The sequence below is a fragment of the Mauremys reevesii genome, linkage group 7 (assembly GCF_016161935.1).
Source record: "Mauremys reevesii isolate NIE-2019 linkage group 7, ASM1616193v1, whole genome shotgun sequence".
Lineage (NCBI taxonomy): Eukaryota > Metazoa > Chordata > Testudines > Geoemydidae > Mauremys > Mauremys reevesii.
The window spans coordinates 18,630,337-18,741,771 of NC_052629.1; the positions used below are offsets into that span (position 1 = coordinate 18,630,337).

The following is a 111,435-nucleotide window of genomic DNA, read 5'->3' on the forward strand; positions in this document are numbered from 1 at the left end:
TAATAAACTACTTGTGAAATTCTCCCACTATTGCTACAGCACCAGGAGCATTCAGGTAAACTGGTCACCAGCATTTTTTTTTACCACTGCATCATATCACCTTGTAAAAGAGTGGTGTTGCCCCTGGAGCACCAACTCATGGGTGGACATGGTGTAGCAGTTCTTGCCCCAGCTAGCACTCCCTGATGACATCCACTTTGGGCCTCTGGTTGTTCACCCTCCCTTAATTTAGCCCTCCAGCCCGGTCACAATTTAATTCCACCCTTTTCTGGGTAATAGGGAGTCCAACAGAAAACAATCCAATTTAACAACTTTCTCAGGGCTCACCAATTTTAAACCAGAAAAACTCCCTGCTTCCCAAATGAAACAAAAATGCTGATTTTCCCCCTCCCCTGCAAAGTCCTTGATTACACTGGTGAAGGAAACCAAACTAGCACTTCACTTGCAAACTTTAGTTTAATGTGCCACTTCTTAAGCAGTACTAATATATATAGGCCCCCATATAAGAAAGCCCAAGGGTCTGCCCAACTCCCATTGACGTCAATGGAAAGACTCCCACTCGAGCCCTAATTAGGATGACGTTCCCTCAGGTTTGTGCACAATGACAAGACTAAGCCTTCACTGGCATCTCACCGCCCTGCCATACTAGATGCTGACACTCGTATGAAATGCCAGGTCACACTACTGTCCATGTCCGCATACATCAAGTCACCCCTTCTTGTTAAAGAACTCCTCTCCCACTCAAAAAGAGGATGGCCATAATTTGGATTATTTCTTACATGATGAGATTTTTACCCCTAATTTGGGATGAACTGATACAGTTGAACTGATACAGTTTCTCTTCATTTTTACTAAAACCATCTGCAAATACAGTATTAGCATTCAATCTAGCAGTCACCAGGATAGAAAATGTGACATAAAAGCTTTCTCCTGCTCGGAATATAGATTGTTTAAATATATAGCACTGGAGCATGCAGTGATGCCTTATATGCAGCTTCCTCCTCTCCACTCTGTCTGTTGTTTATATTCATAGGTATAGGCCTACATGCATAGTGTGTGTTACACAAAACTATCGTGGAATGGCTTGACTTGCAGCTTTCTATATAGAGTATAAATCAGAGCGAAAGAACCACAGGTAAGATTCTCGTCCCTGCTGCAGCCTCTTTACTCTGCGTAATAGGGCCAGAGTGATGTGAAAGAGCTTTTAAAGCCCCAGTTCTGGCTTGGAAGTTTGGATAACAGGCTATCTCCAGAGGACCCCCAACAAGCCCTAGCATCCGTGGTGGGCTGCGGGCAGGAGAGTATGTTGAGGATGGGGCAGTAGCAGAGCTTTGTAAGTTAGGCTGGGGACCTCTCCAGCCCTCAGAGCAGTTCAGGATCAGAGAGCACACACGTGGCTAAAAGCTGCCTTACCTGTCCTCCTTCTGGGCTCTGAGTTCTCTGTTATGCCTCTTAGAGGTGCCACATGGAATCTCACTCCAGCTGTCATGCTCAATCAGGATCTCTCTCCTGGCTCCCTGGTGAAAAAAGACATCAGAACAACTCCAAGTCTCAGAGTCAGTTTCATTGCAGTGTATATCAGATACTGTATATTTCATTTTAATAAACATTCTTTTTCTAGTAGAAAATCTCATTTTTGTAGTAGTCAATTATTCTTTGCAATTGTATAGCACTTTTTCATCTGTAAATCTCAACGCCATTCACACAGGTAGGTATGTATCATTAACCCATTTTACAGCTGATGAAAGTGAGGCACAGATAGGTGATGTGGCCTGCCCAAGGCCACACGAGGTGTCTGTGGCAGAGCCAGGAATTTAATCCACATGTCGAGACTGAATCTTAGCCATAAGACCATTCAAGCATTAAGTGTTGACTTTCACTTATTACATTCAGTAGTAAAATGTCTAACAATAAAAGATAAAACAACACTCTAAGTTGAGCAAGTGGCTGCAATAATGATAAGAAAACTACCTGAAAGCTCTCTGGGCAACTTGCATATATTTCAGTACAGAATATGCCCTTCATTCAAGCAGTGAATAAACCTTCATCTTTCAAATGTTGGAAGTAGAGGGGCATAACCCTTGACCAAGAAAAGATTTTCAAACTTTGTATCAAAAATAGTCTTTAAAGAGAATTTTCCCAGCTGTTAGCCAGGATGACTCTTGGCTAAAACAGAAAAGAGGGTAGCTTGTTTGTTCTTTTAAAAGAATAAATATTGTATCAAGCAAACCACAGGAAGAAAGCTAGGAATGTAGTTTGGTAGTTACTGGAGAAGGAGCCAGATATTTTTCAGTTTAAATTACATGCACATAGGAATGAGGAAAATAGCTTTAAGAGAAATATTTGCGGGGAAAAATAAAGCATGTAAAGGGCTCTTTTTGACTATAAGCAAAAGAAAATATTCAAATAAGACTAGACACTGAAATGGCTAGGGAAAAGATTGTAAGTAGGAAAGAGGAAAGGAAAGGAGCCTTGACTGAACCCCAGGTTGGTATCAGCATCTAGTGAGAAAATGACAACATACTGATTGGTCTCAAATGCAAGCTTACATGCATACACAATTTTACTAGAAATTGCTACTGTTATTCACTTTTCCTATTAAAGTAAGAATACAGCATTAGTCACAAGAAACAGCCATTACAAATACTTTGCCATAACATTGTACTGACAGTGTCTAAAAATGTGACTTCATGAGGATTTTTCTTCCGAGTGTTACAAAGGGGATCAAAATTAGCTTCATAATGAAACCTTAGTTGCAAGTATGGAGATACCACCTCCTCTCAAACCACACACATCTGCAGAGCATTGACTAGAACACTGGTCCTACTACTTCAAAAACAAACCCCTTCTTTTGAGCCTAAGGAAGAGTGCTGTTAACTATCAGTTTTAGAACGACCCCTTATGCTTTTTGTAAGAGCATAAGCAAAAGCACATATAAATTTGATAATAGCTCAGGCGCCTACCTGCTCCCATTGAAATCAATGGCCAAAATTTTCTACTGGAATCAATGGGAGCAGGATTGAATACAAAACTAAACACAATAAAAACAATTAGTAACTTGGTAACAAGCTCTTTTCTATAAATACTGCTGCTCGATGCATTTTCAAGGAGACGTAATTATATGGAAAGTGAAAAGGTCATAACAATTTTTGAGGTAGGTTTTGAGGTAGGTTTCAATATATCTGAATTGAAGATTTCAACAAATTGTTGGAAATTGATGGGGGATTTTTAAGGCAAACAATCTTTTGTTTGTGAAAACAGTTCTGATAAATTGTAACAGTAAGCAAAACAATCTAGGACAAGTTCATACAGGGCCTGACCCTGATTCCACAAGCTGACTGCATTGAAGGCTTTCTCGCCATAGAGGCCCTGATTTAGCACAGTGCATAACTTAAGCACTTAGGTTTCAGAGTAGCAGCCATGTTAGTCTGTATCTGCAAAAAGAACAGGAGTACTTGTGGCACCTTAAAGACTAACAAATTTATTTTAGCATGAGCTTTCGTGAGCTGCAGCTCACTTCTTCGGATGCATAGAATGGAACACACAGACAGGAGATATTTATACATACAGAGAACATGAAAAGGTGGAAGTATGCATACCAACAGGAAGAGTCATCTCAATTGCTTAGACTATTCCTGTTGGTATGCATACTTCCACCTTTTCATGTTCTCTGTATGTATAAATATCTCCTGTCTGTGTGTTCCATTCTATGCATCCGAAGAAGTGAGCTGCAGCTCACGAAAGCTCATGCTAAAATAAATTTGTTAGTCTTTAAGGTGCCACAAGTATTCCTGTTCTTTAAGCACTTAGGTAGCCCCATTGGCTTCAATGGAAATACTCTTGTGCTTAAAGTAATGCATGTATTTAAATTCTTTGTTGAATAGGGCCAAATGCTTTGCAGGATTGGACCCAGAAGCAAAGGATTTCAGTGAATGCACTCTGTTGTATACTTGGTAATTCATTGGCCTGACTCCTTCCCTATTTTCCACTGTAATATAATGGCTAGTTTTAACAATAATGTTTTGTTTGCTGCAAAATAATTTCTTAATATCAGTGAGGGGATGTTTTGTTCATAGTTCTTTATTTCTATGTACATGCAAAGTTGTTCAGCTTCCGCTATGGGATAAAGTTACCTATCCAATCATGAAAATGGAGTTAGAAAGGTTAATAAGCATGCTGTTTGGGGATTATTTTCTACATTTCCACTTCCCCAGATACCGGATGTGTATTAAAGTGTATTTGAGAAGGAGTTTCCCAGTGATGTTAATGTTGGATCTCTTTGGTCTATAGGAGATTTTTCATAACTTTTAAAATATCAGTTTTAAATTTAATTTAGAGCAAATTGTATTAAAGTGAAATATATGGCTGAAGCAGCAAATTACTTGGTATAACCATGTAGTGCAGGGGTGTAAAAATCCCCACCCCCGAGTGACGCAGTTAGACTGACCTAACCCACATTGTAAACAGTGCTATGTTGATGGGAGGGCTCCTGCTGTTGACATAGCTACTGCCTCTCGCAGAGGTGAAGTATCTATGTCAATGGGAGAGCAGCAAAGAGTCCTGTGGCACCTTATAGACTAACAGACGTATTGGAGCATGTCAATGGGAGAAGCCCTCCTGTCAGCGTAGGTCATGTCTTCGCTGAAGCATTATAATGGCACAGCTACGCTGGTGCAGCTGCGCCACTCCAGCATTTTAAGTGTAGACCTGCCCTAAGTTACTACAGCCTCCTCACGCTGCCCTGTTTGTGGTAGTGCTTCTCCAGAGCACTGCATGTGGTAACCTTGTCCCTACTATTCCCTTCCTGCTGTGACACCACCCTCTCACAATTTGGAGATCACCGAGACCAGTAAGGGGTTCTGTCACTGCTTGCCCTGTAACGCTGGAGTACCACAATGCTGTGCTGCTATTGTGGCTCAAATCTGTTATACCAGGAGTCTGCCCACAAGCTCACTGTCTCATCCTGGCTTCCTCCATGCTTAGTTACCACTTGCAGGGTGATGCCAACAGACCTTCCAGTCCCAAGTCTCCCCAAATCTGTCCCTCCTGAGTTCTTAACTTCCAGACACTCAGACTTTTCCCTTCTGGTGAAACCAGCCCCCCTGATACCAGCTTACTTTGGTCCCCACACTCCACACACTTGGCACAATAGAGACGTGCTTGGGGTAAAAATAAACAAGAGGTTTATTTACAAAAAAACCCCACCGAATCAAAGATGAAACAATAAGTGAGAGCAAATGTGTACAAGTTACACAGAAAATAAGCATAAAGACGCAAACTCAGGCTTTACACCCTTTTCTAAGGGTGTGTCTACACTGGAAACTTAAAAGCGCTGCCACAGGAACGCTCCCGTGGCAGCACTTAGAAGTGCGAGTGTGGTCATGCGCGAGCGTTGGTGTTGAGTCTGAACTTTTGATGAGCTTAAACTTAACCCAGACTTGATGTCTCTGTCTGAAACTTTTAATCAAAGCTCTGACCTGCGAACTACTCATGACACCCCCCCTCCCCTTAAGTAGCCATCTCCCCTTTTGTCTTTTTAAATTTACATTTTAACCTGTTTTATCCTGTAGAATCTTGATTGATTATGCATGACCATTATGATCTGTTAATCACTTTGTTTATTTCTGTGTATAAATATTGATGCTCACCCCTAATAAACTTGCCACACTTACTCCGAAGCTAAGGATAGTGTGAGCCCGTTGATCAACGAATTGGTGTCTGGTCTCTGACAGATTGTGAGCCCCATACCAACTCCGCATGAACTCGGGTGCTGAAGAGGTGAGTAAGGACTTGCTTTTTACCTAACAATTTGGGGGCTCATCCGGGATTTTATTCTGGTGCGGTGCCTCTGTCCAGTGGTCAGACCACTCATATACGAATTGGCAGGCGCCACGGGAGATTTCTCCCAGCCAATTCAATATTGAGGGGTCGTGTACTGGACAGCAGGATAAACGCCAGTTGGAGGGCTCCTGTCAGACACCATGGGTCAAGGGACTAGCGTGCCTCTTGAGAGTCCACTGGGGATTGTAAATAAGTTATGGAACGAAGGGAAACTCCCAGTACAGACAGGAATGTCTAGGAGGAAGTTGTACACACTGTGTGTAAGGAATTGGACTGGGTATACCGTGGTATTGGCCGACCCGGAGATGAGGTGGCCTTCGTATGGCTCTTTCGAACAGGCTGCCTTAAGAGGAGTAAGGAGCCAGATCGAAAAAGACCATCCGGGACAGTTATGTTACTGGTTTTGTTGGGACACAGCAGCAGAGCTGTGGAAATCTTTAAAAATTATGGCAGTCAGGTATTCTCCCGAGAGTGAATCCCCTCCATGTTATTTCGATGAAGGGTGTAAACCACGGCGTGTTTTAACTCGTCAGTTGGTCCCCACTGCACCTGCCCCTATTCCTCCACAGGGGGACTCTCTCCAGAGTGCAGAGGGGAATCTGCAGGACTCCAGATTGGAATCTCTGCAGAGGGATAAGGAGGAAATGGAGGGGCACACCTCGGGAGGAGTAATTACTAGGCAAAAGATCAAGCAAATGCAGCAGGATGCATATCCCTCCCCTGGGGACGCCCAGAGGGTCCGGTCGCATCCGCAGATACTTACACCAGGGACAAATACACCCTGCACCACCAGCCCAGCCCGTTCCTCAGGCCTGGATCAACTGGGCAACAGCAGCAGCTGCAGCAAACTCAGCCTCCTCAATGACGGTACCCCGGGGGCGAAGGCAAACAATGTGATGGTCTTATTTCCTTAATGTCTTTAGCCGGCTCCTTCCTCACTTTCTCCCCTCCCAGCAAAGAGCCTCGTCTAACCCTTTCAGTCCAAGGACTGCCTGTCTCTTTCCTCACTGATACTGGAGCTACTTTCTCTCTTTTAAATCATGCCCCCTCTCCCTGGCTATCCTCTGAGGTTAAAACTGCAACTGGGGTGGAGGGCAACCCACAGTCTCTGGGACTCACTTTACCTCTAAATGTTATTTATGCTGATAAATGTTTTTCTCACCGTTTTCTTTTTTCCCCAGCTTGTCCGATCCCTTTGATGGGCCGGGATTTACTCTGTAAGCTTGAGGCTACTTTAACCTGCACTCCTGAAGGGGTAGGATTATTGATGACAGTGTTAGGAGATTCGGCCCCAACTCAGGGTAATTGGGCAACCCCCCCCCCTCTCCCCTGACCTCACTGACTTGCCTTTAACCCTCTGGGGAATTTCTGACACTGATGTTGGCCTGCTCCTTTCGGCAGAGCCAGTAAGGATTCAAGTGAAGCCCTCCTTAACCCCCCCGTCAGTCCCTCAATACCCCCTGTCGCTGGAAGCCCGGGAGGGCATCCGCCCCATTATCGAGGGATTCATTGCACAAAAGTTAGTCCGCCCTCAGCGCACTCCCTGTAACACCCCTATACTGCCTGTCAAAAAGCATCCTAAAAAGGACGGAGACCCTATTCGTTGGCGCTTTGTACAGGATCTACGGGTTGTTAATCAGTATGTGGTCCCTCTTCATGCAGTAGTTCCTGATCCAGCTACTATCATCAGCCAAATCCCCTGGGATGCTGAGTGGTTCACTGTTATTGACTTAAAATCAGCCTTTTTTAGCATTCCTGTGCACCCAGACTCTCAGTATCTCTTTGGTTTCACCTGGGAGGGACAAAGTTATGTCTGGCAACGACTTCCTCAAGGCTACAGAGACAGCCCCACGATTTTCAGCCAATGCCTCCGCCACGACTTGGAAGGCTTCACCAGTCCGCAGGGATCCACGTTAGTCCTATACGTAGATGACATCCTATTAGGTAACCGCGAAGAAGCTGCCCTCCGCATCGATGGTAAGGCACTTTTATTATACCTACACACCAGAGGCCACAAGGTAGACCCTAACAAGATTCAGTGGGTCTCACAGAAGGTCCGATATCTGGGCTTCCTGTTAACCCCAGAGGGGAGACAAATGGACCCGGTCCGCATAAAGACTATCCAAAACTGCCCTCTGCCAAACACCAAGAAACAACTTCGAGGTTTCTTAGGATTAATTGGCTTCTGTCGCCCCTGGTTGCCGTCCTGCGGGGAGTTAAGCAAACCGCTCCACCGACTCACTGCTAACCTTGCTCCTGACCCTTTGCAGTGGTCCCCAGACACGATCCAAGCCTTTCAGTTACTCAAGGACAGTGTGGCCTCCTCCATGTCTCTCCGCCCCCCCAATTACAGCAAACCCTTTCACCTTTTTGTCCACGAGAGGGGCGGAATTGCTAGTGGCGTCCTTACCCAGCTGAGCGGGCCCCACCATTTCCCGCTTGCTTTTTACTCTCAGCAGATCGACCCTGTCGCTCAGGGAACCCCATCCTGCACCCGGACTCTGGCAGCAGCTGCCCTGCTGATCACAAAGGCAAAGAGCCTGACCCTGGGTCATTTTACCACGGTCTGGACCTCTCCTGCCTTGTCAGCCCTTCTGCGTAGGGACACGACCCAAGTCTTTTCGGCTCATCGTCAGCAGCAGCTAGAGGCCAAACTCCTAGAAGACACTAACCTAATTTTTGAAAGGAGTGGGCCCCTTAATCCAGCTACCTTGCTTCCTGACCTGCCAGTCCTCCAGGATCAGCACGACTGTGTGGAAGTAGTTCATAGCATCTTACAGATAAGGAACAACCTGTTTGACGTGCCACTGGACAACCCTGATTGCATCCTCTTCTCGGGCGGAAGCTCCTTCTATGTTGATGGCAAGCGTTTCACCGGTTATGCAGTCACCTCTGAATGGGACATTCAAGAGGCCGCCTCACTGCCAGGCAACTGGGGAGCCCAAGCCGCCGAACTCTATGCCCTGGCCCGAGCTTGCCAGTTGGCCGCTGGTAAGACCGTTACCATTTTTACTGATAGCAAGTATGCTTTTGGAGTTGTGCATTGTCACATCCACCTCTGGAAGTTTCGAGGTTTCCAGACAGCTGCCGGTAAACCCATTCAGCACCTCCCCCTCATCCACAAGCTTTTGGACGCCCTCCAAGAACCCTCGGTCCTGGCTGTAGTTCACTGCCGGGCCCATACTAAAGATGATAGCCCTGTCACCCGTGGGAATGCCCCGGCTGACGCCTCCGCCAAAACGGCTGCCGTCTTACCCTTAGCCATGCCCACGTTGGCTATTGTAACCTCCTCCTTTACTCCACCGCACCCCGTACCAGTACCCGCTGCTGAACTACAGTCGTGAGAGAGCCTCGGAGCCATTCTGGTCAAAGGGACCTGGCTTATGCCGGATGGCCGAGCCTGCCTCCCTCGCTCCACATACCCCGTGGCAGTTCGCTGGCACCATGATAAGGGGGGTCACTACGGCACACACACCCTTGTGGACACCATCGCTCGCTTTTGGTATGCTCCAGGCATTCAACCCTACTGCCTGTCAATAGTGAAAGCATGCAGCACATGTCAACGTAATGGACCTGCTCCGCCCCTTAGCAAAATTAAGGGTGGAAGACCTCCGCCTGCTGCTCCATTTCAACATCTTCAAATTGACTTTGCAGATATGCCAAAGGCTTTTGGGAAAAAGCACCTCCTTGTTTTGGTTTGCCCTCTGACTTCATGGGTCGAAGCTTTTCCTACTGCTAATTGTACTGCTGCCACAGTGGCAAAGATTCTCCTTAGAGACATTGTACCCCGTTTTGGCATCCCTCTCGTGCTTGACTCAGATCGCGGACCCCACTTTACTGGTAATGTCCTTGGCCGTTTAGAACAAGGACTGGGCATTTCACACTCCTTTCATACACCCTACCACCCCCAGTCTAGCGGGAAAGTTGAGCGTATGAATAGGGAGCTTAAGCTCACATTGGCTAAATACTGTCAGGAAACAGGGTTAAAGTGGCCTCAGGTACTTCCCTTGGTCCTGTTTCACCTTCGTACTCGCCCAACCCGCGTATTGGGATTATCCCTCTTTGAACTGCTCTATGAACACCCTCCTTTCAAAGGCGGGGCGCTACCACGTGCTGATGTTTCACTATTGGGAGGGGATCATATGACCGCGTGCCAGTTTCTCTCCCTACAGGCTCGCCTCCGTACCCTTTGGAAAGCCTCGCAGTTTTCCCAGACCGTGCCACTAGAAGAACAGATCCACCCATTCCAACCAGGGGACTTCGTCTGGGCCAAAAAGTTCGTTCGTGGCGACACCCTCCAGCCGAGGTTTACTAGACCCCACCAGGTTCTTTTAACAACCCAGTCTGCAGTGTTCCTGGAAGGACGCAAATCCTGGATCCACCACTCCCACGTCAAGCCAGCCGTAGTGGACCACAGTGACGGACCAACAGCTCTTGCCACCACTGAAGACACTGCCTCTGATCAGTGGACCAGCTTACCTCTTTCAGACATCAGACTTAAATTGACTCGGAAAAAATGAGAGGACCTTTTATTCTGACAACTGTATGTTTTTTATTATGCCTTTTTAGTTTATTTTCTGCTTATGAAGATAATGCTTTTATTAGATATTCCCATGAGGTTAAAACTCGTATTTTAGGAAATAGAAGTAATTGCTGGGTATGTACTCAATTTCCAGTAAATGCAGAACAGGGACTCCCCTTCACACCCATTCCCCTGACCACTGCTAATATGACTTGGATGCCACCGGCTAGAGTAAAAGATCCAGTCCAACACAATCTTACATGGGACAAAACAGGAGTGCCAATTAACAGATATCTCAGGGTAACCAATCAGACAGGATCACTGTGTTTTGTTAAAGAAAAGGGGTCAACTTTTGTGGGAACAAGTAAATGCAACATGTATTTTAATGGCACCGCCTTTAGTAAAAATCTTGGCTTCAAGCCTTGCGCATCCCATTTATCCCATATATGGATCCCTCACCCCGATCCAACTTTTTCATGGGTGGGCAAGCCTTCAGAGTCAGCTTTTAAGAAGCCCTGCTCAGATCATGAGGGTGTCCAACTAATTGTTAAGGGATATACGATTGCCTTCTACAACTGCTCAAGCAGTACTACACTGCACTTTGAAAACACTACTACCAAATTGTGCCTCTGCAGTTCGCACAACGACCCCTCTGCGTTACCAGGGGAACAGTGGTCCAACGGGTGGTGGGTTACCTCCTACTTTGAGAAATGGAATACCCGAAATGCAATGTATGGAACATACTGGGTGTGTGGGCCCAAAGCTTATTACTTTCTCTCCCCTGATTGGGCAGGGTCATGTTATTTAGCGTGGCTCACACCGCCTTCTCGCATCTCCCTCACCCCCCCCCCATTTTCCCCACGTTCGTAACATCCGTGAAACCTTCAGAGATATTAATATCCGTGGTTTGTCGTGGCAGCGGTGGGCTGGTCTCATTAGCTTGAGGGGTGGTGTCATCTGTCTACAGGGACTACTAGAATCTTTAACCAATGAAACTGCGACCCTATTTGAGAATCAGGCCGGGGAAATGTCCCAACTGCGCCAGTTAGCTTTGCAAAACCGAATGGCTTTAGACATAATGTTAGCAGCCCAGGGAGGAACTTGCGCCCTCATAAATGAAGAATGCTGTGTTTTTGTAAATGACACCTACCCTGACACCTTTCAACGTACCAAACATCTAAGGGAAATGGCTAAGAACTACTCCTCTGGCCAGCCACCTTATGATTGGTGGGTGGCCTTATGGAATTCCACCTTATGGAATTGGCTGCCTGGATTTGGGTGGGTTAAAAAACTCTTGGTGGGTATTGTTGGGGCCATAGTAATCCTTATAATACTGTGTTGCTGTATTCAGTGTGTCCCCTCCCTCATAGACTCATGTGGGTCAGTTTATTCTTTTCCTACTTCAGCCAAAGGCCTTACTCTCTTCGAGTTGGCCCAGGCTGAAATTGCCAAGCGGCCCTTGGCTCCTTAAAATGGGGTGTAGCTTTTGGTAAATAGTTATCCCAAAGCTACAAATGGAGGAATGTTGAGTCTGAACTTTTGATGAGCTTAAACTTAACCCAGACTTGATGTCTCTGTCTGAAACTTTTAATCAAAGCTCTGACCTGCGAACTACTCATGACACCCCCCCTCCCCTTAAGTAGCCATCTCCCCTTTTGTCTTTTTACATTTACATTTTAACCTGTTTTATCCTGTAGAATCTTGATTGATTATGCATGACCATTATGATCTGTTAATCACTTTGTTACTTCTGTGTATAAATATTGATGCTCACCCCTAATAAACTTGCCACACTTACTCCGAAGCCTTTTAAGCTAAGGATAGTGTGAGCCCGTTGATCAACGAATTGGTGTCTGGTCTCTGACAGATTGTGAGCCCCATACCAACTCCGCACGAACTCGGGTGCTGGAGAGGTGAGTAAGGACTTGCTTTTTACCTAACATTGGGAGAGAGCTCTCCCAGAGCTCCTGGTAATCCACCTCCACGAGGGGATTAGCTCTGAGCGCTGGGAGCCGCACCTGTCTACACTAGCGCTTTAAAGTGCTCAGACTTGCTGCGCTCAGGGGGTGATTTTTTACCCCCCTGAGCCAGCAAGTTAGAGCGCTATGAAATGTAAGTGTAGACAAGCCCTAATACAAGTTACCTATTGCCTTTGCATAGTTTTCCAAAGGGATCCAGAATTCTGCAGACAGCTTCCCAACTCTACAGGCTTTCCCTCAGTTTCTGGATGCCTTTCATGTCAAATCCCTTCCATTTTAAAAATGTTTGTAGGTTGTTTTTTTCCTTCAGTCTCTAAAGATACTCAAAGTGAGGAAATCCCCAATTCTCTTTTCCATTAACTTTAATGGCCCATCATTGTATTTTCCTGTGTTGTACAATGGCTCATTACCTGAATTTGGTTTTGTGTAAACATCTGGCTTGTGGGGGGGTGTCTCTCCGTGTCTGATCACTCACTGCCCTGCTATGAGGTGGAGTCAAAGTTTTGAGAACAGTTGTCTTATACACAAATATATAAATTCATAATGATTGCATATATCTGTGTGTGTGTGTGTGTGATTTTTAAGTTTAAAACATTACAAGCTTTCATAAAGACCTTACTCAATAACACAGTATACAATCAGTTGATTCAATGCTTATTCTTAGGGGTTCAAACTCCTTGTTCTCCCTTTGTGGTGTCTGGACCCTGACTGTCACATCCCTGCCTCCCCATGTGAGGTCTTGCAAGAGGGTCCCTGGAAGACAGTCTTATGGCTGTCTTTTGCAGCTCCTGTGTCAGGAGAATTCTCTCAGGAGGAGTCAGGGTTTTTGGAGCTCTTTTACCACATTTTAGCCCTTTTATGCAGTGTAAAGTGGTTGTAGCAGAGGTCAGAATCTTACCCATAGGATATGATTCTGATCTCACGTGTAAATCAGCAATAATTTCACTCCATTGCAGTAAATGGAATTACACGGATGTAAAACAGGTATGAGATCAAAACCAGCCCCTTAAACGAAATGTTTTTTAAATCTATAATGTCTCCTCTCTCATTAACAATGTTCTTGTGAAATGGTAGAAAGCACGAAGGTAAGAGTTAAGCAGATCTTCCTATTTAAAATAGCGAGAAAATGACACATGCCTGGACTTGAACAGCAATTCCTCTCCCAAGTCTAGTACTTTAACCTAACTACTAACAGCCAGAATATGGTCCTTTAAGGCACTTTGCCCTCCCTTGTTAACAGGGCTGGGATTACAGAGACAACATTCCTTCTCTACAAGGAATCATTCTGTGTAGAATGAAAGCCTGTAAGCACAAATGCACTGACATAAATATGATGAAATAGCTCAAGGATATGTAATTGTTTAAAAAAATAGAATGGGCAAACCTGCTATTACATGGCAACCCTCCGCCCAAGCCAAACAAACAACTGTGCTAAGCTGACCAGTTATACATGGGTATTGAATTGCTATGCATCCATCATTGTGGCACTTTAAAGACTAATAGAACATCCCAAACAATAGGAAAGTAGCAGTGAAAGACTATAAAAGGGTGTAAAAAACAACTCAAAAGAAGTCAGAAACATGAACTTAAAAAACCTAAATAAGGCCTGGTCCACACTAAAAAGGGGGTTTGAATTAGGGTACGCAAATTCAGCTACGGGAATAGCGTAGCTGAATTCGAAGTACCCTAATTCGAACTACTCACCCGTCCAGACGCGGCGGGGTCGAACTCCGCGGCTCCCCCGTCGACTCCACCACCGCTGTTTGCAGTGGTGGAGTACCGGAGTCGACCGCGGCGCTTCCGGAGTTCGAACTCACCGCGTCGACCCGCGCGGTGAGTATGGACCTGCCCTAAGAGAAAAACATGTGAGAAGGGCTGTTATAATGTTCATGCTTCAATCACATTCACCTACATCTCAGTCATGCAATTTGCTGTCATCTGCAGATGCACATTGGCTTGGCAGTCACTATGCAAGCATTATTAATAAGTACAGATTTTATTTTTGGTAATAGGAACCTTGAGAAGATTATGTGTAAAGACTCCCTTTCCCATCGCAATGAGAAGATTCATGAACAATTTCTGCATAAAGGATGACTCCAAAAGAGGTCTGTCAGCATTTTACCATGAACTCAAGGGCTACTCTGGGAATACCTACCGGCTTTTGAAAGCTATAAATAGCAACATCTGTAGAGAAAAATAAGGGCCTTATAATTCCACTGGAGAACACAGGGATCAGAGCCACATTCTGTACTGAAGTCAGTGTCATAAGTGAATGCAGAAATTGGCCCAGAAAAGTTCTGGGAGGTACAGAGTGCGAAAACGATAGATACTTAACAGAAAAAAAGTTTCCATCCTTCCTAAATAAGGAGTCTTTCTTGGCGTATATACTTGGTGAAGCAGAAGGATGGGCAAGCATCCATGTGTGAGATACACTTTCAGTATATAAAAAAAATGACCCTACATCTTTGCCTTGATACCAATATATATTTTGGCTTGCTAATTTCTACAGTTCATAGGAAAGAATAATAAAATACTGGCCTCTAATAGAAGCCAAAATATTTCAGTGAGTTCAGCTGAAACTTTAATAATCATGAACCAGTAGCCTACAGTACAATACTGGAAAACTGGAACAATCAACAGTGTGTTACTGAAAGAAACACTTGTATTAAATAGAGGGTTAGAGATGACTATATTTAAGTTTCTATACACAGAGGGTGGTCTTTGAGAGCAAAGATTGATACTTTAATGGTTCAGTGTGCAGAGACCCTGTTGTGCCCACCTGCACTGTGTGTAATTTGTGGGGGAAGAAAATCTTCCCTTTGTTCCTCTTGGTCTCTTCTTATCCGTCACAACCATTAGGGAAAAAAAGAGAGAGAAGTTAAAAGGACTCAATAAATATTGTGAGCCTGGGCTCAATACCTCACAACTCCTTTTAAAATCTGTGAGTTTTCCGAGGCTCAAAGGATCAGGTGTTGTGTGAATACTTCATTTTTCTGCATTGAATGGGCCAAGTTCCATACCAGAGTAATTAGCTATAACACTTCTGATCCAATCCTGTAGGGATTCTAGTTCCATGGGTTTCACTCAGGCCCACATTTTCAAACAAGGCCACTCTTTTTATGTTCCCATTCAGACATTGTAAATAAATTCAGACCTTGTAGACACAGCTGCCAATTAATGTATTTCAATACTCCAGCTAACCGCTATGTGTTTCCTAAATGTAAAAGGGCTAAGAGATATGGAGAGGATTACAGCAAACTTAGAAATACTGCAGAATTTATCTGAAGAAAGGTTTGAAAAATTTAAATAAAGTATTATTACAATACAAAATGACTTCCAAGAGGAAAAGAAAGAAAAAGAAGAAATGATACAGCCTGCATTACATTGGGAACCCCAGGAGAAGAGAGCCTAGATGAGGAAGGAAGGGAGAGCAGGGCCTGGTTCCCCCCCTAACTAGCCCCTGGACTCAGCAAACGGCCACAGTGGCCTATCTCCTCCTCTGAGGGCATCACATGTAGAAGGAGATCCTGCCACCTCCTGGGAAGGGTAGAGAAAGAGATGGCCTAGGCTGGCCGCAGACCCAGCCTATAGCCCTAGTAGTCCATTCGCCCTTCTCCCCCTTCCCTTTCCCCATCCCAGGAACAAATTAACCTTTTGTGGGCCCAGTGATAAACATATTTGTGGGCCCCCATGGGGTCAATAAAGCATGGCACGGGTGGGAGGGGGGGAAATCTCCAGAGCGAGGGGCTGTCCAGGGGCATGGCATGGCAGGGGTGGCCCCGCTCTACCCAGCCCAGTGCGAGGGCACTATTTACAAACCGGCAGTTGCCAGACGCACAATGGCCCGCTCGGTCCTGTGCTGCCAGCATGCCCTTTCCCCTCGGGGGTGGGCCCATGCTGCCCCACACATCCCCCACCCCAGGGCCGACAAGAGCGGGGGGGGGAGCCGGTACAAATTACCGGGGCCCAGTAGGGGTAGGGGGCCTGGAGCCCAGCTTCCCAGGCTTTGTTGGCCCTGTTTAGCCAGTCCGCCCTTGCTGGGGGGCCCGAAAATTTTTTTTCACTGGAGCCTGAACCCGCTCTCGGTGGCCCTGCCCCAGCCCCCAACACTGGTACACCCCCCTGATTCCCTCTGCCCAGAACCCCCCTGGACCCGCTATGCCAAGCACCCTCCCAGACCCTGCCACAAATGCACAGCGCTCTGCACACCACCACCTCTGCCCAGCGCCCCTCTGCCCACAGCCCCACCACTACTGCCCAGCACCCCACACAGAACCCCCACTCCCTAGTGCCCCAACACAGAGAGATCTTCCACGCCTCCTCACAGCCCAGCACCCCCACCCCAGCCCCTCCAGAGACCCACTCTCCGCCTCCCAGCCGCACTCACTGGCCCTCTGGGAGGCGACTGTGTCTGCCGGGCTGAGCCGCCCGTGCAGTCAGGGCAGGTCCGAGAGCAGGGAATCACTCCGGCCCCTCGGGATTGGTGCGCTCAGCCAAGCCAGGGCCTGCCCCGGCCAGGCTCCCTCAGGACCCACTTGCCTGGAGGGGCCCAGGCAAGTTCCCGCCCGCCCCCCCCAACTGGCAGAGACTTGCCAGGCTTCTGCACCAGTCCCAGGCAGCTCAGCTCCAGGGAGACAGGTGGGGCCCCACAGTGGTGGGAAGCAGAGACTGCTGGGAGCCAGAGGTGCACTGGGGTCCGGCCAGGAGGCAGAGACAAGCTGGTGGGTGGGGCCAGGGGGTGGAGAGGAGCCCTCAGCTGGCCAATGGGCAGGCTGAGAGGAGCAAGTGGTGAGCGGAGGCGGGTGGGGGAGCCAGTGGGCTGGCGGGGTCTTAGGGTACAGTGCAAGCAGAGCAGGCTAGGGCCCCCAGTGGTGCCATTGTAAGCCCGGCACTGCCCATCCCAGGGGTTAACAGTTTTCTCCTACTGCCAGCTAATGTGAATCCTGTAGCTCCAGTTGCTGTAGTGCTGAAGGCTCAGGGTTCAGACTCTACTGGTAGGGATTGTTAAAGTTTCACATATCAGAATTTGTTTTTACCCTTTTCCTCTTTTAAAAAAAAAGTATATACAAAAGAGCTATGTTAGAAGAATGTTGTTTAGAATGCAAGATCAAGCAGTTGAAAGTTAAGAAATGCCAGAATTTAGACTGTTTGTGCAATTTTAATTCTGGCTCTTTGTGTATAAGCATAATTAAACAATTTTTTGTTACGTGGTCACATAATGTTTTTTTCCACAGGACCCCTGCCTCATTCTGGACACAGTGCAACGGTGGGCCACATCCCGTACTCTTTGCATGACCAATATTCCCCAGGCAATTTTGTGTGCACAAATAATGCTGAATTGGGGGCCTGTTTTTCCCCCCTGCTATTGTACTGTTGATTGCCTTATATTAACTTCAATAAAATACTGGTAACTAAAAATCATTTTAAAATGTATGAATAATTGTGAATGGAGTTCATTTTGAAAGGCTTCTGGCTCACACAGCTGCAAATTGTGTGACCTATCAAGGATTTGATAGGAAAAAGTTGCCATAGGAATTGTAATGCATTGTTCAGAGAGCTGACTTCAGCTTTCATTGTTGTACTCTGATTATAGCTTTTGTTTCACTGTAAAGTACAGTTATTAAATGCCAGCCTGGAACAAAGATGTATTTACATGCAAGGACTAAGTTCAAATGCATTCTATTTTTAGAGATGTCACTGCTCTAAGCTAGGAAAAGCTTTTCTTTATTACTACTTTGGACCACATTAAATATTTCAGTAGAAATGATTGTGTTTAGAACGGAAGCAGATTATCATTAAAACTAGTTAAACATCATTATTGGAAATTGTTATTGGTCACTGGCGTCTAGTGGCTTCCAAAAGCTTTGTTGTAATGTCTGAATTTATAAGCCTTCTGTATTAGAGAGAGAGAGAGAGACACTTGCATGTGATCAGACTGTTCATTTCTTAGTTACTGGCTCCTCCCATTATAATAATGAAAAATAAGCGCTCTTCAGTCATTGACACTGGGAAAAAATCAGTTTTATTGTCAATGAAAACAATAGCAGAGAGACTATTGAAACAAGATGTATTTGTATGGATGGCTGTACTATCTGATGCTGTATAGTGTGTAGCCATTATATTAATATGATACAAAATTAGAGTAGATTTCTCAATGGCACATAATATGGGCACCCATCCTGCAACTGACTTCATATAGATGGACTTGTTTGAAGTAAATTTGTAGTCAGTTTTGAAGTAATTTAAGTCAATGGTTCCATACAGGCACAGGAGTTGGCATACACGGAATCAATTGCCAGATTGGAACCCCAAATTTCATATAGTGTATGCCACACTCCATATTTTTGCTAGTAGATTTTTTAGTACTAGGGGAGAGTAATTTTACACTAAATGGTAAATTACTTTGTAAAATGGGATTATTAAATATGACTGGACTATTAAGTCAAAATAACTTGAATTTGATTATGTCAGTCCAGGATGAAAATGGAACAAATCATAGGGCTGCCAAAAATGGGGAAAGAAGTATAGTGCTCTGAGCATAGTCCTGAGAGCCAAGAGCTCCTGCATTCTAACAGTGACTCTGATAAGGTCTAACTCAAAGACCATTGAAGTCAATGGAAGTCTTTCCATTTACTGCAGTGGGCAGTTTGAATCAGACCTGAATTGCCTCAGTTCCCCATCTAGAAAATGAGGTTAATAATATATTTACTGTAACTGTAACCATTGGTGCCTTTATCATGTGACTGTGGCCTGGAAATAAGAAGCATATTTTTATCACCACTAGTCTGTCACACCATTATTGCACATAGATGCTTCACCTGATTGTCTTGAGGATGAATGGATGTTTATATCATGCAATGCTTTCAAGATAAAAAGTGTTATATTAATGCTAAGTATTACAATTGGAATTTGCTGTCAAACACACTGTGAAAGAACCTGTGGTAAGATCTGAAATGATGTAAATATTTCCTAATTCTCTCCCTCCATATGAATTAATATGGTGAGGCAGGGAGATCTCCAGGAAACTAGCACTTCTGCAGTTTTTTAGATTGTAAAACTTTTGTAGTGGGCATTATCATTTACTATATATTTGAACAGTGTCTATCATAAAGGAGCCTCAACCTTGTTGAGGCCTCTAGGTGATCTGGCAACAAAAATGTTAATTATAATATTGAGTGATGCCAAATCTCATGATTTGATCATGAATCTTGTGATAGTATATGTTTTTCTTAAAGCCCTGGCTCCTGAAATCAGGTAATTATATGACCATCTCAGGTTTCATTTTAAAGAAGGAAAGTTTATAGTCATCATGGTTGCAGAGAAAAGCCCCCAAAAGTTACCAAATGCCCATAAACCAGAAGACAAATAAAAAGAACCTTAAATATCTGTAAAATCTCATGATTTTTAAGCCAATCTGATGATTTTGAGATACGACTCATGATTTTTGAACTCCTAAGGTTGGTAATACTGACCACCTGAGCATTGTGATACCATCATCCAATACTAGTAATATGGCTTGTGTCTTCACATGAATGGTCACCATGATTCCAGTGTTAGTATCCAGTGATTTCTTCTGTGTGTGTGCTGCAGCAGGAGACAAGTGGAGATTTTATTAATGAGAAGAAGTCAGTCACCAGGATTCTCATTGTATTATATATGCAATGACTATTTATACTATAACTGTTTATAGGAAAAATGACTAGAGCAAATTCACAATTTTTCTAAGAGCAGCCCATCATGGATATATGGGATGTCAAGGGGCTAGGGTAATGAACCACCACTTGACCATTTAAGATGCTGCACTTTGTAGAAATACCCAGTTATATTCTTTCATTTGGCAGTTTTACTGTTAATGGTAAAAAATAAGTTTTCCTTTGTAGGTACTATATAAATAAGAACATAAGAATGGCCCTTCTGGGTCAGACCAAAGGTCCATCTAGCCCAATATCCTGTCTTCCGACAGTGGTCAGTGCCAGGTGCCCCAGAGGGAATGAACAGAACAGGTGATCATCAAGTGATCCATCAACTATCAAATTATTGTGCATTAATATCTGTTATACAGCACTTTACAATTTAAAAGCATTTTCTGATTTGTAATATAACACAACAATGTGACCCCACAGAAATGAGGGGCTAGGGTGACCAGATAGCAAGTATGAAAAATCAGGACAAGAGGAGGGGGGTAATATATATCAGGAATATCCCTATAAAACCAGAACATCTGGTCATCCTAGGAGGGGCTGTAGCATGCCATGATTCATAATGATCCAATTGACAGCAGTGGCCAGTTAGAGATGACAGGCCTCAGCAGGCTGTGCAGCATCCAAATCTGACCTTTGGCTCTACAAAGAAGTTGCTGCCTAGCATGCAAATCCTTCCCTTATGCATCCTCGAGATAAGGCTCTATACAGCTTTTTTCTCTATACATCTACACATCCATTAAAAAGGAATTTCTGTCACTTGTTCTCAAGCAGTTCTCCTTCCAGTTCCAGTACAGAGGTGAAGTCCTGCGGAGACCATGGGTGTCAAGCCAAGCAAGGTGTTGCCCTTGTCCAAAATGTGGTCCTGTCTGTAAAGTAGGTCTAGACTGTTGCTGACTTTCATGATTTGGCTTATGTGAGAATGTCAGTTTTCATTTAACATAATCAATGCCCTGCCCGTGTGCCTGGGAAGAAAAGCTTGGAAATGGGAACCTTAATCAGCTCGAAAGCCTCCAGGCAAATACAAAAAGCCCAGAATTTACTATTTTTAGACTCTGATGGTTTTGCGGCCAATTCATTATTCAGGAGAGTTGCCTCGCGACTTTTGGACACTAGGGATTGGCCTCACTCAGCAAGTGTGCCGCTGCATTACCACCACGCAGGCGCCTTAGCCCTGCGGTTCGACACACCGAGACTACAAATCCCAGAATGCAATGCTGCACTTTCCTCTCAGTGGCTAGAACTCACAAGACTACACGTCCCACGATGCTTTGCGGCCTATGGCCTAGCCCCTGCCACCCTGCATTGACCAATACCTTTAGGAGAACGGCTCTCCCTGTGCTTCTAGGCGGCCTGATTGGAGGCGCTTGGGGGGCATTACCGCATGCGCAGTGGTCGAGGTCCAGTTGCTCGCCCATTGCTGTTCTTTATGCGGGAAACGAATAAAGTTTTTTCATTAAAAAAAAAAAGTCAGCAGTCAGCCGGGCCGCTGCGCTGTGCGCGGAGTGGGCGAGGCGGCGGCGGCTCTGAGAGGGGAGCCGCGCTGTGTGCTGCCCCCTCCTCACCGGGGCGCCCTCCGGACCTGCCCTGGACTCCAGTGAGTAACAGCCGCCCGGGAGGGGCCGGGCTGGGCTTCCCCAGCAGACGCTCCCGAGGGCGGGAAGGGGTGTGGGTGGTGGGGGTAGGGCCGGCGGTGGGGCGTGGGGGGGCAGTGGGAGATATGGCGAGCTGGACGGGTGAGGGGGTGGCAGGAGTGGGAGGCGGGGGCTATTGGGGGCATTTGCGGGTGGGGGGTGGGAGGCAGAGGGCTGAGCTGTATTGGAGGCGGTGGTGCCGGGGTGGGAAGCTGAGGGGTTTTGGGGGCTGTGGTGGAGCAGGGGCATTTCGGGGTGTAGTGAAGGGGTGGGGGCATTTGTGGCTGTAGTGCGGGAGCAGAGGGGTATTTGAGGGTGGGGTATGGGAGCAGTGGATGAAAGGTATTTCTGGGTATGGTGCATGGATGGGGCAGAGGGGTCTGGAGGTGTAGTGTCTGGGTGGGAGCATTTGGGGGTGAGGTGTGGGGGCAGAGAGGTATTTCTCAGCGTGGTGAGGAGGGGGTTGAAAGAGGAGCAGAGGGTGGGGCAGGGGGCATTTTGGGATGTAGTGAATGGGTGGGGGCATTTGGAGCTGTAGTGTGGGGGCAGAGGGGTATTTGAGGGTGGGGTATGGGGGCAGTAGATGAAAGGTATTTCTGGGTATGGTGCATGGATGGGGCAGAGGGGTCTGGAGGTGTAGTATTTGGGGGGTCAGGTGTGGGGGGTATTTGGGGGTATGGTGTGGGGGCAGAGGGGTATTTCTGAGTGTGGTGACAAGGGGGTTGAAACAGGAGCAGAGTGTGGGTGGTGTGGTGACATCCAAGGTATGGGGACACCTGTGTGTGGCTGGAGAGAGTTTATTTTCACTGCTGGGCAAAATACCTTATTTTACTATTCAGTCTTATGAAGAAAGGCATTTGTTTTCTAGTAGCTTTACGGTATGAGAAGTGTTTCAGGCTCACTCCTACTATCACTGCTTTGGTGAGGGTTTTCAAAGTGACTTTACCCTGGGGAAAACTTATGCATTTATGGTATAATTAACCTGGCAAGCATTTGAGACTCTAACAACCCCAGAGGTAAGAGGCTGATCTCATTTTTTCTTTGCAACTTGTGTCTTCTGAACATGATACGAACTCTGATGTTATCTACTTTGAAGCACTGTGCTGGCTGGTCTGTGTGTGAGAGAGAGGTATGTATGCTGGGATCAAATCATGTAGCTTTTCAAAATTTTACATATATGTATTATATTTACATTTGACATTGAAATCTCAAACTGCAGTTTAAAGATCAGATGAAAATTGTGGTTATGACTCACTGAATTTCCAGATTGGTGTAGCTTTGAAAGGATTGGCCTTCACATGGACCTGTCTTACATTAGAAAAAAACTTTTCTTTAGTATGACTGGTAGACTGACAGACTGGCAAGACAATCCTGTGGTTATGACATGGTATTGTGACTTGATTGGAATCTGGGCTGATTATTTAGCTAAGCAAAATATCTTTGAATGGATGATGCATTTACCTGCCTGTTTGACTGTAGTTATAGTTTTACAGACAGACTTAACTTAAATTGTAAATCAAATTAGATTAGGTAAACAATCATATAGATTTCAAGTTTGTTGGAATTTTACAATATAGTTAAGTAGTCAGAATAAGAAAGCATATATGACAGCCTGAATAAACATAGTACACAACTTTCCTAAAAAGCATGTAGTACCTGTTGACATTTCTGGAAAGAAAATGCTGTCCCATTCAAACTGCACTTTTTCTTTTTCTTTCAAGGCTCCATCTACAAGGGAAATAAACCATGAAAGTCAAACTGTTTTAAAAACAGTTGTGCTGTTGATTTTCATTGTCCAGACACACCATTTTGCTGTAAACCATTTAAACAAGTGCTGTTCAGTTCCAAGTGTGGATGAGGTTTTAGTAGTTATTGCATTTATTAGCATTTGATAATGGTATTGTGAAGATTGTTCAGTTGCTTATGGAAAACTAAAGTTAAGGTAAAAGCATTAGTTTTGGCAACTTCTCTTCATTTAGATTTAGTCCACGAGTAACTTTATCCCAAAAGCATAGTCACTTCCAAAGATATTAGTAAGCCATTATACTTGTATTGAAGTCAACTGCACCATATCTGCTTTGTCATTGGATTATTGACCTCATTATATGAACTTTGTAGTCCTTTTTAATGAAGAGATAAGTTTCTATTCTTGTTCTATGCGCTGCTAAATAATATATTTTATGCTGGAAGACAGAGCTATATTTGAACAAACAGTTTTGACCACACAAGTGGAAGCAATAGCTTTGCACAATTAAGTCACAATGTGAATCTGTTGTATTTGTCTACTTCCTTTTTATAGACTTAAGCTACACTTTACCACAGTGCAGCACAAACAGCTATCTAACTGAAATGAAGTTTTGCTCTGTAACTTTCAATTGTTGTATGATTAAAGGTAAAACTGGTCTTGGTTGATATAATAATTTAGTTTTTATGACAATCAATTATAACACACTTAACTGTGAGCTTATCTGCAATGTCTGAGATTTGAAAGCTAGTTTTCATTTTAATTAAGGTAAGGCCCATGTCTATACTTATTTTGTCCATCAGTTGATTTCTCCTCCTGTCCCCCTTCCCCTTCCGAACCAATGGGCTTTCAGTTCATTCTGAACTATATTCAACAGGCTTCCGAGAGAGTATTAAGAATTTGGTTAAGATTATTCCTTTCAATTATGCTGTGCGTTTTGAGCCTGTAATGTTTGACAAATTAAACGGATACCCTCTGGAAATCTAGTCATTTCCAAAAAGTGAGTTAAAAGTAGTAGCAGGTACTTCACTGGTCCCTGTGACTCCCTACCAACTGTTATGGCTTTGAAACCAAAATCCCGTTTCCTATTGATGAGAGAGAGATCCACACAGAGGCATAACTGACAGTACAGGGGAGGCTGTGAACTTAACAATATCTTATATACAGTCATTTACACTAAGTAAACAAGCAGAAAAGAAAAACTATTAAACTGGAAAAGACTAAGAAAACATTCATCTTCAATATAACAATAGTAGGATAAAAGTTGGACAGGTGTGGTTTTAAAAAACTTGATACTGTTTGTGTTAGCAGCAACCAGCTGGGTCAGTAATTGGATGGGAAACGTCTCAGGCTACATCTACACTACCGGGATAATTAGACCTACGTTACTCAACTCCAGCTACGTGAATAAAGTAGCTGGAGTCAACATACCTTAGGTCGAGTTACTGCAGGGTTTACACTGCGGGGGGTCGACGGGAGAGTTTCTCCTGTTGACTTACCTTAGTCTTCTCATCAGGGGATAGAGTACAGGGGTTGACTGGAGAGAGATCTGCTGTTGATTTGGGGGGTCTTCACTAGACCCGCTAAATTGAAATCGATCCATTGGTGGTCAGTGTTGATCCTGGCTGTAGTGTAGATGTAGCCTCAGAAATACTTACGTGCTGCAGAAAATAATGATTCAGTAGTTGTCGCTATTCCCTGTGAATCAGTACTGAACTAATGCCTCAGTATGGTGTTAGGGAGAACTATATTGTTGGAGTCTGTTTGGGCTAAAACTGAACAGTTTATGGTCATTGTGCTGCTTTTGCTGCTGTTAATGATCTCTAAGACCCTTCGTTATTGGTTTTTACCAATTTTTTTAAATGAAAATTTCCCAGATTTTTGAAAAAGCCAGTATTTGGGTTTTACTGTTTGTTTTGGATTTTTTTGTTTTTGTTTTTTAAATGTGAATTTTGGCTTTTTTGGGACCCAGGAATTTTCCACAGGGGAAGCGAACAGGCCTGAAGGGCTGTTGGAGTAAGGAGGGGGTGCTGTCCTGCAAGAGGGCCAGTACTCAAAAGTTGCAGCCTTCTGCTCCGTACCTGACTTTGGCCCTCCAACGCAGTCCCATTCACTTCCCTTGTACATAGTGGGAGCAAGATGGGCAGGGAGCTGGGTCCTGGCAGCTGAGGTGGCCTGACTTCTTCAGGAAGCAGAAGGCTTCATCAGCTGTCTCATAATGAGTATCCTCTCAAATTGGCTGTCCTTTTTCTGTTTCTACCAATTTTCTACTGTTTTTAAATTTATTGAATAAAAGCTGATAAATTCCCAGCAAATTTAAAAAAATTTAAACCAGAAATTAAGGGGTTTAAAGATCACTTAGCATTATTGTACAAGTATAGAGGTGTTACTTTGGGTAAAAATTCAACTTACCTAAAGTCACTCTGGTAGTTCTAGTAGAAAAATGTATTCTTTGTATAAATTTGTGAAGAATCTTGGGATATTTTAGAATAGACAATGTTATGTAAATGAAAGACGTAGTGGCATGCAGGTATGTAACAATTGATCATAATATATATGGTGATACTGCATAGGTTTAAATGTTTGAGTTGGGGAAAAATTGCTACTTCCAATAGTAAAGGCTAATTGCAAAGTTGTAGGTGGTGGTCTATTAATTTTGTAATAAAAATAAACTGCTGGTGTCCCTATCAAGCCCTGGGGAAAATCGAATCACAGTTATGAAAAAAATGAGTGTCTTTTTATTCCCTAGCTTAATTATTAATTGTAAAAGGGAAAAGTGTGGTGGGGTGGGGCAGTGGGGAGGAGAGGATATTCAAGTGCAGGCTGTGACTTTTCTTAGTAGTTCTGACTTGATTACGAATGGAAAGGAGGTTTTATCACCAGAATAATAAAGGGTGACTATACCACAGGATAAATATATAATAAGCCAACAGACCAATTTTTGTAGGTTGCTGGTAGTATAGGAAAAGTTTAGGGCATCGCCTATATGCATAAAAAGTCTCTGCATTTAATAGAGAATGAAATGCTGGTTATAGTAGTGCCAAGCACATCAAACATTCAAAATTTAGTGTATTTCTAAAAACTCCATGACTGTCTCTAAATTGTTACTTCACGTTTTTGGGGCATGTTTTTGCAGAACTGATGATGCACGTAACAGCAAACAGTTTCTTCAGCAAGCCAGGAGCTTTGTGGAAAATCAATAAATCTTACAGCAAGGAAACTTTTCAGCCTGTGGAAGTGTGCACTTTCTTTGATTCCAACAATCTGTCAAAATAATAGTCTGTCAACGTTTGACTTTAACAGTAGCTTGTGATGAGAGACAGTGTCTTTTCTGTAAAACTGTTTGATGAATAATTAGCATAATATAAAAATATCTTTATAAAGGTCAAGTGGAGTTTGGAGCCCCACAAATCCTTGTTCTTAGTTGTCTTATAGATCTATGAGAACACACAGTATAATTAATTCACGATCCTTAATGCCAAAAATGTGGTAGCTCAGATATTTGCTGCCTAGAATATAACTACGATTGTACAAAATGGAGAAATAATTAAAATATCGTCACTAAGGTCCAAATTATGCTGGCAGTCTGAAAATAATCCATGCTTCAAGTTTTTTATAACTGAAGTATAATTAAACATCTCTGGAAACTGATGGTAACAATCTTTTTCAAAAGTGAATGAGCTTAGACCCATAACAATAAATAGCAGAATCCTAGTGACTATGGTCAGACATGCTGGCTTTTAAAATACTCATATTACAGTTAATTTTTAATCTTTTTCTTTGCTTTAATGTGTTTACATTTATTTCATATATAAATTGGAGAGGTCAGAAATAAACAGAAATTTCAGGTTTTTCAAGTGAGTTGGATTTCTGTACAGACATTGAAACGAATAAGTACAAGAGGTATGAGCAAGGCTCTATTTCTAATAAATTTTCATACTCTTAAGGGGATCTTTGGAATTATGATTTTGAAGAACTATTTAAAATAACTTTCTTATAGGCTTAAGGAACTCTTGATATATGATGAAACCTAATTATTTGTGTAAACATTTACTTATGAATTGGTATACTATTTTGCCAAAAAGACTTTCCTGTTAGTGGTAGGTAGAGCACCAGGATTTTATAACTGTGACGGAAGGAAACTTGGTTCATTTTCTTAACATTGAAGAGTACTTTCCCCTTCAAAGGAGTTGCAGAAGCATCTAGAATGTGTAGGTGTTTCTCTAATGTTGGAGGAACAGCATTAAGTTTTCTGACTGAAAGAATTACGTGAGCCATTTAGCTTTGACCTAATGTTATCTGAATAGGGAGGTGTAGGTCTTGTGCACATTTATGGCCTTCAATTTAAACAGTTTCCAGGTTGGAACTTATGCCTGACTGCCTAGAAAAAATCTGAATAGTTTTAGGTATTAATTACGTGGAGCAGGTTGGTTCAGTGGTTTCAGAGCAAGCCTTGGACTGGCTCAGTTCCCTGCTCTGCTGCAGACTTCCTGTGTGACTTTGAGCAAGCTACTTAGTCTCTGTGCCTCAGTTCTCCATCTGTAAAAGGGGGACAGTAGTACTTCCTTAGCTCATAGGGGTGCTGAGGATAAATACATTAAAGATTATAAGATCAGAAAAGTACCTTAGATTGCAAGAAGCAGGGGGAGGGGGCTAGGGAAATGATACCATTAAGGCTGATAAGACTGCAGAGTTGGAAAGGGCGTACAAGGGGGCATGGACTGAAAATCTACAGTAGGAGGGAAGAAAATAAAGTCAAATTTGTTGAAAATATTTTGCTGGATAGAACTGCAATTCTATTTTTTTTTTTTAAAGTGCGGTTCCATTGTGTGTGTATTTGTACTATCAAATATGCTCAGTTCATTAGAAAAGCATAACTCTTACTTGTATTCAGTCCTTCAAGGCTTGATCTTGTGAGTTGCCTAGTTTTGTATCTTGAATTTTGACCTCAGTGGTACTCTGTGCACATTCATTTTCTTTGAATTGTGCCTTGAGTTGACACCTGTGCAACCCTGAGTGACCTTAATGTGGTTGCACAGATGCAACTGATTAGAGCTTAGTAAACAAATCTGATGCACAGAAGGAATAGTTCAGGGGTTCTCAAACTGGGGGTCGGGACCCCCCAGGGGGTCGTGAGGTTAATACATGCGGGGTCGCGACCTGTCAGCCTACACCCCAAACCCTGCATTGCCTCCAGCATTTATAATGGTGTTAAATATATAAACAAGTATTTTTAATGTACAAGGGGGGGGCGGTTCATACTCAGGCTTGCTGTGTGAAAGGGGTCACCAGTACAGAAGTCTGAGAACCCCTGGAATAGACTGTAGCTCATTCTCTAATAGTTTGTTTGCTCTGCAAGTTTATAGATCTTTTTAAAAAAGAGAGAGAGGAAAACACTAAACTGTCATTACTAACATTCAAATCTCAATACATAAGCAACAGTCTGAGTAAGGTGGTGGTGTTAAATTTATTCTTTTTGCATGTGGGCTGTGCTTTAAATTTAGGGTATTTAAAGCTCAGATTTTAGCTAGCAACTTTTTTACTAGCTCTGTTGGACTGATAGCCAAAAAACTTTTAAATGAAATCTGATCTGTTGAAACCCCTATATTTGAAAGAGTGTAGGAAGAGAATCAATGTTCTCCCCCAAAACAAAAATAAATGTAAAGGCCAGTTTGTTTTAGAGGTGGGTGAAGTAATTCTATACAGAACATAAAGTGCTTTGGGATCTTTCTGGATGAAGTGTGCTATATAAATGTAAGATAATTTTACTAATACTGTACTATAAACTAAATGTGTATAGCATATGCTTGCAGAGAACAGAGTTATCAAACTTTACAAACAGGAGCTTCAATTGTTAAGATTCTGCCTCAGGTGTAAACTCTTGACTGAGCTGAAATATGCTATTCATTCACATGTTAAATGTGATTATTTTGAAGCATATGCTTTTTCTGGTGTGGGTGTTCGGGACCAACACCATCTACATTTACATCTCCAAGGAAACATGGTAGTAAAATACCTTAACTTTCAAAGACAAGTAACAGTACTAAATGCGGTGTACTAACACAGTTATTAGTCACCAAGTCTGTTATAAAAAATGAACAGTCTTAAAATATTACATTTTAAAGGATACTGTCAAGTATATTTAACTCTTGTAGGAGGATATATAATAAACTGAACTTTTTCTCTATTACAACAGTTGATTTGGCAGATTATTTTTCTTACCCAGCATGCAACCGTATGCCTTTGTGCACTGCTTTATGTACTAGTATCAAGAATCTCTAAAGAACTCTTTCATGGATGTTTGAACTATTTCTTCAACGGTGCTCATACTCCTTGGTGTGTGAATTCTCATTTTGGGAGGGGCGAAAAAAATGTTACCTTTACTGTTCTTTAAGCCTTTTCAAGCTAAATCAGCGTATACACAGTTAAGTCAGTTTTGCGGTCAATAGTATTTTCATACTGTGTAACAAACTGTGTACTTATGTCAGTGCTTTCAGACTATAGGAGTTCATTATTTTTTTTCACAGATTCTAGGACTGGAAGGGACCTCAAGAGGTCATCGAGTCCAGTCCCCTGCCCTCATGACAGGACCAAATACTGTCTAGACCATCCCGGATAGACATTTAAGAGTAGGTTAGATAAATATCTCCAGAGATGGAGATTCCACAACCTCCCTAGGCTGTGGGGTTTTCTCTGGTTTCTACTGTATGCCAAATGTTTATCTTATTAAGGGTGGCTCAGAGAAGGAAATTGACTTGTTAATTTAAGGGAGGTGAAAAGAGGAATGAAGTAATGGTATGAAAATTTGGTCATGGTTGAAGGGAGCTTAGAGTCCTCATCCCCAGCATGTGCTAAAAAATGGAGTGGTATGAGCCACTGTAACTATGGCGTCATCCAAATAACATGAGGTAGGCCAGGCCTGATGATTACTTCTATGAACTTTATCACTGTAGTATCTGAGGTGATAGTAACATGACTTCAAAAGCTAGCCAGAGCTAGGATGAGACCTATAATTTGTTGGAATAGATGGGGGTTCTGGTTCATGCTCTAAAACTAGGAAGTCCCACTGTATTAGAACTCCTCTTTGGTTACAAATATATATATAAGTAGGACATTCTTCAATTCTTGATTTTTTTGGGGGGGTATTTCTTTTGTTTTATCTGTTAAGATATTTTATTTCTCTTTATTTACATTAATAAAATACCTCAGTCTGTATACAAATAAAAACTGAATAAATTCCAGTTTATCAATACTGTATTTTTTTCTTTAGAATTATGCATTAAGCATTCCATGTCTTGAGATACTCACCAACCCCTACAACAGTTAGTCATCCCAAAATACCCTGTACACTGTGGACAGGTCAGTTTTCCCCCTTGAAATGTATCTGGTACTTCAGCTCCCAGATAATCCCCACTTCTCTGTCCCTACTTAGTGAGATCAATACCATGGGGCACCATGGATCTTCCGAAACCCTACTGCTTCCTTCTCTGGTCCCCTTCCAGGCACCTCCATCCTCTCTTACATATTCCCCCCTCTCCTTTTGAGCCTCCTCTCCCATAAACTCCTGTTAACCCCACAAACCCCTCTAAATATTATCCATCCTCCATTGAGCTCCAGCCCCCCATTAGTCCCAGGAACCCCAGCCTCCCCCACTAACCCTCTTCCCCCAGAGGGGTGAGAGGCCTGCGGGTTGGGATGCCTGGTCCTTGTCCCAGGGTTTGGGAGACCCTGGGTGGGGTGGAGGATTGAGTGAGCCTGCCCTGCACTTCCCCGACAGTGGCTGCTTCTGTCCCCCCAGGGCTGGACCAAGCTCCCCACTTCCGGTTTTGCAATCTGATGCACAGGCTGTAGCACCACTCAGATTCGACCCAGCCATTCCTCAGTCTTGATGGCAGCAGGGTGGCCAGGCCAAATTAGTCAGTTATGCTGCAACCCCATGTGCCAGATTGCACTGCTACAGACTAGGGACCGAATGGCTGGGCAGCAGTTCTGCAGAAAAGGACCTAGGGGTTATGGTGGACGAAAAGCTGAATATGAGTCAACAGTGTGCCCTTGTTGCCAAGAAGGCTAATGGCATTTTGGGTTGTATAAATAGGGGCATTTCCAGCAGATCGAGGGATGTGATCATTCCCCTCTATTCAGCACTGGTGAGGCCTCATTTGGAGTACCATGTCCAGTTTTGGGCCCCACACTACAAGAAGGATGTGGATAAATTGGAGAGAGTCCAGCGGAGGGCAACAAAAATGATTAGGGGGCTGGAGCACATGACTTATGAGGAGAGGCTGAGGGAACTAGGATTGTTTAGTCTGCAGAAGAGAAGAATGAGGGGGGATTTGATAGCTGCTTTCAACTACCTGAAAGGGGGTTCCAAAGAGGATGGATCTAGACTGTTCTCAGTGGTAGAAGATGACAGAACAAGGAGTTCTCCTGTCTCAAGTTGAAGAGGGGGAGGTTTAGGTTGGACATTAGGAAAAACTTTTTCACTAGTAGGGTGGTGAAGAACTGGAATGGGTTACCTAGGGAGGTGGTGGAATCTCCTTCCTTAGAGGTTTTTAAGGTCAGGCTTCACGAAGCCCTGGCTGGGATGATTTAGTTGGGTTTGGTCCTGCTTTGAGCAGGGGGTTGGACTAGGTGACCTCCTGAGGTCCCTTCCAACCCTGAGATTCTATGAAAGCCCGGAGTGAGTAGCTTAGCCCAGCCTCATGGGACAGGAACTGCCACTGCAGGTTTTTTTGTTACATATTGTTTATGTTCTGTTTCATTATTTTGTGTTTCACATTTGTAAAATATACAGGATTCTGTATATAAAGATATCTTTTAAACACCTATTCTAAGGTCAGTATAGACAGGAGCTTTAGATTGCTATATTGTCAGTGCCAAGCTCCTATATTCAAGTGTCTTGTAATATGCATAAGGTGCTCTATTGATAACAAAAATATATACACACACTATATAGATTAGCTCTACCAGAAACTATAAACTGTTCAGCCCCAGTTTCAGAATGTGTGTTAAATTATCTTCCTTTCAGACCCTATCGATATAGAAATTGCATTAAAGCACAAATGTACATGAATTGACAATGCATGTATTTTATATAGGATCAAAGATACTTGTGTATTAGGACCAGTTGGCCTTTGCTTTTCACTTTCCCAACTCTTCTCAGTCCCTTGCAGTCTGTCTTTCACCCTACTCTTTCTGCTCAGGTTGCTTTCAACAAATGTCAAGAGCAATTCTCTCCTGTAATTCAGTTGCCTTGAGTGTTGTCACTTTCTCCATTTCCTTGTGTTTTCAAACAACAGTTCTTGGTTTTGTTTTGATGGTTTTCCTATCTGCCCACACTTTCATCAGCACCCTTTTGGAGCTCTACTTTCTAGAGTGGATAAAAATCATAACTAAAATTATTATTACTCTTACATTTATTTTTTTGTAAATTTAAATCAAATTTCTTGTTTACATATTGTTAGTTCTTCACTTCCATTTTGTGACCTTAAATTGTCAAAGCAGATGTTTTCTACTTTTATTTTAAAGTTTCCTAATTGTTAATAACATTTCAGATTTTATGTAGAGGTTTTTTCCTACTAAGAAACTTCATACTTAAAATGCTCATCTGTGCTGAAAAAGACAAGCCCAAGGCCTCATTAATATACCCTATTATGAGACTGTACAAACACAAAATTGAAAAGCTAGTAGCCTGTGCTCTGTCCCTCCTTTTTAAAGAGCTTTGAGATCTACTAGTGAAAAGCGATGACTAAAAGCTAGATGATGATATTATTTGCGGCCAACATCGCCATCGTTATACTGTACTTCCACAAGTAAAGAGCTGAAATGCTTCAACCATCAGGTTTTGCAGTTTGAAGTCAATGGGACTTATGTTCCTAAGCCAGAGGTGGCTAAACTACGTCCTGGTGGGACCCTCCTGCCCAGCCCCTGAGCTCCTGGCCTCAGAGGCTAACCCCAGCCCCTCTCCTGCTGTTCCCCCTACCCTGCAGCCTCAGCTAGCCCCGCTGCTGGCACAATGCTCTGGGCAGCTCCTGGGGCAGCACCGCTGCAGAGCTGGGGCCTGATCCATTGCTCTGTGTTGCATGGTGACGTGGCTGGCTCTAGCCGGGCGGTACAGCTGTAGCACCACCAGCCACCGGTGCTCCAGGCAGCACAGTAGGGGAGCAGGTGGCGTTGGATAGAGGGCAGGGGAGTTCGGGGTGGTGGTGGTCACGGGGTGGGGGTGTGGATAGGGGTCAGGGTGGTCAGAGGGCAGGGAACAGGGCAGGGGTCCTGGGTGGGCAGTCAGGAAGGAGGGGGGGTTGGATGGGTGGTGGGGGCAGTCAGGAGTAGGGGTTCTGAGAGTGGACAGGAAAAAGGGGTGGTTGGATGGGCAAGGGTCCTTGGGGGGGCAGTCAGAAAGGAGGGGGCGTTGGATGTGGCAGCAGAGGACAGGCAGGGGCAGGGGTTCCAGGGCTGGTCAGGGAGAAGGGGTGGTTGGATGGGACAGGGGTTCCTGGGGGGCAGTCAGAAAGGAGGGGGGGTTGGATGGGGTGGTGGGGGGGGCGATCAGGGGACAGGGAGAAGGGGTGGTTGGATAGGGCAGGGCTCCCTGGGTGGCAATTAGGAATAAGAAGAGGGGTTGGATGGGGTGGCGGGGCAGTCAGGGGCAAGGGTTCCGGGGGATGTCAGGGGACAGGGAATGGGGGTGGGGGTTGGATGGGGCAGGAGTCCTGGGAGGGCTGTCTGGGCAAGAAGCAGGAGGGGTCAGATAGGGGGCGGGGTCTGGGCCACGCCTGGCTGTCTGTGGAGGCACAGCCTCCTCTAACTGGCCCTCCATACAATTTTGGAAACCTGATTCGGCTCTCAGGCCAAAAAGTTTGCCCACCCCCGTCCTAAGCACTCTTTAAAAATCCCACCCTTAAATGGCTAAAAGCAGGTTGAAGAGCCTAATTCTGGGCTCCAATTTTTGAAAACTTTGACCTGTATTAAAAAATTGTTGTTACTGAAAGTTTAAATAACTTTTTATTGTTAAAACAAAATTGTTTCACTGTTGAAGTGACAGATTTTATGCCACTAGATGACAGGTTCTTAATAAAAATACACTGAGTCCCTGATGCTGCAAACAGTTACTTAACTTTAAACAATGGGACTATTTCTATGAGGAAAGTTATGTATCTGTTTAAGTGTTTGCAGGACCAGGGCCTTAATTTTCAATATTTGGATTTTTGCATACAGCAGTCCTATAAAATTAGGATACCCTACTGATAGTGTCATGAAAAAAAGCTTTCATATTTTAGTTTACTATGCATTTTAATCAAAAATTGCAATATCACCAGTTTTCAGATTAGTTTTACAAAGCCTTGACTGGATTTAAATCAATGAGGGCTTTTTTTAAATCAAGTTATTTCAGTCATGCTTTAAATCTCTCTACTCTGCTACTTTGTTCCTTTTCCTTGTTCTCCGCCTTTCTTTTCTTCTTTCTTCTTTTGTACTTCCCAGAATGATCTCATTCATTCCCTGCCACTGATTTTTATGACCTCTTCATTGATTCTCATATTTATTTATCCAACTCAGTTCTCCACTTGCTCTAGTTAATCTTGAATGGCGTCACTAAACCGAATATAGTAACTTCACATGATGAAAATTAAACTCTTGATCTTTCCTCCTAAAACTCTGTGTTCTTCCATCCACCTATTCTGTCACTGCCAATATTACAACATATCTTTTTGTCTGCCAATCTAACTCATCCCACTTTCTCTAACCAGTACAGGGCTCCCAGACATCTTCAGAGTACTTCATCCTTTCCTCTACATCCTGATTTCCAAGACATTAGTCTGTATTTATGTGATTTTTGCAGCCAAGATTGATTCATAATGCAGCTGCTAAAATCTCTGTTCTAACCAATGCTTTCTTTACTTTGAAAGCGCCTATAATTCCACATCTGCATTTATCTCCACTTTCTTTTCCATCCTTTCTTATGCTCCACCCAAGTGTCCCTCTTTGTGCCCGGCTTATTTTTCACTTGCTGTTGACTCAGGTCTCCCCTTAAGCCTAGAATAGCCTCTTATATTTAAAGCTTCTTGTCTCTCCACAAAACTTCCAAATCCTCCTTATTGTGAAGCATTTGAACTGAAGTCACACACTAGTCTGTGTGTGTACTACTTAGTCTCACTTGTGCTTTTAGACTTGAAGCCTTTTATGGATGAGACTGTTATCTGTTTGCCACTTGTTTCCTATAGACAGTGCTGCATCCATAAGCTGTCTACTGACAAACATTTCTAGTGTGTCTTATTGTAGCAGTAGAGCATTGGTTGTAACATGCACTTGGGTTTAGCTAGTGCGGGGCAGCCAAGTCTTTTTCCTTGGTTTAATTATTGGCTTTTGTCTTAATGGATGTTGTCTTGTCTTTTACTTCAGCTATTTGAAGAATGCTATGACAGTGAAAAGCTTTACATCATGGTAGGGCTCTTTCTGATTTAATGTAGAAGGGCTTTTCAAAGCCTCAGCCTTTTCTTTTGTTGTTTGTTTGTACCAGGGCTAAATTAGCAAACCAGATATTCATAACTGCTGTGGCTGGCTCCAGAACAAGAGGCAGTTATTGAGCTAGCCTCAGCCTTCCCCACTTGTAGATGAGCACTTGAAATGGATTGTGTATAGAGGAGGAGCCAAAGTAGGTCATGAAGCATCCCACTTACGAGATGGGCCACTAATTCATTTATCAGCTGTAGCCTCTTCCAGAAATTCTTATTTAGGCCCAGATAGAATTACAGTAGTCCAGCTGAAAGTGCTGATTGGGCCAGGTCATAAGAATGGCCATACTAGGTCAGACCAATGGTCCATCTAGCTCAGTATCCTGTTTTGTGACGGTGGCCAGTGCCAGTTGCTTTAGCAAGAATGAATAGAACAGGGCAAATATCGAGTGATCCATCCCCTATCACTTCTGGCAGTCAGAGCTTAAGGGATAACCGAAAGATGGGATTATGTCTCTGACCGTCTCAGCTAATAGACAGTCATAGACCTATCCTCCACCAACTTGTATTATTTTTTGTAATTATACTTTTGGCCTTCACAACATCGCCTGGCAATGAGTTCCACAGGTTGACGGAGTGTTGGGTGAAGAAGTACTTCCTTGTGTTAGTTTTAAACCTGCTGTCTGTTCATTTCGTTGGGTGTTCCCTGATTCTTGTGTTATGTGATGGGGTAAATAACATTTCCTTATTCACTTTCTCCACACCATTCATAATTTTATAGATCTCTATCATATCCCTTCTTAGTCGTCTCTTTTCTAAGCTGAGCAGTCCAGCCATTCAGGCAGAGTGAATGAAATTTTCTTGCTAGTAGAGTGTATCCAGACTCAGTAACGAGTCCAGAGCGGCTTCAAGGTTGTGCAGAGTCTTAACTATTAGGGTAGATGACTTCAGTTGAGTGTGCGATGCTGGTGCTTCCTAGTTCTTTGTAGTGCATGCATCTTTTAACTAGCTAATATCACTTCCATCTCACCTGTTCTTCAATTTTGATTATTCCCTGAGATCTAGGAGATTGTTCTATCTGTACTGAATGAAAATATGTAAAACAACGTATGGTTGCTGTATTGTTGGTATTATAACATCTCATCTTGCAAGAAACTGTAGTTGTTGCAACGCAAGAGTGAGTTCTATGGGATTTGAAAAATCAGCGATGCAGGTGAAGAGTAACAGCTATTTATGACTTTATAGAGCAGGGGTAGGCAACCTATGGTACGGGTGTCGAAGGCGGCACACAAGCTCATTTTCAGTGGCATTCACGCTGCCCGGGTCCTGGCCACCGGTTCGGGGGGCTCCGCATTTTAATTTAATTTTAAATGAAGCTTTTTAAACATTTTACAAACTTTATTTACTTTACACACAACAATAGCTTAGTTATATATTATAGACATAGAAAGAGACCTTCTAAAAACTTTAACATGTATTACTGGCACGTGAAACCTTAAATTAGAGTGAATAAATGAAGACTTGGCACATCACTTCTGAAAGGTTGCCGACCCCTGCTATAGAGCATATGGAAAAGGCAAGACAATATTTAGCTTAACATTGTTCTGATAGCTTCTGCCAGGACATACATATAGGTCAACAGTATTTGGGAGGGTGTGGGGGGAGAGTGAATATTTCAACATAGGCTTTACCTCACAAGAAGGTCACTCAGTGCTATTTCTGGGTTATGACCTGGCTTCAAACTAGAATGGATGCTTGCTATTGCTGAAGGTGGTTCACTGCCACCTTTTCAATAATCTTGCACAAAAACAAAAGGATTGGGATGGGATGCTGGTGAGTGAGGTCAGCTGTGGATTTGTGGATTTTCCTCATTTGTCAAAATGGGCCAAATTTTAACAGTGTGTGTTCTGCAAGTTTCTTTTCTTCGCAAGGATGTTTAACTCCAGGCTGAAGAGCTCCTGTCTGATTTGCCTGACTGCCCACAAAATAGGGGTTGCCACAGGTAGTAAAGTGGGAGAAGGGGAGCTATCTATCCTTTGTTAGACACTCCCCATGGCTCATGATGAACCAGTTGAGCTCCTCCCAGAGGCTGGCAGGTGATCAGTCCATAGAGTAGCCAGAAACTTTTCCCCTTCCCTGCAATGGAACAGGTGACCAACAGGGGAGGTGCTGAGCAGCTGCAGCAAGTAAGGGACAACAGCTGCTCTGAGTACTGTTGGGCCTGGTCTACACTGGGTGGGGGGGAGGATCGATCTAAGATACGCAACTTCAGCTACGAGAATAGCATGGCTGAAGTTGACGTGTCTTAGATCGACTTAAAATAACTTACTTTTCATCCTCGCAGCACAGGATCAACGGCCGCCGCTCCCCTGTCGACTTTGCTTCCGCCTCTCACCGAGCTGGAGTTCAGCAGTTGACGGGAGAACGATTGGTGATCGATTTCTCACATCTACACTACATGTGATAAATCAATCCCTGATAAATCAATCGCTTGGCTTTCAAACTAGAACTGCTCCTGGGGCTGCCAGGGAAATTGTGCGAGGCAGCTTGGGAGATGGCACTGCCTAGCTCCTGCCAACAGTGATGAAGCTGGTTCAAACGATAGGGTTTAAAAATCACAGAGCAGATTAAGTAAAACACTTTGAGTTTATAATCCAGTACAATTATTTTGAACATAGTAGTTCCCCATGGCCATAATTAAGAGACTTGAAGACCACAGATTGGATATCACTGATGATGATGATTAATTCACAAACCGTAAACTCCGCTTCTAGCCTTTTCTATTGTGAAGTTTTCCTTTTAACTTATGCTTTCTCTGTGTTAAATTGTTGTGCATGTAATAGCTTTAAAGATAGGGTACTTTCACATTATGATTTAAATGTCTACAAACATCTTTTGTAGTAAGAACATCTTAGTCCTTGAAGCTAAGTATGTATGTGTGAACTTCTGAGAATATTCAGTACTTTTACTGTACATCATTCAAGTATATTTTCATGTACATCATGTTAATGTTTTAAAATAAAATCCCTTTCAAATGCCAATGCAACATTTTATAGAAAAGACTTCTGGTAGCAGTGTACCTTCCTGTACTCTTATCAGCTACTTATCAGGAAAAGGTTTTTGAGAGAGTTAAAGGTTAAACACAAAGTTCAAACATTCTGGCATATTCAAACATGGCAGGAAGTGGAGGTGATGATTATGCAAAAACATAAATCACAAGAATGGAAAATTGTATATTAATATTACACATGAGAATACAAAGATTTGAGGAAATAAATGTAGACAGGAAAAGAAAATTGAAAACTTGCAAGGCATGGGGGGAAGGGGGGATGGTAACCTTACATAGTGTATTGGGTTGTTACACCAATCTCTCTTTGTTAGCATTAGTACTGTTAGCATAAGATAACAGTACTAATGCTAACAAAGTTAATAATTTAGGCTTTGATCATGTACTGAAATTTACATGAGCAGACCTTTGTGCTCACGTGGAGTTCCGTTGACTTCCGGGATGCTCCATGTGGATTCCATCGTCATTGCCTCCATTGTTCTCAGCGCAGGACTGGTGCTTTAACTGGCAAAGGAGGTACCAGACTGGGAAATTGTTAGAAACACCGGGTACTTCCTTAAATTTTATAGGACACTCTTACTGGAATGTGTGTAAGAGTACACCCAAAAGAAGCCAGCCTAAGTCCTAAACAAGAAGCCAAGAGAGCAGGAGCTAATTTTACTTAGGACTTATGTAAACAAATACAAAGAACATTAACTGACCAGTCTCAGTTACATGGCTTAAGAAATACTTCATTTCCTAATTTTTCACTGGGAAGCTGTGGATTAGGATTAGTAATGCTAGACTTAATACAAGCTATTTGAAGGTACACCTCTACCCCGATATAACTCCACCCGATATAACACGAATTCAGATATAATGCGGTAAAGCAGTGCTCTGGGTGGGCGGGGCTGCGCACTCCGGCAGATCAAATCAAGTTCGATATAACGCTGTAAGATTTTTTGGCTCCTGAGGACAGTGTTATATTGAGGTAGAGGTGTATGGGGAAAATCAGGAATACTTTTTACTTCCTAGAAAACTAGTATTGGATTTTAGAAGGAAAGCAAAGGAGTTCATATGCTGCTTTATAGATTTAGACCTTGATCTAGCAAAACATTTAGGCATATGTTTGATTAGAACCGTAGTCATACAGGGTTTTAAAAAGCACCTAGGTGATTTAGGAGTAAAAATCTCAGACTTTCTATGGGACTTGTATTCCATAGCTCCCTTTAATATTGATGAAATTATATTTGAATTATAACATTTTTTTTAGCTTAAGTGCTGGTGGAATGCTAGATTGGTAGCCTTGGAACCAAGCTTCTTATTCAAAGAAGACGACTAGTATGGGAATTGAGCACCTCTGCCATGCCACTGTTGAAAGGATCTCTTTAGATGTTGTATGGTAGTTCATTGTCTGTCTGCATTCTTAGTCTCTCTAAGAATGCCCGTAGTGGTAATGGCATTATGAGTTAGTTGCCCCTGAGCAGCAGAGGTACAGCTGCTAACTCATGTCACATAGTCCACCAAACTGCCATCTGATGGTAACCACTTTTGCCTACTATAATCCTGAGTTGGATTAGAACTAATATTAATCTACTTAAGTGAAATGTTTCTATAACATAATGGTGGTAATTTTTTTACAACTGAAAGTGTTCAACTGTGATCTTTTACACTGGATTCAAATCAAATTTAAACGTATATCTGATACATGTCTATATTCTGTGGTTTTCTTTAAGAAAACCATAGAGCATCTTATTAATACAATTACTAATTTTGAACTAGTGTTCTGCAGAAAAAATAAGTTATGAAACTTAATATTGTAGGCTATCCTATAGTTTATGCTGGATTTTTAACAAAGGACATACAGGACTGAGAAGTGGAATAGTTTTGTAAGCCAAAAATTAGAGGATGAAGTTTTGAAGCACATTTTTTTTCTTGTTAAATCCAGTATACTGACAAGTAAAACAATCCCTCTGTGCTTTGGTCCCAATCCTGCCAAGACTTAAGGCCTAGGCATAGTCACACTGTCTTTAGTGGAACTAATCACATACTTCAGGTTCAGTGTGTGAATAAATCTTAGCATTATTGGACTCTTTGGGAACTGTTCATACTTATGTGCAGTTTCAGAAATATTTGTTTTAACAGCCCATTACTGTTTAAAACCTTCAGCTATGGATTTTATGAAGTCAGTTCTGGATCATCTCATCAACCATTCTACTGCTGTTCTTCTGTATCCTCTTAAAAATGTAATAGGAAACAATTTTCTTTGAAGATTCTATTTTTTTTTTTTTAGCAGATCTCAAATATGGGCTTTTAAAACTTCATTCTCTGCCTTGCTGGAAAAAATGGGTTCAGTTTTTCTTGTTTCAGTTTCTATGGAGTCTCTGCAGAGAATAGAGTTTCAACCTGTTTTGACAGGAAATCAGCTACCATTCCAATATTTTCTTTTTATAGACATCCCATTTCTCTGGTGTGCCTGTACTTCTTAGCAAACAGTTAAGCTGTAATTGTGCCAATAGTGCGACACACAATTTTCTAGAGGGTATAAATGGTGAAATTTAGGAGGACAGGACACCTCCATATTATAAAGCTGCTGCTTTATTTAAATTAAAATATATCTGTTGCTAAGTGTTTCCAAATTATGGACACAATTTATATAACAGACACACTTGATCTTGCCATTACTTAGTTATTTTTGCAGCAGAGAAACATCTCCCCACTCTAAAATGATCCCAAGAGCTTGTGTGTGAACTGTTAACAGTATGGTTACTAGATGAGGCTGTCTTAAGAACTAGCAAACATCTGTTTCCACAGTTAGTCATATCAGCCACACATACTATGTCTCTGGCCTGAGATGTTGATATGTAAATTATACACTGCTTGAGCAAATATTAGTCTTACAGTAGTCTAGTATTTCCTTGACTATTTAATTTAAGCTTTTGAAATTCTACAATATTGTCAATTGCCTTAAATCAGTGGTTCTCAACCTATTTATCAATGTGGGCTGCATATGCGGCCCACAGAGTGTTACTTGGGCTGCAGGTTGAGAACCATAGTGCCCCCTCCCCCGCTGCATCTATCTGCCCCTCCATCTTCGTCCCCCCCCCCCCCCCGCCCCTATGCTCAGTGCCCTCTGCCGAGAGACCCCTCCACAGAGTAGGTCCAGGGCTGGGGGGCAGCCAGGACCCTGGACTCTGCCCAGGGCCTGCGGCCTTTAGCATACAGCTGAGCTGGTACATAGCTGTGTGCTAATTGGGCTGCATGCTGCCCATGAGTTAAGAACCGCTGCCTTAAATATACACAGTAATTTTCCTTTTGGGAAAATGAGGCAGCTTACTTCTAGATGAAGGGTTTAAACTCCTTATGATGTCCTCAGAAAAACTATGGAAGAAACATCTCAGATATCACCAAGTAAAATGTGCCATTTCACAATTTTGCAGTCTAACTCCTTAGCTAGCAGGTACATTATTTTTATCTAGTTTTTTTATAAGATGACTCAACCCCTTGATATTTCATTTCCTTCCAGGTTTCTGCTTGCTAAAAGCTTAAGTTTCATTGACCATCTTTAAATTCATTGCCATTTTTCTCAGTTTTTAAGTATTCCTAGTATGTTCATTTTTTTTAATGAGATGGCAGTGATAAAAATTAGGTTTATTTTTCTCTGACTTAAAGTGAATAAAACTATGGACTAGCGTACATGGTGACAAGAGTTTAGTGGCATACTGAAATTGGAAACTAGATAATCACACCCAAGCAGGTGATCCCAAATATAAATATGTAATTAAAAATGTGACTACAAGTACCTCATATCTTGCCACGATGCATGAGTAGGAGTGTGTACGTACGTACACACACACACACACACACACACACACACACACACACACACACCTTTTCTCCCCCTGTCCCAATATAAACAGAGAGAGAGAGAGACTACCTGATGACTTTCAGACAAGGATATAAGCAGTGGAAAAAATGGATGACATTCTAATAAACTTTTAACGTAAACTTCACCATGTTGCTCAGTAGAGCAGTCTGAAAGCTCCCATTGGTGAATAAGTTTATATACCTAAACTTAATTGTACAGAGTTGCGATGCTAATTAAAATTGGTATTTTTAATCTGTACTGTCCCTTACAAAGTATAAAAGCATAATGCAAGACTATAACTGCTTAGCATCCTGCTTTAAAATATATTGACATCAGGCAAGCTTTCATATGTGAATTTTTAATGTTGATTTTACTTGGATTTTTAGACCACTATTCCAAAAGGATGGAAACTTGCTTGCTTACAGTGTCATATTTAAGAGCCAGTGACTTTCCTGGCTCCTGAGCATAAAAGCAGAAGAGGATGATGCAATGGTCTGTAAGTGAGATGGAGCAGCAAAAGATGAAGCAGACAAAATGGGAACAGGTGGTCAGCAGTATAAATAAAGATTCAGAGCTGATTTTCCAAAAAAACACATGATGGCATCACAAATCAATGCCAAAGATTTTAGTTTTGGGTTTACATAGTGTGTGCATAACTACCTATAGCTGTTCATGGATACTTAATCTCCCTCACCTTTTAGTAATATTCAAGAGTGAAAGATTTCTGATTTTTGGCTGAAATTGGTGTGCTTTGTACAAGAGTTTCATATATAAAGATAGCTGCCCAGAAGCCCCTCATCTGAATTTCCTTTCCCTAAACATGTTTCAGAGTGGTAGCCATGTTAGTCTGTATCAGTAAAAACAGCAAGGAGTCCTTGTGGCACCTTAGAGACTAACAAATTTATTTGGGCATAAGCTTTCGTGGGCTATAGCCCACTTCATCAGATGTATGGAGTGGAAAATAAAGTAAGCAGGTGTAAATATACAGCACATGAAAAGATGGGAGTTGCCTTGCCAAGTGAGGGGTCAGTGCTAACAAGGTCAATTCAGTTGGGGTGGATGTGGCCTATTCCCAGCAGTTGACAAGAAGGTATTAGTATTAACAGAGGGAAAATTATTTTTTGTAGTGACCCAGCCACTCCTAGTCTTTATTCAGGCCTAATTTGATGGTGTCAAGTTTTCAAATTAATTCCAGTTCTGCAGTTTCTCATTGAAGTCTATTTTTGAAGCTGCTTTTTTGTTGAAGAATGGCCACTTTTAAGTCTGTTGTTGAGTGTCCAGGGAGATTGAAGTGCTCTCGTACTGTTACAATTCTTGATATCTGTTTTTTGTCCATTTATTCTTGTGTAGAGACTGTCCCGTTTGTCCAATGTACATGGCAGAGGGGCATTGCTGACACATGATGGCATATATCACATTGGTAAATGTGCAGGTGAACAAGCCCTTTATGGTGTGGCTGATGTGGTTGCATCCTATGATGATGTCCCTTGAATAGATATGTGGACAGAGTTGGCAATGGGGTTTGTTGCAGGGGTTGGTTCCTGCGTTAGTGTTTCTGTTGTGTGGTGTGTAGTTGCTCACCAATTGACACCATCAAATTAGGCCTGAATAAAGACTGGGAGTGGTTTGGTCACTACAAAAAATAATTTCCCCTCTGATACTCACACCTTCTTGTCAACTTTTGGGAATGGGCCACATCCACTCTAACTGAATTGGCCTCATTAGCACTGACTCCCCCCCCCCCACTTGGTAAGGCGACTCCCATCTTTTTGTGTTCTGTATATTTATACCTGCTTACTGTATTTTCCACTCCGTGCATCTGGTAAAGTGGGTTATAGCCCATGAAAGCTTGTGCCCAAAGTTAGTTTCTAAGGTGTCACAAGGACTCCTCGTTTTCCCTAAACAGAATATGATAAGCTATCTCAGACTGTAGGGCTGCTGACAAATAACTTTTTAACGGCAAAAGACCTATTGTTAAAAGTGAGAAGAAATGTAAATCTGTTATCTAACCCTTTGTGCAAATCAGTGAAAGAATTTTTGATTATCCTATGCTGATCTTGTGTAAACTAATAGGCATGGTGTTTCGCCAGCATTTAACACACACATACCAAGGTTCTGAACTCAGGGTATATAAAACATATGTACTTAATAGTTATATTTCTAAGAAATGTATAAAAGTTACTCCTGTGGTAGGAAAAACACTTGATCTTAATTTGATCTGTTCCTATGTGGCAGCTTCTTTCCTGAAAATGCTCCTAGTAGTTGAAGCTGTGCTCGAAATGTACAGACCAGTCTTATAATCAGTGAAAGTAAACTTTTTGTTTTAATCATTGTTTTTGTTTTGCAGTGTAATGTTCAGGCTTAGAAATGCCTTATGTGGATCGTCAGAATCGCATTTGTGGTTTCCTAGACATTGAAGAAAATGAGAATAGTGGGAAGTTTCTGCGGAGGTATTTTATCCTGGACACAAAGGAAGACAATCTGGTATGGTACATGGATAATCCACAGGTACGATGACATCTGGAATAAAATTGTGGAAGTTACCAGAAGTCAAATATTTTTTTTTGACCTAAAGCAAATCTATTGTATACATGGAAGAGGGTTTCAGAATGAATTTCATCGAATTTGCAGCTCTAAGGAAAAATTTTTAAAGTAAAATATTAATACGTAGCTAAATCACTTGTATCCCACTTCCTTGATTAGGCTACTCTCTGAAACCCTTTATTTGTAGGGGAAAACTGTAATTAATGTTTCACAGCTTAAATAATTTTGTTAGCATTTGGAGTTCACAGTCACGCCTGGAAAATTCAAGCAGATGCTTGAGGTCAGTGTACCATCCATTGTAATGGCATAGATAAGGGATTTGAAATATAGGTATAAGTTCAGAAAACTCCTGAAATCAAAGCCAATTTTTATTGGATAATACTGTATACTCATGCACATCTATCATTATGGTGCCTTTTTTCTATGTTGAACAAGTTTTATTCCTTGATTGTCTATGGTCCAGGACTAAGGCTTGGAGAAACTTTAAAGCTCAGATATAAAAACTGTTAAAACTTCAGTTTCACAGCACTTTTCAGATTTTATAGAATTAACATCCACTAACTAAAATAATTTTCAGTATTTTTAATGAAACCATAGCTTTTAAAATTATACTCTTGATTACCCTCTTGCTTTTCTCAACTGAAATTAGACTGTTTTAAAATAAAATATCTCATCTTAGAATTATAGGTTAGTGATTTATGCCGTTACACCAGTTTTCTGCTTTCTGCCTCTAATGGTCTGAAACCACAGGCCCTAAAATCAAATTGAAATCGGTGTGTGTGAGGAAGGGTAAGTTGTTAATGAGAACTAATTGAATTATATTTTTAAGGCTTGTTTTGCAAATTAATAGGGCTAGAAATAAATGACATACCACCACAAAACTAAGGAAATAAAATGTAACTTTCAGAACTAATCCTCAGTTAGAAATATTTGAGATCTGAATTATTACATAAGAGCAACCATTCCAAACTCTGGGCATGCTTGGCAAATTATTAAATTTACGATAAGTACGTAACATTCTTTCTAAAACTGTGTGTGCGCGCGCGCTACCCTGGGAATAATGTGAGTATAGCCAAAAATAGTGAAATATCCTACCAGTGGCCCCTTCTCTTATACCAGTGAAATTCTAACTCATATACTTCTGCTGACTGCAACTGTGGCAGTGTCTCCTGAAGAAAAAAGTAGTTTCTTAAATAGGTCCAAAACCATTTATATCTTCATTGGTCAAAACCAATACCTCAAAATCAATCCAGGAAACAGTAGGCCACTACTATAGATGAGGTATGTTCAATTTGCTCTCAGAATGACTCACTGTTTCACAAGCAGTCTGCCAGATTCTGTATCAGCTACATTTTCTAGACTGATCTAAGATGTGTTCCCATGGACAGTATATTGTAGTAGTCTGATATCAAAATAACAAAGACATGGATTAAAGTTGCAAGAGGAGCTTCTGAAATAAATGATCTTCCCCTGGATTCTTACTTTTCTAATTGCTTGAAGTTTTTAACCAGATTCCCAGATTGCAAACCCAATACATAGAACCATAGAAGATTAGGGTTGGAAGAGACCTCAGGAGGTCATCTAATCCAACCCCCTGCTCAAAGCAGGACCAACACCAACTAAATCATCCTAGCTAGGGCTCTGTCAAGCCTGGCCTTAAAAACCTCTAAGGATGGAGATTCCGCCACCTCCTTAGGTAACCCATTCCAGTGCTTCACCACCCTCCTAGTGAAAAAGTTTTTCCCAATATCCAACCTAGACCTCCGCCACTGCAACTTGAGACCATTGCTCCTTGTTCTGTCATCTGCCACCACTGAGAACAGCCTAGCTCCATCCTCTTTGGAACCCTCCCTTCAGGTAGTTGAAGGCTGCTATCAAATCCCCTCCCTCCCCATCACTGTTCTGCAGACTACATAAGCCCAGTCCCTCAGCCTCTCCTCGTAAATCATTTGCCCTAGCCCCCTAATCATAAATGGCAGACACATACCCTTCACTTGAAGGAGCTGATGTTTTTTCTGCTGTATTCTTTGCTGGTTTTCCCCAACCAGCCAGCAGTTGTAGTTTTATAGTAGCCAAGTAGTCTTGGCCTGGACACAGTCCAGACAGTTTGCAGTCATCTATACCCCAGTCTCTCCCAGATGCTGAGCAGTACAATCAGCCACTCCTGGTGGATCAGGTGACATGGAGATATAAAGCTGTGTGTGATTAGCATATTAAAGATGTTTCAACCCATGTCTCCTTTACTGAATTTCCTAACAACTTCATATACATATTGACAGAGGTGACAAGCTGGGCCCCGGAAGAACCCGCAGAAGAGTACCTTCAATGAAGAAAAGTAGTTACCAGCACCTCCATCTATGTGTGTCAAGCAAGATGGGCATAGAGAAACCAGGCGTGTTACCTGTGCTGTAGTTTGCAAGTGTGACAGAACCTAACAGTTAATATTATCAAAGGCTGTTTACAAATGTAGTAATGTTGTGATGGATATTTGATGTCATCCTTCTGGCAATGGATGATGCTCAAATAATGCTACTAGAGTTGTCTCTGGACCTTAAAACTGTTGGTCTCTCAAACTAGTGTTGGCGCAGGTTTAGGACTTATATAATTGAAGTACTGTGTCCTTAGGCTAGTACATTTTTCAGTTTTAATACTTGCCTTTCTTAATGAGGTGTTGATGTTTATTTGGAAATGACTTGCAATCCTTAGATGAAAGGTGTTATGAAATTGCAAAATAGTTACTAAATTCTTAACTCTGATTCCATATTTTCAAGATGAACACACATCTGGATGCATTGTGTATCCATATATGTTGAAATTTGTAGCAGTCTTCGTACCAAATGTTTGTACCAACCTCATCTGTAGAAGATTAGTTATAAACATTGTAGTTTAACCTCTGCTCATGCCCCCCCCAAAAAAACCTCTTCATTTATCTCTTTAAAAAAAGATATAAATCAGTAATGAGATTTCTGTAGGTTTAAAAAAAATGATTAATACGTACTTTTAAAATTTTGCTTCATTTTTGTGCCAAGACCAAGAATCCTGGGATTTGTGATGCTTGGTAAGAAATAATTGCACCATATTTTAAAGCTGTTGTGTGAAATGTTTTGGTGAGAGTTGTGTTAACTGTTGTTCAGAATTATGAGATCTTAAAGTTGGGCTTTAGAAGGTTAATACAGAAGAAAGATTTTTAGGCATGTTTTAAAATGAAATTTTTATTTCTGCTTGACACTCTCAAAAAATGTGATTGAAGTTAGTGGAACTACTTGCATACATGAGCATTTGGTCTTAAGTCTGGGAGCTCAACTTAAGTTCCAGCGGGTTTAATTCTCTTTAGTTTTTGTTATTACTTGTGAATGTTAATAGCAAAACTTAGTGTTGTCTATTAAAATAACCAAAGTGGCACTAGAAGCCGAGCTTTGGTGGCATGGCTGCTTTTTGTGAATTTAAATTGCCAATACTCACTCTGGTTTAACTACACAGCTCTTTTACTTCACATTTTACTTCTGTGTGGTTGTGTAATTTTACTGCCATTGCTTGTGCTTTTGAGCAGTTCAACAGTTATTTCTCATTAGCGCAATCAGCCACTTGAAAAGCAAAATTGTAGCTCATACTTTCAGCTTTGAGAGGTAGCATCCACACTATATGGATCTGGAAAAGTTTTATAAATCTAAATAAAATTTAGAAACTACAAGCTGTTTGCACAGTATGTGGTACCAATGTGTCTTCTACAGTACAAGAAAACCATTTTAAAAAAGCAAACATGGTATTGAGACATTTAAGGCATGGAGTATAAATCAGCTAAACTAAATTGTGCCATGCAAATATTCTTATGCTATTTGAAATATTGTGGAATCTTGCTATATCCAAAACCATAAATGAAATCGGGAGAGTGCAGTATAGATCAAAGTGATTTAAGGCTGAGGCAATCAGAAATTATAGGTGAAAAAGAGGAAATAACTTCTAGAAATTAAATAGAGCTTTTTCAGATGATTTACATTAATGGGGGGAGTACAACTGTTCCTTTCCTCTTAGCCTTTTGTGGTTATGTCCCAGTCACATCAACGGAAACATGCAGAAATGTTGTGAAAAGTGCAGCTCTTCAGAATTTGTGTTTAATGATACATATGCTCTATTTTTAGTGTTTCACTCAGGTATTTGTGTTCTCTTATGGTTAGTACTCACACACAGATGAAGGGGTTTTGACTGAAGTTAAAAATTGACTCATTGATTCTTCTTGAGCTGTAGAATGGCTGCAGAGCTGCTCTGTGGAGGCCACTTCAAAGAGCTTGTATGAAGCAGGCCCTGGCATCAGGCGCACTCACCATCCTGTCCCTCCGCAGCCTGGTGCTGGACTCACAGCTAGGAGCCCCCAGCTGAGGTGCTCCCAGCAGCAGAGGGAGATGGGGCCCGCCTCCTCCAGCTACAGCAACCTCTGGGGCTGCTGCCCAGCCCCAGAGCTTCTTGAAGCACGGAGAGGCACTTGGAGATGGGTCTGATCTCCCCTCGAGAGGCCATCCAGGGGAAGGACAAGTCATGTCCCTCTCCAGCCTGGCCAAGGCTTGCAGCTAGGAGCACCCGAGCTGGTAGCATGGGGAGATCTGTTTTCAAGGGGGCTTATTTCACAGTCCATGACACATTTTTCATGGCCGTGACTTTGGTAGGGCCCTAAGCATAACCTCTGTTGCACAGGGGTCTTTTCCACTCACACCTTTAAGTATATGCAGAGAAGGTTGTATTTTCCATTGTGTAAATGTACTCGGATATTCTAGGAAATGAATGATCCTAAGACCATGTTTAGCAGCGCATCTGTACACAGAGTTTGTTATTCCAAAATATAGGCTGTAAAAGCAGAATACAGTAAAAACTGTTTTATCTGGTATGTTGGGGGAATAGTGGGTGCCAGTAAGTGAAAAATGCCAGTTAACTAAGAGGGGGAGGGAGTTTGGGCGAAGGAGGGGGTGTGGGGATGAGGGTGGGGTACTGGAAGGGGTGTGGGGTGCCAGCTCTGGAATGGAGTTTGCGTGTGGGAGGGGGCTTGGTGCAGGGGTTTGGGGCACAGGAGGGGATGCGGCGTGTTGGATCTGGGGCTACTCATGTCAGGTGGCTCCCTGGAAGTGGCAGCAACCTGTCCCAGCTGCTCCTAGGTGGAGGGGCAGCACCTGCTGCGACTCCACCGCCCACAGGTCCCATTGGCCAGTGTTCCCAGCCAGTGGGAGCTGTGGAGGGCAGGGACAGGGCGCTGAACTGCCTGCCACACCTCTACCTAGGAGCAGCCGGGACAGGTTGCTGCTTGTGGGGAGCCACTCGAGCTGAGCAGCCTCTGGATCCCACACCCCTTCCTGTGCCCCACCCTGCTGCCCTGAGCCGCCTCCTGCACCCAAACTCCCTCCCAGAGCCTGTGCCCTAACCCCCTGCCAGCCCCACTCCAACTGGACTATAAGCTGGTATTTCAATGAAGATCAGAAATGCAGGTTTATAGAGCTTTCTGGTTGGTAAAGTGTCAGATAAAATAGCTTTTACTGTACATTGGGATGAAAACTGTCCTGCCTCACACAGGCTCAAAAAAGAAAGAGGGATGCTTTCTTGGTTCACTGTCAATTTCTGCAGAATGTAAAGTTTCTAGCCCTTATGGTTGCAAGGAATCTTTCAAATGTGAATAAATGTTAAGTATTATGTCTTCCTCAGCCTGCAAATCTACTTTTGTGTCCTTGCCACTGCTTAGACCTGTTGGATCTGCAGCAGAGTAAAAACTGTTCAGTCTTATCACAAGAAAAATAAATTTTACACTGCTGTTTCAGAAAACTGCTGCAGGGCACACAATGAAGACTTCCACTGTGAAGGAAGAGTTAGAGGCAAAGGTGGAAAGGAGAGTAGTGGAGAATAGTACTTGCAGTAGCCAAGAGGCTGAAGGAAGAGGTAGATAACAGACCGTCTGCCTTGCACCATCCAAGAGGCTCTGGAATTGGAAAGGGGAACAAAGAGTACTGCTCCTTTCCAGCAAACAGAAGGGAATGGGGGAGAGGAGCTTCTAGATTCAGTTATTGTTTAGCTAGAGACCAATGAAATGAGAGTCTCAGAACAGTGCACAGTAAGGATTCCAGCACTGTCCCTTTTTCCAAGAGTTTTTGGAGGGGAAGGTATTTTATATGGAAGTTGCGCTGGGCATTCCTCATTTGTTATCAGAATCTGATTAGTAGATTTAGTCTTCTGGTTACTAGGTGTATGGTAAAACACTGAAACTGTGTGTGGATGTGCAAGGGTAGGAGAGTGAGTGACAGCGCAAGTTAGAAAAGACTATCCTGAGTCAGAATTTGTGGTGGGAGGAGAATAAATATAGGGAAATGTGTATATGACAAACATGGCTTCATTCCATTTTTTTCCCCCAAAATAGGTCATGACAGCATTTCTTGTTAATGTTTCTTTCTCTTCGTCCATACCTATGTATTTTTAACATAAAATATCCTATTATGGAACAGAAGTGAACTGAAACTGAAGATGGTAAAATAAAGAGATGCACAATAAGTTTCACTGGAAACAAATTAAATAGAAAGTTGACCATATTTTACCACTGAATGCAGTAAACCATACATAATTGTTTTGTTCCTTTAAATTGCAGTTCCCAGCTATAGACTTGCTATGAAAAAAACACAAATACATGTTAATATGCTAACAGGCCTGTGTGTGTCTAGTTTCAAGAGACTGTCACAATCCAAACTGTAATCAGGATTGTAGGCTTAACATTGCTGGTAAGGAACTTGTATACCTCCCATTTTCCTCCAGTTCTCTTAGTATTGTTGCAAGAGACTGGGATATTTAATACGTTTTAGAAAGTGCTATTACATAAGGGAAGCATCCTTGCAGGTAGCTAAGGAGTGGATGTATGTCTCTTTTCTGTTAAAATACATAAGATGCCATCATCTTGACTCAACATCTGTTAAGGAAAAAGTGCTTTTAGGAGGATTTCCTGGATGCAAACGTGCAAGAATCCTTTTTCCTATAGTAAAATACATAAACCTCTGAAACAATTAACACCAGCATTATTTCCAGCAACCGTTCAGTTTTAGTTGATTACCAGATGTTTGTTTAATAAATGAAACCAAATAGTTTAAATCCTGTTAAAGCATACATTGTGTTGAATGTTGTATTGTGAATGCAACTGAATAGAATTTTTTTCATGAAGCTTTGATTAGCTTCCTTGTATTTGATGCATATATATTGAACATGTTATGTGGTAGGAGGATAATTTAGTTTCATACCATATTATTGTCTTTTTGTTTTTGTTTTTTAAATATAGAACCTTCCCTCTGGCTCTCCACCTGTTGGAGCTATTAAACTTACTTACATTTCAAAGGTATGTCAGTTGACTTATAAGTGATATATTTCTAGTCTATATGTAAGACTGTAATTCTATCAGTAGAGTTTGGTGATATTAGCAGCTATGATTTTATGAAATTGCCAGAACTCCTTAATGAATAATTTTAATTGATGAGAGTTTAGAGACAAGCTAGAAGAAGGATGAAAAGATTAGAAAACATATCTTATAGACTCAAGGAACTCAATCAATTTAGATTAACAAGGAGAAGGTTATGAGGGGGGGGATGACATGATTAGTCTGTAAGTATTTACATGAGGAACAAAAATTTTGATGGACTCTTCAATATAGCAGATAAAGGTATAACAAGAACCAGTGACTGGATGTTGAAGCAAGCCAAATTCAGACTGGAAATAAGGCCAACGCAGGAAACTTCTAGAAACAACGTAATCAGAAACGAAATATACCTCTACCCCGATATAACGTGACCCGATATAACACAAATTCAGATATAACGCGGTAAAGCAGTGCTGCGGGGGGAGGGGGAGGCAGGCTGTGCACTCCGCCGGATCGAAGCAAGTTCAATATAACACAGTTTAACCTATAATGCGGTAAGATTTTTGGCTCCCGAGGACAGCGTTATATCGGGATAGAAGTGTACATGTAGGGGTGCAAAGTACTCTACGAAATTCATAGAAAATATGGAGCAGAAGGGAGCAAATTTTGAGGTTAGATTGATGGAAAGTGTTACAATGCCCTGTAAGAAATAACAAGAATGGGAAAATTGAATTGCCTTCTCATGTCCATACATCTCATTCCTGTTCTTCCTCTCTCCAATTTTTCTTGATACCTTTACTTTCCTTGTTTACTATCTTCTACAATCCATTCTCCAGTCGTTTTGTATTCTGGTTAACTTTGGGTAACATTGGGTCATAAGTGTAGGTAGATGTCCAGGGACACTACCACAGATGTGCTTACAACTATCTTCATTCACCTCTAAATTGCACAACTCTTCTTAAAATTTCAAGTCCTAAATCTGAAAAGGTGCACAAATCAGGTTTGCGGTGAAAGGAGTGTTATGGTGATGAGACACTAGAAATGCATTGGGGGAGGAAGGTGGTTAATAAAATCAAAACTCAAAAACAAAATCCTTATTCCAGATTTTTTTACCTCAAAAAGGTTTTTGGGGTTCATTAAGTCCAGTAGGGACTTTGCTGTTGATTTCTCATTCATTATGCTGAAAACCTACTAATGAGTAGCAGTTTAAAATCCTAAAATAGAGATATGAGAATAGTTTCCTTCACTTGTTAAATTCTGCCAAGCATCTAAAGCCCAACAAGTGTCCAGGAGTGGCTTTCACTTTCCAGGAATGAATTGGGTCCTTAAATATAAGGAATAGAAGCATATATTTTGTTTCTGTCTAATGTTGAATTGTTAATCTTAAACTGAATGTGTTTGTACAATATCTAGTGTGTATATTACATGTAATATCACTTACTGTATTTATTATACATGTTTAATTTTCTTATTAGGTTAGCGATGCAACTAAGCTAAGGCCAAAGGCAGAATTCTGTTTTGGTAAGTTCTAATGTATTACACATCTGTCAAATTGCTCTTTTAAAAATAAATAAATAGAAATGAGGGTATGTTCGGCAGTTCTAATATTAGGTACTACCGGTAGTGTGTGTTTGTTCTAAATTTATTTATATTTCTGATTTCCTTCCTAATATAAAGGGAGAATGTTGGTTTCTTTGGAGTTTTTAATGGCTTTTTAAAAACTGCAACTTATTGAGCTACAAGTGACTAGCCGGCAGCTGTTACTGGGATGTTTTGCGACTTTTTTTGAATGAGTAGGCAAACTAATTTAATTAAAGAAGATGGGTTGTTCTCAGGGTACCTGACTCAGATAATTCAACTCTGAGGGCAAGTAACTTAACTATTTTAATCAGTATTGTAGAGAAAAAAATTGTGTATATACTATATTGTAGACACACCATTGTTAACTATGCCTGCCAAATTGTTCACTGATGTTTTAAACTTTTGTCTAATGGTAGCTAATGCTATGCTTAAGAAAAATATTTTGTTTACTAGGTTTACTGGCAGTTTAATCCTTTATCATAAAGTGAATTTATAGCTCTGATTCTTTTTCTAAGAGCACACATTTATTTCTCCTTTTCTTCCACTGTTTAATGTATTAAATGGCATTTGTCCAGGATTTATCATCATCTAGAATCCTATGACAAGCAATCTGGATCTTGAAAGTTCTCTGCAAAAACTGAGATGAATAACTGCTCTCTCTGAAAACCTATCCTTATATCTACATTCAAAGACATATTTTGACACAGCTGTTCAATAAATATCTAGTTGCTGGAGATATATCTAGGATATACTTTCGAGAACACTCTAGATAAAAGTATATGTTAAGCTTGTTTCCCCTTTCTATTAACTATTCCTTGTATTATGGAAGCACAGCTATAGATCCACACTACTGCAAAAGGCAAACTAGTAGTTCTCTATGCTACTTCCTCTCAATGTGTAGCAAACTGTGTGCAGTTGTAAAAAGCAGATTGCACATTCAGATGCTTAGACACAGTTCCTGTTACCCTACATAGGTACAACTCATGTTGATCTTGGGGCCTGTCACTGGAAACACCTGTATGCATTTTTTCTCACTAGTTCTTTGAAGCTAGAAGCTGCTATTTTTGAACAAGAACAACATAATATGAAAATAGACAGGTACAATTTGTGCATTTCTTTTCTGAAGAGCATGTTATGCACTTTGGTCTCAATCCTCACATCTGAGTTACCTGTGTTCAGTGCAGAAACTGAGGGGATGGACAGCACTAAGGTGTCTCCCCCAATTCTTGAGACTGCTGATGGCTCTTTTGAATCCCCTCTGTAAGTTAGAGAAGCTTCAGGGCTGCTGTACAATTAATACCTACCTACGATAGCCCCAAGAGATGGCTGGAGACTTCCAGAACACAACAGTGTTACAACTGTGCACTTCATGCTGGAGTCTGAAGGTTATGGGGCCACTTGGGGATTTCCCAGCACCATGGATATTTCCAGCTGACCATGTAGCCCAGTTCTAAGGTGGGTTTGTGTTACCCAGTCAGCTCAAAGCATCCTTCTAAGGAGGCCTTTGGTGTGCACTGCAATTCACATTTCTATAATTTGTACGGTGGCGCAGCCTAGACACAGCCTCTGTTGAAAAGATAGGTGTAATTTGTCCTCCTTTGGTGTAATTAGTCTTGAACAGTATTGTTGGTCCTGCCAGGTAAATTAAGAAAGAAGGAAAAACAAAAAACACTTAGGCACATTTTGTTTCTGCTCTGTTAAATTATGAAAATATTTTGAGAATTATATTTTAAATAGAAGTTTGGAAATTTTGTTTTTTGCTACAAGTGTGTTACTGTATCAAATTTTTAACAATCTCATTCCACAGTCTTGGCTATTGTGAATTAACAGTTGACACTACTGTTGTCAGTTTTAGCCCAGCTTGTGAAAATGTAATGGATCATTAAGAATGTTACTGACTGAGCAATGTGGGCAGCAGTGGACTAGAGCATTATGAGAAAATACGTTGATTTTGCCGTTCTGCCTAAGGTTTCAATCTTGAGTGAAGATTTAATGTGATGGGGTCCACTAAAGTTTTTAGTCCCTTTGTTTAATGTAAACCATATCTATTCCTACTTCCGGATAAATAGTCTTCTACTGATTAGTAGCTTACGTTAAGGTATTGGCCTTGACCTTTACCCTGGGCTTGTCTACATAGCCCTGCAGTTTGGACTACGGGGATGTGAATTGCAGCGCACACACCAAAGTGCTGAATTGTAACTACCCTGTGTAGACACTGCTGGCATGAACTAAGTTAGCTAGTTTTGCTTTTACATAATCTTGTTTGAAGAGAGCTACATCAACAAGAGCTGGGTACCTCTAGGCTTGTGCTAGCAGCATCCACACAGAGCAGATATAGCATAGCACTTTGGTGCTTGCTGCAGTTCACATCTCCATAGTTTGTATTGTGGCGCAGCCTAGACACAGCCTCTGTTGAAAATGTAGGTGTAATTTATCCTCCTTTGGTGTAATTAATCTTAGTATTGTTGGTACTGCCAGGTAAAATAAGAATTGGCTTGAGTCAATAGACTGCTAAATTCTGATAGTAAAATAAGAATCTTTGTATACGCTTTGAATATTTTCTTTAAAAACAAACTTTTAGTTTAAATAAGACCAGTTCTTAAATATAGCCCTAAAGTTCATGCAGTTCATGATCATGCTTCTTACCCAGGACAAAAAGTAGAAATATTAGTCTGATCTTTGAAGTGGTCACTTAAATGCTACATTTTCAAATTAGAACAGTCTTACTTGTATTAGTCTGTCTATATTTAATAGTATTAAATAGACCTTCAAGTTACTAACTTAATTGTTATTTCTAGTTAATTGTATTTCATCTAGTTAGTATCTTTGCCGTGTTGAGGTCTGTTCAGAACCACATTCTAGAAATAATTCATCCTTTTTACTTTTTTTTGCCAACTGGCTTTACTTGAAAACTGTCTTTTCACATAGTGAAGGTATTATAAACAAAGAAAGATTCATAGAGAAGGGGGCAGGGCCTGGGAGGGTAGTAGACCTTGCTATACTGAAAGTGTTGGATAGCTTCAGTGATAATTATCTGGATCCAGATGTATCTGGAGAATTTTCTCTAAACAAACTGTAAATATGAAAATAATGGCTTAAAGGCTAACTACTTAATGTACATAAGTATATTTAAAGCCTCACAATTTTGGAGACTTATATACTACTTTTTAAATGTTTCTTTCAGAATTAGAGATGATTATAATTGAGTTGTATCCTTTAGGAAATGGACTGATGCTTATTTACTAAATTAGGCAAAATTTGCAAGGCGCACTGTTTTGCAACCCTTAAGTGTATTAGTGTGTGTATTGTGCTTTTTTCCCTTACAAATATTCTTTTCACAATGGTTTTTAAGATGTTGCCTAGGAAGTGCTGTCTTACAATGCCAAAAATATCTAGAGACCTAAATGTTTTTCTGATTTTCTATGTAAGTAATTTTTGTAATCACAAATGGGAAGCAAGTTGTACACAAGGCATTTCTTATTAAAATGTGTTTTGGGTGTATTCAAACACCCTAGTGAATCACTTTGTACCAGTAATCACCTAATATCCATTGAGAGAGCTGTGCTTTGCTCATGACTTAGTCTTCCAGGGATAAAAGTAAGCTTATGCTCTGAAAATTAACTTTGTAAAAATGGCACTATAGTTTTCAGTGTTTGGCTCATGATTTCTATCTGAAATCTATGCAGTTCATAACTTAAAACTGCAAGTGAAGTCCACCTGGAATGTGAAAATCAATCTGTGTGTTCCTGACTTCTTCCATTACAAATTTGTTCTCTTCTCTTTCAGTTCTGTCATCGTGCTACCTAAGCAACTCTACTTCTCCAACTTAATTCAGTCTTACACCTACTATCACAACTGTTCTTTCACAACCATCAACTCAGTCCTTAAACCATCCCCCTCTTGCTTCCACTCCTTTATCTGCATAGAATCAAGAGAAAATTGACAAAATACAACATGGCTTTATCCCTTTTCCTCTTTCTCTGTAGTCACAGATGCAGAAGTTTTCCATCTTCTCTTCTCCTCCAAACCTCCTATTTGCATCAGTGACCCCATATCCCCAGCACCTATTCTCATCCCATACTTGATTATTTTCCTTAATCTTTCACTTTCCTCTGCCTCTTTCCCCCTGTAAATAGAATAATATTTTAGTTTCTCCCAGTAAAAATACCCGTTCACGACCCCACTTGCCTCTCCATCTACTTCCCCATCTTCTTCTCCTGTTCATCTCTAAGATAATTAAACATGCTGTTTAGAATCACTGTCTAGAGCAGGGGTGGGCAAACTTTTTGGCCCGAGGGCCATGTTGGGGTTGCAAAATTGGATGGAGGTCTGGGTAGGGAAGGCTGTGCCTCCCCAAACAGCCTGGCCCCTGCCCCCATCTGTCTGTTCCCACTTCCCGCCCCCTGACTGCCCCCCTCAGATCACCTGACCCATCCAACCCCCTCTTCTCCTTGTCCCCTAGCTGCCCCCTTCTGGGATCCCCTGCCCTAACCAACCCCTGGAACCCCACCCCCTATCCAGGCCCCCTGGGATCCCACGCCTATCCAACCCCCCTCATTTCCCATCCCCTGACCGCCCCTCCAGAACCTCCTCCCCATTCAACCGCCCTCTTCTCCCTGTCCCCTTACTGCCCCAACCCCATCCACACCCCCATGCCCTGACAGGCCCCCTGCAACCCCACGCCTATCCAACCCCCCCCATCCCCTGACCACCCCGCCCCCCAAACCTCCACCCCATTCAACTGCTCCCTGTCCCCTGACTGCCCTCCGCCCCTTATACAATCCCCCGGCCACAGCCCACTTACCACTTACCATGCCGAGCAGAGCAGCATGTCTGGCTGCTGCACCAGCCAGAGCCAGACACGCTGCCGCTCTGTGTGGTGGCGTGGCTCTGCGGGAGAGGGGGAACAGCAGGGGAGGGGCCGGGGGCAAGTCTCTGCGGGGGCTGGGCAGGACGGTCCCTTGGGCCGTAGTTTGCCCACCTCTGGTCTAAAGTTCCTCTCCTCCAATTCCTTCCTAGACCCTCTTCAATCTCTTTTTCGCCCTTTACACTCAATTGAAAACACAATTGCCAAAGTGTCTAGTGATCTCTTTGTAGCCAAAACTCAGAACCAGCACTCCATCCCTGTTCTCTTTTAGCTGTCAGCCACCTCTGACACAGTCGACCATGCTCTTCTTGAAATCCTGTCCTTCCTTGGCTTCTGTAATTCTGTCCTCCCCTGGTTCTGCTACTTTTCTAAGGGCTCCTTGAGCATATCCTTCAGAGAATCCTCCTCCAACTTTCTGTAGGGGTTCTTTGGTTTCGTTCTTTCCTTCTGCACCTTGTCTCTGGGAAATCTCATACACACACATGCATTCAGTTCAACAGTTAAGATACATGTCTCTTGTTGAAATTAAAATCTGAGCCTGTCTCGCATCATTTTCCCATGGATTTCTAGCAATCAGCTCAAGCTCAACATGGCTACAACCAAGCTCCCCTAAGTCCTCCCCGCTACTTCCTTTCTCAGTCACTGTGGGCAATATCACCATCCTGCCTATCACTCAGGCCCGTAACCTGAATGTCATCTTAGACTCGGACCTCTTTCTAGGTTTTCATATTTAGGCAATGTCTAAATCTTGCAGATTCTTTCTGCATAACTTCACTAAGATGCAGCCTTTCCGATTCATCCTCATAGCTAAAACTTTCATTCAGGTTATTACCTTATCTTGATTACTGCAGCATTTTTTCCTCTGGCTTCAGCCATTGTAATCTTGCCCCATTCATATCCATTCAGAATGCTGCTGCAAAGCTCCTTTTTTTTTTAGCCTGTTGCTTTGACAGTGTCACTCCACTCTGTATGCTCCACTGGCTTTCATTTTCAGTGCTTTTCATGACTTCTCTCATTCAGTATTGGAAAGGTTGATTCCCACTTCTGCTTGGCCTATGGTGCTAGCTTCTATTGCCCACTTGTTAAATTTTCAAACAAGCACCATTGTGCTTCTTCTGATGTAGCCCCTTGTGCTTGGGAGAAGCTTCCTGTAAACATCTGCAAAACTAACTCACTCTTCTAATCTTGCCTTAAAACGGATTCTCAAACTGGGTGCTGGGACTCCTCAGGGGATCGTGAGGCTATTATGTGGGAGGTCGCAAGCTCTCAGCCTCCACTGCAAACCCCACTTTGCCTCCACCATTTATAATGGTGTTAAATATATTAAAAAGTGTTTTTAATTTATATGGAGGGGCCACACTCCGAGGCTTGCTATGTGAAAGGGGTCACCAGTACAAAAGTTTGAGAATCACTGCCTTAAAACTGTCCTTTGCCAATAAGCCTACAAAAAAAATGACAATAGTTAGGCTGCTGTTATGATGAGACCTCAGCTTACCATGGTGACCAATATTGTCTCATTGTTTCCTTGTGCTCCGCTGTTGGTTGGTCTGTACCCATCTGTCTCTTTCCTTACACTTAGATTATAATATATTTTTTTCATATTTGTGCAGCACCTAGCACAATAGGGTCCTGGTCCATGACTGAGTGCTCCTAGGTGCTCTGATAATAGAAATAACCAGTAATCGTCTATGTGCAAGCTAGAAAAGAACCCAGTACTCTGTCTTTGTGTGATGGATTGGAAAACATCCAGTGGAAAATCCTACTTCATAGAGAAATAAGCCATTTTATGGGGAGCAGTAATGTTGAAATGTGGAGCTAACATGCCTTGACAGATTAACAATTCAAATTGTGTATCAATTCTCCAATAGTACAATAGACAAATCCAAAAGAGTGATTCGAAGTCATTAAAAACTGATAGCTAGGGAGTAATAGTTCACCCTCAGCATGATTGCGCTTAGTAGGTTTGAGATTATCCCAACTCCAAACAGGTTAGTCCAGGTGGGATACTGTGCTTAACACAAAAGAATAGTTGGGGGAGGAGAACTTGTTGCCAGAGATAATTGGTCAAAGGATTGGAAAGAGAAATACCCAAACTCTAACAAGCATGAAAGCTGGATGTAGTGTGAAATTTAGACTAAACTGAGTCAAGGAGGGACTGCATAAGATGGCGACCCCTTATTAAAGCAAGGTTTTTTCATCGCCATTTTTTTACAGCAATTTCTATGTTGGGTAGTAAAGTTTTAACTGGAAAGTTTTTGAAAAACACAATTCATATCTGAAAAATTATCTAGCTAAGTGTAAAATAAGAAACTTAACGTAGCTGAAAGTTTCATGAGATGATTTCTGTGACAGTGTTGCATAGAGGAGGCAGATGGAATAATCCAAGTTGAGTATTTAAACTATCTGATTTCAATTATTTTTTCGGTGAAATTTAATTACTTTCTAATATCTTAACAGTTATGAACGCGGGGATGAGAAAGTATTTTCTACAAGCCAATGATCAGCAAGACCTAGTAGAATGGGTAAATGTTCTGAACAAAGCTATCAAAATCACAGTAAGTAGTTCTATTAATTTTTCTACAATTGAGAGTATTAATAATCTGTGAAGAGACATTGTCAAATAGAAATTTAGTCAATCTCAAATTTTATATCTGCGCTCAAGGCTCATTGCTGATTTTTGTAGGGTTTTTTTTTCTGTCTTTAAAAAATTGTTCTCTTCCTCCATTGCTAAGTCCCATACAAATGGAAGAAACTGACTCTACAAGAGAGAGAGGGAAACAGGCTAAAGATATTATATATTTTTTTACACTGAAATAGGTTTTATCTAGTTTTTCAAGAGTAACAATAGTTTACAATTACTGAAGTGTACTTTTTAGTTAATATGGTGTTGTGTTTGGTTTTTTTTTAAGTATTTGGTCTCTTTTTTTTTTTCTTCTCCTTTTGTGGAAGAGGTTGATATGACCATATTGTAGTTTAACCAATGTGGTGGTTTTCTGGTCCCTTCTGAGTTTAATTTAGCAATATTCGAATAGAATAAAACTTGTTACATTATAGGGGGCTTTGATATTCAGTTGCATCTAATGCAAATTGCTTGTATATCATGGCATTCCACAGATCCTGACAGTGAAGGGTTAATTTAACAAATAAGCTGCTCTCAGAGAGGTTAAGTTACATTTTTGTCTTGCACAGCTTGTTACCACATGACAGAGAACGCCTACAGGTTACATCTGATCTTTTCATGAAGCAGAGGTTACTTTAGCCTATTTTTCTTTGTGCAGTTTCGGAGAAGAAACTTCATAAGTATGCTTCCAAATCAACACACAGGACTCAGACTGAGCACAGTACAAGTATTTGTACTCCAGCTCCCAGTTTTCAGTAACCTGTTCCACGTTAGGGTGTCTAGGGAAGTGGCGTTTGTAAGTGTTGACATTCTTGCTATTTGATGTAGCTCATTTTTCGGTGGAATTACAAATATATTTGTAAAAATATTTTGTTTCTACTTTAGGTTTGTTACTATTGCTTTCCAGTTAAGGAATAAACCATATCAAAGCAATGTATTAGATGGTATTTGATCCTTATTTTAAAAAAATACCTAAATAGAAACTCTCTGAGGATATCACACAAAGAAGTACTCTACAGTGTTAGCATTTTAAAAAGGGAGTAAAATATGTTCACTTAAAACTTAGTGGGATTTTTTTATGTTAAAAGCTGCATAGCGCTTACTAATTAAGTACTTCATTGCAATACAAAATCAAGGAATTTAGTTTGTCAGAGGAGATTATAACATGTCAAATTTGCATTTCAAAAAGGCTGAATGTGATGAGTAGGCTTTTTGCCTAAAGCAAGTCCGATTGTTTAAATACTGGCCACTTGTTTTGTGCTAGTTTGTTTTTAAAGTTATTTGAGAAGTATCTGACAATTCTAGCTAACTTAAGGAGAAGTTTCCAAGTATAATAATGAAGTAATAACAGTTGTCTAGTTTTTCATAAGTATGTAGGTAGTGGCATTACTTATTGGAACTGCTAACATTCTAGGGAGTGTTGAATGTTACTGCATTTTATTTGCTAATTTTTTCAAAATACAACCTGTAAACATATATCTTATAGTTCAGTGCATTCTGTAGTTATTACAGATTAGAATATTCTTTTGGCACAGGGAGTCAGCATTCCTGACATTTAATTTTATTTGGTTTAAGACTGTTCCAGTTCTAGGTATTGAGTAGCATTCCCATTACCAAATTTAGGGTTAAACTTTGCCAACTAGGTAGACTTCATTGAGTTTGAAATATTCTGCAACATAAGGATCTTATTGTCATAATTTATGGAGTATCTCCATTATTGATAGGAGTCCTACATCTCCTCATTGGGCTCAGAGCCTGAGGGACACATATCGCGTTCACACTCTTTAGATCACTGAACTGGGCACGGAGCAGGGACACAGGTTCTAAGTAATGGTTCTCTTTTATAAGGAAGCCCCCATATGGTGAAGTTGGCCACTGTTAACAAAGTGGCCTTTGGCAGGACACTATTAAGAATATCAATTCAGGACCAATTGGTTAGAGCAGGGTAGTCACAGCCCAAGGCTGGGAGTCCTTCACTACTAAGGCACACCAAACCAGCCAAACAGAGAGGACTTTGGTTTTACCCCACTTGCTAACCAGAAGTCATACAAGCAATTCCCTCAGACACTCCAGTTTCCAAGTTTCACCACAAGCACCACTCCTTATGGGGATGAATGGTTATGAAAACCAATACCCCAGTAAAACAAAAAAGGTTCTCCCGATCCCGAAGGACCAAGCCTCAGACCCAGGTCAATATACAAGTCAGATCTTACTCACAAATCACGCCGGTGTCAATCCTTTAGAATTTAAAATCTAAAGGTTTATTCATAAAAAGAAAAATATAGATGAGTTAAAATTGGTTAAATGGAATCAAATACATACAACAGTTGCAAAGTTCAGGCTTGATGGGATTACTGCTGATTTAAACCAGCCAAGTCTCTGGACTACAAACATTCTAGCTTGGATGGGTCATTCAGTCCTTTGTTCAGAGCTTCAGTTTCAAGCACAGTTCCTCCAGAGGTCAGAAGCAGGATTGAAGACAAAATAGAGTTTCCAGGACACTTTATATCCTCTCCCATGTGGAAGTACCCCTTTGTTCTTACTGTGGAAAATCACAGCAGCAAGATGGAGTTTGGAGTCACATGGGAAAGTCACATGTCCATGCCTGACTCAGTTTGCAGGTAGAGCAGCCATTGCTCACATGCTACCTTGAAGGTTCCCAGGAAGGCTCCTCAGATGTGGATTGGAGACTCCAAAAGTCCATTGTCACTTAAATGTTTCTTGACTGGGCACTTAGAACAGTCTTTTCTCAAGAAGCTGACCAAATGCTTCACTGATGCTACTTAGAATCAAACACATTGAGATACCAGTACATAGCCAATATTCATAACTTCAAATACAAAAATGATACACACACAGACAGCAAAATCATAACCAGCAAATTACAACCTTTTCATACACACCTTACTTGAACTCCTTTGTACAAGATTTGGTGCAACTATAGGACCGTGGTTGCAAGAACGATCTTTACGGTCACAGTTCGTGTCAATAACGTCACAGCCACTTTGCTGTGAGTGCCAATGGAAGTCTTTCAAGAGAATCTACATACCCTCTTTGATGTTTTGCAGACCCCAAGCTCCGGGAAGAGTTGCCATTTCAATTAACGAGTCCTTGCTGGAGCCCTCAAAAACCTACTAGCAGACCCTGACTTCAATACTACTAAGTGCCAAAAGAATGGACAGATGATATCAAGTCCCCCAGAAGAACACTGATTATTTTTTAACTCGTACCAATACTGACTCTGGTGGTTATGACAGCCCATGAGCGTGCTCCCACCACTTACATCCTAAAGCCACTGTTAAAGGTGATGAGCACAGGACTCTTTCTCTGTGGGAGAAAGGCTTACTCCACAGAAGTGCTCCAAATAAGGATTTCCAATTATCAAGCTCTGTTGAAGTATAACTTTATTTTTCTGCAATCGTTGAGTTTGCAGAAAAATTGCCAGAGCGGTATAGGGAGCAGTTTATGGCTCTAGTCTCTGAAGGTCATATCACAGAAAGAACTTCACTTAAGGCAGCTACCAACGCAGCAGATAGTTTCTTGGTCCATGGCCACCACCATTGTTGTGAGATATTTCTCTTGGCACCAGGCCTCCTGAATACCAAATAAGCTGCAAAGAACAATCAAGGACTTGCTGTTTGAGGCGGTCTAAGCTTTTCTGTTTTAAGACTGATGCCACCATGTGTACTTGGAAGAATTCCTGGGTGACTTTTTTATTGCTACAGTTCTATACTCCAGTTACAAAGAGGAGGCTCAACCATGTTATAGACTGTATTTCCAGGATTGTACATGGTCCAAGCCTTCTCAATGCTGTCAGTCATTGTAATCTGCTACAAGCCCTTTTCACCAGACATCTACGATTTCTCCCCCCCCCCCCCCCCCAGCATTCATTTTGACTGCTTACTCAGGGACAGCATACTGATCTCACCACTTACCACCTCATTTGGAAGATGCCTATTACTTTTTTATGACACTTGGAAGGAAATAATATCAGACAAGCAGGTGCTCAGCACTGCAAAGTAGAAATACGTTATCCAGTTCACCATCTTCTGTCCCTTTTTTTGGGATCCATCTCATGAGATTGTATTGCTCCAACTACGGTCTCTTATAAAGTTGGGAGCAATAGGGGAGGTTCCTTGTTGTCAGAGGGGAAGGATTTTATTTCTATTATAGATGGTTACCCTTTCTTGCGTTATCCCTTCCCTGGAGAGCGGAGATTGGTATGCTACCCTCAGTTGACAGGATTCATACTTCTATGTGGCAATATATCCTGGCCAAAGGAAGAACCTTCGCTTTGTAATAGGAGAGACTGTTGTCTTCCCAAGGGTCTTCACAAAATGCATGGTAATAAGAGTGACCTACCTGCATCCCTTTGGGGGTCTGAATTTTCCCTTACCTGGATGATTGGCTAGTATGCGGTGCCTCAAGAGTCCATGTGCAGTACAACATCCTCATTGAGACAGCTGTTCAATCATCTTGCCCTGAAACTGAATTTGGACAAGTCAAAGTTGCAGCTGACACCGCATATTACATTCGTTGGGGCAGAGCTTAATGCTATAACTGTGATGACTAGGGTTTCAACCAGAGACAGAGCAGGTTGAAACCTGAATTCCAACCCACTCGCATCAGAACTTTCCTGCCTAACGTTTCTCGGGCATGTGGCATTGTGCACTTAAGTGAATGCATGCCAGACTTTACCTCATCATCATGCAGATTTACTTACCCCCACAAATGCTTCAGACCCTGGAGTAGTTGTTGGGGACATGGAACATTTGCAAGGGTATTCCTTTCTACCCTCTGAGCCAGCCATGACTCTAGTAATGGGTGCATCAGTGAGTGGTTAGGACACTTATCTTGGCATGCTGAATGCACAAGCCTGTGGTCATCTCAAGAAGTCTCTCTAAACATACATGTGCTGGCACTGTGAGCCAGTGTTCAAGACCTTTATGCCCACCGTCAAGAATTGGGTAGTGCAAGTGGTTATATACAACTCCAGTGCCACGTGTCCTCTCAACAGACCTGAGGTGCCAGATCTACTCAGTTGTGTCAGGAGGCAATCTGTTTATGGAACTTATGCATCAGAAGTGGAGTGACACAGAAAGCTTTCTATATCCTGGAAGTGAAAAACACCATTGTGAAGTGAAAAATGCAGGGTTTTTGTTGACCATCATGAGTGGTCTGTCAGAAAGGACATCCTTCTCCAGATCTTCCAGCAGCAGGGGATATCTGATTATAGATTTATTCACCACCAACCTGAACAAGTGCAGAAGGTTTTGCTCCAGGGCTGGCCTCGCTCCTGGTTCCATGACAGATGCTTTTCTTTTTCATGTCTGGTCAGCTGCTAATATATATTCTATCCAGTTCCTCTAATCCCCAGGGCAGTCAGAAAACTGAAAAGAGAGAAGGCAGTGTTGATCCTAGTAGCCAAGCCATTGCTGAGTCAGTTCTGGTTCACAGTCTTGCATTAACTTTCCATTAGGCCACCAATTAATTTCTTCTGCTAAAGGACTTAGTCTGAGAATCAAGGTCAGTCTCTACCCCCAACCTTCAATCTCTCCACCTCATTGCATGGATGATTTCTGGCTAAATGCTAGTGGAAAACTGTGTCTCCAAAGATGTCTAAGTTTTCGGCTATTTATCAGAACAGGATTCTAGATCTATCTATGTAGCAAAGTGGAAGAGATTTTCTGTCACCTGTCACCACATTGCATGGACATTACACCTACACTGAATTACTTGATACAACTGAAGTAATCAGGCCTTTCAATCAATTCCATGAGGGTTCACCTGGCTTGCATTTCTGCAGTTCACATGCCAGTAGAGGTGTTTCTCCCCCTCACCCCCCGCCGCCGCCCTCCTGGGCTTCCAGATTTTTGAAAGGTCTAATCAATGGCTACTCTAAGGTTAATGTGCTTCTCAGACCACATCCAAAGTTCATCCCAAAGTTCTTTACCTGAATTGAATCAATCTATTCAGTTTCTAGTATTTTTTCCTAAACTGACACTGAGCCAGTGAGGGTTAAGCAACCAGCAGGCTAAATGACCCAAAATCAGCCTTTAAGGGCATACTAGAAAAGTATTTAAATGGTAAACAGGACCCTCCCTTGTAGGTAGTTAGCAAAGCCATGCTAAATGAGTAGTGTTCGTTAAATGTAAGACTGTATTGTCGAGAATCAGAAGTAGATACTAAGTGCATTTGTCTGTTTACCTATATCTTGTTAGAAGCTTAACAGTGTAATCTAATTAACTTGTAGAAGCTAAACTTTGAGTTTAGCAGAGTTAAAAAAAAATTAACATTTAGATGAAACTTGTGGTATAATATCATTGTCATTTCTATTTTAAGTTTGTAGTATACTACTTATGAAGTTACCATTTGAATAGTTAATTGCCTTATGCTAATGAAGGCAATTAGTTACCAATGTGTGCCTAAGAAGTAGTTTTACTTCAAAGCAACAATGTATATTACCTATTCTTCAAGAATAGGTAATATAGACCTGCTGAATGCCTGCTGTGATCACTTGCTTCTAAAAGGTTTATCAGCTGAGCTTCAGCTATAAAAACTTTGGGACCTGATCCTTACTATCTCAGATCTGCTTAAACTTTGTCAGAGGAAGTTCAAGTTGCAAGACTGAGGACTCCATGTCTCTTCTGTATTATCCCTGCAAATTCTCATGGAAGAATTTGAACAAACTCTATACATGGACTGCCTATATATAATCTATTTAGCTGATTCTAGAAGGATTTGTACAAAGCAGCAGCCTCACCATCTCTGCTGTGAAACTGACCTAAGAACTTTATTCATATCTGTATGTATAATCTTTTAAACATAGTAATGTTCTTTTTTTTTTTTAAATCTTGGATTAGTTAATAAGAATTGGCTATTGCTGTGTATTTGGGTAAGATCTGAAATATTCATTGACCTGGTGAATAATGTGTCCGATCTCTTGGGATTGGTAGAACTTTTATATAAGGTTTTAAGTAACCCTCCGTTTATGGACTTGACTGTCTGGATGGGAGCCAAAGATTGGATTGCTTAAAGGGAAATATATTTTAGCTTCTGGGTAACCAGTAAGATAGTATAGAAACTGATTTGTTACTGGCTTGGTGAATCTAATTAGAAGAATAGATCACCAGTTTTGGGGATCATCTGCCCTATTCTTTGCAATTTGCCCTGATTGAGCATTCTCAATATAGCCCCTCCAGCGACACTTTACTCCGGTCACACTTCATTCTTTCAAAGTAGAGGAAACACTTTATACTGCCGACGTTTGCCATTGTACCTCAATACCACTACGGTGTTCAGAACCTCTCTAGTAAGCCTTACATAACCTATGACAAAAATGTCAAAGGTCAATCAGTGTTAACACAGTGTATATCACCGTGGATCTCTGACTGTCTCAAGCTTTGCTATGATCTTCTGGACTAGAGTAACAGCTGATTCCACCAGGGCCAACTCCACTTCATCAGCCTTTCTGAGCAACATTCCCATAATGGATATAGGTGTAGTGGTGACAGACATGGTTGGCTGTACATTCCTTTTCCTGACATTATGCCATCACTCAAGCCTCTGGTGATGATGCCAGATCGGCAAGTCCATGTTGCAGTCTCTTTTCAGATTATCTGAAGTCCCAGCACCTGTAAGAGAAGTACTACAGAGTCCCCTAAGGTGGAATGTATATGTGCACAGTCACTTGAAGAAAAAAATGAAAAAAATGGAGTTACCTACAGTCACTGTTCTTCAAGATGTGTTGTGCACATATGTGTTCTAGGATCCTCTCTGCTACTTCGGTTAATATTGGCATAAGCTGTGAGAAGGAATGGAGAAGGAGGCAGTAGATATGCCCCTTTTATACTCTTGGTTGGGCATGAGGAGAGCAGGGATGTGTGTGCCACCTAGTGGTACTTCTGGCAAAAGTCTGATTCAAGTGCATTGCTGCCCATGCATCAAAAGAGGAATTTATATGTGCACAACACATACTGATTTTATCAGACTAGTGTATTGGTCTATGGCTGGTGTATTTATGTGTGTAATGTACTGTGGAAAAGATTAGTACGACACTTCATTGTGGTATTTTATAAATTATTTTGCAAATGTTGGATTTCTTCAAATGTATGTACTCAATGAAATTATTCTGAGGATGGCATTCTTTAATACAAAAAATTTACATTTTAAAAGGCCAAATTTCAATATTTTTTAGTGATCTAAGTCTTGTAGTGCTGATATCTGCTAGCTTTATTAGTTATGTTGTGTAGGATTTGTATAACTGCTACTAGGTCTAATTTTCTTGTGTGTGCTGTAGATAAGCTAATTTTGAAAGAATTGGGAAATACCATTTTTTCCCAAATATATAATTCCTCTACTTTTGTCAATCTGCAAATTAGTAGAATACATACCAAATTGGTAAACATGGTATCACTCACTCACTTGTAGATTGTCTAGTGTTTAAAACTAGATACTTCCTTTGAAAATACTCTGCTTTGAAAGACTCCTTAGGGGAAATCAAGTTTCAGAACCACAGGGCATGGCAGAAGTTTGTCACTTTTATCATACAAGATGTTTTGAGAATCAAGGAGCAAGCCTGCTCAGAACATACACCTCCACGTGCCTTCACAACCTAGGGCACCCAGTGATCAGGGGTACAGCATCTGTATTAAAAAAAAAAAAAAAATCCTGAACCATGTAGCAAAATGGCCCACCTGGGTGATATGTTGCATACAATAAGAGTGTAAAAGAAATAAAGGCAGAATGTCTGTCTGTTTTCCCATCTGTCCAGGTAAATGGCTCTGTTTTTGTGCTCCTGGTATTAGTCTACTTCAAGGCCCTTCACGGCTAATCCCCATGCTATCTATTTTTTGATTCACTATTGAAAGGTTACTCCCACCTCTGATTGACTCACAATGCCAGCCTCATTCACCACTGGTTAAATTTTCAAACAAGCACTTTAGTGCCTTGTCCCATGTTGCACCTCATGGTTGGGAAAAGCTCCCTGTAAATATCCTCAAAGCCACTTAATTGTTCTGCAAATCCCTCCTTAAAACTGCCCTTTGTCATGATGCCTACAAATATCTTGGCAGTGGTTAGAATGCTAGTTTGATGAGACAACTGTCGTGCTGACCAATACTGTCTCATTGTTTCCTTGTACTTCTCTGTTGGTCAGTCTGAATCCATCTGTTTTTTTATATTTAAATTGTAAGCTCTTTGGGGCAGGGACCATCTTTTTGTTTTGTGTTTGTATAGCGCTATGAAGCACAATGAAGTCCTAGTCCATGACTAGGGTTCCTGAGTGCTACAATAATATTTGGGGAATGCAGGCAAAAAGAGTTGATTGAGCTTTTTTAAGTCCTGCTAGATCAAACTCCTCTACATGTTAGCTAATGGCAGACCTTTCTGACTTCACAAAAATATCTTGTATTTGGGAAAACCACTGATACCCAGGATCTCATGGTTTAGGTCCAGAGGGTCACTTTCATTGAAAAAAAAGATTTCAGAGGCAGCTGAGAGGCATGTAAGATGGCAATTTTTTTCTTAGTGATCAAGTTGGTATGATTGGAAGACTTCTTACCAATAATTTCCTATCTGCTAGCAGTGACTGCCGCAATTCTGAACATCTGAGCTGCTCTCTTCTACTCTGCAGCTCATGGAGGCGGATCAGCATTTTGGCACTGTGTGCTATGGCCATGCCTTCTCTTTTCCCACTTGCCACCAGATGAGTTATTCTAAATCTATACATTTACATAACATTATTAATGAATACTCTGAATGTAATGAAATAACTGTATATTAGACCAAGAAAGACACTCATGGTAATGATTTCATTTACTGTCTGGTCTTTGTGAATGGGTAGAAGTGTGGGAGCTGCTAGTAGAAAGGGAGTTATTGGTAAGAACTTTTCTGTTCTGCAGCCCTGTGTCTCCTATAATTCTGGATGTTTGGGAAGTAGTGAGCAGTGAATGGATGTTGGGAGGGTTAAGAAAAAAAAATTGGTAGGAAAGAAAGTACCACCTCTTTTTCATAAGCTCGCTCTAAAGTGTTCATTATTTCTGGGTTACTGCCTGGAGGAGGTAGGCAGACAGTTCACCTTAAATTGCTTAATGAAGGTGCTAGCTATAGACCAAGTTGCCACTTGGCAAATTTCCTCAGTGGGCGCACTTGCTTATTCAGTCCATTAGGTTGCTAGGGATCTTCTGGAGTGCGCCTTGAAACAGGAGCCTCTGATGCTTTGTAGAATTCCCTAATGCACAGTCTAATCCTCTTAGCAATGGAGGACTTGGATGTTGTGTCCCTGGCATTTTTGGTGGAAGGACACAGAGAGCATGATCTCATGGACTCTGTTTGCTTGAGAGAGACTTTCAGCACTCTCTTCTGACATCTAAGGTGTGCTGCGTCTTTTCAATTGGATGTAGTGGTTTTGGATAGAACAAAGGAAGAACCTTTTCGAAAGCATGGAAGAAGAAATTAACTTTAGGGAAAAAGGATTGTCATCCTGAGCACTACCTTGTCCTTGTGGAACACTCAATAAGGCTCCTGTATAGATAAGGCTGTCAGCTCCTACACTTGTCTGGTGGACATGACCGCTATTAAGAAACAAGTCTTAATAGATTAGCAAAATGCCAGCATGGAAGTCAAAGACTTGAAGGAATGGTTGTTGAGGCCCCCAACGCTTGCTGTAGGCCCTATTTTGGAAAAAGTGGCCTGGCCTCTGGTCTGGCTAACTGGATTGCTCACCGGAATCTGGCTACGTGAGGGTTATCTTCCAGAGATCCCAAGGATCCTGCGAAAGAGTGCTATTAAGAGCAGACACCTGACATGCAATGGTACTGGAATGAAGACCCCTGTCTATGCCTTCTTGGAAAAAATCCAAAATGTCTGGGCTTCCGTGATTTGTACTGTGCTCTTGGCAACTGTTGACTTTGGATCTGATGGAGAACTACACTTTCAGTATTGATGCTTTCCTCTAGGACTGCAATGTTTTAGTGACTCTGGAGGACAGACCCAGATCTTCTAGCACTTTGCTTTCAATAGCCAGGTTGTTAGCTGATGCTGTTCTGGGTTTGGATGAAGAACACAACATTGTGAGAAACTGTCCGATTTCCAGAGAAGCTTGAGTAGAGGCTCCAATTTCAGGTCTATATGGTCTGCAAACCATTTCTTGTTGTGTTTTCTGGACCACTTTCAAGAGTAGTGGAAAGGGTGGCAATGTATATGGTAGCTCCTGTGGCCAACTGTGTGATAAGGCATCTGTCCCGATGGATCTGGGATTGTCTCCCTGGTGAAGTATTTCAACTTCTCTGTGTCCGTATGATGTGAGGTTGAATGTCTGAAAGATGAGATTGAAAACTTTCTGATTCAGGCACCACTTAGAATTGTTGATCCTGCACCTGCTGAGCCAGTCTGCCTTTCAGTTCAGATCCTGGCCAAGCATAAGACCTGCTTGAAGTGGATATCCACCTTCCATAGGTGGTGCCTGGCTATTGGGCTGGAATCCTTGGCTTAGTCTGATAACTTCATTGCATCCATTGAGGTGTCAGCTACAAATCCTGTTGCTAGGGAGATTTTCTTTAAAATTGAACCAAGGTTGAGGTGATCTCTGTCCTTGAGGACTCTGAGCTCTAACCAGGAGAGAGATGCTATTGCAAAGCGGTTAGCAACCTGGGATGCATTGAGGGTGGCAGGGGAGGCCTCAAAGTCCCTTTTTGAGAGTGGCCTCCCTCTTTCTATCTGTGAAGTCCTTGGGGTAGAACTTGCCTTTTAAGGGAATTACCATATCCCTTGCAAGAGATGCTAAAGCAGCATCAACCAGTGGCATTTCAGCAATAGAGTCCTTCAGTTTTTGAATGATGTAGAGCCTGAGGGTTGCTCTTATTAATGTGCTTGCCTTTTTCAGGCTTATTCCTTTAATCCTTAATCATTTCCTCCAAAGGAGGGGTGAAAGGGTATTGCAGTCTTGAGAGGATTTTAAGGAAGAATTTACTCTGAGACTTAACTCTTGTTCAGGTTAAATTTGAATTGTGAAGGCAACCTTACTGCACATAGTCTGGAATTTCTCATGGCGGGAAAACCTCTGAGATATTCTTTGAATCCAATAGCTTGCCTTCCTCAGTGGGAGGGAGAAGAGGAGGGGGAAGTCCAGAACTTGTACCTCCTGGATTTTCTGTTGTGTTTTTTCCCCTTTATTGTCTACTTTTAGCTTTTTTAGCTATTTTTGGATGTGTTGGGTGTGTAGAAGTTCTGCTTTTGCTTTGAGGCGTTTTAAAACTTGCCTTCCTTAGGGTCTGAAGCCCTCTCAAGGGATCTGTGTCTGAATACTCCCCCTCTGGAAACCATTCCCTTCCAAGAGGGTGGAGAGGACTCATCAGGGCCCTCTTGGGCAAATTTGAGGGAAAGGGTAGAAGCCCCGTTCTTTAAGACTTGTGGCGAGGAGTAGGGTAGACAGACTTGTGACCCTACAGACCTCCCTCTTTGTTCTTCAGGGGTAACCTGGGACCCCTGAATTGACTGCTTGGGGTCCTCCTTGTTATTGGAGCCTCTCCCTGCTCTGCAAATCAAGCATCACTTGGCTTTCACATCACTTGGCTTCTCTGCCATACCTGAATAGGGGCAGAGGAGCAGGCAGGGAGATGCTGCAGCAGAGAGTCAGGCTGGGTTAAACCACCAGACTGTTAACTGACCCAGGGAGGAGCAGTATGCTGAAAAGATGAAACTGCTCACTACTGCCCAAGCTGAGAAGAAGAAAAAATTTAAATAACGAATGAGGGCAGGAGCAATTGAACAGCCTGCTGCTGCAGAAAATCTGTTTGACAAGAGGGAATAGAGGAGCAATGGTCAGAATGTATGGTGCCAAAACACTGATCTGCCTCTGAGCTGCAGCCCAGACATCCAGAATTGTGGGAGAAGCTGGGTTGCAGAATCAATTTTTCTGTTAGATTAAAGCAGCAGTTCTCAAACTGTGGGTTGGGACCCCAAAGTGGGTCGTGACCCTGTTTTAATGGAGTTGCCAGGGCTGGTGTTAGACTTGCTGGGGTCTGGGACTGAAGCCAAAAATCTGTGCCCCACCCAGGGCTGAGGCTAAAGGTTACAGCCCCACCCACCCAGGGCTGAAGCTCTCAAAATTCGGCTTCACCTCCCTCCCCCAGGAGGGTAGGGGGTCGGCTTTTGCGCCGCCCTGGCCCAGGGTGGAGGGGCTTGGGCTTTGGTACCCCTTTCTGGGATCATGTAGTAATTTTTGTTGTCAGAAAGGGGTTGTGGTACAATAAAGTTTGAGAAATCCTGGATTCAAGCATGGGCTGTAATCAAGGCCCCTCGTGCTCTGCTGCAGAATTTAGGTCCAACTTGTCACAACATGCTTGGGTGCTACAACGTTCTAATGTGACATACTGGTAACTTTGCAACAGCTTTTCAGTGTTTTTTTTAAAAAATAGATTTTTAATAACTTCAGACAAAATAATACAGTCTATACAGTAATCCCTGTTTTTATTTAAATATTTATGCTGTCTCTAGTTTCATTTTCTGATTCTAACGTGCCACAGATCTATGCTAATCTTAATAGATAACTGCATTATAGAAGCCCTGACAGTGGGAGAAGAGCTGGGGATTTTGGCAGTGGAATGGGGACAACTGGAGCTCTTAATATCTGAAGTAGTGTTGGAGGAATTGGGATAAAGGAGACAGGCTGAGCTGTTTAAGGTTATGTGAAAGATCATGGAAGACAACATTGTTTTACTTCATATTTAGTTCATGTTTGAAAAGCTTTTTCTTCACAAGCATAAGTACATGAAACATTTTTGAAAATGAAAGTTGAGGTTTTGGAGCATTGTTCAGTGACAAAGAATTGCGTGGAAAATTCTTTGGCTGCACATTCACAGAATGCATCCTGACTAGTGAAAGAGGGTGCGAGAGAGAGAGGAGCAGACATTGCATTTTATAGGAAGACCATGTGACTACAGGGCATAAAAACATACTGCTTGTACATATTTCGACTCTTACCTCCGTTCTTGAGTTCTGCTCATATAGTTTGAGTAGTGCCCTACTAAATTCCAAGCCATGAAAAACACATCACAGGTGTGAAATCTGGTCTTTTGTGTGCTTTTACCCTATACTATACCAATTTCGTGGGGGAGACCAGAGTTTCTCAAATTGGGAGTCCTGACCCAAAAGGGAGTTGCAGGTGGGGGTCACAAAGTTATTTTACAGGGGATTGTGGTATTGCCACCCTTACTTCTGCACTGCTGCTTTCAGAGCTGGGTGGCCGGAGAGTGCCGGCTGCTGACTGAGGGCCCAGTTCTGCAGGCAGCAGCACAGAAGTAAGGGTGCCAATGCCATACCATGCCATCCTTACTTCTGCACTGCTGCTGGCAGCGGACTGCCTTCAGAGCGGGGCTCCTGGCCAACAGCTGCTGCTCTCTGGCCATCGAGCTCTGAAGGCAGCACTACCACTTGTAGCAGCGAAGAAGTAAGGTAGCAGTACCACAATACGCGCCCCCCCCCCCCCCCCCACAATAACCTTGCGATCCTCCCAGAACTCCTTTTTGGGTCAGGACCTCTACAATTACAACACCATGAAATTTCAGATTTAAATAGCTGAAATCATGAAATTTACTACTTTAAAATCCTTTGACTATGAAATTGACCAAAATGGACCGTGAATTTGGTAGGGCCTTATTTATGAGCAATGAAGGAGTTGAATATATGGGGACAAATTTTTGTAGTATCCAGTTTTGACTGGGTGCAGTGTGTGGTGAGGTGCTATAGAGGAACTAGTTGCAACTTCTTGATTGTGAGGCCAATTCCAGGATGGCTGTAAACTACTCTGGCCAGCTATAGCCCTGGAGAGGGCTATTACACCAATCATGAAACCTAGACTCCGGTAACTTTGAGGGCCTTATTCTTGACATATGTCCCCTTTATTGGGAGCTGTAGGAGTTGGTGGTACAGGAACTGGCTATTCTGAGTATTCCCAATCTAAAAGATCCATAGGCATTACAAACCCATGCACCGCCAGAGTGGAACAAAGGAACTGGATCTGACCAACAAATCTAGCCCACAATTTCCTTCCATATATTTAAGGATATTTCCATAAAAATATTTTTATCTTTGACATCTCTAAATCAACCACACATTGCCATGTTGTCCTAAAATTGCCAACTACAAAATTTGGAACTAGTACCAAAGAGGAGTTGTCAGAGAGAATTTTGTTCCTCATAGGAGGGGTAAGATGACACAGGCCGGACACAGGATTGAAGAAAATAATGTACATTCTTGTTGTTCAGCTGTTGAGCCCCCTCATTACTTGAACAAAGTTGAAATTAACTTTCACCTTTAATATTATTATTGTAAATTACATTGAGAATGTCATGAAATTCTGTTAAAATCTTGAAAATATCAACCTTCACTGAACTAAGTTCATAAATGACTTAATGGATTGGAATCTAATTAATCAATTTGTAGAAGGCTTGACTGATTTTTAGCAACTAGATTGATACAAAGGTAATACTTTAACTTCAATCTATAGCACAGTCAATTAATAAATCCTTCAGACTTCACACTTAATCCTCAGATTATTGCACTTCACTGTGCCTCAGGTTATGCTAACAAACATCAATCTAGAATGACACAGAGTGCATTGCCTTTCTTCTTCTTTGTGTGTATCTTGGTGTGCTCTAGGAGCACAGCTATCAAAAGAATTAAGCATATTCCTAATTAGTGCTGTTTATCCAGTGAATAATTCAGCTGTACTTTCTGCAAGCAAACAGCCCTAGGTAATAGTTTGCTGTCACGACTCTTGGAAACTTCAACATCCACTTTTCAATAGATTATTTCCAGTACCTAAACATCAAAGCCACTCAGCAGTAGTAGTCTTTTCCCCATTGCATTTGTGTTTATAAGTAAAAGCTGTTATAACTGAGATTTTGATTAGATTTAAGAATTGTAAGACTCATAAAGCAAAATACTTTCTCTTCTGAAGAACAGGAAAGAAGTTGCTCCCTTGATTATACTCCAGACCAAGACATACAATATTGAATCTATTACATCAGCCATACATCTGATATTTTTGGACTGCTCTGCCTTTCCTAAATAGGACCTTGTTGACTCTTGTTTTGGGGTTTTGATTTGTCTGAAAGCAGGCTAATCCAAGTCATAAAGATGTTACCTTTTGAAATAAGATGCATTTGTATTGCTTCCAAGGATAGAAAACCATTCAGTTTTCAGATTTGGCACAAACTCAAGAACAGACAGAATCAAGCTCCTGAAGAGCCTGCACCTTTTAGCTCAGCTTTAGCAGACTGACCTATTCAAAAGCATTCAAATATTAAAAACCTTTAAATACTTGGTCTTGATATGAGACTTTGCCAGAGGGCTTATTTTCAGATGCTTGTGGGAGACAATTCAGATGCAGAGGCACCATCATGACTGCAGCTTCTACTGAGCCACAAGGAGCACAGTCAAACAAGGTGAAGAAGAAAAGGAATAGCTGCTTCTCCCGATTATCAAATAAATAGATGCTTATTTTGCAACCATTAATGACTTGATTTTCTGTGAAGTAACAAAGCTCTCAAGATTTTTTTGGGCCTGGGGGCTGGAGCAGATGGTTTAGAACTTTTTGATTCCAGCAAACTGGGATAAACATAGCCATATTTGAAAATGGCTAAGGTGGAACATTAACTGCTTTTACTTCAGGTATTTCTCAAAGGTACTACCTGAACATTGTTTCACCAGATAACCCTGTTTTGCGAAGGTTGGATGTCAGTTTCAGACACCTTTTAGAGATTGTTCCTAAAAGTTAGTTCCCTCAGCACTTCCTGTTTGTTTTGGAAAATACTAGATCTCCTATTTTCTTTCTTTGGTGCTCCTGTGATACAGTGATCTACCCCATCAGTACTCAGAGCAAATGAAGAGGTAAGTGGTATTACTCAGCATAGTCCCATTTACCTTTTGTGTAGCTCCTATAGCATACCTCACCCTTTATCGCCCTTCCTTGATGAAATAGTGCCAATTTTTGCTTCAGGGTGAGCTAATGTCCAGAGATTTCTTACAGTAGTGTATCAAGTTGAGTAACTTGCATAAGGGCTGCATATAGTTCTTAATGTGTCTTAAGTTGCAGTGAAATACTAATCTTTGGATCCTGTTGTCAAACTCGTTTTGCAATTTGTACACCCCTCTCCCCAAAGTTCCACATTAATGATTATTAACCATTGCATTCTTTAGCCCTGAAGATTTTGCATTGAAGTACAAATCTGTATCTTGTCATTCTATAAAGCAGTTTGAACAGTATGGATAACTTTTTTCACCTTGCTCCAGATATTAAACTTAAAGCAAAGTTTCAGTTAAGTTCATATTGTTTCATAGTAATTAAATATCTTCATGCTAAGCATTACATTTTGGGTGAGAATGCTGCATCAAGCAGCAAAGACATTTGTCAAACATTGACACTATAGCTTTGTATGAATAGTAACTCTTTGCATTACAGTAGTACCTAGTGACCAACTAGGTTTGCGGTCCCATTGTACTAAGCATTGTTCAGACATATAGTAAGAATCCTAGCCCCAAAGAGCTAAATGTCAAGGTGGGAGAAACTATTTCTACTTTACAGATGAGAAATTGTGGCACAGAGAAACTGACTTGCTGAAGATTAGGCAGGGAGTTTGTGGCAGAGCTGGAATGTGAACCCCGATCTCCTGAGTCACAGTCAAGTGTCTTAATCACAGATCAGTTTTCTTCTGATGTCTAACACAAATCTGTTGCAAACAGTTACCTATTGAGATTTCTCTAGAATTAAAAACTAGCTGTAGAAATCCTTCTGGAGACTGAATGTGAGTGCTTGAATAATAACTAAGGTTTTTTAGGTACCTGAGCATGGGGACTACCAGCTTTATTTTTAGCATTAAGACAGGGGAAAACATCAAATTATTCATCATGTCTAACTTTTCAGGTACCAAAGCAGTCTGATCTGCTGTGTCAACCTGATAACCCAAATCGCCAAGTTGAAAATCCGGGTGGAAAGAAACAAGTGTCTTACAGAACAGAAATTGTTGGTGGTGTTCCCATCATTACACCTACTCAGGTAATGCTTCATAACAAGTAAGGAAATGTTATTAGTGGAAGAGTTGTGCTATGTGTCTGTCTTGTCAGGATACTGTGACATACATTTATTTTATCAATAATAAATTTGTCAACCCCATCCATCCTCATCCAGAAGACTCATACTCTCATAAGCTTGCTTTTTAAATATTTACCTGATATGGTATCTAGGTGTCCATTCGACTGTTTTACTTTTCTGTGACTGTATGAAAGATTATACTTTTAAGTGTTGACTCTTTTACTTCCAAGAATTAGACCCCCTATATGAGTTTGAATTTCTTGACGTGAAATGAGTTTCTGGCATTGGCAATGTCAAAGTTGTTCAAGTTAGTCGATTACTGAAGTTCACTGGTATACTTGTTTTTGCATTTTGCAACGGAGAAAGGAAAGATACTGATTGGCTCAGAAAGCCAAGATTTTTATAAATGGTGTGCTAGAAACCTGATGTAAAATAAAAAGTTAGTAATGGTTGTATCTAAAAGTAGATACACAGTAATTCTACTGAGTTTGACACCCTGTGTACTATTTTATCCTCTTGGGTCACACTGGGGGATTGGTGGTTCTGACGACTTGCATGACTGGCCCTAATCATAGTACTGGAATTATCTAGACTGCTCTGCTCCTAAACAAAGTCACTCCATGGATTAACTTTTTTAAAAAGGAGTAAAGATTTTGTTTCTTAGGTCTTCAACATACTATTTTTAATTGCTTTATCTGTTTTAATACGTTTATAATCTGTTTTCAAACTGTGTACTTTTGAGCAGTTCCTGGAGTACTCCAGTAGGCCTTATGTAGATAATTGTCACATTGATATTACTGCTATACTGCAGTGTCAAGTATCTGGTGCTTCTAAACAAATCAGAGATGGGGTTTGTGGGCACAGGGTGGACCAAATACCAAATTTAGGGAACTGAATACACTTTCATTTTCTGTTCTTATATCACTGGGCTTTAGAGCAAATGCTGAACATCCTGAACCTTTCTCTCCTTCATTCTAGAGAGAAGAATTAAATGAATGTGGGGAAGGAGGTGACAGAAATTACTTGAAACGGTCACAAAGCCACCTTCCTTACTTTAGTGCTAAAACTCCCCCAGACAATGCTGTTATCAAAGCTGGCTATTGTGTTAAACAAGGCGCTGTGGTAAGTGATTTGGAGAATAATGCATTCCTCTTCTGAAGAACAGAGGCCCAAAAGTTATTGCAGTTACTTTCTGTATTATACTGAGATCAATTGATACTGATTTTTGGTTTTTACCAAATAACACTAATGTTGTTAAAATATTAAGGGCAGTTAGAATTTTATCAAATGGATGATTCTTCAGTAGTAGTAATATGCGTTTTATCTCTCTATTGGTATTCTTTCAACTTTTGTGGGGTTTTTTGGTGCTTCCGCATGTTTTTGTATTAGGTTAAAATTTGAGACCTTTTGGAGAGGAAAACATTGCTGCACATGGGTTTTAGGCTAAGTGTATAATTAAGGGATGCTCTTTTTGGCATGAGCATGTGCAGCTATCTTTTTGTAATGAAAAGTGTACGGAAGGTACTTGGACTGAAGCAAGAGTTTACTGTGTGCAGGATTTATAAAGTGTGAAGTGGTTAGGGAAAGTTTTTAGGCGTTCTATGAGATTTAGAGGAGAAATTGTGCAAGTCCAAAAATGTGCAGGAGATTGGTGTCTAGCCAAACAGTTCGAGATTAAAGGATTTAGCATGTGCTCTATTCAAAGCTCTGCAAACTCACAACATTGAAGTCTGGGAGCATGAAACTTTTTATCATCAGAAGCAGGAGGGCCGCTAGACAGGCAAGCTGTTAAAGAACACTCAAGGAAGATAAGGCCATTGCAGAAAAAGTAAATTGATTGTTTCTGTCAATCTTAACTGCAGAGGTTGTAGGGGAAATACCCATATTGGACCTATCCTTTATGGTTGATAGATCTGAAGTACTGTCCCACATTGATGTCAATAGAAGATGTTTTAGAACTAACTGATAAACTAAACATTAAGTCACCAGGAGCAGATGGTATTCACCCAAGAGTTCTGATGGAACTCAAACATGAAATTTCAGCTCTACTAACTGTGTAGTACAGTGGTCGGCAACCTTTCAGAAGTGGTGTGCCGAGTCTTCATTTATTCACTCTGATTTAAGGTTTTGCGTGCCAGTAATACATGTTAACGTTTTTAGAAGGTCTCTTTCTATAAGTCTATAATATATAACTAAACTATTGTTGTATGTAAAGTAAATAAGGTTTTTAAAATTAAGAAGCTTCGTTTCAAATTAAATTAAAATGCAGAGCCCCCCCCCCCCAGATGGGTGGCCAGGACCTGGGCAGTGTGAGTGCCACTGAAAATCAGCTCGTGTGCCGCCTTTGGCACGCATGCCATAGGTTGCCTACCCCGGTGTAGTATATAACCCATTTCAGAAACAAGTCTCTGGACTGGAAAGTAGCTAATGCTGATTTTTAAAAAGGACTCTAGAGGCAGTTCTAATGATTACAGGCGGTGAGTCTAACATGAGTTCCAGGCAGATTGGTAGAAACTATAGCAAAGAACAAAATTATCGGACATATAGATAACTCTTCCCTAACAAATCGTGTTTAACACAGCTTTTGTAAAGGGAAGTCATGCCTCACCAACCTATTAGAATTCTTTGAGGGTATGAACAGACATGTAGACAAGGATGATCCAGTTGGAGTACTATGATTTTCAGAAAGTCTTGGATAAGGCCCTTCACCAAAGGTTCTCACAGATGCTAAATTGTCATGGGTTAAGAAGGAAGGTCTCTCATGGATCGGTAACTAGTTAAAAGATAGTAAACAAAGGGTAGGAATAAATGGGCAGTTCTCACAATGGAGAGAGGTGAGTGAACAGTAGGATCCCCCAAATATCTGTATTGGGACCTGTACTGTTAATGTATTCATTCATGATCAGAAAAGGGAGTGAACAGTGAAGTGGCATATGATACAACATTATTCAATATAGTTAAGTCCAAAGCTGACTGTGAAGGGCTATAAAGGGATCTCACAAGACTGGGTGATTGGGCAACAAAATGGCAGATGAAATTCTGCGTTGATAAGTGCGAAGTAATGCACATTGCAAATAATCGCAGCTACATGTATATAATGATGGGTTCTAAATTAGCTGTTACCACTCAGGAAAGGGATCCTGGAGTTACCATGGGTAGTTCTCAGAAAACTTCAGCTCAGTGTGCAGCAGTGCTTTAAAAAGCTAACAATGTTGTGGACTATTAGGAAAGGGATAAAAAATAAGATTCAGAGAAGGGCAACAAAAATGACCAAGGGTATAGAATGACTTTCATTTGGAGAGAGACTGAAAAGATTAGAGTTGTTCAACTTAGAAAAGAGATGACTAAGGGGGGATATGATAGAGGTCTATAAAATATGAAAGATGTGGAAAAAGTTAATAGAGAAGTGTTATTTTCCCACAATACAAAAACTAAGGGTCACCCAATGAAAAGAATAGGCAGTAGGTCTAATACAAACAAGAGGAACCTGTGGAACTCATTGCCATGGGGAGAGTGTGATGGCCAAAAGTATAATTTGGTTCAAAAAGGAATTAGATAAGTTCATGGAGGATAGGGCCATCAATGCCTATTAAACAAGATGGTTATGGCTGTAACTCCATGCTCAGGGCAACCCTAAACTTCTGACTACCAGAAGCTGGGAGGAAAAGACAGGGTTGAATCACTCCAGCTACCCTGTTCTGTACACTCTCTCCGAAACTCTGGTATTGGCCACTGTAGGAGACAGGAGAATGAACTAGATTGGACCATTGGTCTGACCCAGTATGGCTGCTCCTATGAACTTGTTCCTCCTTTTTATTTCAGAAGGACACTGAAGAAATGCCTCACAAAAATAAGTTAAAATGATGCTTAAGTTGCATGGTTAGACTCAAATCAGAATGTCAGAGTTGTGTGAAAACTTTGCCTGCTCTTGTGTGTGCGTGCGCATTATATTAGTATTTACATTATCTTGTTTCTCAAACACTATGTACAAAACTGATTTTCTAATTGAGATGTGTAAACATCTTGAATTCTGACATAAAGCAGAAATACATTAGAGTGATGTAATATGAAAAGTATTCAGTGAACTATGTACAACACAGTCCATATTAGGTGTGCAACTTACAATAACAGTGGAAATTTGCTGACTTATAGGCTGCATAAATGCATGGCTAAATTGCCTTTGTAGTACATGAGTACTGGCAAAATTATTAAAATATGAGGCGATACTGTTTAAGCAGTCTAAGTAAAAAAAAATATTAAGCCAATATCACATTATTAGTGGAAGAGTGTGTTTTGTTCAATATCTTCATTAATGATCTGGAGGATGGTGTAGACTGCACTCTCAGCAAGTTTGCAGATGACACTAAACTTAGAGGCGTGGTAGATACACTGGAGGGTAGGGATAGGATACAGGGGGACCTAGACAAATTAGAGGACTGGGCCAAAAGAAACATGATGAGGTTCAACAAGGACAAGTGCGGAGTCCTGCACTTAGGACGGAAGAATCCCATTCACTGTTACAGACTAGGGACCGAATGGCTAGGAAGTAGTTCTGCAGAAAAGGAGCTAAGGGTTACAGTGGACGAAAGCTGGATATGAGTCAACAGTGTGCCCTTGTTGCCAAGAAGGCTAACGGCATTTTGGGCTGTATAAGTAGGGGCATTGCCAGCAGATCGAGGGATGTGATCATTCCCCTCTATTTGACATTGGTAAGGCCTCATCTGGAATACTGTGTCCAGTTTTGGGCCCCACATTACAAGAAGGATGTGGAAAAATTGGAAAGAGTACAGCGGAGGGCAGCAAAAATGATTAGGGGGCTGGAGCACTGACTTATGAGGAGGGACTGAGGGAACTGGGATTGTTTAGTCTGCAGAAGAGAAGAATGAGGGGGGATTTGATAGCTGTTTTCAACTACCTGAAAGGGGGTTCCAAAGAGTATGGATCTAGACTGTTGTCAGTGGTACCTGATAACAGAACAAGGAGTAATGGTCTCAAGTTGCAGTGGGGGAGGTTTAGGTTGGATATTAGGAAAAACTTTTTCACTCAGAGTGGTGAAGTACTGGAATGGGTTACCTAGGGAGGTGGTGGAATCTTCTTCCTTAGAGGTTTTTAGGGTCAGTCTTGACAAAGCCCTGGCTGGGATGATTTAGTTGGGAATTGGTCCTGCTTTGAGCAGGGGGTTGGACTAGATGACCTCCTGAGGTCCCTTCCAACCCTGATATTCTATGATATTCTATAAACCCGTATGTTATATTAAACATTTTACTTTTTGATATACCAGTTTATATGCAAATGTTTTAGTTCTTTTTTACTCATAGTTTAAGCACTATCTAATAGAAATACATCCTTTCTTCACCACCACCATCCAGTGTACTTTCCTGCCTACTGTCTTCATAATTGACTGGTGGCATATTCTTTGTCCCTAATTTTCTTTATATTCTCTGTACTGAACAGAATAAGGTATATTTCTGGCCTATTCATATTTGCAGAGTTGTTGTAGCCGTATTGGTCCCAGGATATTAGAGACAAGGTGGATGAAGTAATACCCTGTAATGGACCAACATGTCTCTTTCACTAAGAGAAGCTTTCAATCTTACACAGAGCTCTTCATGTCTTTCTATTTTTTGTCTCACTCTGTTTACCCTTATCCCAGTTTTCCATGCAAGTAATCTTATCACTTTAATCTCATTTGTTACTCCAGGTCATTTGATGCATATGAAGTATAAAAGAATAAAATACACATTTGATCCATGCCAGCTGCATGTAAAATGTCAGAGACAAAGGGCATATTTCAGAACTGTCTGCAGCACTTTTGGTACAGATTCCCTAAATCAAGGAATATGGACCTCACTTAATCAGTGGTAATGTGTCCTGTATAGGATTGTAGTTTCCTAAATTTTCCCCAGATACCTTCTTTCTGTTCTCTCTAGTTTCCAAAGAAGCATCTAAACATTTTTTGCCATTTTCTACAGAATGCTGAGTTATTGGATTACCATACTGCAGATTTCACAGACTTTGCGGCACTGTGATCCTTAAGAAAACCTGTAACTTCAAATCTTTCCAAGTGTAATTCTTGTGAAATTAAATCTTAGACTTTGGAGAGCAGGATATGTGGTTTTAAAATAATCTAGAGTAATGAATGTAGGAAACAAGATTCCTATGAATAGGAATAATTGGAAATAGAATTGTGGCAGTTTAAGAAATATCCAATAACTTTAGTAGGAATTGCTAAAAGGAATTACAAAAATAAAAATTGGAAAATGCAGCTTCCATGTAACTGCTAATGTAGTTGACTGATGTATTTTTCAAAAAACCTAGCTAGACTGAGTGAAAATTAAAGGGAATCGTGTATTGCTTGGATTATAATATTTTCTTTTTTTCCTTTTAATAGATGAAGAACTGGAAGAGAAGATACTTCCAGTTAGATGAAAATACAATAGGCTATTTCAAATCTGAACAGGTATGTTCCCAGATGTGTTATATTGCTTTCAGAAGATGTCTGGAAGTAAATTTCAAAAATACACACTGAAGGTTTCTTGATGATCTACTTGGGTGTCTGAAAAAGTGCTGTGCTGCTTTTGTAACTTTCTGTAATTCTGTTCTATATTTTCAGTAAAAAAAAATTTATGAAAATAGGTCATCTGTTAATGATTTCTCTTTGGAAGTTAATTCTCTGACCTCGCAATCTGCTGCTCTGGGGACTGATACGGTGTTGTGGAGGATTGATTTCCAGTAAGGAATAATAACGAATAGAACGAACTTCTAAATATGCACAACAATTGTCACTCGTTTTGCATCAGTATTTTGTTCCTCTCATGCTTGGTGGATGCTCACTTGAGTATAAATGATTGTCTTAAGAAATGCTGATTGTGAAATAGAGAGTCCAAGCAAATGTTAAAAGAAGCACATTGCTGTATTTATGCTTCCCTGCATAGCTGCACAGTTCCTCCTGGCTTCCTCTCCCTCCTTCACATGGCCTTTGTCAATAGCAAATTCAAGGTATGCAGCTAAGAAACAAACATCCTGTTTGCATACAAATATCTAACTGAATAAAGATTTGAAATAATAGTAGTAATTAGTATATATGGGCCAATTTCAAAACATATGAATTTTTAAGTTCTGTTGGCTGGTCTTTAAATTGTGCTAGTAGCAGAGTACTGTCTAGAACAGGGATGGGCAAACTTTTTGGCCCAAGGGCCATGAATGTAGGGCTGGGGCAGGGGGTTGGGAGTGCAGGGTGTGTGGGGGGTGTGCAGGAAGGGCCTCAGGGCAAGGGATTGAGGTGCAGGAGGGGCATGGGGTGCAGGAGGGCACTTGGCAAGGGGTTGGGGTGCGGCAAGGAAGTTCAGGGAAGGAGTTAGGGGGCTCAGGGCAGGGGGTTGGAGTGCAGGATGCAGGAGAGGTTTGGGGTGCGGGCTCTGGCCCAGCGCTGTTTACCTCGAGTGGCTCCGGGGTGGCAGCGGCACGCAGAGGGGCTAAGGAAGGTTCCCTGTCTGCCGCTTCTGGAAGTGGCCAGCATGTCTGGCAGTGGCTCCTGGAGATGGGGTTGGGCAGGCGGCTCTGCTGTGCGCTGTCCTTGCCTGCAGGCACCACTCCCGAAGCTCCTATTGGCCGCGGTTCCCTGTTCCCGGACAATGGGTGCTGCGGGGCGATGCCTGCAGGCGAGGGTAGCTCTGAAACCCTCTGCCCACTCCCCCAGCATGATTATGGGACAAGCTCCTGAAGGGGAAATGAATCATCGCATTTTCCCCTGCTCGCCTTCATAAAGTGCAGCAGTGCGGTTAATACTCAGTGCCTGGTTCCCTTGCTCACCTTCATGGAGTTCAGCAGGGCAGGTCAGTCCTGAAAAGACCTCATCATAAACATGCTTTTTCCTCTAGCCATGCATGCGCACATACCCACAAAGCTCAGTGGTCCAGATCAGAAGCCATGTTCCCTCTAACTTTTTACATCCATCTGCGGAATGAATTTTATGTGCAACAGTATGGAGGTGATGTGTGACACATCACCTTCATATTAGTGCACATAACAAAATTAATGTAGTGGGGGTGGGGTCAAGGGGTTCGACATGTGGGAGGGGGCTCAGGGCTGGGACAGAGGGTTGGGGTGCAGGCTCTGGGATGGGGCTGGAGATGAGGTGTGTTGGGTGCAGGCTGCCCCGGGGCTGCAGTGTGGAGAGAGGACCCCCCCCAGCCCTCTCTTGCCACAGCAGCTCGGGGCTGGAGGAGAGGTGCCTCTCTCTAGCCTCGGCAGTTCTGGCTGGGCTGGGCCGAGGGAGGGGCACCACTAGCCGACGGGCCTTGGGGGAAGCGCCTCTCCCCGCTGGACAGGTCCATGCTGGGGCTGGCGGGCCTGGGCTGGGCCAGGGAAGGGTGCCTTTCCCCTGGTTGTGGCAAGTCAGGGGTGCCTCTCCCCTGGTGGGCCCTGAGCCCCTGCACGGGGCTTAATAGGCAGCTGCACAGCCATGCAGCTTAGAGAGAACTTAAGTTAGAAGTATAGACTCTTTCAGGCAGAGATGTACAGAATATTGTGAAACTATGCTGAGGAGGTCTGCAGCCGCCCTTGGCAAACTTACTGCAATGTATCCTTCATTCATCCTGGGAAGGTGTACTGAAGGGGGTTTGGCTCTTCCTGTCGCACCTAAAAGCTTGGGATGGTATCCGACTGTTCCCATCATCAGGTTGGGATCCCTACCAGACATAAATGTGGGTGTTTTCCCTGGTGATCAGGAACTTAGCATTTCTAACGAGGGGACATATTTACCTGTAAGAGTGGTCTTGTCACTCTACAGGCCCCTTCACAGGCAGCCAAGTTCAGGCAGGTACCTAGGCCCCTTTCCTTTTTGGCATGAAAACTCTCAGGTGGCATCAGATTAATCAAAAAGAAACAGTGAACTGTTATGACACCCTAAGGGCCCCCACATGCTTTCACAAACAATGCTACTGTGTATGGCCCCATGTCTCTGAGGAGAGGCGACTTCATTCCCTCTGCGTGAGATGAGCATTGGCATTTTACCTGCAGAGAATGAAACAGATCAGAAACAAACCCAGACTGTTCATCGTTATTGCCATAGAACGAGTACAAGGACAACCTATATTCTCTGAGAGTCTCTAAGTGGATCTACTGTAAGTTGACAAAGCTTCGTCCTCCACATGTACACAGGGAGCCTCAATAGCATCACTTCAAGAGGTGCCTCTGCTGGATATTTGCGGGGCAGCCACATGAAGTTCCATCCGTACGTTCATGAGATTATGCCTTGGTTCAAGGCTCCTCTGCTGACTCATCCTTCGGGACAGTGGTTCTACAAGCAGCTATACTATGCATGGAGCTTTGCATCCTTCTCCTCCCTTAGTATTGCTTGTCAGTCACCTGTGGCGAAATAAAACATAGGGACCAGCACTCGAAGAAGAAAGGGAAGTTTTAACTGGAGTTCTTTGAGAAGTGTGGTCCCTATCTGTATTTCCCTCTGCTTTGGAATATGACAAGATTCATGGTAGAGATGGAACTGAAGAGGTAGTCGATCTGCCCGACCCCTTATATCTTTGGTGCAGGGGCACAGGTGGAACGCTGGAGACTACTTGCAAGATTTCTCTGGTCTCAGGTACATGGCATACACTTATACTTTACAGTGGAATACAGATGTGGACCATGCATCTCAAAGAACTCCACAATAAGGTAAGTAACTTCCGTATGCCCAAAGGAGGTACTCATGGAGTTGTACAAGAATTGCACGAATATCTTTGTCCTATTCCCAGTCTGAGTAACTTATGGAAAAGCCATGATAAGAATTAAATCATCCATCTACTTGAGATTGGCACATTACAACCTGCTCCTCATTTCTATTTCTAGCCTCAGAGGATTGGGGACAAACAGAGCAGGGCCCTGCATGAAACGCCTAAGTAAATTTCTATAGGAGGCTTGTCTTCAAAGAATTTCCATTTTACCATCTTCAGACAACTCATTTATGTTTTACAGCTGTCTAGCAGCCTTTTTCTCTTCCCATAATCAGTTATTACCTTTTGAAATTACATGTGCTGCCAGGGTGTCTCTCCAGGATCATGGCAGCAATAATATTGGCATTATGGAGGAAGGAAATTCACTTATCAGAGAAATTATCTGGGAAGAGATAAGGATTACGTACACAGAGAAAGCTGAAGTAAACACATTGAAATGGTTCCTGAAGTATCTTGGATTCAGGACAGATGCGTGGTTCCAGAAAAGTCAGTCATAGGCCTGGGCTGACATTGAATACAATCAAGTGCTAGGTTTCATCTTGGAAGATTAGCAGATGGTATCGGTAAAGGAAAACAAGTGGCATCTTCAGCTCTCATAGAGATCTGCTATTGCAAAATCAGTCCTCCATCTAGGACCAAAGATGTTTAAAATAAACCCTTGGAAGAAGCGTGAGCTTGTTGGGGCAGGGACTTTTTCTTCTGTATGCATCATGTGTCTCTCAAGGGGGTTCTGGTTCATGACGAGGGCTTATAGGCACTGTGATTAATACAAACAGTAAATAAGTGATTATTGCTCTCGTGGATCCCAAAACAAATGTAAACAAATCAATATATTCTACTGTCTGGGGCAAAGTCCACAGTTTAACTACCATTTTAAAACAGTGAAGCATAGCCATGAGTTCTTCTTGGAGGGCTTTATTATGAATTTGTAAGTGTGTGACTGAGCAAAATGTCAAGGTGCTGTAGTATAATATTCTCAGCATGTTCATGAAAAGGAAGTTTTGTACAAGGCCTAACATTAAATGTTTAATTAGTGGACATCAACCTTATTCCAGCCCTGCAAGATCATTAAGCATGGCCTTTGAATCTCACTCAGCCAAGAAATATTCCTCTTTTGATTGAGCATCAAAGTCCAGTGTTCAGGAGCAGTGACTTTCTCAGGGTAGAGTAGTACTGTATTGCAGTCAACTAGACTGCCACACAGCCATTAATATGCAAGTTCACCAAATTTTGCACATATTGGTCATCCAGTCATAGCCAATGCCATTTTCTTTATTTTGGTAAGAACATAAGAACAGCCATACTGGGTCAGACCAAAGGTCCATTTAGCCCAGTATCTTGTCTTCTGATAGTGGCCAGTGCCACGTGCCCCAGAGGGAATCAACAAGTGATCCATTCCCTGTCACTCATTCCCAGCTTCTGGCAAAGAGAGGCTAGGGACACCATTCCTGCCCATCTTGGCCAATAGTCTCCATGAACTTATCTAGTTCTTTTTTGAACTCTGTTGTAGTCTTGGCCTTAACATCCTCTGGCAACGAGTTCCACAGGTTGATTGTGAAAAGGTAGAAATCTGCTTCATGCCTTAGTGCCCAGGGGAAGATGGAGGGGATATTTTATTTGTTTCAGATGCCAATATTTAACGAAAGATCCTGCTTCCCACCACTGTGGAGGCACATTTCTATGAAATTTCCATTGTAATAGATCTGTGGGCGTTAGCACAAAGAATAAGAGAACTTGTCTGTGCTACCTGAAAATTTCCTTTCTTTTGAGGTTAACAGATCCAGCCCTCTCTGTAGACAAATGGGTCATCCTGAACAGAGAAGGAATGGGAATTAGCATCCCAGGATTTGGGTGTTGTGTTATTAAATGGAATTAACAATTCTCTGTAGGAGAAATCATTGTGCTTTTCCTCAAAGTGCAGTTAACAGTCTATAATTTAGGGAAAGTAGATTTGAATCATCCTGGCTGTGCAATTTCTTACTGAAGGTAACTTCAGGAGGTAAGGCGTTCCCCTGCTGCCAATGAGAGACAGATCTTGTTCTTCCTTGAAGCTGCAAGTTGTCAGAAATACCTATAAGTAACCTTGGTATTTAAAAATAAAATTTCAGGTAAGCAGAGATAAACTTTCCTATTCCCCCCAACAGCCACATGGTGGCACATGAAACTGGAAGTTGAAAGGCCAGTGCTAAGGTTTATTTAAATATTCAGGAAATAGACCTACATATATTAGAGAAATGGACTGAAGTAAATAGGATGAAATAAGGACAAATGCAAAGTACTCCACTTAAGAAGCAACAATCTGTTGCACACATACAAAATGAGAAATGGCAGCCTAGGAAGGAGTACTGCAGAAAAGGATGTGGGTTCATAGTGGATCACAATCTAAGTATGAGTCAACAGTGTAACACTGTTGCAAAAAACACGAACATCATTCTGGGATGTATTTGCAGGAGTGTTGTAAGCAAGATATTAGAAGTAATTCTTTTCCGTTCTACTCCACATTGATTAGGCCTCAACTGGAGTATTGTGTCCAGTTCTGGCTGCCACATTTCCAGAAAGATGTGGACAAATTGGAGAGAGCCCAGAGAAGAGAAACAAAAAAAGTCTAGGAAAGAGGTCTAGAAAACATGACCTCCGAGGGAAGATTGGGTTTGTTTAGTCTGGAGAAGAGAAGACTGAGGAGGGACATAAGTTTTCAGGTGCACAAAATGTTATAATGAGGAGAGAGAAAAATTGTTCTCCTTAACCTATGAGGATAGGACAAGAAGCAATGGGCTTAAATTGCAGCAAGGGTGGGTTAGGTTGTACATTAGGAGAAACTTCCTAACTGTCAAGGTAACTACAAGCACTGGAATAAATTGCTTGGGGATGATGGAGATTCCACAACATTGGAGATTTTTAATAGCATGCTAAACAAACGCCTTTCAGGGATGGTCTAGATTGTATTTAGTCCTGCTATGAGTGCAGGGGATTGGACTAGATGACCTCTCGAGGTCCCTTTGGGGCCTACGATTCTGATTCTATGATTACTGTGCCATGCTTTGGAAAGAAAGAGGTGGCTTAAATCATGGAGATTCTCTTGGACCTTATCAGTTGAGTATAATAGGTAGCTACACAAAGTTCCAAATAATTAAAAAAAAAAAAAGATTCATAATGCTTTCATGCCCTAGAATTTGTGGAGGAGCTCAATGCTTATGAGAATGAACAAAGTCTTAGCTGGAGCAAGCAATAATGAATCACTGCCTTGGAAGTCTCCCTGTATCTCTCTGTTATTGCTAATCAGTTCTGAGTAACAAAATCCTGATTATTTGAATCTTGAAAGAAATTAATCCACTGAAACCTTTTTCCTTTTTTTGCAGGAAAAGGAACCTCTCCGGATCATACCTCTTAAAGAGGTCCATAAAGTTCAGGAATGTAAACAAAGGTGAGAAAAATTAACCATTGATACAAAATATCTGAAGTATCACAGTAAACAGTTTTGTTGGGGCTAGAACAGTAGCTCTCAAACTTTTTTACTGGTGGCCCCTTTCACATAGCAAGCCTCTGAATGCAACACCCCCCCCTTATAAATTAAAAACACTTTTTAATATATTTAACACCATTATAAATGCTGGAGGCAAAGCAAGCTTTGGGGTGGAGGTTGACAGCCTGCAACCCCCTGAGGGGTCCCGAACCCCAGTTTGAGGACCCCTGGGCTAGAATGTAGGATCAGCCAAAAGACTGGTGGCTTAATTCCAATTAGTTAATTTAGATACATGTTTTGATATCTGTTGTCCCTAAATACACCAGCTAGCTTTGTGGTCAAGTACCCTGTTGTATCTAAGCAGTGCAATTTATGATGTATAGCATGAGATCTTGATACTGAAGCTTGCACTGCATGATCCCCAGCAGTGAGTTAAGGTCAGAATGAGCAATAAATGACAAAATTAAGGAAACAGTTAAACCACTAACATCAGTATATTTTGAAATGAGGGTGAAACTGAAATTTCTACTTTGGGTATGTGTTGGTGAAAATTCTGCTGTAGATGTGCTTGCACCTCATGCACATGAGATTGGAATCTTTTTGAATAGCAGTGTGTGTCAGGGCCATGCATGTGCCCTGTGCCTCCTTGTTCTCTCTTGTGATGGCATAAATGCAACCCTGCCTCAGTTCCTTCTTACCACTTGTGGCAGACCGTAGTGGGTCTGTTCCTGACTGCATAGATGTTGGCAGGCGGAGTACCACTGAAAGAGACTGCTCCTTGCAGATTCAGGAGATTTTCTTCTACAGAACGGAAGACATCTATGACAGATTTATGCCTCAAAATGGAGGAGGTTCCCAACACAATCTAGACCCATTGCAGTTTCTGTTACCAAAGATCCTTTACTACTTGCTGCATTTAAAAGTAGACTGTTGTTCAGCTCCATCAGTGTCCACCTTACGACAGTCTCGACTTGTTATCCTCCAGTATATCATGCTTTATCTTCTCTGACTGAACTGTATCCAGGTTCCTCAAGAGCCTGTTACATGCTTACCTGCCAGTCAGGTACATTGGGATTCCCTCCAAGACTTTTTCAATTCTGCTTATCCAGAACACTATGTCCAGTTGTGGGAGAAGACTTCATCCAGTTCTCTGGGATCCAAAACACTCAGTTCGACTTCAGATTTCATCACTCGGGTTATTTTATTTGGCATACAGCAAAGCTACACTTGAGTTGATCAGACTCAAACATAGGGCATGGGTATAGGTCACACTATACATCCAAAGTTGCACAGAAAACCTCTTCCTTTATATACATTTACACATTATTGCATCATATGCTTCATGATTGGCTTGGTTACTTTTCAGAAACCAATCCATGTACATCATGCTCAAGCTGATCTTTACATCATTTCTACATTCCTAACTTCTTTTACCTGTTAGTAAATGGTTCCCTGGGTGTTCTCCCTCTTATCTTAGCGGACTCAGACATTCTGTCTTTCTAGCTTACTCACCTGTACACTTATTTAGCACAAATGTTCTGTTTTCAGCCTCATGGTATGTTTACCTCCCTAATTCTATCCTACAAGAAATGAGGCCTCACTCCAGAAGTTAATTGCTCATGTCAAACTGGGCCTCAGCTCCATTAGGGACCCTGTTCTGGGATAGGATCTCGATATTGTCATCCTGAATCTTAGGGAGCCCATCTTTGAACCTCTTTCAGTATGCTCTTTACACCAGATCACCCTCATCCTTTCTGGTTGCTGTCACCTCAACTAGAAGGATTAGAGAGCTTCAAGCACTCATGGCTGAGCCACCCTACATTGTTTCACAAAGAACAGGTAGTGCTGAGAATAGAAGACGCTTCAGACTCTGGATGTCTTGAGATCCTTATTTTATTACATTGACAGAACTAAACTATTCAGACTCTCTCTGGTTATTTGTAGCCATAGCTGTGTTTGAAAGGTAAGGCTTTTTAATTAGAGGATTCTGTCACTGAGGTCATAGATTGCGTGACTTTCTGGGACTTCTTCCACAGTGACAGGGCTGCAGCAGGTGTCAGCCCTGGAGCTGCTGGAGCAGTGGCCCCAGGGCTGAAACAGTAGCTGGGGTTGGGTCTGTCCCCCTGGAGCTGGAGAGCAGAGGCCACAGGAACAGCAGTGGGGCTGGAGCAGCGGCAATCAGCCCTGATGCAGGAGCAGCAGCTGTGACGGAGCAATGGTCCGGCAGTGAGCCCCGGGGACACTGGAGCAGTGGGCTGGGGTTGAGTCAGCCCCTCTGGGGCTGAGGGACTAACAGTCAGGCTATTCCAGTAAAAGTTAGGGGACAGGTCAGGGGCTTGCCCAGTCTGGGTTTAACCAGCTGGCTCCTCACCCCCTTGGTTTTTACAGTGTTTGGGACTTGATTACCTTGGACAACTAGGGCCTGAGCACTGTCAGATCATGAAATACAGTTACTTTCCATATGCCTCTCCACCCCACCACATTTCTCTTCAGGGACCCCTTTCACAAGACACTGTCTCTGGGGGCTATAGAGGAGGTCCCCCCTGCATAATCAGGGGCAGGGTTTCTACTCCTGATAGCTCTGGTTCTCAAGTCCAAGAGAGGGATGAAACCTATACTTGACCTTTGCAATCTCAACAAATACATCGGATACATGAGATTCCCTATGGTCACCCTAGCAACTATCCTCTCCACCTTAAATCACAATGACTGGTTTGCTACCCTGGACCTTCAGGGTGCTTATTTCCTTGTAGCAATCCTTCTGAGTCATAGGAGGTTCCTTAGGTTTGTTGTGACTGTCCTGCATCACCAATACACCATGCTGCCTTTCGGCCTATCTTCAGCACCCTGGGTTTTTCTGAACACAAGTGTATGATAGTGGTACCTCAGAAAGAGAGGAGTTCCTTTCTTCTTGTATCTGGATGATTGGTTACTGAGGGGCAGATCCAGAGTGGAAGTCCTCAGTCATGTCCACTTCACACTACCCCTACTCAATTGTCGAGGTCTCATTCTAAACACTGGGAAGTCAACATTCGTTCCACCTCAAAAAGAGTTGAGTTCACTCAGGCCCTGATAGACTGAGTTTGTGAGAGTTTCTGCCAACTGATTGTTTCCAGGAAATTCACCACCTATGTCTAGAGCTGCAGTCTGAACCCTCAGGCATAGCCCATGTATATGTGAGATTGCTACGCCATATGGCTGCATGCACACAGGTAATCCAGTATGCTAGATTGTGTCTATGTCCTCTTCAGATGTGTCTGAAGTTGGCCTATCCTACAAATCTTCATCCCTAGGACAGATGGTTCAGACTGCCTCTGCTGCTTCTGAACACCTTACAGTGGTGAATGATTCAGGGCAATGTGTGCCAGGTGTTCCCTTTGCTCGCCTCCCACTGACCGAGACTATTGTCACCAATGATTCCTTAAGTTTGCAGAGCACATTTGGGGTTGTGAAAGTTCAAGGCCTGTGGTCAGAACAGAAGCTTCTCTGCATATCACTGTCCAGGAGCTTTGTGCGATCCATAATGCTTGTCAGGCCCTTGGAGATTGCTTCAGTGCACTTCCTTACCGACAATACCACCTCAGTGTAATATGTGAATAGATGGGGGAGGGACGGGGGAGAGCACACTCCAAGCATGCTGTGTCAAGAGGTGATCAGGCTCTGGCATTTTTGAATCAGGAAAAACATGACTCTCGTGGCCGATCACTTACCTGGGATCCAGAATCACATCGTGGATCACCTCAGCAGAAATTTCTCCCACAATCATGAATGGTCCCTGAAGACCAACATCTTGTGGTCCAATTTTGTAGTTTGGGGCATCTTGACAATTGATCTGCTCACCACAAGTGACAAGAAATGGCGGTTGCTCTTCTGCTTAGGGGGTCTCAGTCTGGGCTCCTTGACCGATGCTTTTCACTTAAGCTGGGAATCAGCACTTTTCTTCCAATTCTGATCATCCCACAAGTCATTCCCAAGCTGAATTTGGACCGTGCCAAGCTCATTCTCATTGCTCCAGCATGACCAAGACAATGTTGGTTCTCCAACCTCTCTGAGGTTATCGGTTCAACCTCCCATATCCTTTCTTCTTCTTTCCCCCCCCTCCTAACTCATCACAATCAAGTTTTGCATCCAGCAGTCAGCTCCCTGCATTTCACAGCTTGTATGCTTCATGGTTAGATGAGGAAGAGGAACGATGTTTGGAGGCAGTCCAGCAAGTCTTGCTCAATAGTAGGAAGCCCTCCACCAGAGCAACCTCTTTGGTAAAGTGGGAGTAGTTTTTGATATGATAGATAGCCTGGGGAGTTTATCCGAAGCTGGCTTTTATCCAGGATATCCTTGAGTATCATAGAATCATAGAACTTAAGATCAGAAGGGACCATTATGATCAGTACTTGTTATACCTTCAGTCTTCTGGTCTTGCACTTAGTTCATTGTGAATTTCTCTGAAAGTGATTTCAGCTTTTTACCTGTCCAGACATGGGAAGTAGGTATTTTCAAACCCTGTGACAGTGAGGTTCTTGAAAGGAGTCACTCATCTCCATCTCCTTGTTAAAGAGCCAGTTCCTTTGTGGGGTCTTAATACTGTCTTAATGGCTCATGTAGGGCTTCCAGCCTCTGGCAGGTTCTTTCTCCTTTCTGTGTCAGAAAACTGCCTTCCTTGTGGCGACCACATCTGCCAGGAGGTTGGGTAGGCTGTAGGCTTTAATTGGCAGAGCCCCCTTACAGACTTTTCTAAAGACAAAGTAACCCTGCAGCAACACCCAAAGTCTTTATCCAAAGTGTTTTCCCTTTTTATTTCATTTTATCCAAGCTGTATATTTACCAGTGTTCTTCCCTAAGCTGCACTCACCTCATAGGAACAGTGTTTTCTCACATTGGATTTCAGGCTTTTTATCTAGATAGGACCAAAGCTTTCTGCTCCTCATCTTGTTTGTGTGTTTCATATGCAGACCAAATGAAGGGTCAAGCAGTCTCTTAGACTATCTTCAGGTGGAGAACTTCCTGTATCATAACAGTGCGTTAAGTAGCTCAGGCGACGTCTCCTCAAAGGGAGCACTATTGTGCTATTCCACAAGAGCACTGGAAACTTTGACAGCATTTATAAGTGACATTCTAGTATTGGATATTTTCAGGGCTGCCACTTGATCCTGTGCTTACTTTTAGAAATCACTGTGCCATTACTGCTCTATCCAGATCACATGCAATCCTGCAGTCCTTGTTTAAATAGACTTCCTGCCCCACTTCCTAGGATACCACTTGTGAATCACTGTAGTAGAATGCATGGCTGCATCTACTCAAAAAAGAAAAAATGGTTACCTACCGGTAATGGTGGTTGTTTGAGATGTGATGCAGATGTGTATTCCATGACCCACCCTCCATCTCCTTTGTATAGGAGTCTGTACATCTGACATTGAGTGCAAAGGAACTGTAGGGTTAGGGCAGCCCCGGCCCTTCTTTGGTTGGGGTAGGGCTGCAGGGTGAGTGTTACCCCTAGAGGGTACTGCTCGGCAAATTTCTTCAGCTCCAGTGAGATGGGCGCACACATAAGTAGAATACATGTCTGCATCACATTTAGAAAAACAGTTACGGGAAGGTAACTGTTTTTTCTTCAAGATGTTGTAGTCACTGTGGATCCTGTGTCTCGCCTTCCATCCCCACTTTTTGGAGTCCTCACAAAAAATAGGATTTTAATTCTGAAGGAGGGTTCTGGCCACTCTTCCCTTTATGCTGTTAAGAGACAGTGTTCATGCACAGCCCTGATGGACACTGCTATTCAGAAAATTGATCTCATGTTGGATACACACTGTCTGCAACATACTGAGGAACCACATTTACTATAGGGTAAGTAACCATTCTTTATATCTGAGATTTAATTCAAAGTTAAGAATTTGCCAATAAAAGTAAAATGCATTCCATCAATGTCGGGGTGATATACTCTGTTGCGGGGTGGCAGTTAAGGTGAAAAAGGGGGTGGAGGAGAGAGAACTCACCGCCTTTGGTGGCTGTGACAACTCGCATTCAGGCCAGCGAGGCCTAGTGGCCAGAGTCTGAGGCCTCCCTTGTCCTCAGGGCAGTGAGGTCTAACAGCTCGTATCCTTGATCTCCAGGCAGTTGTGCTTAATGTTCACAGTGCTGGGCTGTACTGCCTAATATCTCGGGTAGTTGCTGTGCCCAGCAATAGGCTGGGTAGGGAGACCTGGTCCCACCCTACTTCACCAGGTTCTAACCCAGTGCCATGTGAAACCAGTAGTCCTGATTTCAGGTTCCAACCTCCACAAACACATTCCCTGGACTGCTTTCTATCCGTGATTCCAGCTCTGATAGTTCCTCCAGGGCAGCAGCTACCATCTGTCTGTGTCTGTCTCTCTCTGTGGCTGACTGGGGGCCCTCAGTGGACTAGGTGCGTTTGGCCTCTGCTGTCTGGAGCTCAAGTGGCTTTCTGGCAGGAACCTGTACCATGTGTCTGCTCTCCGCCCCAATCAGCCTAGATTGAGCTAAGTTACTTCCTTTTATACCCAGCAAGGGCAAAGGGGCATAGCCTCCTGAACCCATAGTGAGTGATTAACCCTTGCTGGGCTAGTGCAAGGTTGATACATCCCATTACAATCAGTCATATAATTGATAGTGAATATCAACTCATCAGGAAAGATAAGTTTAATTTGAAGGGTGACGGATATAGAGTTCTGCATACTCTGATTTTCTAGGTATAACATTGTTTTTAAGTAGAGCAGTTTAAAAATCTAAATTGCTATTAAGTCTTTGTTTTGTCTTTGCAGTGATATAATGATGAGAGACAATCTCTTTGAAATTGTAACAACTTCTCGAACCTTTTATGTACAGGTAATCTTTCACTCGGAGTAAAACCAGATCATTCTGCAAGAAAATTAAGCATGAATACTTTACTGTTAAAACTGTTTAAATACTTGATTTTCTTGAGAAAGTAAAGTCTGCAGTCTTCCTCTCAGTTGCACATACATTGGTTGTAAAATATTATAGTATTTCAGACCTTACAATAGCTCCAACTGTCTTGTCATGTTAGTGTAGGTTTTTTCTTTGCAATTTTGTTCTGAAATCCATATGGGAAATGTCAGATTTGCAAGCAAGAATGAATGACTGTTGAAGTTTATGAAAGTCCTCAACAGCCTGTCTTTTATTATTTAAATTCTATAGTGCCAGGTCAGTACACTTACAAAATGTGTACTATTAATTAAATTATTACATTTTTATTTATAGAATATTAGTTTTACAACTCACTGTGGATTTAAACTACAGAGATCTAGGAGATGAATGGTCAAAGATTCAAACTGGTAACCTTAGCTGATGAATGTGAACTACTACCGTGCAGCTCCAGTAGCCTTTGTTTGTAATATCTGTCTAAAAAATGAACTTTCACTTTGACTGTACTGTACTTTGACTTGTTGGCTGTATGTAGTGCTTTCACAACCAGAAAATACTTCAGTGATTCTTGCCATATCTTACTGAACACTTAACAGTACATGCACAAAACAATCTGCTCACATATCCTTACCAGGCTGATTTAAAAAAACTATACATTGTTTTACTTGTTTTAAAAATCAAACAAAACCCACCAAATTTACAGTACCAGGGTAACCCATTTCAAGCAGTTGACAAGGTGTGAGTAAGAGTAGGGATTAGTATGAGGAAATTAGTTTTTGGGCCACTTTGAATACATTGGCCTCATTACCACTGCAAAAGTGATTTTTTTCTGGCTAAGTATTCTACTGTTGAGAATAGCCCACTTCCGCTTTAATTGAATTGTCTCGTTAGCACTGACCCCCCCCACTTCGATGGCAACTCCCATCTTTTCATGTACTGTGTATATATACCTGCCTACTCTATTTTCCACTCCATGCACCCGATGAAGTGGGTTTTAGCCCACAAATAAATTGGTTAGTCTCTAAGGTGCCACAAGTACTCCTCATTGTTTTTAATTAATTAGTGTAGCTCTAAGAACAACTTCTAACTTGGTATCTTGTCTCGCTGCAATGTGCAAGTTCCCAGACACTATTTTATGACTGATTTGGTTAGAAGGTTTTAATATGTTCTTGTCAGCGCACTGCATGCTTTAGCAAGGTTTGCTTTTGTTTATTGCTGAATATTAATTCTGGCATCACATTTTAAAATGATTCAGTGAATATTAGGCTGCTATGAATTAAGTATCTTAATTGTAATACATATTTTGCATTACTGGTGGTGGTAATAATAATAGACCAGCTACCTCAAAAATGCAATTAGTGCAGTGCTTGTTTTAGTAATATTACTTCAGTCACTACTACTGCCATATTTTGACTCCTTGTTGAATCATTGAGCGTTGATGTTGGATTACTACAGCAGCTATTTATATAGCATTTTAGTCTAATGTAATCAGCATACTTGCAAAGAAAGGGTACCAAACTCTGCTACTTCAGATATATTTTGAAATGTTCGCATGATAGAAAATATTGATGAATGGGGATCTTGTGTTTATATCCCAAACACACAGCTTTAAGATAGTTGAGAATTAAAATATTGTCAAGACTTTTTTTTTAAAAAAATTTCAACTGCTAAGACCCAAGAAATTAAGAGTTAAAGGTTACTGCATATTTAAAAGAACCCCGTACATGTAAAAGTATGGAAAATAGGCAGTTTGAGTTACCCTCCTCCCAAAGACCTTTATTTTTAAACTATTCATACGTGCCCTGAGCGAAAGTAGAAACTGACAACTTTGTCGATCCATACTGGTTCATCGGTGACTAAAAACAAGTGACAGAAAACAAAAGCAAAGAAACAATTATAAATACTGTGTGTATATATAAGAGGAGACTGGAGTTTGAGAAGCATTGATTTGTCCCAGTGTGGTTAACTGGAAAATATAGTACTTGTTCTTAACAATTCCAGTTGTTTCCTATCCTACAGTGTGTGGATTGAGATAACAATCAATTAGTGCATGTATGTGCGCACCAATAAGGTGGGTGTAAGGAGATTGATTCTTCTAAATATTATGTTAATATAATTAAAGTAAGGGCACAAGTTATTTTATGTATCATGTGAAGTGTGTGTAATACACATCTGTTGGCATGTGTTCTATGTAGTGTGTTGAGAAGGTAGATGAACAATTTTCATTATCTGCAAATTTGGATGATCCCCAACTTAAAAAAACAAAACAAAACCTTTTCACTCACACTGTGTGTGTGTGTGTGTGTACACATATATAGCATTTCACCAGCAATAAATCATATTGGTTTCTTTGTGCGGTATTTCACCAGATCCCTCACCCGACCACTTTAGTTACTGTTACATAGGAAACAGCAACAACTAAGGAGAAATATGAGGTTGTGGCATTGGACAAGTCCCCTTTATTTACATCACTGAAAATCCTGTGAGAATTACAATTACACCTTTAAAAAATAAACCAACAAGTAAATCCATTTCTGATTGAAATGTTATCACAGTATTAACCTGGAGGAATATTACAAATATGGTGTAATAATCTTGGGTGGATTTTCACAAGTGCCTGAGTGATTTAGGAGTATAAATCCCACTGAAAACCACGGACACTTGTGCTCCAAAGTCATAGATAGTTAGAAAAATCCTACCCCTGCTTACCAATGGGAAAGAAAGTTAGGCTGGTCATTGTATTCCCAGACTACCCATATAAACAAACAGTATCTTCACCCAACTTAAATAGCCATCTAATATTAGTTTTAAATTTTTCTTTTGATTTAGGCAGACAGCCCAGAGGACATGCACAGCTGGATAAAAGCAATCTCTGGGGCCATAGTGGCACAACGGGGACCGGGAAGATCAGCAGCTTCTGTATGTGTTTGAGATGTAGATAATATACTGTCTCTAGGAGGTGTCAATCTAGTACAAGAAATTCTATTTTGTTCCTCCTTCATCTCCCTTTCCCCTAGTCCTGTAGTAACATCTCCTTTGCATGAACTTTCATGCATATTAAATTTGCATAAAACATTTTGCATTTTTTAATGAGTGCTCATTTAGTGTTATCTGTATGTAGCTTTGTATGCATTGCATTGTCTTAAATGTAAGGACAATACAAGTGCTGACTATGAAGACTTTTCCGAGTTCAGTATGAGCTCTTATCACTAAGCTTTCACTAGCTGAAGAACTACAGTGAAACTCTGCTAATTCTTGCGAGATATTTTGGTAATTACTAAATTTTGCAAGCAACTTGTATAAAAGATTGATTAAAAATAATCTTGAGTATTCAATTTGCACATCCTTGGGATTGACTATTGGCCATATGTCACGTTAGCAGCTATGGTTCCAAATTTAATGTGTTTTGGGCCGGAGGGGGATTGCAAATAACTTGTGTGAATTAGAAGTTTTGCTGTTGGAGACCCAGTGTGAACACCATCTAGCATTACTGAACTGTGTGTGTACAACTGTGACCTAAATCATAACAGTTGTTAAGAATGTGGATGGCAGCATTCATAATGTCTATAGCTTTTCATTAGGACCTACATTAGAAATGCTCAGATTTTTTTTTTTTAACAAATTATTGTATTTCATGCTACAGATTGTAATAGTGTCAGTGTGTCATCAAGTATGTCCAAATTTATCATGGAATACTTCACAGTTCAGATGCTGCGAGTATGGTTTTCACTTTTTTTCTATGTGATAGTTTGTAATAAACTGAGTATATCTACCCCCATAATACATTGGAAATCTAAGTTTTGAAATCTGGCTATTAAATGCACAATCATGTTGATGGTGTGCTAGTGTGATTGCTATCAGTTGATCTAAACACTAGTATTTGCAGCTAGTAATTTTATAGCTGCTTCATGTTTTAAGTAAAAGTTGCTATCACAAAATAGACTCCGTTTAAAAAATGTTTTCTGGGGGAGAGGAAAAGAGGGAGATAGGTATTTTGTTAGTGTGTGTATGCTTTGTGGTGGGGCTGACTAAGCAACCTAGCTATAACTATTGGCAACACTTTCTCTCTTTTTTTCCTCCCTCTATTCCCTTCCTGAAGTATAGGTTACTCTAATCTTAGCTTTGCACTGTGTTCCAGATGCGGCAGGCCAGAAGGCTGTCGAATCCTTGTATACAGAGGTATACATCAAGAACTGGTGAATGCAGCACGTATGTGGGCTCTCATGTAAACTTGCCTTCTTAACAGAAGGCTAGGATTTAAAATTCTAACATACACTATGTAAAATTAACTCTTAATCCCACTGCTTTTTTCAGTTACCATTATTGAAAACTAACTCATAAACTACTTCACACCACTCATTAGGTTTGCAGATAAGTATTACGTATTGATTTCTAAAATAAATTTGATTTTTTAAATTAGTAATGGCAAAAGCGATGCTCAGTCATTTCTCACATTCAAAGTACAAATCGTACTACCCTAAAATACAGAAAATGCAGTTTAAAGAGAAAAGTATTAAAACTTTGATTAATTTGCATGAGAGTTCATATTTCCATCTTTTACCTTACAACTTTGACACCTTGTAACAGCAAAAATACAAATTAAAAGCTATCTCCAACTAATACAGATGCGTGCACATACACAAGCATCTTATAACTGCAATAATTGGAAGGATAATACTGCAGCCTGATTTGCATGGCTTTTAAAACTCATATGCATGAAATTATTAGCCAAAATGTAGAAGAGGTTGTTACTTGTAACTTGTGCATTTATTTTAAAAAATGCTTTAAAAAGTAAAGCAGCATAATGTCTTAAACTAGGAATTTATAATCCGGGGGGGGGGGGGGCGCAAAATCTGAACAAAAATAGTTTATTAGAAAAGTTGGCATAATAATTGAGTTTTCCCATTTGTGTAACTGAAGTTGATGATGAAAATAGATAGGAATGCCAGATAAATCACTGAGCCATATAGCACAATTGCTGTTTTTATAAACATTTTTTGCTATTAGAAATAAGTGGTGTGGCAAGTGGGCTATTGACCATAAAAACATGACAAAATAACTTAATACTTTTCCTGGAATTGCTCCTAAAAATAATGTGAAAGGCCAACAAATTAAGTTCTTAACACATATCCTATTAAGATTGTATCTACAAATCCATAATAGCTCTGAAAATATAAATATTACCTATTTAATATATTGGTAATATTGTTGATTTGGCCAAACCAACACTGCAAACTTAATTATCTCTCTAAATCTATCCAATACCATGCTAAATTAAACTGACAATTGATATGAAAATGTTTTCAGATTCTTCACATAGAGCATCTCTATCTCTTTCTTTGACAGATCTCTTATGGTGATATATCAAAGTAAATACGTTAAAGTCAAAAGAGGCATAAGTATGTGCTAGCCTATCTGAATCAGAATTTAATAGATAAAGGTAGTTTTCCCCCTTTCTGGCAAGAAGGTATTTAAATAGTGGTAGATTTATTTCTTGAATTTGACCCTTCCAAAATTGTCATTCAACGGAATGGCAGGAATCCGTAATAAATACTTACTTGAAAATGACTTCTGTACAATTAGTAGTTTCAGTTTTGAAAAATAAATTATTTTAATATTTGCTCTTGTAGTTTAAAAAAAGAGACTATCTAGATTCAAAAGCATTACTTTAAGAATATTTTCTAAGATTTCAACAGTTAAGATTCCAGAAAAGGATTCTTTAACTTTTACAGTAGTTCATTCGTCATATTTTGCTCTGTGGCTCAGTAGAATAAAATGGAACAAAAATAGGAAATCAACAGTTGTCAGTGAACAGAAGTGTAACCTGCTTTAACTTGATTCAGCAGAATATCCTAAGGGGAGGGAGCAGTGAGAGTTCCACAGTGCTTCAGATTTTTGGGATGTGAATATATATCTCTATATTTATATACCAAATATCATTTGAATATACTTTTCTCTTGCAGTTAGTTTTTCCATCTTTGACATTGAAGATGTGAGCTTTAACATGTATTGAAAACAAACACAATTTAATTGCCATTAAACATATTTAGTAAAAAAAATCAGTTTGGGCTTGCTAGACTCTTGTATCAAAATGTAAAGAGCTGCCAAGCTTGACTTCAGGCACATAACTTAGTTTCTTCAGCTGAAATGGATATTTGCTATCACATACAGCTATAAGCTCACATTTAAAAATGCACTGCCTGGGAAAGCACCCACTTCCTGCTGCCATGGCTGATGCTTGGCTTTGTTTTTTCCGTTTTCTTGATTTACAGAGTAAAGTCTGGAACTGAGTTACTAACATGCCATTAATGACTGACTCTATCTGACAAACACTTATCCTTTTACAGGAGCATTCCAGCTCTTCTTCAGAATCCAGCTATGCTTTCTATTTTGCCAACACCGCAGCCACCTCACATTCCACAGTCTCTCACAACAACGCTCTGGTCTCAAACCTTAACGCCAAACGCCTTGCCTTGGAGAAGCGAGGATTTCACGAATCTTTTACCAAGGCCAAGCCAGGGAACTTCAAGGTCCAGGCTGTCCCTCCAAGAGAACCAGCTTCCAAAGTGACTGTACAGGGCCTATTGGAACCTCAAAGTAAAAATGGCACTCAGGAACAGGATCCTGGCCCAGTGGATCTGGATGATGCAAGCCTTCCAGTCAGTGACGTGTAATAATGGAAGTGTTTGGAGAATGATCCATCTGTTTGGTCCTCTAATTTCCTTGGTCAGACTTGTAGCCAAAGAAGATTTTAAGAAGAAAGAACAAAGAGAATGGAACACTGATTTTACGTATGTGTGTATATACAGAGGTATGTGTATACACAGGTACATGCATATATAATTATATATATTTAAATAATTATATACTGCCTTCAAATTACGGTCAGAAATGGCCCTTCTGCTTTTTCTCACAGCCTGATAATAAATCACTTTTATAATAGGAAGGGGCCAAACTACATGATTCAGATATGTACTGCTGCCAGTAAATAAGGTACCAGCAACTCTTTATCCTCAATTTGGCAAACCTACAATTACATTCAATATTTTAATGCTATACTATAAAAAATGTAATGCCTACAAATGTGATTGAGTTTCATTATAAACCAGATTTAGACTTTATGCATATGTGAGAATTATTTCTCTCCTCTTTTGAAAATGTTATGACTTTTTCAGATACTGGGATATGCACAAAAAGTCTTTTGTTCCTATCAGATCAACATTGTCAGTTGAAATATTACCAGACTAAGAATTCTAAGGGAGCTTAGAATTCTAAGTATGTGGTGCTGTAAAATTCACATTAGAATAATTATGCTATTTTGAACATTAAGCCTATTTTTGATGCTCTCCTAAAGGTAAATGGTAATTTTTTTGCACATTTGATTTTAATGGACCACCTACAATGGTGTTTTGGATGGGGGAGGGAAATCAGACTACTACATCTTACACCTTTGAAGTAAACCAGTTTTATATTGCATTACATTAAGCTTTGCTGCAATTACTTTGTATTAAATGTCTAAACATATTGTTTAGGATTACTTTTTTGAAAGATTCTTTTTCTTATCAGTTCTTTGTGAACAGTTCTTGTTTCTATATTTGGATCAGTGAAAGACCTCATTTATTTAGTTTGATGTCAAAACTGGTACTGAACTGTTTATAGTCATGCAATTGTGGCCTGTAATTTTGGAGCACTAATCTATTAAAGTGCCTGTTTTTTCTCATCTTGGTAAACATTTTGAGATTGGATGTGTACATGGACCTTATTTACATGGTTTTGAACCTTGGGGTGAAATTATTTTGAGTAACATACTTCAAAACAACTATATAAAATAGAAAATCTTATGCTAGGGATACCAGCATGCTGGTATTGCATCTACTAGCTGTGCAATATGTGATTTTTATAAAACTGAATATTTGTTACATGTGTGCATTGTTATGGGCTTCAGTGATGCAAACAAAAGATCTAAGAACTTTTACATTTAAAATATTTGATTAGCTTGAGCATGTACTGGTTTCATAGTTAAGTTTTAAAAATGTTTGCTGTAACCAAAAAAAAAACCAACCAACCCACCCCACAAATTTCATATGCTGCTGCTTATTGTGATTCACATTTCCCAGTGTTGCAATACTGTCCGTCTTCTGGAACTTAACAATTACATATCAGAAAAGTCCATCTTCTCTCCAGCTTCCAAACTGACTTCTGACCTGAGAAATAGAGGGTTTTTCCACAGTAACTTGTTGATACAAGGATAGAGTAATTGGTGTAATGCGATAATTAAATATTCTCTAGTTTCAAAACCATTACATCACCATCTTCAACTTTTTAATCCATAAGCTAACCACTGTTTTTAGGCAATAGTATTTGTAAATTACACTTTTTCATTTTACTCTTCAACATCCCATGAAAGCTAGTTCAGGGTTGGAAATTATTGTGGCAGTCTAAACAAGTAGTGTAGTTTTTAACTTGTATCAAAATAAGACAACGGTTCTTTGAAAGCTTATTTTTCACAAGTACACACTGTGTGGGAGACACTTTGAATTGAAATATTTTTACTATAGTTCTCACATTTAAAATCACTTGCTCTGGTACAGCTTTGGCACTGCATGTTCATTTTACTATATTTTGGTATTGGCAATTTTATGTATGAGGTGGAGGTAAAGCAGCTCCATTATGGGACTTGTTAAAATTAGAACTACTGTTGTAGTTCAGTAGCATAGGAAAATATATTTGTGGTTGGTAATTGTCAGGGTCTCCTATTTATCAGTACTTTTATAATCTATAAAAAATTGTTAAATTATTTTAGAACCAGTGCTATTTCCTGTAAATATGTCACATTTAAATTTGTTAATAAATCAGTTTGGATAACTTAAAAGAACTGCTGATGTTTTTTTATTGTACTATTTACCAGAAAAGGATACATCTTAGCATGTGAGTAAAATGATTTATTCATAGACTTAAGGTCAGAAGGGACCATTATGGTCATCTAGTCTGACCACCTGCACAATGCAGGCCACAGAATCTCACCCACCCACTCCTGTAACAAACCCCTAACCTATGTCTGAGTTATTAAAGTCCTCAAATTGTGGTTTAAGGACCTCAAGGTGCAAAGAATCCTCCAACAAGTGACCCCTGCCCCATGCTGCAGAGGAAAGCAAAAAACCTCCAGCGCCTCTGCCAATCTTCCCTGGAGGAAAATTCCTTCCCGACCCCAAATATCGCAATCAGTTAAACCCTGAGCATGTGGGCAAGACTCACCAGCCAGCATCCAGGAAAGAAATCTCTGCAGTAACTCTGATTATTAGCAGGTAAATATGCCCGATGGGATGTTAGATGGGGTGGGATCTAAGATCAATTAATTGCTAAAATTAGGCTATCCCATCATACCATACCCTCCATAAACTTATCAAGCTTAATCTTGAAGCCAGATATGTCTTTTGACCCCATTACTCCCCTTGGAAGGCTGTTCCAGAACTTCACTCCTCTAATGGTTAGAAACCTTCATCTAATTTCAAGTCTAAACTTCCTAGTGTCCAGTTTATATCCATTTGTTCTTGTGGCCACATTGGTACTAAGCTTAAATAATTCCTCTCCCTCCCTGATATTTATCCCTCTGATATGTTTATAAAGAGCAATCATATCTCCCCTCAGCCTTCTTTTGGTTAGGCTAAACAAGCCAAGCTCTTTCAGTCTCCTTTCATAAGACAGGTTTTTCCATTCCTCGGATCATCCTAGTAGCCCTTCTCTGTACCTGTTTCAGTTTGAATTAATTCTTCTTAAACATGGGAGACCAGAACTGCACACAGTATTCCAGATGAGCTCTCACCAGTGCCTTATATAACGGTACTAACACCTCCTTATCTTTGTTGGAAATACTTCACCTGATGAATCCTAAAACTGCATTAGCTTTTTTAATGGCCATATCACAGCAGGGGAAGAAACCCAGCATGGAACTTCTTTCATCACTAGACTCCATCTCCTTCCTGACAGTTTGAATGAACTTTACTTTGGGGGGTAGCTTTCAGAATTGATTTCAGGGGTTCACTGGACTATAAAAGAGGGGTAAATAACCCCAAGTTATTTTTCACCTAAAACGACAAAGGAACCAAGCATTTGGGACTTTGTGGGAAATCCTGACCCCAGGGTGGCCAAGCACCTTGCTGGAAGGTGGTATGGTAAGTATCTTACACAGACCCAAAACTGTAGTTTTGTTAAATCTTAGTTTCTAGAAAGTGTTTTTCACTTTTATTTGCTTATAAATCTATTCTTTTATACTTAAAATCTCCATTTGTTAATAAACTTTTTACTTTTAATCTAAACCAAGCCACAGCTGTTTGAGTTGAAGTAATTGTTAGCTCCAGTTAAAGTGATAGACTGTGCATTTTGTCTCTTTAGAGGAGAAAACAAACCTTATTATTCCTGTAAATGGTCCAGGAAATGAGGTTTTCAGTAGCAGTGCCCATTCAGCTTGTGCATGCGCTCTACATAACCTTGTGCCCTGCCCTGAGACTATAGAGGGCTGTGCGGGTGAATCACCCTGAGTTCCTCCTTACCTGCCTGAGATGGAGCTTCAGCAATGTCTGCTTTGAGCTTGCCACATTGATGTTTCTTATCCTAGTTCTTAGTTTAGTTAGTTTGCGCTAGTAGCTGGTTTATCCGAGGGCTGTTTTGTCCCCTTTATTTTATTCTCTCTCCAGGGAGGTTTACCTCACCAGAAGGGTATGCCCAGTTCAGTGGGGCTCAAATCCTGCCTCGCTGCGAGGCTGTCGCGGTGATCGACCGCCATTCCTGGTATGTCCATTGCCTTAGGGAAACACACATCCTTCAAAGGTGCAACTTCTGCTTAGCACTTAAATCTAAGGCCAGGAAAAACCAGAAAATTAAACTGAAACTCCCCCCTCTACTCTTTAAGGGCCAATGTTATGCCCTTCTGCATAACAGACTGATTCTTCATTGCCAAATTTCTGTTATGGAACCTATGAATGCATTCTGCATGGAAACCACAAAAATCTTCCCCTTCATCCAGCTTTTCTCGCTCAATAGATGTTCTTCAGTAATTGCCTCATTAGCCATTTGAAAGAATGAACTTGTTGCACATTTAAGAAATTCCAAAGGTACTATCAGTTCAGCTTTCTTAAAGCAAAGCTTGAAAACATGCCCTATCACAGCTTAACAATAGTGCTCTCTCTAAAATGGATGATCAAAATAATTATAAATATGTTTAAATGTCTTTCGCCAATTAATCTGGAAACGCTTCACGAACAATATGTGCAGTGGGAATCACTGCCCACTGCTAAAACTCAGCCATCTCTGTTAAAAGTGGCCTCTGTTAAACAGCATATGGTACCATGCAAAAAGAATACCATAGCCTATTGAAACTACAAAGGGGATTTTATATAGCCACAGTGTAATATCGATATTTGTCCAGGACACAATTAAAACTCCTATTGTGCTCAAGCTATTGTAGATTCTCATGTGGTCCT

At 41.4% G+C, this 111,435-nt stretch overlaps 1 protein-coding gene across 4 annotated transcripts; it reads left to right on the plus strand.

The window, feature by feature from the left end:
* The first annotated feature begins 21,371 nt into the window (after nt 1-21,371).
* PLEKHA1 (pleckstrin homology domain containing A1) lies at nt 21,372-108,807 on the plus strand. 4 transcript variants are annotated; one of them, XM_039481392.1, is made up of 13 exons: nt 21,372-21,639; nt 45,134-45,294; nt 52,625-52,681; nt 54,175-54,220; nt 61,605-61,702; nt 79,694-79,825; nt 80,840-80,983; nt 86,253-86,321; nt 92,955-93,019; nt 99,835-99,898; nt 102,785-102,874; nt 104,094-104,164; nt 106,303-108,807. In XM_039481392.1, exons 2-13 carry the CDS (start codon nt 45,154-45,156, stop codon nt 106,523-106,525), a joined length of 1,200 nt encoding a protein of 399 aa, XP_039337326.1. In that variant the 5' UTR covers nt 21,372-21,639; nt 45,134-45,153; the 3' UTR covers nt 106,526-108,807. The 4 variants fall into 4 exon arrangements, with proteins under 4 accessions (XP_039337326.1, XP_039337327.1, XP_039337324.1 ...); XM_039481393.1 differs by having other exon boundaries at nt 21,373-21,639; nt 104,094-104,134; XM_039481390.1 differs by lacking the exon at nt 104,094-104,164 and having other exon boundaries at nt 21,374-21,639; nt 106,303-108,806.
* The last annotated feature ends 2,628 nt before the right edge of the window (nt 108,808-111,435 follow it).

Coding starts and splice junctions, on each gene's coding strand:
- PLEKHA1 (XM_039481390.1), top strand. CDS start 45,154: ATGCCTTATGTGGATCGTCAGAATCGCATTTGTGGTTTCCTAGACATT. Junction 45,295..52,624: donor GGTACATGGATAATCCACAG/GTACGATGACAT, acceptor TTTTAAATATAG/AACCTTCCCTCTGGCTCTCC. Junction 102,875..106,302: donor CGGGAAGATCAGCAGCTTCT/GTATGTGTTTGA, acceptor ATCCTTTTACAG/GAGCATTCCAGCTCTTCTTC.